Genomic DNA, 144,179 nt, shown 5'->3' with positions numbered 1-144,179 from the left:
TGAAATCGCGGCATGATAACTTAAAAATAAAGACAACTTCAGATTGTTTTCTTTGTTTAAAAATAGAACAAGCACATTCTGAAATTGTACAAAACATAATGTTTTTTTTTTTTTTTTTTTACAATTACCTGTTGCGTTTAATAGTATATATACTTTATTTGTCTTTATTTATATTTTCTGGGGGTATTCTTTTTTATTTTATTTTTTTTTGTCATAAAAAAATACAATCATGTGTGCTTACGGACTGTATCCCTGCAGACTGTATTGATCTATATTGATGTATAATGTAGGAACCAGAAATATTAATAACAGAAAGAAACAACCCTTTTGTGTGTATGAGTGTAAATGAGGGAGGGAGGTTTTTTGGGTTGGTGCACTAATTGTAAGTGTATCTTGTGTTTTTTATGTTTATTTAATATATATATAAAAAAAAAAAATATTTTTAATTTTTATTTTATTTCTTGTGCGGCCCGGTACCAATCGATCCACGGACCGGTACCGGGCCGCGGCCCTGTGGTTGGGGACCACTGCATAAGCACACATGATTGTGCGTGCTGCTGGTCCACTAATAGTACTAACCTTTAACAGTTAATTTGAATTATTTTCATTAATTACAAGTTTTTATGTAACTGTTTTTATATTGTTTTACTTTCTTTTTTATTCAAGAAAATGTTTTTAATTTATTTATCTTATTTTATTTTATCAATTTTTAAAAAAAGGACCTTATCTTCACCATACCTGGTTGTCCAAATTAGGCATAATAATGTGTTAATTCCACGACTGTATATATCGGTATCGGTAATTAAGAGTTGGACAATATCGGAATATCGGATATCGGCAAAAAAGCCATTATTTATGTAGTTTGATAATTTTCCTCGACTGATGTACTAACATCATGTGGTTTATTTTGTACATATGTAGCATCATCTACAAAGATACAAAGAATTGCTATTGCGACATCCAGTGGACACATTTAGAACAGCTGTTTCCTTTACTCCAAAATCTCAGATACATTTTTTTATACTTAGTAAACTCATCCCGCGGGCCGGATAAAACCTGTTCGCGGGCCTGATCCGGCCCTCGGGCCTTACGTTTGACACCCTTGTACTCAAGGTTCTATTTGTCAGTGGAGAGGGTGTCTGGTAGCTAGGTAGGGTGAGCGCGACTAAGGTAGTTGCAGATTTGAGACACTAGATGGCAGTACTGTATAAGCTATTGAACTCTACTCAGAGTAGTTTGGGAAGCTACTCATTAAAACCAGTCTTTCTCCAACAGTGGGGCGGGGCCCCCTGGGGGGGCACGGTGCAATGTCAGGGGGGGTGCGTAGCCTCGGGGAACATGCTTTTTTTTTTGCTGTACCAGAATATGATGAGCGTATGTAGCACTTGGCTTCAGTGTAACCACGGTGGGAGACGAGGAAAGACTGGTGTGTGTTGTTTCCTTTATTTTTGATAAGCTTACAATGTTATGCATAGGTATTGTCATAACAAATTTATCGACAAAATATACTATGTTTAGTCATGGTGGAGAGTGGGGGGCACAACATATTTTCTTCTTCCTCGAGGGGGGGGCGTAACAGAAAATATTTGAGAAGCACTGCAAACCGACACATTAAAAGTGTCAGGATTAGGGATGTCCGATAATATTGGACTGCCGATAAATGCTTTAAAATGTAATATCGGGAATGATCGGTATCGGTTTCAAAATTATCGATATCGGTTTAAAAAAGTAAAATATATTACTTTTTAAAACACCGCTGTGTACACGGACGTAGGGAGAGGTACATAGTTCCAATAAACCTTGAAGGCACTTCCTTTGCGTGCCGGCCCAGTCACATAATATCTATGGCTTTTCACACACACAAGTGAATGCAATCATACTTGGTCAACAGCCATACAGGTCACACTGAGGGTGGCCGTATAAACAACTTTAACACTGTTACAAATATGCACCACACTGTGAACCCACACCAAACAAGAATGACAAACACATTTCGGGAGAACATCCGCACCGTAACACAACATAAACACAACAGAACAAATACCCAGAACCCCTTGCAGCACTAACTCTTCCGGGACGCTACAATATACGTCCCCCGCCCCCCCCCCAACCCCGCCCACCTCAACCACCTCATGCTCTCTAAGGGAGAGCATGTCCCAAATTCCAAGCTGCTGTTTTGAGGCATGTTAAAAAAAATAATGCACTTTGTGACTTCAATAATAAAAAATTTGGCAGCGCCATGTTGGCATTTTTTCCCATAACTTGAGTTGATTTATTTTGGAAAACCTTGTTACATTGTTTAATGCATCACAACAAAATTAGGCATAATAATGTGTTAATTCCACGACTGTATATATCGGTATCGGTTGATATCGGAATCGGTAATTAAGAGTTGGACAATATCGGAATATCGGATATCGGCAATAAAGCCATTATCGGACATCTCTAGTCAAAATCAATAAAAACTAGAAAAACAATCCTCCCAGATACTACTTCCCAATAGTAAAAAAAAGTCCTGAATCCAGACCATAAACTTCAATATAGTAGCATAAGCTAGTTAGCGCCCTGTGTTCAGGGCGCCGCTAAAAGTAATTCCTCGGTATTAGCGCTTATAATAACAATAATACTTGGTTAATATTCAGGTCAGGACATGTAAATGAAGTATTGTTGGTGGTTTTTGGATGTTTTTTAGAGGACTTTATGGGTGCAACACAATACTCCTGCCTTGTTAGCCACCTCGTACTTGCCATATTTTACGAATTAGAATGCATGTTCTTGTCTTACATTGTGATTGCTAGACAACATTCCAAAAACAAGTCATGTACACTTTATAAAATGGATAGAACTGGTCCAGCTTAACCATGTAACAGATTATTTCTATTCCCATTATTTCCTGTGAGGAAAATGTTTTTCCAAACCAAACGAAAATGAGTTTCCGGGTGTTTTTGCTATTTTGGTCTTGTGTCCATTCAAGTGGCGAACTCTTTAGCAGCGGGTCACACTGCAAAAACTGAAATCTAAGTAAGATTCAATATCTCAAATAAGGGTGATATTTGCTTATATTCTGTCTCATAAGATAATTATTCTCACTAAGCAGATTTTATGTTGGAGTGTTTCACTTGTTTTAAGTGTTTTGCTCCTAAATGATCTCAGTAAGATATTACAGCTTTTTGCTGAGATTTGATGACCTATACTGAGTAAAACATGCTTGAAACTAAAATATCAACTGTTGCAAAGCTGTGTCATCAACACTCTCAAGTATAAAACTACTTTTTTAAAGTAATAATTTCTTATTTCAAGCATGGAAAAAAAACCATGACTTTGACACAATTGTGTCTCATAATTAAAACAGATGACAACCAAATGGACTTTGCTGTTTTATTTTCAATGAAACAATAGAAAATACGTACTCATATAGTAGTACAGTTGTTATTAGTGAGAATATACTTATTATAAGGTATTTTTGAGTTCATTGAGCTTAGCTAATTTTACTTGTTTTGGAAAGTCTTGACAAGCCAAATTTTCTTGTTTTATTGGGAGATAATTTTGCTTAGTTCAAGTAAAATACCCCAAATGTTTTAAAAATGTTTTCTTGTTTTTGCAGTGCAGCTGACTGAACTCCCTGTGTTGAGGCAGGTCAAATGCTTTTTTTTGAGACAATAACATGCTATTTTTTTAGAGCCTGAGCACACTTTTATTTTGAAAAGAAACACTGAGGAGGAACAGTAGACATTTGCTGTACAATCTAGTGTTGAGTTGACCGCAATGTAAAACACTGCAGTATCATGCATGTAGCATACAGTATTTAACAATTCCAGGCCTCTTTACAGACCAGTGGAGGTTTTGAGGTAAGCTGATCCGAGGCACACCAGCGGGTTCTCATTACAAACGAGTGCGGAAACGAGACGCAGCTTAGTGGTCCATTTGTAGACCACGTTTGACCCCCGTCGGCCCCCCCTTACGAAGTCGAGAGGCTCAACGACTGTCACAAACAATTAGACAATGCAGGCTGCAGCTTTTTTAAACCCCAACATTCCCTTCGGAAATAACCAAACTAGTCAAACTGTACCCATCGTGAAACTTTGAGCACATAGGTAATGTTTTAAGACACGTTTAAACGTTTGTAAAGGTCTTGCGAGTGTAAAAAGAAGCTTTTAAGACTGTTCTTAACTGAGCTCCATTTTGAATGCCAACTGTGAACCAGAGCACAGTCCAGCACTTTAATGAGCTTGTTAGCTTCAATTAGTCCCTTCTTGCTGACATCCAGGACTGTGGAATTCATCTCTATTCCAGACTCCTGTGTACAATATGGCGGATCTTGTCTGATTGAGTCAGTCGGGTTCCAGAACAGAAACACTAAAGATGTGTTTCAGTTCATTTACTTTTGTACTTTCACTTCAGTAGTTAGACCATGTACTAGGGATGTGTGTTGTCCACATTTGAACCGGTTTGGTACCAATTCCTGTTACCTGGGAATCAATACTGGTATTCACTGGTGCCAATTTTTGGTACTTTAGTGTATGTTAATAAATATTGTTTTTGATAATACAATGACATTTTTTATTGCAACATTTAAAAATTAGCTGAATATGATAACTGCTGTCCAGTTGTTACCTTTTGTTTTATTATAACATTTCTGAGTCTCAATTACAGCTGCGAATCCCAGTGTATAGTTTATGTGTTGGCTAGTCAATTCAGTCTTTTGTTGCACCCTAAAAAGTGTTAATACTGTAAGCTGTTTGAGTCTAACGTGCAGCTTAGTCGTAGTTTTTATGACCAATTTTGGAGGTGTTGAAATCGCCATGTAAAATTGCTAATGCTAATCAGTAGCATGTCAATAGCATAGCCAATGTATATTAGCATCATGCTAACTCATTTTTTTGAAAAGAGTTTTACTATATTTGTGTTGAAGCGTTTTTTGAATCAACGTCTTTGTTGGCATTGAAAATTGCGGCATTACCTAGAGCAGTGGTTCTCAAATGGGGGTACGCGTACCCCTGGGGGTACTTGAAGGTATGCCAAGGGGTACGTGAGACTTTTTTTTTAAATATTCTAAAAATAGCAACAATTCAAAAATCCCTTATAAATATAAAAAAAACAATCTTTTTTTCCAAATAGTTCAAGAAAGACCACTACAAATGAGCAATATTTTGCACTGTTATACAATTTAATAAATCGGAAACTGATGACACAGTGCTGTATTTTACTTCTTTATCTCTTTTTTTCAACCAAAAATGCTTTGCTCTGATTAGGGGGTACTTGAATTAAAACAATTTTCACAGGGGGTACATCACTGAAAAAAGGTTGAGAACCACTGACCTAGAGGTAGTTTGGCTGAGTCCGCTCTCAGTGCTGCTGGAGTGATTTCTAAGTGCCTCAGTGCGAAGAGCCGGCAACCGGGCGTGACGTCATGCGCAAACAAGGTGTCGTAACATGGCATCATTGGATTTTACCTGAATTGGTACCCAGTAGGACAGGCGGGATTCATTCGGTGCCAAAAAAGTACCGGAAATCGGTACCCATCCCTACCATGCGCACGGCGTACTTGGTTTCTAAGGGCAACAATTTTGACAGTTTGCAAATTCATGACCCTCGTTTGCGCACTAACCAAAAATGACGATCTACGAAATTACCACTTTTCCCGGAATTCCACATTTTCCATAACACAAATTCCCGTTGATCCAAATAAGTGAATTGAATTGTATTTATATAGCGCTTTTCTCTAGTGACTCAAAGCGCTTTACATAGTGAAACCCAATATCTAAGTTACATTTAAACCAGTGTGGGTGGCACTGGGAGCAGGTGGGTAAAGTGTCTTGCCCAAGGACACAACGGCAGTGACTAGGATGGCGGAAGCGGGAATCGAACCTGCAACCAAGTCTTACTTCCAACTAGTGGTGTGGACTCGAGCCACGTGACTTTAAACTCGACTTGACAATATCATCAAAGACTTGCAACTCAATTTGGACATTGACATCACCGACTCGGGATTTGACCATTACTTCATAAGACTTGAGAGACGAGGTGAGAAAGTTCAGCAAATACTGTATGTCCTCACGAGTAAAGCACATCATAAAAAAAACTTTCATACTGAACAAATTGCGACGTGAAAGATGACAATGGTAAACCGGAATATATTTTATATATATGTTTTTATATGTATATACAGTATATGTGTACATGATAGTGTGTAAACATGTGTGTATATATATATATATATATATATATATATATATATATATATATGTGTGTATATATATATATGTGTGTATATACTGTATGTGTATGTGTGTTTGTATATATGTGTGTGTGTGTATGTATGAATGTGTATATATGTGTGTGTATGTATGTATGTGTATATATATGCATATACTTTATGTATATATTTGTATATGTATGTGTATATATGTATATGTATGTATATATTAATATATGTATACATGCATATATGTATGTGTGTATATGTATGTATATATGTGTAGCTACGTATATTTATGTGTGTATATGTATATATAATCGTGTGTATATGCTCATATACTGTATATGTGTATATGTATATATGTGTATATATGTATATGTATGTATATATTAATATATATAAATATAAGTATGTGTGTGTATATGTATGTATATATGTATAAATGTGTAGCTACGTATATTTATATGTGTGTATATGTATATATAGTCGTGTGTATATGCTCATATACTGTATATGTATATGTGTGTAAATGTATATATACCGTATTTTTTTTTTCATAGTTTGGTCGGGGGTGCGACTTATACTCAGGAGCGACTTATGTGTGAAATTATTAACACATTACTGTAAAATATCAAATAATATTATTTAGCTCATTCACGTAAGAGACTAGACGTATAAGATTTCATGGGATTCAGCGATTAGGAGTGACAGATTGTTTGGTAAACGTATAGCATGTTCTATATGTTATAGTTATTTGAATGACTCTTACCATAATGTGTTACGTTAACCTACCAGGCACGTTCTCAGTTGGTTATTTATGCCTCATATAACGTACACTTATTCAGCCTGTTGTTCACTATTCTTTATTTATTTTAAATTGCCTTTCAAATGTCTATTCTTGGTGTTGGGTTTTATCAAATACATTTCCCCCAAAAATGCGACTTATACTCCAGTGCGACTTATATATGTTTTTTTCCTTCTTTACTATGCATTCGAAAAATACGGTACATATGTATGTATATATGTATATGTGTGTGTATATCTCACTGTGCTGTACATTTAAAACTTAATTTTCGACTTTCAAACACATATAATCTTTTTTTTTTTAATGTATAAACACACTATCATCTCTAATCCAAAACCAATTTTAGCCAGTTTAAAACATTTTTGTGGAAAGGAAGTTAGGACAAGTTTACATTTGGTGTTATCTCACTTAAAAAGTGGTTTAAAACTGGAAATAATAGGAACTAATACAAATAGAAATAATCAGTTCCAGGGTCAAGCTGTGGCCTTTCTAAGTGCTATATTATTTACGGGTACAGGCAGTATTTGAAGTCACATGTGTTTGTCATTGTGTTTGTGCGTGCAGTAAACAAACAAGATAAAGCCAGCAGAAAGTTGTCCAGACAAGCACATCCTTATGTTGGCCCTCGACCTTTGACCCTGACCAACGCTGCTCGTCTCACACTGTGACGGCTTCTCAAGTATATTTTACAACTTCTTCGAGCAAAGTACGCACAGTGACCGCTACGTGATCTGCACCCCATACAGAGAAGACCTTCACAAATTACTCTTGGTGGACACGAGCCAGCAGAGCAACAAAGCACTCTACCTCCAATGATCCTTAGTGTGATTGTTGCACTCTTTAAATTAACGGGATCAATACTTGTTTAAGAAACATCAACGTACTTGATGAAGATTTCCTTGTAGTTTATAGAAAAGGAAAAACAACACAGTGACTTTTATTCTTGGAATTGTTTGCTCGTGCATCTTATAATGAAGTGACCAAAGTAATCGTACAGTCAAGTATTTCAGCATTTTATTACTTAGAATTTCTGAAAAAATATTTTACAAATGTATTTTTACAAAATTACAAACTTCAAATTATTTTTTGTTTAAATTTCATGTTGGATAAAAAGAAAAAGAAAAACAAAATTTGGAGGGACATGCTCGTCATTATTGAGAAAAAAAATTATATTCAAAAAATATACACTGCTTCAGTAAAAAAATTGAAGAACATTTTTTATTTAAAAAAAGAAAAAGAAAAACCTTACAAGACAAAAATACATTTTAGTCATTATTTAAAATAGTTGTTAAACATTTGGTTTTATTTTATTTTTAATTGAATCAAGTATGTCTTAATAAAAAGAATGATGCATGCTTGTCAATGTTATTTACGGTACAGTATTTTTATGAAAACAATTATTTTTGGTTTCTTGGAAAAGTAGCGCATTTAAAAAACAAAACAAAATAAAACTTAAAAATTGTTTTGCTTATTAACTTAAATTATTATTAACATCTATTTTTTTAAATTATTTTTATATATTTTTGGGTATTATTTTTATTATCATTGTTGTTATTCAAAACCATTAAAAACACTTTCTTTTGTTTTCACACACTTTACAGATACAAGCTCCTCATTATTTAATATATAAAAAAAAAATTTTTTTTTATGTTTTCTTAAAAAAATAAAACATTAGTTATGTGTGAAAACCTAAAACTTACCAACTTTCGAAATTCATATTTGTCATTATTATATAGAATAATTGCTATATGAAAACATACAATTGTTTATATAATTATTATCATAATAAAACACATTTAGTTTGATTGTAAAAATGACAATTATTTATTAAAATATAGAAAGAAAAGTCACACAATTTGGAGACATGCTGTCATTCAGTCATTATTTATACTTGTCACTTGTTTTAAATACTAAAAAAAAAAAGTGAATAAAGAGGAAAACAGATTTGGAGAGTCATGCTTGTCATTGAATGAAATTGGCAACAAAACAATTTTTCTAAAAAATAAAATAAAAATTAGTTCGCCAGATTTAAGTATAAAATAAGTACTTTAGAAAATTAAAAAGTGCATCGCGGAGTTTAAAGTACTATTGAGTACATTAAGATATGAGTAACAATGTAATTCTTCTGTTACAATGACATATGTTTTAGCGTGTATGACATGTTTTAAGAGCTTAGGAAGTGTTTAGAATTATGTGTGGAGAGCTTCCTAATACTATGAATGAATATAAAAATAAAATAGTGTTCCTACCACGGGAGGTCTGAAACATAGCGTAAATGAGGGAATACAGTAGAAAGTATTTGTAACATTTCACTTGCAATGGTTAGTATAGTTCTGTACTGCATTATTGTACTCTGTAAATATTTGCAAACATGTTGAAATAACAAGCTCCTTAAGGGCTCGCAGAAAAGCCGATGATTGATACATACTACAAGTAGTAGTATGCAACAGCAGCGAAGCAGCACTTAGCCAAAAGTCATGGGTCATTTACTTTTTGACAGTTTGTGTTGGCAAATATAAATTGCACATACATCCTTTCATCACAGGAATGTTTTTTTGGGGGGACTGTCCCCCTCATCCCCCCACAACTTAATTTTAGTGTAGCAAGTGACCCGCGGTGACCTGTGGAATACCAGACACTGACTCACTTAGAAGTAAGGCTGTGGCATATATAGGACAAAACTGGAAAACGTCATTTACCTGTAAAAAGGACAATTACCGTTCCGTATGCCATCTTGAGTACCGTAGAAGCAAACATTGTGCGGGAGGAACGAGTCCGTTTGCCCACGTTTAATTCGTCACAATCGAGTCCCGCACATTGATGACCTATTCTCTGTGACGAATGGGTAATAGTTCTTAAAGGGGAACTGCACTTTTTTTTTAATAGGATTTAAAGATAATAAAAAACACTTGGAAGATGTGACTAATGGAAGTCACCGTTGTAGCCTTCAAAGCCTCTAAAACAACTTCAAAACCCTCCATTAACATTTGACATACACACTGCAAGTCTATATATAATGTAGTAACAGACAGGTTCATAACAATATGTAATATGGTCAATATTGTCCATATTTAGGTCATTATAATTAGAGATGTCCGATAATATCGGGCTGCCGATATTATCGGCCGATAAATACTTTAAAATGTAATATCGGAAATTATCGGTATCGCTTTCAAAAAGTAAAATTTATGACTTTTTAGAACGCCGCTGTGTACATGGACGTAGGGAGAAGTACAGAGCGCCAATAAACCTTGAAGACACTGCCTTTGCGTGCCGGTCCAGTCACGTGATATCTACGGCTTTTCACACACACAAGCGAATGCCATGCATACTTGATCAATAGCCATACAGGTCACACTGAGGGTGGCCGATAAACAACTTTAATACTGTTACAAATATGCGCCACACTGTGAACCCACACCAAACAAGAATGACAAACACATTTCGAGAGAACATCCGCACCGTAACACAACATAAACACAACAGAACAAATACCCAGAACCCCTTGCAGTACTAACTCTTCCGGGACGCTACAATGTACACCCCCGCTACCCCCTACCCCCCCCTCAACCCCGCCCACCCTAACCCAGCCCACCTCAACCTCCTAATGCTCTCTCAGGAAGAGCATGTCCCAAATTACAAGCTGCTGTTTTGAGGCATGTTAAAAAAAAATAATGCACTTTGTGACTTCAATAATAAATATGGCAATGCCATGTTGGCACTTTTTTCCATAACTTGAGTTGAAGTTGTTCTCTTATTTTGGAAAACCTTGTTACATTGTTTAATGCATCTAGCGGGGCATCACAACAAAATTAGGCATAATAATGTGTTAATTCCACGACTGTATATATCGGTTGTTATGATCCGCTGCCCGGATCATATTTCTGTTTGGGTTTTCTGTTAGTCTTGGACTCATTTTGTTCCTGTCTGTGCACCTTTGAGTTGGTTACCATAGTTACATATTAATTCCACCTGCCGCTTGTGTTTCTGACGCGCACCTGTTGTAATCACAGACGCTATTTAAGCCTACCTTTGTTCATCACTCGTTCTGCTTTCTTTGTTTTTGCATCACGCGACTGCCACGTAAGTTCGTTCTTGTTTCCTAGACTCAGCTAAGTTCGATAGTTTGTGCTAAGTGTTAGCCTTAGCTTCCAGTGCGTTCGGCACCTCTTCCTGTCGGTTTGTTTTCTGTTTTGTACCAGTTTTGTGTTATTTTATTATTAAATCAAGTTATTTCCTGCAAGTCCTGTCCGGATTCGTCCCTTGCATCTTGGGAGAACAAACCCCCGCATCACCATGCGCACCACACGTGACATCGGTATCGGTAATTAAGAGTTGGACAATATCGGAATATCGGATATCGGCAAAAAAGCCATTATCGGACATCTCTATTTATAATCATTGACGGGACTGACTTTCTTGAAGCCAAACTATTCCAACGTAAATGGAGTGCTTACCCAAATAAACTGGAAAAAACATCCCCGGCCAGCTGGGCCAAACAGACATCTGCGTTTACCACAGATAAATTAAACAATGCCTTTTTGAAACGGACCGTCGAAGATGTCGTTCATGTCGCCAACTAACGTAGTACAAACTAGACATAGTTTGTACAAAAAAAGAGATCAGCGCTGTCATCTGAATTAAAAGGTAAATACGCTTGTTTCTTTAACACATGGTTAAACTAAGGATGAGTAAATGCAGATGTAAATGATACACTATGTAAATCTGTTTATGGGTGTGTTTACGACATATTTATTAATATACTGTACAACTGTACCTTGTTTGTTATAATATTGCAGAAACTTTCAAAATGTGCGCTTAAATCTTACTGTACTTACTGTCACCAGGTTTTGAGCAAATCAATGACTTGCAGTTCCGTAAAAGATTAAAAAAAAAACTTTCCTGTATGACATTCTTACTACCAAATTGCATTTGTATCCAAATATTGGGATATTTTTTAAGCAAATTGTATTCATGCTGGAAAATAACCTGTGATTAATCATAATTAATCACAGTTTTAAGAGTGTGATTAATCTGATTTAAAAAAATGATCACTTGACAGCTGTAAAATAAACGCTCGCAAAAGCCAGCTAACCATGGAGCTAATGGGATTGGTGTGCGCTCTCAAAAACCTCCAACGTTTTATATACATGATGTAAGTATATAGGTACTGTAGCAACAGGCACATTCATAATAACATGTAATATTTAAGATTTTTTCTCATTTTAAGCATATGTTAATTTCACGGACGCATCACAACGTTCGCTTTTCCCTTCAGCAACAACACTACTAATCACTACTTTGGGACAAAATATGAACCTGAACCTTATATTTCTGATCATGAATATAAGGGGGATGAGAAACAAGTCTTACAAAGCTGTGTTTCTAAACAGATCCAGTTTTAGTGAAACACTAAGCATCATGTAGCAGTATTTCTCAGTGCTGAACTAGCTATACAAACATAATAAAACATCAACGACTGACAGAGTGTTAATAATTTCCCGTTTAGATGAAGAGTTAATCATAATCGTAACAAAAAAAGTGTCGCAAACGAGCGTCTTTTCGTGTCTTTCTCGCCAAGTAGTACGTCAAAGTTTACCAACTTCTTGATTTATGGCCACATCCTTCTCCTATCAAGATGCGATGCATGATTTATAATCTAGAATTCACTTTCACCAACTCAGAGGCGATGTAGCAGCTCACTGGCTCAATATGTCAATATAGCATCATACGCTGTGATCACGGCGTTGCTGAAAATAGTTTGTGTTAGCTCTTATAATAACAATGTCGCTAATACTTGGTTAATATTCAGGTCACAAAATGTAAATGGAGTATTGTTGGCGGTTTTTGGATGTTTTTTATAGGGCTTTATGTACGGAATAATGTACTCCTGTTAACCACTTCGTACTTACCATATTTTAAGAATTGGAATGTATAAAAAAACAAAACTTGTTTTTTAGAGATGTCCGATAATATCGGACTGACGATATTATCGGCCGATAAATGCTTTAAAATGTAATATCGGAAATTATCGGTATCTGTTTCAAAAAGTAAAATTTATGACTTTTTAAAACGCCGCTGTGTACACGGACGTAGGGAGAAGTTCAGAGCGCCAATAAACCTTAAACGCACTGCGTTTGCGTGCCGGCCCAATCACATAATATCTACGGCTTTTCACACACACGAGTGAATGCCATGCATACTTGGTCAATAGCCATACAGGTCACACTGAGGGTGGTCGTATAAACAACTTTAACACTGTTACAAATATGCGCCACACTGTGAACCCACACCAAACAAGAATGACAAACACATTTTGGCAGAACATCCGCACCGTAACACAACATAAACACAAAATAACAAATACCCAGAATCCCTTGCAGCACTAACTCTTCCGGGACGCTACAATATACACACCCTACCCCATACTTGCCAACCTTGAGACCTCCGATTTCGGGAGGTGGTGGTGGTGGTGGGGGGGCGTGGTTAGGAGGGGAGGAGGATATTTACAGCTAAAATTCACCAAGTCAAGTATTTCATATATATATATATATATATATATATATATATATATATATATATATATATACATACATAAGAAATACTTGACTTTCAGTGAATTCTAGCTATATACAGGTATATATAGGAGAAATACTTGAATTTCAGTGTTCATTTATTTACACATATACACACACACAACACTCATCTACTCATTGTTGAGTTAAGGGTTGAATTGTCCATCCTTGTTCTATTCTCTGTCACTATTTTTCGAACCATGCTGGCATGCACAAAAGTGCTTTCATCAAATGCACTAGATGGCAGTATTGCCCTGTTTAAGAGTGTCACAACATTGCTGTTTACGGCAGACGAACTGCTTTTCGGTAGACGAAAACATGACTGCTGTTGTTGTGTGTTGTTGCCGCGCTGGGAGGACGTTAATGAAACTGCCTAACAATAAACCCACATAATAAACCAAGAACTCGCCCTCGATCATTCTACAGTTATAACGTGATTGGGCAGGCACGCTGTTTATATTGTGGGAAAGCGGACGTAAAAACAGGCTGTCGACACGTCACTCAGGTCCGCCTGAATTCCGGGAGATTTTCGGGAGAAAATTTGTCCCGGGAGGTTTTCGGGAGAGGCGCTGAATTTCGGGAGTCTCCCGGAGAATCCGGGAGGGTTGGCAAGTATGCCCTACCACCTAAAAAAAATAATGCTCTTTGTGACTTCAATAATAAATATGGCAGTGCCATGTTGGCATTTTTTTCCATAACTTGAGTTGATTTATTTTGGAAAACCTTGTTACATTGTTTAATGCATCCAGCGGGGCATCACAACAAAATTAGGCATAATAATGTGTTTATTCCACGACTGTATATATCGGTATCAGTTGATATCGGAATCGGTAATTAAGAGTTGGACAATATCGGAATATCGGATATCGGCAAAAAAGCCATTATCGGACATCTCTAGTGTTTTTCTCTTACATAGGGATTTTGAATGATCGGCAAAATTCCCCAAAAAGTGCAGTTCCCCTTTAAGAGTTATGACACCATAGACAGATTCCAGCCAGAGATTGTTTTTAATCATCTTTATTATTTTTGTGTGCGATTTATTTGTTCATAGAAAGCTCACAGATTGATGAACAATTCAGCGTCTGTCTCGGAGCAAGATCAAGACAGCTCTGTTTTTCTCCCTGTGCTGTCGGAAAAGTAGTACGAGCTCATCGAACAGATTGAGAACATAAAACCAGAATAACTCTTTTAACGTAAACGTCTCAAAAATGCTTTTTTGCTCAATTGTCTTTGCCAAGTCACGCAACTGTGGAGTGAATAGAGCAGATCTGACCCACGAGTCGCATAGCCGCTATCGAATGACACATGTAAAGTTCATGCGCCCAAATGTGGCATCCGCAGGAATCCGAACCATGACTGACGTCCTGTGATCTGTGTGCCAAGTGACCAAGTTGCTTTGCGTCAAAGACTTTGTTGGCAGCGTTTTGTCTTCCTCTGCCAAAGAAAAAAAATCTATTCTCTCATTTACTTCATATCACTCATCCTGCAATCTACTTAGCGCTAGAGGAGGGGCATAGTGTGGACTAATCACCTGTCAATCACACTAATGACACATTTAGCATCCTCAATAAAGATAACATACGTTTTTTGCGAAGACATTTCGAAGAATATATCTGTTTGCCCTGCGATGAGGTGGCGACTCGTCCAGGGTGTAACCCGCCTTTCACCCGAGTGCAGCTGGGATAGGCTCCAGCATCCCCGCGACCCCGAGAGGGACAAGCGGTAGAAAATAGATGGATGGATGGATAGATGAACAGAAAAAAGTGTGACAGTTTTCAAGAATGATATGAGAGATCAAAGTTGGGACGATGTATACAGTGAAAATGATGTAGATATTGCATATGGTAATTTTGTTAATACTTTCATGATGCTTTATGACAAACATTGTCCATTGAAAATACTTAGTAAGAAGCAAAACAAAAACAATCAACCATGAATGACAAAATTACTGGAAAATGCTTGCAACAAGAAGAATACACAATACAGAACATTTATAACACAAAGATCTGCTGAGGCAGAAAACAAGTACAAAACGTATAAGAACAAGCTAACTGGCATACTATTTTTTCCCGTGATTGTCAAAGACAATTTGGATTTGTACGCGTTTACTCAGTCTGGCTGCGTTATTAATGGTAGATTTTCCTAAACATTAGACAATTTAGCCTTTGATGATCCTAACATACAAGTTTGCCTAAACATTACCGACAATTTAGTCACTGATGAACCTAACGTACAAGTTTTGGTAAACATTACTGACAATTTAGTCACTGATGAACCTAATGTACAAGTTTTCGTTAACTTTAAATAGAATTTAGTCTTTGTTGACCCTAACGTACACGTTTTTGTAAACATTCAAGACAATTTAGTCTTTGTTGAACTTAACATACTAGTTTTTATAAACATTAGTCTAAAATTAAAAAAATGTTTTTGTCTTTTAACGTGTTTTCGTTAATATTGAAGAGGATTTTTTAGTCTGTGATTAACCTAATGTACCGTTGACATTGAAGGCAATTTAGTCTTTGATCTACCGAACGTACGTGTTTTCGAAATATCAAAGATGAAATTAAACAGTTTGACAAACCTTTATTGATATTCCTTTTTCTGAAACACTGAAGTAGGCTAGGTCTTCGATTATTCTATCATACACATTTTCATAAACATCGAAGACCATTTTTAATTGACGTTATTTTTTTCCCGTGATCGTCAAAAACAATTTAGCCTTTGATGAACCTAACGTACAAGTTTTCCTAAACATTACCGACAATTTAGTCACTGTAACGTACAAGTTTTCGTAAACATTCAAGACAATTTAGTCTTTGTTGAACTTATCATACTAGTTTTTATCAACATTAAAGACAATGTAGTCTATCGTACGTGTTTTCGTTAACATTGAAGAGGATTTTTTAGTCTGTGATTAACCTAATGTACCGTTGACATTGAAGGCAATTTAGTCTTTGATCTACCGAACGTACGTGTTTTCGAAATATCAAAGATGAAATTAAACAGTTGGACAAACCTTTATTGATATTCCTTTTTCTGAAACACTGAAGTAGGCTAGGTCTTCGATTATTCTATCATACACATTTTCATAAACATCGAAGACCATTTTTAATTGACGTTATTTTTTTTCCCTGATCGTCAAAGACAATTTAGCCTTTGATGAACCTAACGTACAAGTTTTCCTAAACATTACCGACAATTTAGTCACTGTAACGTACAAGTTTTCGCATCATTCAAGACAATTTAGTTTTTGTTGAACTTATCATACTAGTTTTTATCAACATTAAAGACAATGTAGTCTATCGTACGTGTTTTCGTTAACATTGAAGAGGATTTTTTAGTCTGTGATTAACCTAATGTACCGTTGACATTGAAGGCAATTTAGTCTTTGATCTACCGAACGTATGTGTTTTCGAAATATCAAAGACGAAATAAACAGTTTGACAAACTTTTATTGATATTCCTTTTTCTGAAACACTGAAGAGAGCTAGGTCTTCGATTATTCTATCATACACATTTTCATAAACATCGAAGACCATTTTTAATTGACGTTTTTTTTTTTCCGTGATCGTCAAAGACAATTTAGCCTTTGATGAACCTAACGTACAAGTTTTCCTAAACATTACCGACAATTTAGTCACTGTAACGTACAAGTTTTCGCATCATTCAAGACAATTTAGTCTTTGTTGAACTTATCATACTAGTTTTTATCAACATTAAAGACAATGTAGTCTATCGTACGTGTTTTCGTTAACATTGAAGAGGATTTTTTAGTCTGTGATTAACCTAATGTACCGTTGACATTGAAGGCAATTTAGTCTTTGATCTACCGAACGTATGTGTTTTCGAAATATCAAAGACGAAATAAACAGTTTGACAAACTTTTATTGATATTCCTTTTTCTGAAACACTGAAGAGAGCTAGGTCTTCGATTATTCTATCATACACATTTTCATAAACATCGAAGACCATTTTTGATGGACGTATTTTTTTTTCTTCCCGTGATCGTCAAAGACAATTTAGATTTGTATGCGTTTACGTAGTCTGGCTGCGTTATTAATGGTACATTTTCGTAAAAATTCCACAATTTAGCCTTTGATGACCCTAATATACAAGTTTTCCTAAACATTACCGACAATTTAGTCACTGATGAACCTAATGTACAAGTTTTTGTGAACATTACTGACAATTTAGTCACTGATGAACCTAATGTACACGTTTTCGTTAACATTAAATAGAATTTAGTCTTTGTTGACCCTAACGCACACGTTTTTGTAAACATTCAAGACAATTTAGTCTTTGTTTAACTTAACATGCTAGTTTTTATAAACATTAAAGACAATGTAGTCTATCGTACGTGTTTTCGTTAACATTGAAGACGATTCTTCGATTATTTTATCATACACGTTTTCACAAACATCGATTTTGATTGATGTATTTTTTTTTCTTCGTGATCGTCAAAGACTATTTGTACGCTTTTACGCAGTATGGCTGCGTTATTAGTGGTACATAAAGCTAGCTAGTGTATGTAAAGGAAGGACAAAACTAGAACTTTACCTGACAAAGAAGTCCCTTTTTGCTTCATGACTTACGGACATATAAGGGGGAGTCAGGCGTGGGTGGGATCTAGGGGGGGGGGTTTAGGTTTAAACAACTTGACCCTAAAGTTGTTTGGTCCCCTTGTCGTCAAACTCTAGAATGAATGGACTCAGTTTTTGAGTCGAGGCTGTCAAGCAGCACCTCATTTTTGAACCTGAAGCAAGTTGGGACATCCATCTTCACTCTGATGAGGGCAGGGGCAGGCAGGGGTGGGCACCCCAGCCAGACCCATCCATCAGCGGGTCCCCTGTAGGGAGCACCTGCCCAACTGTTTCCACCCCCCCAAACCGCTTTTAAGCCACTTCAACCCCCGTTGCTTTGCACCAGGGTTCAAAGGTGGCCTGGCATGTCGTCAGAGACACTCTTTTAAAGTGACAGTCACACTCTAATCTATTAGGCCTCATATTACACGTAGGTGAAAGGTCATGGTCATTAAAAATGTCAGCAGAAGGCCACACAAGCTAAAAAAAAGAAAAAAATAATTGCTGTATTGTTGTTTTTATAAAAAAAAAAAAGAAAAAAGAGAAAAAACAGGTTTTGCACCGCCGCCATATTTGCACCATCTGTTTTTTATCACAGAGCTGATTTAATTGCAGCCAAATGTGATGCTGGAGGCTTCTTGATGGATCCAACGCTGCTCTGACCCGCTTTCTTTCAGCCACCCTCGGCGACAGCACTCCCTCCCCCCACTGGCCTTGGCCAAGGGGGCTAAACTTGGGCTCAGGTTAGAGGCGGCCATCTTAAGTTTCTACCATAATATTACAGTAACCCTTTTGGAGTTCAGACTGGGAGGACACAAATAAATGAAAGTGCCCATAAAACATAAAATTTTTAATGCCACTACATTTTTTTTGTTAAAAAAAAAAGAAGACGAGGGTGCAGCAAAAAAGGTTAAGAATCTCATTTTTATTTGACTGATTGTAATCTCCATAATACAGGAATGTCCAAAGAATCAGCTTTACTGGCCAAGTATGTTTAACACACTTGGAATTTGACTTGGTAGACTGCGCTTTCTTTGTTCAAAAAAAGCAAAGTATTGTGGTCCCATCTTGGTAAAAACAAAAGGGAAAAATTAAAGAACGCAAAATACATAAAATACTTTAAAAGAGCTGATGCAACGAGCTGCCACTTTAAAGGCCTACTGAAATGCGATTTTCTTATTTAAACGGGGATAGCAGGTCCATTCTATTTGTCATACTTGATCATTTTGCGATATTGACATATTTTTGCTGAAAGGATTTAGTAGAGAACATCGACGATAAAGTTCGCAACTTTTGGTCGCTGATAAAAAAGCCTTGCCTGTACCGGAAGTAGCAGACGAGTAGTGTGACGTCACAGGTTGTGGAGCTCCTCACATCCGCACATTGTTTACAATCATGGCCACCAGCAGCGAGAGCGATTCAGATAGGGAAGATGCTGTGAGAGGCGGGTGGGACCTGATATTCAGCTGGGAATGACTAAAACAGTAAATAAACACTAGACATATATATATACTCTGTTAGCCACAACACAACCAGGCTTATATTTAATATGCCACAAATTAATCCCGCATAACAAACACCTTCCCCCTCCCGTCCATATAACCCGTCAATACAACTCAAACACCTGCACAACACACTCAATCCCACAGCCCAAAGTACCGTTCACCTCCCCAAAGTTCATACAGCACATATATTTCCCCAAAGTTACGTACGTGAGACTTTTATTAGTAGGTTACACAGTGAAGTACATATTCCGTACAATTGACCACTAAATGGTAACACCCGAATAAGTTTTTCAACTTGTTTGAGTCGGGGTCCACTTAAATTGATTCATGATACAGATATATACTATCATATATACTATCATCATAATACAGTCATCACACAAGATAATCATCAGGGTGTATGCATTGAATTATTTACGTGACATGCACGTAGCGGCACGCACGTACGGGCAAGCGATCAAATGTTTGGAAGCGTACTCACGGTACCGTGTCTGCGTATCCAACTCAAAGTCCTCCTGGTAAGAGTCTCTGTTGTCCCAGTTCTCCACAGGCCAATGGTAAAGATTGACTGTCATCTTTCGGGAATGTAAACAATGAAACACCGGCCGTGTTTGTGTTGCTAAAGTACACCGCTTCCCTCCTACAGCTTTTTTCTTTGCTGTCTCCATTATTCATTGAACAAATTACAAAGGATTCACCAACACAGATGTCCAGAATACTGTGGAATTTTGCGATGAAAACAGACGACTTAATAGCTGGCCATTATGCTGTCTCAAAATGTCCTCCACAATCCGTGACGTCACGCGCTGACATCATCATACCGAGACGTTTTCAGCAGGATATGTCGCGCGAAATTTAAAATTGCACTTTAGTTTACTAACCAGGCCGTATTGGCATGTGTTGCAATGTTAAGATTTCATCATTGATGTATAAACTATCAGACTGCGTGGTCGGTAGTAGTGGGTTTCAGTAGGCCTTTAAAGGCGCTATTTCTACATAGAGCTACAAAAGTAAAGCAGTGAAAAACAAACCAAAAAAGTAGGGATGTCCGATAATATCGGACTGCTGATATTATCGGCCGATAAATGCTTTAAAATGTAATATCGGAAATTATCGGTATCGGTTTCAAAAAGTAAAATGTTTGACTTTTTAAAACGCCGCTGTACGGAGTGGTACACGGACGTAGGGAGAAGTACAGAGCAGTTATGTCTCCCAGTCATACTTGCCAACCCTCCTGATTTTCCAGGGAGACTCCCGAATTTCAGTGCCCCTCCCGAAAATCTCCCAGGGCAACCATTCTCCCGAATTTCTCCCGATTTCCACCCAGACAACAATATTGGGGGCGTGCCTTAAAGGCACTGCAATTGACTTTTTAAAACGCCGCTGTGTACACGGACGTAGGGAGAAGTACAGAGCGCCAATAAACCTTAAACACACTGCCTTTGCGTGCCGGACCAATCACATAATATCTACGGATTTTCACACACAAAAGTGAATGCAAGCATACTTGGTCAACAGCCATACAGGTCACACTGAGGGTGGCCGTATAAACAACTTTAACACTGTTACAAATATGCGCCACACTGTGAACCCACACCAAACAAGAATGACAAACACATTTCGGGAGAACATCCACACCGTAACACAACTTAAACACAACAAAACAAATACCCAGAATCCCTTGCAGCACTAACTCTTCCGGGACGCTACAATATACACCCCCCGCTATCCCCCCCAAAAACCCCGCCCACCTCAACCTCCTCATGCTCTCTTAGGGAGAGCATGTCCCAAATTCCAAGCTGCTGTTTTGAGGCATGTTAAAAAAAAAATAATGCTCTTTGTGACTTCAATAATAAATATAGCAGTGCCATGTTGCCATTTTTTTCCATAACTTGGGTTGATTTATTTTGGAAAACCTTGTTACATTGTTTAATGCATCCAGCGGGGCATCACAACAAAATTAGTTCCACGACTGTATGTATCGGTATCGGTTGATATTGGAATCGGTAATTAAGAGTTGGACAATATCGGAATATCGGATATCGGCAAAAAAGCCATTATCGGACATCTCCACAAAAAAGCAATAACAAATACATGTTGCGCACATACAATTGCACCATGCATAGATATAAACAACAACAAAAATAAAAATTAAATCATTTTATTGTTAATGAGGTTTATTAGATATTAGAGGTGTGAATCTTTGGGCACCTAACGATTCGATCTGATTTGGATTGCTTGGGTGACGATTCGACTCAGATTCTCAATTTAACACGATTCAAACCGATCCTCGCAATCCAAACTTTTTCAAAACAGATTGGAGGTTAGAAAAGCTACTTCTGGTTGCATGCAGCTGGCCTAAAACGTCTTTTGAAACATGGATTCCTATTGAAAAAAAAAAAAATGTTGAATTGTTTATTTATTTTTTTTAATCGATTTTTGAAAATTATGAATCGATTTAGAATTGGGATGAATAAGAATCACGATTTGGTTGTAAATTGATTTTTTGTGCATCCGTATTAGACATAACACGACAACTATTTACATTGTCAACAATGACACAAAAGCTAAGATAACTTTTTTTTCCTTCAAAATATCTTAGCATTTATTGGCGTCCATTGAATGGGTTTTAGCATCTTTATGTACAAAATGTATTCTTTTAGTTTTTTCAGTATGCGGTCCCTCAGTGGAAAAAGTTTGCTAATCCCATAGTTAGCTAAAAAGAGGCTAATATTTGATTAAATGTATGCATTTTGAGCTTATACATATACACAACAACAATTGAATAAAAAATAAGTGTATAAAATTAACTAACCCTGCATCTTAATCTCCATCATCAATAGTGAGGTAAATCTTACAACATCTCACGATTCGATTCCAATTCTTGAGGTGACCATTCAATTCATAAATGATTCTCAATTCCAAATGATTCTGGCAATATATTACTGTATTTGGTATAAATATGTTAAGAACATCTTTTCAAAACAGGTTACAGGTTATGTAAAAGCTTCTTTTGGCTGCTGATGTACGGGCAGAGATGGCCCAAAAATAATTTTTTCAACACCCCTAATTATCAATATTATTCCACATATAATAACTATATAACATACACTGTAGCACTACAACAAATTATTAGATTTAAATACATGGAAAATTTTAATCAGTATGTATCAATGTACATGTAAAAAAATGATCAATTACTATAGTATAAATACAGTTAGAAATTTAAATAAATGAGTATTGGAATGAACTAGATTTACAAGGTTTGATAAAAATAATTGACATTTTTCCCACAGTAATTTAATAACGCATTCTTGCAAAGTCGATTGCCTTTTAAGCGAAATAAGACGAGTGGTTGAAAGTCAATGTTAAAAACAACAAAACATGTCACTAACTCTAACTTTGAGTAATAATTTAGGTGTCAAGCTTCTTCATCAGTTCAATTGTTATGTTGTTGCTCTTGCGAGAAACGGTTGACACTTTAACGTTATTTAACGTTTTTAGTTCAGACGGCGGATCAAGTTCTCGGTATTTGGTCCTTGAAATTTTTGCGCAAAAAATAAAATACAATTTAAAAAAATATATATTAAAAATACAAATTTTAAAATCTTCCCAACGTGTCCTGTGTCTTCCCCACGGCCTCCTACCGGTCGGACGTGCCCTAAACACCTCCCTAGGGAGGCGTTCGGGTGGCATCCTGACCAGATGCCCGAACCACCTCATCTGGCTCCTCTCGACGGAGCCAGATGAACCTAACTATGTCTCCCGGCTGGCCTGGGAACGCCACGGGGTCCCACAGGAAGAGCTGGACGAAGTGGCTGGGGAGAGGGAAGTCTGGGCTTCCCTGCTTAGGCTGCTGCCCCCGCGACCCGACCTCGGATAAGCGGAAGAAGATGGATGGATGGATGGAAATTTTAAAATCAAAAATAGAAAGCCAATTTTAAAATTTGATTTTCAAGACCTCCAAAGTATAACATTTTTCGCCATACCTGACGCGCCTACAAAATTTGGGCACTTTTTGTGCATTTTAAGGGCATCAAAAATGCGTCCAAACCGGCGGGAGAAAATTAATAATAATAAAAAATAGAGTAATTTCAGTAGAGTCCTTGCTGTGCTTTGAATCGCACCTACGAGCTTTGGCCCTAATAAAATAAAAAATATAAAATAAAATTTAAAAAATGTGTGCAAATTTCGAGATGTTTGATTGTCAAAGCGCTACAAATATGTGGGCTAAATTAGGGCGGGGGGATATATCGATATACTCGATATATTGCGGGTTTGTCTCTGTGCGATATAGAAAATGACTATATCGTGATATTCGAATATGCGTTCTCACGCAGTTGCTTTTAGCTGCGGGCATTACACTACAGGCGTTTCCCACTCTTTCTTGTCTCTCCTTCTCACAGAGACATAAAACAAGTGCACCTTCTTACATACGTCACATACTGTCGCGCTTTCAACGTCACACGTTCCCGCGGAGCAGAGAGGTAGCGGCATGGTAACGTTAGCTGTGAAGCTAACGGTGAGGTGCGAGTGGTAATACAAAAGAGAGAAGGTGCGAATCTGGTAACAAATGGAAGAAGAATTAATTCCCAAGAAAAACAGCACGGGGTCCATCGTCTGGCGGTGGTTTGGCTTCAAGTGGGAAGATGTTCAACATTTATGCGGCAAAAGCGTTGCTACAAAAAGTAGCAGCACCGCTAATATGTAGCATCATTTGAAAAGTCACCCGCTAGAGAATGAAGAGTGCTTGAAACTCCGCATGTCAACATCTCCGTTTGGTGCCACACCAACAAAATGCCCAAGCAACAATTTCCAGATCAACACCGTATGAAAGAAATAGTCAACAACAGAAGGAGATAACGTCCGCAGGAACCTACCACATAGCGAAGGACATACACTTTTTGATTTCCTATTATGCAGCTCATTTTTATTTGACAGTTATTGAAATATCTTGTGTGACATCATGCACAAAAGTGCACTTTATTTGTTTTAAACTATTGTTGTGGCGTTCTGTACAAAAAGTGCACTTTAATTTAGTGTTGTTTTGATATGTCATCTTAGTGCAGGGGTCGGCAACCCGCGGCTCTAGAGCCGCATGCGGCTCTTTAGCGCCGCCCTAGTGGCTCTCTGGAGCTTTTTCAAAAATGTATGAAAAATGGAAAAAGATGAGGGGAAAATTTTTTTTGTTTTGTTTTAATATGGTTTCTGTAGGAAGACAAACATGACACAAACCTCCATAATTTTTATAAAGCACACTGTTTATATTAAACATGCTTCACTGACTCAAGTATTTGGCGAGGGCCGTTTTGTCCTACTAATTTTGGCGGTCCTTGAACTCACCGTAGTTTGTTTACATGTATAACTTTCTCTGACTTTCGAGGACGTGTTTTATGCCACTTCTTTTTCTGTCTCATTTTGTCCACCAAACTTTTAACGTTGTGCATGAATGCACAAAGGTGAGTTTTGTTGATGTTATTGACTTGTGTGGAGTGCTAATCAGACATATTTGGTCACTGCAAGACTGCAAGCTAATCGATGCTAACATGCTATTTAGGCTAGCTATGTACATATTGCATCATTATGCCTAATTTGTAGCTATATTTGAGGTCATTTAGTTTCCTTTAAGTCATCTCAATTCAATGTATATCTCATGACACACTATCTGCATGTAATATGGCTTTTAATTTGTTGCGGCTCCAGACAGTTTTGTTTTTGTATTTTTGGTCCAATATGGCTCTTTCAACATTTTGGGTTGCTGACCCCTGAGTTAGTGACATCATGCACAAAAGTGCACTCATAGCTTGTTTTAAAATGTCTGACAATCTTGCACTTTCTGTTTTGAAATGACATGAATGTTTGTGCCACTGCTTAATAACTGTTTGATAAATACACTTTTGCTAAATTGACTTAGTTGTGATTTCCCTCTCTGCATGAAAGTTTAAAATGAGCATATATTAATGCAGTATGAAGAAGAATGTTTTAATGTAGACACATAGAATCATCATACTGCTGTGATTATATGCATCAAGTGTTCATTCAAGGCTAAGGCAAAATATCGAGAGATATATCGTGTATCGTGACATGGCCTACAAATATCGAGATATTAATAAAAAGCCATATCGCCCAGCCCTGGGCCAAATGTAATTTTTCCACAAACGATGTAAAAGAACAAAATAATTTTGAATAAAACACGTCAATACCTTGGATTCATTACCGTCCCTTAATTACGATGTTTTTTGTGCGCAGAACACAGCTCGTGGTTTTATTTGGCTAATGTTGAAGTAGTTGAGATGAGAACATGTGGCAAAAACGGTGTCTTTAAATTTTGATGACAACATTGCGGTCGCATTTTTCTTACTGATCTCTAAAGTAAAATACGTAAAATGTATGTGCTTATTGTTATGTTAATATTAATGGCTGCTAACAAGCTAGCCTCTTCTTGATACTGTCCTTCCTTGTTGTTTGCAGCTCCGGAGTCTATCAGGAGCAGACATGGCCGACCTCTTTCTCTCTCTGGCATCCACGCTCGTCAAACATCTGAAAAGCATTGGAGGCACAAGGTAAGGAGCTCTGCCATTAATTACCTCCTCCAAGGAGGCCATGCGTGCTTTGCGTGCTGTTTTGTTTGTTTGCGCGTCCGTCAGGCGGGATTACGCAAACAACGGCGGTGGAGGGGAAGTCCAACATTTCTGCATTTTTTTCTATGGTTTTTCTCTTTAAAATGAAGCAGGGTGAAAAAAAGTATTAAATTGGACTGCTGGGAAGTTGGAAATATCCCACTCGGAACGTTCTAGTCAAATCTATACAAAAAAGCTCGGATGCTCGATTTTGGGAACAATACGGTAATTGTCCAAAAAGATAGTTTTTGTTGCTACGAAAAAGTCTCAAACATTTCTTCGAGAAACATTTGAACAACAATTCATTGAAAGAAAAACAAATCAGCATCCAGTCGTCAAACTATGATGTGGTCTTCGGTCTCCTGGGCTTAGAAGCCAGAAACCACAATGGCCGTCTTGTTTGGGAGCGAGCACACGTGCCAACAGCAGAAATGTAAATGGAGATAAATGGCAAATAAAAGACAGGATAAGAGGAACACAGCTGGCTTTGATTCCTGGCTGGACCGTCCTCGTCCAACACAACTATCAGCCCCAACAATCAACAGCTCAGCTTCTGACAAGTGGAGACCACACACACACTTTACGTCACAATGCCTCATTGTGCAGGCTTGCTGCTGAGCGCTCTTGTCGTATACACCATCTTTGATTTGCGCTTCTGCATTCGGTCAGCAAAAACAGCAAAGCACTTTGGTCGTTTAGAAAATCTTTGACTGCGTTCCTAGAAAAAAACTTAAATTTGTTGCAGTTTTTGAAGTACATTATCAAAAACAGCATAGCGCTTTGGTAGATTAGAGGATCTTTGACGATACTCCTGGAAATACGATATTCGTTTCTGTCACAGACTTGAGTTTGTGCAATATTTTATGACAAACAGCATAGCACTCAAGTCATTGAGAGGATCTTTGACTGCATTCCTAGAAAAAACGTACATCGTTCCTATCACAGACTTAAGTTTTTGCTGTACGTTATCAAAAACAGCATAGCACTCCGGTCATTTAGAGGATCTTTGACGACATTCCTAGAAAAACCGTAAATTGCTCGTGTCAGACTTGAGTTTTTGCAGTATGTTATCAAAAACAGCATAGCGCTTTGTTCATTTAGAGGATCTCTAACTGCATTCATAGAAAATATGCAGACCGCTCCTGTCACAGACTTCAGTTTTTGCAGTACGTTATCAAAAACAGCATAATAATTATATTTCAAGGATCTATGACGACATTCCTAGAAAAAACGTAAATCGTTCCTGTCTTCAGATTTGAATTTTTGCAGTATGTTATCAAAAACAGCATAGCACTCCGGTCTTTAGAGGATTTTTGACTGCGTTCTTAGAAAAAACGCAGATCGCTCCTGTCACAGACTAGAGTTTTTGAAGTACGTTATCAAAAACAGCATAGCGCTTTGTTCATTTAGAGGATCTCTAACTGCATTCCTAGAAAAAACTTGAATTGTTCCTGTCACAGACTTGAGTTTTTGCCAGAGGTGGGACCAAGTCATTGTTTTGCAAGTCACAAGTAAGTCTCAAGTCTTTGCCCTCAAGTCCGAGTCAAGTCCCGAGTCAAGACAGGCAAGCCCCGAGTCAAGTCCAAAGTCAAGACTGGAAAGTCTCAAGTCAAGTCCTAAGTCCTGCATTTTGAGTTTCGAGTCCTTTCAAGTCCTTTTAACCACAGACTAATATATTAACACAGATTGTGTATGCTTTTCAAACGCTGTATTTATTTATTAAAACAAGTGCATTTTAAATTGCAGGAAAGAAAATTGTGCTGACATTGCACTTTATAATAGCACTATTAACCAGTCATTTTAAACATTAACTCATTCCTTTACAGAAAAAACACATTGAAAAATAAAGTGCAAATGTACTTATTTGTACAAAAGTGTTAACATTGAAAAAACATGACATATACGTGAACATAACAAAAAAGTTGTACTTTTTATATGTCAGGGCCCTATGCTGCATTGCATTTGCAAAAGACCAAATTAGCCAAGAGTCTGTCAGTCATTTGTGCACGATGGGGGCGTAGTATGATGCCACCATGGCTGAAAACTCGCTCCACTGGAGCACTGGAGGCAGGCACTGCCAAGACTCTCATGGCCACTCGGAACAGTGAAGGAAGAGTCTTCATGTTCAATGCCCAGAACAAAAGGGGGGAGAGAGTTGTTTTGGGTTGGTGCACTACTTGTAAGTGTATCTTGTGTTTCTTATGTTGATTTAATTAAAAAAAGAGAAAAAAAAAAATTATTTCTTGTGCGGCCCGATACCAATCGATCCACGGACCAGTACCGGTCCGCGGCCCGGTGGTTGGGGACCACTGAGGTAAACAACCAACAGTATGTCAGAAAGCTAGCTAAAACGGTACACATATTCATAATATAGTATACATTTTAACTGACCTTTATTTTACTATTTTTGTCTTTTTTTAGGTGGCTAAAATACGCGGTGCTGCTGACCGCCGTCTAACGTTACGTGTGATATATTGACTAACGTAACCCTGCTTAAAAAAAATCACTGAACAAAAAGTATGAATAAGGTAGTGAACTGCAACAGATTCCCATGTTTGCAATAACGTTATAACGTTAGCAGTGAGTTTACAGCCTCACTGATTTAACTACACAGCAAATAAAAGTCACGTTACTTAGCCAATAAACGTTATCTTACATTCAAAACTTACCGTTCTTTGTGCAACTTCAAATGCCGGACGAAGTTGGAAGTAGTTGCCTCTCCATCAGTAATTTTCGAACCGCATGTGTTGCATACTGCAAACCGTTTTGTGTTGACCACCTCGTAATTTTTATACCCAAACAAAATTATTTTAGGTATCATTTTTTGTTCACTGGCGTGTGGTTTGGACATGTCTTCTTCGTTGGTTGTCCTGCAATTTGATTGGATGAATGCTGTGTGATGAAAACAAAATAGATCTAATTTGATTGGCTGTTGTACTGAGACCACACCAGCTGACACACGCAACGCTGATAGACAAGTACACAATGAAAAATACGGAGCGCTCCCGAATAACTTTTTCATCTTTGGGTTTTGGGGAAAGTAGCAAGTCATGTCAAGTCATGTCAATTCAAAAGGCTCAAGTCCAAGTGAAGTCACAAGTCATTGATGTTAAAGTCTAAGTCGAGTTGCAAGTCTTTTTACATTTTGTCAAGTCGAGTCTAAAGTCATCAAATTCATGACTCGAGTCTGACTCGAGTCCAAGTCATGTGACTCGAGTCCACACCTCTGGTTTTTGCAGTAGGTTATCAAAAACAGAATAGCGCTCGGTCATTTAAAAGATCTTTGCCTGCATTCATAGAAAATACGCAGACCGCTCCTGTCACAGACTTCAGTTTTTGCAGTACGTTATCAAAAACAGCATAATAATTATATTTCGAGGATCTATGACGACATTCCTAGAAAAAACGTAAATCGTTCCTGTCTTCAGATTTGAATTTTTGCAGTATGTTATCAAAAACAGCATAGCACTCCGGTCTTTAGAGGATTTTTGACTGCGTTCTTAGAAAAAACGCAGATCGCTCCTGTCACAGACTTGAGTTTTTGAAGTACGTTATCAAAAACAGCATAGCACTTTGGTAGATTAGAGGATCTTTGACGATATTCCTGGAAAAAGCGTAAATCGTTTCTGTCACAGACTTGAGTTTTTGCAATATGTTATGAAAAACAGCATAGCACTCAAGTCATTTAGAGGATCTTTGACTGCATTCCTAGAAAAAACGTACATCGTTCCTGTCACAGACTTAAGTTTTTGCTGTACGTTATCAAAAACAGCATAGCATTGCGGTCATTTAGAGGATCTTTGACGACATTCCTAGAAAAACCGTAAATTGCTCCTGTCAGACTTGACTTTTTGCAGTATGTTATCAAAAACAATATAGCGCGCCGGTTAATTAGAGGATCTTTGACTGCATTCCTAGAAAATACGCAGACCGCTCCTGTTACAGACTTCAGTTTTTGCAGTACGTTATGAAAAACAGCATAGCACTCCGGTCATTTAGAGGGTCTTTGACGACATTCCTAGAAAAAAACGCAGATTGCATCTGTCACAGACTTGAGTTTTTCAGTATGTTATCAAGAACATCATAGCGCTTTGGTCATTTAAAGGATCTTTGACTATATTCCTAGAAAAAAATGCAGATTGCTCCTGTCACAGACTTGAGTTTTTCAGTATGTTATCAAGAACAGCATGGCGCTATGGTCATTTAGAGGATCTTTGACTATATTCCTAGAAAAAAATGCAGATTGCTCCTGTCACAGACTTGAGTTTTTCAGTATGTTATCAAGAACAGCATAGCGCTTTGGTCATTTAGAGGATCTTTGACTGCATTCCTAGAAAAAACGCAGATCGCTCCTGTCACAGATTAGAGTTTTTGAAGTACGTTATCAAAAACAGCATAGCCCTTTGGTAGATTAGAGGATCTTTGACGATATTCCTGGAAAAAACGTAAATCGTATCTGTCACAGACTTGAGTTTTTGCAATATGTTACAAAAAACAGCATAGCACTCATGTCATTTAGAGGATCTTAGACTGCATTTCTTGAAAAACCGTAAATCGTTCCTGTCACAGACTTAAGTTTTTGCTGTACATTATCAAAAACAGCATAGCACTCCGGTCATTTAGAGAATCTTTGACGACATTCCTAGCAAAACCGTAAATTGCTCCTGTCAGACTCTAATTTTTTCAGTATGTTATCAAAAACAGCATAGCATTCCGGTCTTTAGAGGATTTTTGACTGTGTTCCTAGAAAAAAACGCAGATCGCTCCTGTCACAGATTAGAGTTTTTGAAGTACGTTATCAAAAACAGCATAGCACTTTGGTAGATTAGAGGATCTTTGACGATATTCCTGGAAAAAACGTAAAGCGTTTCTGTCACAGACTTGAGTTTTTGCAATATGTTACAAAAAACAGCATAGCACTAATGTCATTTAGAGGATCTTTGACTGCATTCCTTGAAAAACCGTAAATTGTTCCTGTCACAGACTTAAGTTTTTGCTGTACATTATCAAAAACAGCATAGCACTCCGGTCATTTAGAGAATCTTTGACGACATTCCTAGCAAAACCGTAAATTGCTCCTGTCAGACTCTAATTTTTTCAGTATGTTATCAAAAACAGCATAGCATTCCGGTCTTTAGAGGATTTTTGACTGTGTTCCTAGAAAAAAACGCAGATCGCTCCTGTCACAGATTAGAGTTTTTGAAGTACGTTATCAAAAACAGCATAGCACTTTGGTAGATTAGAGGATCTTTGACGATATTCCTGGAAAAAACGTAAAGCGTTTCTGTCACAGACTTGAGTTTTTGCAATATGTTACAAAAAACAGCATAGCACTAATGTCATTTAGAGGATCTTTGACTGCATTCCTTGAAAAACCGTAAATTGTTCCTGTCACAGACTTAAGTTTTTGCTGTACGTTATCAAAAACAGCATAGCATTGCGGTCATTTAGAGGACCTTTGACGACATTCCTAGCAAAACCGTAAATTGCTCCTGTCAGACTTGTATTTTTGCAGTATGTTATTAAAAACAGTATAGCACTCCAGTCTTTAGAGGATCTTTGACTGCGTTCCTCGAAAAAACGCAGATCGCTCCTGTCACAGATTTGAGTTTTTGCAGTATGTTATCAAAAACAGCATTGTGCCCCACTCCTTTAGAGAATCTTCGACTGCATTCCTAGAAAAAAGTGTGTTCATATCATTTTCCGGATCTTTGAATTAAGTTTTTGCAGTAGATCTTAAAAACAGTTAATTGCTCCTGTCATATATATGATATTTGACCTTTTTGTTTTTGCAGGATTTGTTCAAAAACAGTGCTCTGTCAGAGGATCTTTGACTTGCATTTATTTCAATAGGCTAATATGAACAGCATTGTTTCTGTCAAATAGAGGAACTTTGAATGGAGTTTCTGCAGTAGGTCCTTAAAAATAGTTGATTGCTGCTGTCATATAGAGGATCTTTGACCTTTTTGTTGTTGCGGTAGTTGCTTAAAATGTGCTCTTTCAGAGGATCTTTAACTAGCATTTTTTTAATAGGTTATCATAAACAGCAGTGCTCCTGTCATATAGAGGATCTTTGACCTTTTTGTTGTTGCACTACTTGTTAAAAAAGCGCTCTGTCAGAGGATCTGTGACTACCATGTTTTTACCCAAAAGCATACAGTAGATATTTGAATGAAGTTTCTGCAGTAGGTTATGTCCCTAAAAACAGCCGATTACTCCTGTCATACAGAGGATCTTTGACCTTTTTGTTGTTGCAGTACTTAGCTAAAAAGCTCTCTGTCAAGAGGATCTATTACTAGCATTTTTTTTCAATAGGCTATTATAAACAGCAGTGTTCCTGTCATAATTATAGAGGATCTTTGAATGGAGTTTCTGCAGTAGGTCCCTAAACACAGTTGAATCTTGATCTTGGATTATATTCCTAAAATCAGCAAAACCCTCCTGTCATATATAGCAGTGGTCCCCAACCACCCGGTACCGGTCCGTGGATCGATTGGTACCGGGCCGCACAAGAAATAAAAAAAATAAAAATAAATACAATTATTATTATTATTATTTTATTATTAAATCAACATAAAAAACACAAGATACACTTACAATTAGTGCACCAACCCAAAAAAAACCCTCCCCCATTTACACTCATTTACACTCATTCGCACAAAAGGGTTGTTTCTTTCTGTTATCAATATTTCTGGTTCCTACATTATATATCAATATAGATCAATACAGTCTGCAGGGATACAGTCCGTAAGCACACATGATTGTATTTTTTTATGACAAAAAAAAACAAAAACAAATGCAAGCCAATGTATATTAGCATCAAGCTAGCGCATTTTTGGAAAAGTGGAACCTTACTTTGCAGCGATTTGGAGTCAATTTCTTTTTTGGTATTAAAATTACAGCATTACTTAGATCCAGTTTGGCTGAGTCCGCTCTCAGTGCTGCTGGAGTGATCGCTAAGTGCCGAAGTGCGAAGAGTCGGCAACCCGGGCGTGACGTCACGCAAAACCCAGGTACCGAAAGGTGGCACCGTTGCCCGGTCGGATTCGGCACCCAACCCTACTTGTCGCATTGACTCTCTTTGACCAGTATTTTTGCATTAGGTGCTTAAAAAGAGCAGAGCACACCTGTCACATAGAGGATCTTTGGCTCGCACCTTAGCACAGAATGGTTTCTAAAGCTCAGGCAGCATATAAATAGCTTTCAGGGTGCACAAAGGGGGCATGATTCTTGCGGATTAAGCGTCTTAGTTTAGTCATTCTTCGGATTTTAAGCACTTACACTCCAGGTATTTATTTTTGTAAAGTGTGGCTCTTTCGACCAGCTGTTTGGGGTGGAAGGGTCTGGCTTTGAGCCCCGTGACTAGAAGGGCTTGTTTGGCCAGCTCACCTGATACGCTGAGAGATCTCCTCCATCGGCCTCGGCGCTCGCTGAAATCACAAACAGCAAAGAAAAGAGTGTGAAGAGAGGCGCTCATTGAGCTGAGTCAATAAATAATAGAAATCTCCAAAAAAAAGGGCACCTTTGGGCGATTACACGCATGCTGAGGGTCAGCGCCGCGTTGTTTATTATCTCTGCTCTGGAAACATCTGATAGACTTCCAGCTCCACGGCTTCCTCGCGTTCCCTGAGGAGGAGAACATTTGCTTGGCCCGCAGACCAAGTGGAGACATCCTGGATGGACCTCCACCATCCTGCTCTCATTACGCTTACAGCACAAACGGGAAAACAACTTCCATATTCAGTCATGCAACTTCATACACTTTGGTCCGTAATCTTATTTGGCAAAATCCAATTGTAACAAAACATGTTAACCAAGTCAACACACGATGACATCATCAATATCGTCGTCATCCGCCTTTGATCAAGTAAAAAATCCTCTTACTAGATTTCTAAAGGATGATTTCATGATTTGTTATTCATGGGCGATACCACAGAACAAAAATGGCTTTCATTGTTTATTAAAGTTAGTTCCATTTAAGGGCTAAAAAGGCAACCGCATGACCAACGTGTTTCATTTGGTGCACTTGGCTACATAAAACAAGTACAAAAAACGCTGACTAAAACTAGAGTACATCTGTGACGCATTATTTAAAACACATATATGTTGGCAAAACTCCAAGGGGGGGGATTTTTACCCCCCAAATATGATTTTATTGCTGACGTTTTAAGATATGAAACATCTTAACTGTATATCAGGTTCATGGGACACAAAAGGCGAAGAATGAAGCAAGCCAAGTTGAATAAAACACAAAAGACACAGAACTGCCATCCATCCATCCATCCATTTCCTACCGCTTGTCCCTTTTGGGGCACGCAGGGGGTGCTGGAGCCTATCTCAGCAACAATCGGGCGGAAGGCGGGGTACATCCTGGACTAGGGATGTCCCGATCCAGGTTTTTGCACTTCCGATCCGATACCGATATTGTTTTTGCATTTCCGATTCGATACCGATACTGACCGATACTGGCCTATCCGAGCATGTATTAAAGTTTAAAGTTATTTAGCCTACTTAGTTGTCAGAATCATGTTGAAAAGGGTTTTAGTACTCTTGATAACAACAAGCCAGCTGAATTAGGGGAGTTTGAATAATACACAATGGTTGGTAACAAGAAACTGACCTGTTTATTCAAGGATAAACACAAAATAGACAAAATTATACATGACAAACAGAAATGACATCATTGAACTAGGGCTGGGCGATATGGCCTTTTTTTAATATTGCAATATTTTAAGGCCACATTGCGATACACGATATATATCTCGATATTTTGCCTTAGCCTTGAATGAACACTTGATGCATATAATCACAGCATGATTCTATGTGTTTTGATTGATTGATTGAGACTTTTATTAGTAGGTTGCACAGTGAAGTACATATTCCGTACAATTGACCACTAAATGGTAACACCCCAATAAGTTTTTCAACTTGTTTAAGTAGGGGTCCACTTAAATTGATTCATGATACAGATATATACTATCAGATATATACTATCATCATAATACAGTCATCACACAAGATAATCACATTGAATTATTTACATTATTTACAATCCGGGGTGTGGAGGGGGGCGCCGGATGTAAGTGTCAAAAAGACAGCCAAAAGAGTTTGATATGAGAATAAATCTAAAGTTAAAATATAGGGTAGAAATGCACCCATTTGCAGGAAATGTAGTCTTGATTTTCAAAATGTTCTTTCAAGGCTTGCATGTCTACATTAAAACATTCTTCTTCATACTGCATTAATATATGCTACTTTTAAACTTTCATGCAGAGAAGGAAATCACAACTAAAAAAATCACAAATTTTTTCATAAGGTGTTGATCTGGAAATTTTTGCCTCAGCATTTTGATGGTGTGGACGTGTGGCACCGAATGGACATAAGCGTTTCGACAGACGTCACAATATTTGAACAATGATGACGAAAACTGTTGTCTCTGTCGTGTCCGTGTGTCGAAAATTGTTATGCGCTTATTTTTTTATTTGATTTTGTGCGTGGCATAGATTTGCCGTGCGCAGAGGACGCTTGAGAAGGCGCGCACCTTAGCGGCTGCGCTAGCATCACAGCTAACGTTAGCCATGCCGCTACCTCGCTCTCTGCTGACGTATGACGTGACAGTATGTGACGTGTGTAAGAAGGTGCGCTCGCTGTCTGTGAGAGGGAGACACAGGAAAGAGTGAGAAGAGCCTGTCGTGTAATGCCAGCAGCTAAAAGCAACTGCGTGAGAATTGTGGATGTGTTGAAGGTGTGCTGGAAAATGCGGAACGGAAATTAGGGAGCAGCAGAAAAGTGGAATGTATTATTTAAATAGGTGCGTTGGAAAACACGGACCGTAGTTTTTTTTTAAACTGGATCTGGATCGGCATTTTCCCATGCCTTGCCGATACGCAATTTTTGGCAAATATCGGCAGCCGATCCGATCCAAATATCGGATCGGGACATCCCTACCCTGGACAAGTCGCCACTTCATCGCAGGGCCAACACAGATAGACAGACAACATTCACACTCATATTCACACACTAGAACATACACTGCAAAAAAAATCAGTGTTCAAAAACAAGAAAAAACTAAACAAAAATTAGGGGTATTTTATTTGAACTAAGCAAAATTATCTGCCAATAGAACAAGAAAATTCGGCTTGTCAAGACTTTCCAAAACAAGTAAAATTAGCTAACCTCAATGAACCCAAAAATACCTTAAAATAAGTATATCCTCACTAATAAGTGCACTTTTCTTGGTAGAAAAAAAAGAGACCTTTTTGCTCAATATGTTGAAAAATATTCTTAATTGAAGTAAATGCTAGTGCCATTATCTTGACATAATGATATGCGCTCGGCATCATGATTTTTTTTTTCATGCTTGAAGTAAGAAATTATTTCTTTAAAAAAGTAGTTTTATACTTGTGAGTGTTAATGACACAGCTTTGCATCAGTTGATATTCTAGTTTCAAGCATGTTTTACTCAATATAGGTCATAAAATCTCAGCAACAAGCTGTAATATCTTACTGAGATCATTTAGGACCAAAACCCTTAAAACAAGTAAAACACTCTAACATAAAATCTGCTTAGTGAGAAGAATTATCTTATCAGACAGAAAATAAGCAATTATCACCCTTACTTCAGATATTTAATCTTACTTAGATTTCAGTTTTTGCAGTGTAGAACTTGACATAGAAAAATGTCCTTGAAAGTGTCGATTAAAAACTTTTAATCGGGGAAACATAAAAACTGGAAACTGACACATAAAACTATTGAGCCGCCATTAGAGTTGCTGTTTTAGTGACAACTGCTGCACAGGGGGTTGGTCGGTCTGTGGGGTGACTCTTCAGACAGAAACCCTTCAGAGCTTTTCCTTTGGCCCGCCAAACATCGCCCAAATAGGCTTGATGAAACCATTAAAACTAGGGTTGGTCATGTATGCAGTACTGCCGCCACCCCACAGGGGGCAACAGCGAGGCATATGTGTCACAATAAGCAGCAGTGGGGTTGAGTAAAAAAAGACTACTCATTCAACCTAAAAAAAAACCTAAATGAATTGCAAAAATCTGACTTTTGACAACGACTTGACAACAAAGTATGAATGTTCTGCCCCGAGCAATTGTTTCCTGTCGGACCGTTTAAGCGACGGACACATTGATCCAGACAAGCAGCAACAATGATAGAAATCCCAGCATACTAGTTTCAACACGAAACTTGGTCAAACATTTGTAAGTATATTTTGTGCTTAAAGATATTTAGTTTGTTTTGTATTGAAATTGCTGACTTTGTGATGTATTTTGTATTTGTGGTCGTGTTATTTGTCTGAGAGTAACTCATAGCTCGTTTAATACGTGTAGTGCTAAATTTGACCAGTAGAGGGCGATAACGCTACACCTTAAGTTTAACTGTGATAAGTCACATTCATTAGGTGCAATGTTTGGTGTGGGAATGTTGTGTGATTTCCATATGTGTAAACATTTGTAGTGAATGTATTGCACTAAACCTTGTATTTTATTTATGTAAAATACACAGTGGACGTTATACTTTTGCAATGTTTATATTATATTTTCAGTCTTACTAACCTAAATGAAGGTAGAAGTGTAAAGAAATAAAACTGAGGGAGGAAAATAATTCAAAAGAAGGAACATCATCCTCAAACAAAATTTCTGGAGCTTCTATTTCTTCATACTGTTAACTAGCTGCACACACTAGAAACGAGTAGCGATGGCAGAATAAATAATTTATTGACAGTGCAGCGTAAAAGCCGATGTGTTTACATTGCAATTAAGTAAACACAGTCTCAGATAAGTATAACCTGCAGAGGCACTTTTTGACGAAACTTCCACATTTTGATGTACGGCCCTTGAGACATTGGGCTTTTGAAACTGCGGCCCTCTTAATTTGTAGCGGAATAGCCCTGTCCTACGCTCATCGGGCAGTCAAACTTGTCCACCATGTTAAGGTGGTGATTCATAGAGGACATGTAAAATATGTCCTGTGGTAGGGGAAGCTGAACGGACCATGTCTCACAGATGACTGGGGAACACCTCAGGTCTGGTAGACCTGAAGGTAACCTGGGACGGAAATGTCAGCACAGACAACAAAACTGGTGGTGGCGTTGGCATAGGCTATACTTGTATTTCTGCCTCCAGCAGGCTTGCAGTGTGTGGCCCTGAGTCCAGCCGAATACCCCTGACTCTGGTGTCAGTAACAACCGGCGAGGCGCTGGGAGTCCTGATTGTGAGTGACGACAGTGACGGGGAGAACGTGGGTGTCATTGCCGTTGGAGTGAGTCCAGTGTTCCTCGCTAACGGGGAGTATGCGTATCTGGGGTAAGAGGGCCGCCTCCTCAGGCTGGGCGCTCGATTTGGTCTGCGCGAAGGTACAGTCCTGATGCCGGGCTGAGCCACGGACGTAATGAGCGGCGGTGGGTGCATAAGGCCGCCAGGGTCTGTAGCGAAGTCCTCGCGGCCACCTTGGAGATTTTCATCCGGGAGCATCCCGATGTCTGCAAAGACGGGGGCCAGAGTCTGGAAGCACGGCTCCCAGTCCAGCAAGTAGTCCCAACTGTAGCCTCCTTCCAGGCGCTCATCCAGACGCATGAGCGAGGACAAGGAATCTGAAGATGCGAGAGCCTCAGAAAGAAGAGCATATCCATTTTTCCCCTCCAGATCCCTTTCTCTTATTGTTACAGGAAGTAGTCCCTCACCTCCTCCCTCCTCTTTAAAGTGATGGATGCTTTCTGTGCTGATGAAACAGTTAGTAGCTGATAAAAGGTGTTCAGGGCCTACATCGACCGAGTGACAAGACATGGTTTCTCCAGGCAAGGCCGAGTCAGGGTTCTCTGAGGTCCCGTTCTCTCTTTTGCGGAAGGGATTCTCGTTAATCCACTTGATTTCCTGGTCTTCGGCTGTTTCGCCTTCTGCTGACCCACGGCCGCTGGAGTTTGATGGGGTGTCACGGTTTGCAGCGCCGCACTTGCTCACTAACACGCTGGGTTTCATCCCCTGCAACGAGATGGCGCAGTCCAGTTGTCCAATATAGCCATTGTTCATGTTTGAGGCGACGGAAGCTGCATTTTTTAATGCGGCCTCTTTCATTTTGGATCTAAGGACTAAGCTGACAAAGATGACGAGGACAAGCAGGACTATGGCCAGCGAGACGCTCAGACTCAGCATGTGTCCATCAAGAGGCACTCCGACCAGCACCTCGGCCGAGCTCGAGATGTTGACAAAAACCGAACAGGAAGTAGTCCTGGAACCCAGCCGGGGACTACCAGCAGACACAAGCAGTTTAAGCTCGTCCTCGGGGGCGTGGCCGCCCCGCCTGCGGAATACAGGTCCTGACACATAGATGGCGCCATTTGTTTTGTTTATAGAGAAGAAGGGCGTTGGGTTCACAAGGGAGTACTCCACCACCCCGTCCACTCCGCCATCGTTGTCCATAGCCATCACAAACCCAACCGTTTGCCTGGGCTTAGCATCTTTTGGTAGAAGAAAGTGGTATTGCTTCTGGCTGAAGACAGGACTGAACTCATCCACGCCCTTGATGGAGATCTGCACTCGGACTGTATCCACCCTGTCGCCTTTGTCCCTGACTTCCACCACAAAGCAGTACTCGCGTTCCTGTTCATAATCAAAAGTCTGCTTGGTGTGAATGTCGCCTGTGATGGAATCGATGGCGAAAGCCTCCTTCCTATCCGGGCCGCTGTCCCTGAAGTTCATGAAGCAGGAGGAAAGGATGGAGTAAGTAAGTTGGCCGTAGACGCCAAAATCATTGTCGATAGCGTGGACTGAACATGTATGCGTGGATGCTGGGAGGTTCTCCAGCACAGAGCAGTTAAAAGTGGAGAACAAGAAGTAGGGAGTGTTGTCGTTTTCGTCCAGCACCGTGATAAAAACCACGGTGAAAGCCACTTTGCGAGCTACGGATGTTTCCCCGCCGTCAGACGCTCGGATAGTGAGGGCGTACTTTGCGTCCTCCTCATAGTCTAGTGAGCTGTTGACCACCAAAAGGCCAGACTGAGGGTCCAACTTAAGGCGTCCTCTGCTGTCCCCTGAGACAATGTCGTAACGCAGCGAACCGTTGAAGCCCAGATCAGGGTCGTGAGCGCTGACCTGGATGAGGCTGGTACCCACAAGGCTGTTTTCACTGACTCGTGCGTGGTACTCCGTGCTGAAAAAGGTCGGGGCGTTGTCGTTGCAGTCGGTGACTGTCACCGTAACAACGGCAGAGCTGTTAAGCGCCGGCGTTCCACGGTCGGACACGCTCACTGTCAGAACGTAGCTCTCTGTGGTCTCGCGGTCTAACGGGTCACACAGAACCAGCTTGCCAACATTTTTCATCTGATTCTCCACTCGCGTCGTTTTGACTTCGAGACAAAATTGCTTCTCCTCGTTTCCCTTCAAGATGGCGTAGTCCAAATGCGTATTCTCAGGGCTCCAGTCTTGGTCTGAGGCAAAGAGTGTCAGAAGTGTGGCACCAGTGGGCGTGTCCTCAGAGACGCTGATGATGTAGACGTCCTGATGGAACAGAGGGGTGTGGTCGTTGACATCCACCAATAACACGTCTACGGAGGTAACCGTGGCGCGGACTGGGTCTCCTCCGTCTCGGGCCTCAACAAGAAGATGGACCGTGTTGCTGTTGGTGATGGACCTGATGGCCTTATTGGTAAAAAGAGATCCTGAAAGATAACAAAACTATTTTTTAAACTCAACTGAAGAGATGGCTATATCAACAAATCAATTCCACCATATAAGCAGATTGCTTAGCGATTAATCAATCAAACTGTTTGATCACTATGTAGAGTTCTTGTGGCAAATTCCAATAAATATAAATCTGTATTAGATAGATGATTATGCTAAATACTTCAGCAGGTGTTTCTTTGTCAGTTAGCAACATAACTCAAAAAGTAACAGGCGGATTTTCATGAAACTTTAAGGAAATGTCCGAAATTAGTGATTAAATGTTTTGCATTTTATTACATTCCCTTACGTTTGTTCCGCGGCTTAACTTCTTAATGTGTGTACATGCTAGTGGCCCCTCCTACACCCACAGAGACAAAGACAGTGGTTGACTGACAAGAGGGTTCACTCCGTTTATTTCCTTACCCTATACCAGGGGTCGGCAACCCGCGGCTCTAGAGCCGCATGCGGCTCTTTAGCGCCGCCCTAGTGGCTCCCTGGAGCTTTTCCAAAGATGTATGAAAAATGGAAAAAGATGAGGGGAAATAATTAATTTTTTGTTTTAATATGGTTTCTGTAGGAGGCCAAACATGACACAAACCTCCCTAATTGTTATAAATCCCACTGTTTATGTTAAACATGCTTCACTGATTCAAGTATTTGGCGAGCGCCGTTTTGTCCTACTAATTTTGGCGGTCCTTGAACTCACCGTAGTTTGTTTACAAGTATAACTTTCTCCGACTTTCTAGGACGTGTTTTATGCCACTTCTTTTTCTGTCTCATTTTGTCCACCAAACGTTTAATGTTGTGCATGAATGCACAAAGGTGAGTTTTGTTGATGTTATTGACTTGTGGGGAGTGCTAATCGGGCATATTAGGTCACGGCATGACTGCAAGCTAATCGATGCTAACATGCTATTTAGGCGAGCTATATGTACATATTGCATCATAATGCCTCATTTGTAGGTACATTTGAGCTCATTTAGTTTCCTTTAAGTCCTCTTAATTCAATTTATATCTCATGACACACTATCTGTATGTAATATGGCTTTTAATTTTTTTGCGGCTCCAGACAGATTTGTTTTTGTATTTTTGGTCCAACATGGCTCTTTCAACATTTTGGGTTGCCGACCCCTGCCCTATACAGTACGTAACTCAAAGTTATTAGTGGAATTTAATGACATTTTCTGAAAATATCAGAAATTGGATAAAAGATTATATTTTCTAGGTGATCAGGTCATTTTTGCTGCATTACTTTAGGACACATGTTTTAAACTCAAGGCCCGGGGGTCATATTCGGCCCACCACATCATTTTATGTGGCCTGCAAAAGCCCGTAAATAATATGCGTCAATAAGGTACTTGATTTTTCGTACTAAATATATTTTTTTCTTGCAATTTTGACTGAAAAAAGTTATCTACTGCATGCAATTGCACATCTTTTAAACAAATTTTATATTTTCACAACTGATTGTCACAATGGCTTTTTGACTTATGATTTAAAGTAAGTTGTTCATCAATTAGTACATAAAAAAAACAGTATAAATAATAAATAAATATATTTAAATAAATTGGTTGGCAATTGCTTAATATCTGAAGACGATTACACATTTTTAATTACAGTATGTAAAGTGCGTCCAGAAAGTATTCACAGCGCTTCACTTTTCCACATTTTGTTATGTTACAGCCTTATTCCAAAACTAGTGTTCTCAAAATTCTACACACAATAGCCCAAAATGACAATGTGCATTTTTTTTTAATTAGCAAAAAAACAACAACTTAAAAACACATGAACATAAGTATTCACAGCCTTAGCTCAATACTTTGTTGATGCACCTTTGGCAGCAATTACAGCCTCAAGTATTTTGAATACGATGCCACAAGCTTGGCACACCTATTGTTGGGTAGTTTCACACATTAACCTTTGCCCATTCCTCTTTGCAACACCTCTCAAGCTCCATCAGATTGGATGAAAAGCGTTTGATTTTATCCAGGATGAATAAGTATGTAACATAAACTGTGGGAAAAGCAAAAGACTTTGAATACTTCCCGGAAACACTGTATATACTCTACCGTATTTTCCGGACTTTAAGGCGCACTTAAAATCCTTTTTTCCCCTCAAAACTCGACAGTGCGCCTTATAACCCGGTGCACCTAATGTAAGGAATACATTTGGTTGAGCTTACCCACCTCGAAGCTGTTTTATTTGGTACATGGTGTAATGATAAGTGTGACCAGTAGATGGCAGTCAAACATAAGAGATAAGTGTAGCCTGCACTATGATGGGTCTCAAGTAAACAACACCAACATTTTAAATGTTCCATTGAAAATATAGAACATTACACAAGAAGCTAAAAAAATCTATCAAAAGGTTTTAGTACGACTTTGGTTAGCTATGAAGCCGCACCACTTAATGGATTGTCGGCGCATTAAACATATGAGTATTATTATGGTGAGTGTAAAAGGTAAGACATATTATCTGGTGTTTTGTTTCGCAATATTGTGCAAAAGCAACTTTTCTTACCTTCTGGTACCTGCTGATCTGTATTTGGGATCTGCATAAATCCTGAAAAATTGCGCGCGGACCGTAGTCGATAAGCTCCTTCATTTTCTCTATGTTTTTGTTATGGAACATTCATCCTCCGCTGTTGCCATTTCTAATATAAAGTAGTGTAAAGTTCTTACTTATATCTGTCAGTAAACTCGCCATGAAAGCGCTAAAACATACTGGTGTAGTGAGTTTACATTATTCACCCAAGGAACTTTAGTTATTAGAGTTCTGGTCGGACGGTTTTTCACGGGACACATTTCCGGTGTGGTTGTTTCCGGATGAGGAGATGCTGCTCCGTTATTGATTTAAGTAAAGTCTGAACGTCATTAAAACAGTTAGCTCCATCTTTTGACCCTTCTTCCACTCCCGTCCTTGCACGCTACACCGCTACAACATGATGACGGGGAGAAGACGCTGTCGAAGGTGAGCCACGTAAATAAGACCGCCCACAAAACGGCGTAACCGGAAGAGACTGTTAGAAAGCGGCTAGAAGATGATCTGTAAAACATAATCTATGCAACATTTTGACCAAAGAACCACCATTACATGTTATGTAGACCACCAGGAAGTGTTTTACACTTAGAATTTTTTTTACGTATTACAAATAATCCTTTTGGAAAACACTTCAAATTAGTTGAAAATTCTGAGGAAAGAATGTGTGCAGTTTCAAAAAACAATGAACGCAGACTTTATCTGTACATATTACAAATAATCCTTTTGGAAAACACTTCAAGTTAGTTGAAAATTCTGAGGAAAGAATGTGTGCAGTTTCAAAAAACGATGAACTTAGACTTTATCTGTGTTTTTACAAAGCCATTAAACTTTTAGCACTTCCTGTTTAGGATTTTCATGTTGGCAGTTCGCCATTAAGGACGTGTTTGGAAAAGCAATCGAGTGTTTCCTCAAACCGCCGCATTGGTGACATCCGCAACTGCCGCAACACATCCATTTATCGTCATTGAAATATTACAATTTTAATATAACCAAAATAATGTTGGCCCTGCGATGAGGTGGCGACTTGTCCAGGGTGTACCCCGCCTTCCGCCCGAATGCAGCTGAGATAGGCTCCAGCACCCCCCGCAACCCCAAGCGGTAGTAAATGGATGGATGGAACTCCTTTAATGCGCCCTACAATCCGGTGCGCCTAATATATGAAAAAAGATCGAAAATAGACCATTCATTGGCAGTGCGCCTTGTGATCTGGTGCGCCCTATGGTCCGGCATTTACCGTATGTAAATAAAAATGTGTAATCGCCTTAAGATATTAAACAATTGCCAATCAAAGTGAAGCGCTGTGAATACTTTCCAGATGCACTGTATATTCACTCTTACAAGCGGCCTTCTGAAGGCAGCCCTCAATAAAAAAGGAGTTTGACACCGCTGCGTTGGAAACGATTTATTAAAGAATCAACTTGTAATAACTATAGATGACTCACTAAAATGTCCAAAGTGCTCAAATCTAATAGAAATCAAATGAACTAGACTCATTTTATTATGTGGTATATTTCATTACATCAACAGCATCCATAGTGAGCAGAGCGGTGTTCTCACACGGCCAAAGAAAAGACTAAAAAAAAAACATTTCAAGTGCACTTCTGCTTTCAGTAAAAACATTAAATGAAGTGTTATGCTGTGCTGTAATATATGACTTATTAACACATCATTTCTCTTGTTGTTATTTCCTGTCTGCTTAATAATGCCTGCCATGTGCACACGGTCGGTAATAAATGTAACGTGAGTGGCACTAAATTATTTGTCCTAACAATTTATTATGATTCCGCTTCACTGCCACTCCAGATTGTCCGCATGTTGGCTTGATTAATGCTCGGCAGTTTTTCCACTGGAGATATTTATTGTTTTTCAACTGAGAGGCCCACGCTAGTAGTAGACAGGAAGTGCCATATTGAATGTCTTTTTGCGATATTTAACATTGGGCTTTACAGATGGTAGAACACTAGCACTATAATGACAATATAAGGACTTCTTTAAGCAAGCAGTGGATCAAGAGGTCGGACTAAGATCCTTTTAGACCAGGAGTGTCAAACGTACGGCCCGAGGGCCGGATCAGGCCCGCGAACAGGTTTTATCCAGCCCGCGGGATGAGTTTGCTAAGTATAAATATGAACCAGAAATTTTTGAATGAAATAAACTGCTGTTCTAAATGTGTCCACTAGATGTCACAATAGGAATTTTTTGTATCTATGTAGATCAGTGGTTCTTAACCTGGGTTCGATCGAACCCTAAGGGTTCGGTGAGCCGGCCTCAGGGGCATATTTACCAACCTTGAGACCTCCGATTTTGGGAGGCGGGGGGCGGGGCGTGGTTGGGGGCGTGGTTAAGAGGGGAGGAGTATATTTACAGCTAGAATTCACCAAGTCAAGTATTTTATATATACAGTATATATATATAATACTTGACTTAGTATTTCTTATATATATATATATATATATATATATATATATATATATATATATATATATATATATATATATATATATATATATATATATATAAGAAATACTTGACTTCCAGTGAATTCTAGCTATAAATATATATTTATTTTATTATATATATATATATATATATATAATAAATACTTGAATTTCAGTGTTCATTTATTTACACATATACACACACATAACACTCATCTACTCATTGTTGAGTTAAGGATTGAATTGTCCATCCTTGTTCTATTCTCTGTCACTATTTTTCGAACATGCTGAACACCCTCTCTGATGATGCATTGCTGTGTGGCACGCACAAAAGTGCCTTCATCAAATGCACTAGATGGCAGTATTGTCCTGTTTAAGAGTGTCACAACATTGCTGTTTACGGCAGACGAACTGCTTTACGGTAGACGAAAACATGACTGCTGTTGTTGTGTGTTATTACCGCGCTGGGAGGACGTTAATGAAACTGCCTAACAATAAACACACATAAGAAACCAAGAACTCGCCCTCGATCATTCTACAGTTATAACGTGATTGGGCAGGCACGCTGTTTATATTGTGGGAAAGCGGACTCAGGTCCGCCTGAATTTTGGGAGATTTTCGGGAGAAAATTTGTCCCGGGAGGTTTTCGGGAGAGGCGCTGAATTTTGGGAGTCTCCCGGAAAATCCGGGAGGGTTGGCAAGTATGCTCAGGGGTTCGGCGGAGCCTGCGCCGCGGAGGTCAAGACACACCCAACTCATCGTGTAAATAAAAACTTCTCCCTATCGACGTATTATGGATACTCCCAAACAATGTTACCTCTAATTTTCCATCTGATTTGCAGATGTGTAATTTGTTGTGAGTTCATGTGTTGGTTTTGTTCTTTGAACAAGGGGTTGTTAATGCACGGTTAATTATGTGCACCAGTAAAAAAAACATAACTTTGTCTTGAATTAGAATTTTTGTTTTTTTATTTAATTATTTTTTCACTAAAGGGTTCGGTAAATGCTCATATGAAATTGGTGGGGTTCGGTACCTCCAATACGGTTAAGAACCACTGATGTAGATGTTTGCTACACATGTAATAAAAAAATAAACCACATGATGAAAGTGCACCGGTCGAGGAAAATGATCAAACTACATAAATAATAGGGCTGTGAATCTTTGGGTTCAATATCGATTCTTGGGGTCACGATTCGATTTAAAATCGATTTTTTCCGATTCAACGCGATTCTCGATTCAAAAACGATATTTTCCCGATTCAAAAGGATTCCCTATTCATTTAATACATAGGATTTCAGCAGGATCTACCCCAGTCTGCTGACATGCAAGCAGAGTAGTAGATTTTTGTAAAAAGCTTTTATAATTGTAAAGGACAATGTTTTATCAACTAATTGCAATAATGTAAACCAAAAATATGACTTATTTTATCTTTGTGAAAATATTGGACACAGTGTGTTGTCAAGCTTATGAGATGCGATACAAGTGTAAGCCACTGTGACACTTTTTTTTTTATAAATGTCTAATGATAATGTCAATGAGGGATTTTTAATCACTGCTATGTTGAAATTGTAACTAATATTGATACTGTTGTTGATAATATTTATTTGTGTTTCACTACCTTTGGTTGGTTCTGTGTCGCGTTTGTGTCTCCTCTCAATTGCTCTGTTTATTGCAGTTCTGAGTGTTGCTGGGTCGGGTTTGGTTTTGGAATTGGATTGCATTGTTATGGTATTGCTGTGTATTGTTTTGTTGGACTGATTAATTTAAAAAAAAAAAAAAAATAAATAAAATAAATAATTAGATTTGAAAAAAATGAGAATCGATTCTGAATCGCACAACGTGAGAATCGCGATTCGAATTCGAATCGATTTTTTCCCACACCCCTAATAAATAACATACTGTAATTTGATTTTAATATAATTTTTTTATCTTGATAGATTGAAAATTAACACCAATGAGTTGACTGATGAACATTAACACCTAATTTATTCAGAAAGTATAAATAACGACACATAAAGGTAGAACACTGTAAACCCCAACATGTAGGTGTAAAAAAAAAACAACAACATTATGATATGTACATTTTCAGAATGTGCTTGTTCTATTTTTAAACATAGAAAGCAATCTTAAGTTGTCTTTATTTTTAAGTTATTAGTTTTACCAGTCCGGCCCACTTGGGATTAGATTTTTCTCCATGTGGCCCCCGATCTAAAATGAGTTTGACACCCCTGTTTTAGACAATTGTAACTTTCTAAATTTGTGTCACATTTTGGGAAGACCCCTTCCCTGGTCCCAGTGCACGACGCAGGGCCCTCAAAGGCGTTGTTCTTACCGGTGTCTGCGTGGATGTAGAAGCCTTGTAAAGAAGACGAGAGCAGCCTGTAGGCAACTTTGCCGTTGAGTCCGCAGTCCCTGTCGGTGGCGGACACGTTCACGACAAACGTGCCCTCTGGAACAAGTTCGGACAACTCCACCTTAAACAAAGAGGGAACGATAACGAGTGACTTTTTATCATTCGGTAACATCTTTAAAAGCGTCAAAGTGTGATGATGATTTGACTCAATTTAGTTAGCTTCGCCAAGTTATTTTATTCGGTGCTTGGCAATCTGGAGCGTCGGGCAAATTATGTTTCTTTTGAATTAGAGTGCATTTAGAAGCTCAACTCTTGCAGTGTGCCAAACAATTAACTGAATAAACAAAACGGCACATTATTAAAGACTTTGCGTCAATAACTTTAAACAGAATTATATTCATTATATTAAGTCCCAGCTTTAGATGCTAGCTTTTGATTGATTGATTGATTGATTGATTGAGACTTTTATTAGTAGATTGCACAGTTCAGTACATATTTCGTACAATTGACCACTAGATGGTAACACCCGAATAAGTTTTTCAACTTGTTTAAGTCGGGGTCCATGTTAATAAATTCATGGTATAAATATATACTATCAGCTTAATACAGTCATCACACAAGTTAATCATCAGAGTATATACATTGAATTATTTACATTATTTACAATCCGGGGGGTGGGATGTGAAGGGGGTTGGGGCGGGGGGCGGGGGGGGGGGGGGGTTAGGTTTGGTTGATATCAGCACTTCAGTCATCAACAATAATATAATCAAAGAAATGGACATTGTAACAGTGTAGGTCTGACTTGGTAGGATATGTACAGCGAGCAGTGAACATAGTGAGCTCAGAAAGCATAAGAACAAGTATATATATTTGATTATTTACATTTGATTATTTAAAATCCGGGGAGGTGGGATGTGGTGGGGGTAGGGTGTTAGTCTAGGGTTGAAGTTGCCTGGAGGTGTTCTTTTAGTGCGGTTTTGAAGGAGGGTAGAGATGCACTTTCTTTTACACCTGTTGGGAGCGCATTCCACATTGATGTGGCATAGAAAGAGAATGAGTTAAGACCTTTGTTAGATCGGAATCTGGGTTTAACGTGGTTTGTGGAGCTCCCCCTGGTGTTGTGGTTATGGCGGTCATTTTACCATTTTCATTTTTTTTTATTACTTCTTTGCTTTTACTATATGGCTTGAAGCACGTTTTAACATTTGTATGGTTGGTTAGCTTATTTTGACACTTGTATGGCACTTAATGTGAAAAAAATTAAAAAAAATCCAATAATTATTCAAGCTAAGAGTTAAAAAAAAGTTGATTTCATTGTTTCTAGTGCAAAAATATTTGTGGTTAACGTACTTTTTCCATTTTTGTCTGTTCAGATTCCCAAAATGTTAACTAAAATATGTTCATGCCTGTTGAGTTTGAAATCGGAACAGAGTATTTCCAAACAAAGGAATCATGTATTATTAGTAGGGATGGGTACCGAAACCGGTACTTTTTTGGCCCAACTGAAACTCGCTGGTCCTACCAGGCTTCGATTCACACAAAATCCAATGGTGCCGTGTAACTGGTACCTGGGTTGGCCGTGACGTCACGCCCGGTTGCCGACTCACTTTGACGCTTGCCAATCACTCCAGCAGCACTGAGAGCGGACTCAGCTAAACTACCTTTAGGTAATGTTGCAATTTTAAACGGCAACAAAGAAACTGACTCAAAAAAACGCTCCAACGTAAGTAAGTAAAGTAGGGCTCCTTTTTTCCAAAAAATGTACTAGCTTGATGCTAATAAACATTGGCTTTGCTATTGACATGCTACTAATTAGCAGGCCAGTAGTTGTAGTTGTAGTTTTAATTTCTTTTAATGAAAACTACAACTAAGATGCACGTTACATTCAAACAGCTGGTGCGTCAAAAGCACAATACTTACAGTTTTAACACTTTTTAGGGCACAACAAAAGACTATATTATACAAACCATAAACTATACACTACTACCATTTAGCGTCTTGCAACTGTACTTGCTACCTGATGTTGTTCTTGAAAGTGAGACTCCGAAGTCTTACAATGAATCAAAGATGTAACAACTGGACAACAGTTCTCATCAGCTCATTTTCAAATGTTGCAATAAAAATATGTGCTTTTATTAAAAATGAGATATTATTCATCTCACTTTGTGAATTATAGCTGACTTAACTATTAAGAGAACTGTTGTATTTAGAACTCGCTGATGTAAATTGTGTTGCAAGATGAGAACAGGAAGTAAGTGAACAAATGTGTTACTATTGCTATGAAATGGAAAATGGGTTGGATTAAATAAGCTTTGCTTCTTCCTACTCCTTTTGGAACATGTAAAGAGGAATGAGAATGTGTGGATTGTATGATGTATCATATTGTATCTGTATACATGTTAGAAATAAACTCAAACCATAATCATAACCATTATCAAAAACAATTAATATTATTAACACAAAAATTGGTACCGTTGAGTACCAGTATCGATTCCCAGGTACTAGAAATTGGCACTGTATTGGTTTAAATGTGAACGATGCCCTTCCCTAAAACTGCATATGGACAAATACAACAATCTTTACCCTTAAAAGATGCTTGGTACTTTCTGCAGTTGAGTAAATAAATACCATTAGACTAGTGAAATGCAGTATTTTACCTGGTATGACACCTGGGTGAAGATAGGCGCGTTGTCATTGACGTCCAGCACTTGAACCTTGACCTCTGCGGAGCTCTGGTGGAGGGAGTCCGACACCCAGACGGTCAGGTCGTACTCCGTGTCCTCCTCCTCGAGGTCCAGGGCTCGAGTCAGCGTGACCACGCCGGTGTATCGGTCCATAGCGAAGGGGCCGTGGGTGCTGGCGTTGCGGGAGAAGCTGAAAGTGATGGCGGGGTTCAGGTCCACGTCGTTGGCCGTCACCTGGGCGACCACGTGCCCTGGGGGTAGATCTAGAGCACGGCAAGGAGTGAGGATCCACTGCATGAGGCGCTTTAGTTTCTTGCTCCCGTCTTACTCTCGGCTATGAGAACAGCTTCCATTGGGGGGATGGTAGGGCTGTTATCGTTGATGTCCACCACTTGGACCCTGATGGTGGCGCTACTGCTGAGTGGAGGATTCCCTCTGTCTGTGGCCTGAATGACTAGCCTGCAATGTGAGGACAATCAGTATTACTATTAGAAAAAAAAAACAGGCTTCGCTACACGTCTTTAAATGACGCCTGGTGGGCTGCCAACTATCCCTAAGTTTGATCAATGTTTTCTTTTAGCAAATATGCTAATGTAGCAAGGTTGCTTTTAAAATGTGAATTTAATGTTAGCACTTTAGCACACGTAGCTATGCTAGTGTTGCTAGCATTTGTGTCCTGTCTGATACGTGGAACAAGTGCAAAGTTACAGTGAACCACAGAAGAATCAGGGACGCCCAGGCGTTAACGTACTCGTACGAAGGCGTGATCTCGCGGTCCAGTGGCGCGTTGGTAGCCAGTATCCCACGAACGGAATCCAGGATGAAAGCGTTGTTATGGTTCCCAGACCTGATTGAGAAGTCCACCTGTCCGTTCACCCCGCCGTCGGCGTCGGAAGCAAACACCTGCACGGGGATAAGGGAAGAAGTTAATTTTAGTTGTAGCATTGCAACGTGAGGCAATGGAACTTAGACACTTTTTAAACAATAATTTTTTAATTAACATAAAATATTATAAAGTGTATGTAGTGTTTTTGGGTCTGAAAGATTAAACATTCAGAGCTACTGAATGGTGAGCTACTGTGTGGAACAATTTCCCTTGTGGATCAATAAAGTTTGTCAAAGTTAGTCTAAGTCTAAGTCTAAATGTCTTAAGTGCGCTTTATAGGCGAAATAGATCGATTTCCATTATTGCCATTGTTGGCTGACTTTTGTTAGCGTTTATTTAAGAGTTAGAATGCCTTAAAATTAGAGATGTCCGATAATGGCTTTTTTTGCCGAAATCCGATATTCCGATATTGTCCAACTATTAATTACCGACTTAAACAGTGGACCCCGACTTAAACAAGTTGAAAAACTTATTCGGGTGTTACCATTTAGTGGTCAATTGTACGGAATATGTACTTCACTGTGCAACCTACTAATAAAAGTCTCAATCAATCAATCAATCAAAACCGATACCGATATATACAGTCGTGGAATTAACACATTATTATGTCTAATTTTGTTGTGATGCCCCGCTGGATGCATTAAACAATGTAATAAGGTTTTACAAAATAAATCAACTCAAGTTATGGAAAAAAAATGCCAACATGGCACTGTCATATTTATTATTGAAGTCACAAAGTGCATTATTTTTTTTAACATGCCTCAAAACAGCAGCTTGGAATTTGGGACATGCTCTCCCAGAGAGAGCATGAGGAGGTTGAGGTGGGCGGTGTTGAGGTGGGCGGGTTTGGGTGGGCGGGGTTTGGTGGTAGCGGGGGTGTATATGGTAGCGTCCCGGAAGAGTTAGTGCTGCAAGGGGTTCTGGGTATTTGTTCTGTTGTTTTTATGTTGTGTTACGGTGCGGATGTTCTCCCGAAATGTGTTTGTCATTCTTGTTTGGTGTGGGTTCACAGTGTGGTGTATATTTGTAACAGTGTTAAAGTTTTTTATACGGCCACCCTCAGTGTGACCTGTATGGCTGTTGATCAAGTATGCCTTGCATTCACTTATGTGTGTGTAAAAGCCGCATATATTATGTGACTGGGACGGCACGCTGTTTGTATGGAGGTAAAGCGGACGTGACGACAGGTTGTAGAGGACGCTAAAGGCAGTGCCTTTAAGGCACGTCCCCAATATTGTTGAACGGATGGAAATCGGGAGAATGGTTGCCCCGGGAGATTTTCGGGAGGGGCACTGTAATTCGGGAGTCTCCCGGGAATATCGGGAGGGTTGGCATGTATGCCCTACGTCCGTGTTTTACCGGATATGTACCGCTCCGTACAGCGCCGTTTTAAAAAGTCATTAATTTTACTTTTTGAAACCGATACCGATAATTTCCGATATTACATTTTTTTAAAGCATTTATCGGCCGATAATATCGGCAGCCCGACATCTCTACTGAAAACCCATCTGTTTAGGACTGCCTTTTCCCTCTGACCTCATTTGAATGTCTAGAAAGGCGCCTAGAAATAAAATGTATTATTATTATTATTAAAAAAAGAAAAACATATGTGTTTGGATTGTGAATACAGTGAAGATGCATATTTGGTCTACTGGTAATAACTTTATAAACAAGGTTTGTTAATAAAAGCCTGAACGGTAGAAACAAATTTCCCTTCCAGGCTTTTATAGACGAAATTTGTTTGTAAAGGATTGTGAATTATGAACAAATGCCCCAAAAAAGTGCAGTTCCTCTTTGAAAATTCTATTCAACGTAAGTAACGCTAACATGCTAATCTACCTGCATGATGTAGGTGTTGTGCACTTGCCCCTCCCACACAGCAGTCCTGTAGGCGGCATGTTCAAAGAGCGGGGCGTTGTCATTGGCGTCCTGTAGACCCACGACCACCTTGCAGTGAGCCGTCTGCAGCCCGTTGTCCGCCAGGACCACCAACGCCACGCTGGGGCCCGCCTCAAAGTCCAGAGCGTTGTCCTTCCGCACTCGCATCTCACCTAACACATTGAAAAAATGACCCTTGGAGCAATCTGCGGAACCGTTTCGGGGAAGTTTAATAAATAAAAACAACATGAGCATCTCGCTGTTGGAGCGCGATCAAGCGGGGCTGGCAATCCCTCTCATGGAAACAATTGTGTGTACCGTACACGCCGCGAGATGAGGCAGATAATTTGGGCCTCTTGGCAACGACGGCCGATATTTTCTTTGGCAGAGATGTTTTTGTGGAAAATAAAATGGCTGATTAAATGTGAAATTAGCATAGTTCAAACCAAAGGCCGCATAAGGAGTTTGTTACCTGTGTGGCGGTTGATGGAAAAGACGTTATCGTCATCGCCGCCGAATATGACGTACGATATTCTGTGTCTGTTGTCGCTTTGGTCGCCGGCCTCGACTGTTGTGATCCACGTGCCTGGAAGACAAGTTTTTTCTTAAACAAAACATGTGCAGTACAACAAGAGATGTCCCGATCCTGATTATGGTCTCGAACCAGGGGGCTGATATTTGCCTTTTTTTTAACTGATCTTTACCCAGTGTTTATATGGCTACGGATTGTACTCGTGTGAAAGATTCCTTCAAAATGGATGCACACTCGGGGAAACATAATTCCATTTCCATGTTCTTTGCTATAATGCATGAATTTCTGGGTCTTGCCAAAACACCAGCTCCAATTTGAGAGCAAGCTGTCTATTGACAGTGCGAACCTGCTTCTAAGATACTAATCCTTACCACTATTGCGGAAAATAAACACAATTCTTCCGCATATCATTATCACTGGAGGACTAGAGCAGTGTTTTTCAACCACTGTGCAGTCTGGTGTGCCGTGGGAGATTATCTAATTTCACCTATTTGGGTTAAAAATATTTTTTGCAAACCAGTAATTATAGTCTGAGAATGATGTGTTGTTGTTGAGTGTCGGTGCTGTCTAAAGCCCGGCTGAGTAACCGTGTAATACTCTTCCATATCAGTAGGTGGCAGCCGGTAGCTAATTGCTTTTTTGATGTCGGAAACAGCGGGAGGCAGTGTGCAGGTAAAAAAAAGTGTCTAATGCTTAAACCAAAAATAAACAAAAGGCGAGTGCCCTTAAGAAAAGGTATTGAAGCTTAGGGAAGGCTATGCAGAACAAAACTAAAACTGAACTGGCTACAAAGTAAACAAAAACAGAATGCTGGACGACAGCAAAGACTTACTGTGGAGCAAAGACAATGTACATCCGAACATGACATGTCCCCACAAAGAAGTATAAAAACCACTGAAATATTCTTGATTGCTAAAACAAAGTAGATGCGGGAAATATCGCTCAAAGGAAGACATGAAACTGCTACAGGAAAATACCAAAAAAAGAGAAAAAGACACCAAAATAGGAGCGCAAGACAAGAACTAAAACACTACACACAGGAAAACAGCAAAAAACTCAAAATAAGTCACGGCGTGATGTGACAGGTGGTGACAGTACACCTACTTAGAGACAAGAGCTATAGTGATGCATGCTTGGATATGGTTTAAAGTCATATCCAACAATTGCGACGACGACTTTTTACTGTCAACTGAGTTTTGTTTTTTAACTATTTCTGCTGGTGGGGTGCCTCTGGATTTTTTCAACGCATAAAATGTGCCTTGGCTCAAAAAAGGTTGAAAAAGAGGAAAAAGAATGGCTAAGCATCGAGCAGTACGACACAAGAAGCTAACCACTAAAGCTTAAATGGAAAGTAGGGCTGATCGATCCAGATGTCGATACTATATATTCCTAGTATAGTGTCGTTATATGAACGATACTAAAAAGATTAGCTCAATAATTGTATTTTTGTTGCTCTTATTATTACAAATTACTTTTTCGGTTGTTTGTGTTATTGCTAACATAGTCAGGGAGTAAGTCTCTGGATGCAGGAAAGCTTTGAGGGCAAAACCCAAATGTTTTGAATGGGAGCCAATAGTATATTTTCTCTTTTGTTTAGTTAGTCACTTTATTTTTGTAAAAATATTGTATGTAGCATTCTATACCACAACTTTATTCACCTGGTTAACAATAATACCAGCACATTCTAGATTTAACAAGACGAGCTTAGTAAAATATGAGTTATTGTGTGAATCTTTGGGCACCTAAAAATTCGACGCCTGGGCGTCCCTGATTCTTCTGTGGTTCACTGTAACTTTGCACTTGTTCCACGTATCAGACAGGACACAAATGCTAGCAACACTAGCATAGCTACGTGTGCTAAAGTGCTAACATTAAATTCACATTTTAAAAGCAACCTTGCTACATTAGGCTAGAAAAGCTCCTTCTGGTTGCATGCAGATGGCCTAAAACATTTAAAAAAAAATTTAAATAAAAAACTTTAACTTCCCGTTTTTGTAAAAATATATATTTTACAAAAAATATTAAATTGTTTTAAATTATGAATCGGTTTAGAATTGGAATAAATAAGATTTGTGATTTGGATGGGAATTGATTTTTTGTGCATGGGGAGGAGATCTTGCCCCAAGTGGAGGAGTTCAAGTACCTCGGAGTCTTGTTCACGAGTGAGGGAAGAGTGGATCGTGAGATCGACAGGCGGATCGGTGCGGCGTCTTCAGTAATGCGGACGCTGTATCGATCCGTTGTGGTGAAGAAGGAGCTGAGCCGGAAGGCAAAGCTCTCAATTTACCGGTCGATCTACGTTCCCATCCTCACCTATGGTCATGAGCTTTGGGTTATGACCGAAAGGACAAGATCACGGGTACAAGCGGCCGAAATGAGTTTCCTCCGCCGGGTGGCGGGGCTCTCCCTTAGAGATAGGGTGAGAAGCTCTGTCATCCGGGGGGAGCTCAAAATAAAGCCGCTGCTCCTCCGCATCGAGAGGAGCCAGATGAGGTGGTTCGGGCATCTGGTCAGGATGCCACCCGAGCGCCTCCCTAAGGAGGTGTTTAGGGCATGTCCGACCGGTAGGAGGCCACGAGGAAGACCCAGGACACGTTGGGAAGACTATGTCTCCCGGCTGGCCTGGGAACGCCTCGGGATCCCCCGGGAGGAGCTGGACGAAGTGGCTGGGGAGAGGGAAGTCTGGGCTTCCCTGCTTAGGCTGCTGCCCCCGCGACCCGACCTCGGATAAGCGGAAGAAGATGGATGGATGGATGGATGGATTACTTGCTATAATTTCAGTTTCAGTTCTATAATCTATTGTCAAAGTATCGGATCAAGACTCAAAATGGGGTCGAATCAGAGTCGGACGCCAAAACTGTTGATGGTGACATTCATAATTATACAAAGTAATGTAATAAACTGCAAACAAATGAGTGTCAGATCACCACCAAACAATCTTGATTTTGATAAGTAACACCTAAAACTATCTTGGTAATTATACTTCTTGTTTTATACAGTTTTTATTTATTTATTACATTTTAGTATTTTTAGGTGATATATTTTGCACTTCTTTTAAGATATATTTTTCTATTCTATATTATTCATCCTTATATGTTACAATGTAAACGTGACACTGCATGCACTTTATTTTTGTTTATGTCTGTACAGCACTTTTTAAATGTGCTGTATAAATGAATAAACTGAACTTAACTAAAACTGTCCGTAAGAAACATCAAAACAATATGTAAACAATATGTAAAAATGGTATATTTCCATGTGCTTTTTTTAACATGTCATAAAAATCCGCAGGTCAACATCCAGCAGCTTTATCTAACTTTGTATGTGCTTTAAAATGTTACTACGCAGCTGTTGGTGTGATCGTTGTGTATGTTACATTTGTCGTATTGTTTACCATCAACTCAATAGCGCTATTAATGCTGACCGAGCAGTTTGCTCCTTACAGCGATCACAACATTGGTTCTGCTGTGTTGTTAAAAACAGCCACATTTGCATTTCCACTTTCTCATGCACTCCAAATCATGACTCAAGTTAAAACATTAGATCAGGGGTGTCCAAACTTTTCCAGTGAGGGCCACTCAATGAAAAATCAAAGGTTGCCATTTTAATATTTTTCCATTTTAAAACAAACACTTTATATTGATTATTTTTTAACTCTTAGGGCTCTCCTCAAGTTTGGTGAATTGTCTCAGTCATAACATTTTTAAAAGTAAATCATATGAAAATATTGTTTTTTACGTTCAATGCCTACATTTCCAGACTAACTTCAGCTTTATTCCGTCGATATAAAGTGTTTTGTTTCTTTATGTTTTTTTGCCTTTTTTGTCAAAGAAAACCCATTTTTTATGGCAAAAAAACACAAAATATGCAATTGTTTCCCTCAAAAATGGTCAAAGTGGAATATTTGTGGTGAAGTAAATAGACTCTTAAATAGTTCAATAATTGATAACATTGATTTTGATTCATTTGTGTGGAGTTTGCATGTTCTCCCCATGACTGCGTGGGTTCCCTCCGGGTACTCCGGCTTCCTCCCACCTCCAAAGACATGCACCTGGGGATAGGTTGATTGGCAACACTAAATTGGCCCTAGTGTGTGAATGTGAGTGTGAATGTTGTCTGTCTATCTGTGTTGGCCCTGGGATGAGGTGGCGACTTGTCCAGGGTGTACCCCGCCTTCCGCTCGATTGTAGCTGAGATAGGCTCCAGCGCCCCCCGCGACTCCGAAGGGAATAAGCGGTAGAAAATGGATGGATGGATGGATTATTTTTTGAGCAATGACAGTTTAAAAAAAATAAAAAAAATGGCCCTCTCATAAAAGTCTTATATATATATATATATATATATATATATATATATATATATATATATGTATTTTTTTCTTCACTTTCAATGCTTAAATCTCTAGATCATCTGCCCATTTTGTCACCAACATTTTTTTTTTTATATGGCAAACACACAATATGCAATATTTGACCCCCCAAAAATATTTAAAAGTGGAATATTTGATTTAATTGTAGCCTTTGATAGGTCAATAATAACAACATTTATTTAGATGTATTATTTTTTTGAGAAATGAGAGTTAAAAAAAAAATTCCACTAAAAGGTATTGGGGATCCAAAAATGGCCTACTGATAAAAGTTTAAAAAAAAACTTTTTTTCTTTACTTTCAATGCTTGAATCTGTAGATCAACTTTGTTTTATGCCCATTTTGTCAGAGAAAACATTTGTTTTTACATGGCAAACATGCACAATATGCAATATTTGACCCCCAAAAACAATTTCAAAGTGGAATATTTAATTTAATTGTAGCCTTGAATAAGTCAATAATAACACAATTGATTTAGATTTAATTTTTTTTGAGCAATGACAGTTTGAAAGGGAAAAAAACAGCCTGCATGGCAGCTTTATCAGTGTCAACATTTCACCTTTAGAATCTTATTTTTAGAATGTTCCGTGTGCCATTAAAGAATTAGCTGTGGCCCACACCTTGGACACCCTTGCACTTAGATCTTTCCGTGCCCAGGCCCCAATTCTTACAGCATTTTTTGCGTATTCCGCTAAAACCAAAAAATATCCCTGGCAGAACTCAAGCGGTCCCACTTACCTGTCCTGCTGTTCTCCTGGATGGTGGCGTTGTACACTTTGCGCGAGAACTGCAGACCCTGAGGTTCTCCTTCTAGGCGGACAAACACCAAGCAGCTGGAGGTCAAAGCAGGAAGTCCTCGGTCTGAAACGTGCACCTGAAGCTTCTTGACGGAGAAACCCGCCCTCACTCGCCGTCGGAGTGAAATCTCTCCTGACTCGCTGTTAACGACGAAGAGATTCTCTTCGTCCGACAGGGAGAATACGACCGTTCCGTTCGGACCCTGGTCCGCGTCGGTCGCCGTCACGGTGGCCACGACCTGGTTCGGAAACGTCCTCGTGGAGATGAAAGCGTCGATGGGATTGTGTTCGCAGACGGGCACATTGTCGTTGACGTCCTCCACTTGGATGGCGACGGATGCAAAGGAGCTGAGCGGTCCTTGAGCGCAGCCGTCTGTAGCCATCACCCTCAGGCTGAACCGGGCCTCGCTCTCACGGTCTAGCGTCCGCGTGGTCCGGATCTCACCCGTGTACGCGTCGACGGAGAAGGCGCCTCGGCTGCTGTCCTCTGTCAGCGAGTACGCCACGGCGCCGTTGGACCCCTCGTCAGGGTCCAGGGCGGTGACGCTCAGGACCTCCACTCCGGCCGGGAGACCCTCGCTGAGAGAGGCCTGGTAGCTCTTGCGGGTGAAGGTTGGGGTGTTGTCGTTCTGGTCCAGAAGAACCAGCTGGAGCTGCGCGGTGGAACTGAGAGGGGTAGGGCCGCAGTCGCGGGCCTGTATGGTTAGCGTGTAGTTCTGCTTGTTCTCACGGTCCAGGACCTGCATGGTCCTGACCACGCCCGTGTGACTGTCGATGGTGAAGACACCTCTGTAGTCCTCGCCTACAAATACATAAATCAATTAACCATGATGGTCACTGGAGTATTTAATGAGTCCACAAGGAGTATGTGGAGGAGGTCAGCATCCAGCAGCTTTATTTAGCTCTGCATGCGATCGAAGGGGAACTGCACTTTTTTGGAATTTTTTTTTAAATTCACAATCTATGCAAGACAAGAACACACGCTTTTTTCTTTTTGCATTCTAAGTCGTAAAATACGGCAAGTATGAGGTGGCTAACAGTGGAGCTAACACTATTCTGCCCATAAAACATCCAAAAACCACCAACAATACTCCATTTACATCTTGTGACCTCAATATTAACAAAGTATTAGCGATTGAGATGTCCGATAATGGCTTTTTTGCCGATATCCGATATTCCGATATTGTCCAACTCTTAATTACCGATTCTGATATCAACTGATATATCGATATATACAGTCGTGGAATTAACACATTATTATGCCTAATTTTGTTGTGATGCCTCGCTGGATGCATTAAACAATGTAACAAGGTTTTCCAAAATAAATCAATTCAAGTTATGGGTAAAAAAATGCCAACATGGCACTGCCATACTTATTATTGAAGTCACAAAGTGCATTCTTTTTTTTAACATGCCTCAAAACAGCAGCTTGGAATTTGGGACATGCTCTCCCTGAGAGAGCATGAGGAGGTTGAGGTGGGCAGGGTTGAGGGGGGGGGGGGGGGTAGGGTAAGGGGTAGCGGTGGGTGTATATTGTAGCGTCCCGGAAGAGTTAGTGCTGCAAGGGGTTCTGGGTATTTGTTCTGTTGTGTTTATGATGTGTTACGGGGCGGATGTTCTCCCGAAATGTGTTTGTCATTCTTGTTTGGTGTGGGTTCACAGTGTGGCGCATATTTGTATGTTGTTTATACGGCCACCCTCAGTGTGACCTGTATGGCTGTTGACCAACTATGGATTGCATTCACTTACGTGTGTGTGAAAAGCCGTAGATATTATGTGATTAGGCCGGCACGCAAAGGCAGTGCCTTTAAGGTTTATTGACGCTCTGTACTTCTCCCTACGTCCGTGTACACAGCGGGGGTTTAAAAAGACATACATTTTACTTTTTGAAACCGATACCGTTAATTTTAAAGCATTTATCGGCCGATAATATCGGCAGTCCGATATTACCGGACATCTCTAATTAGCGATATTGGTAGTATAAGCGCTAACACAGACAAACTACTTTTAGTGTCGCCGTGATCCCAGAGAGCTAACTAGTTTATGCTGCTATATTGACATTTTGAGCCGGCGAGCTGCTGCATCGCCTCTGAGTTGGTGAAAATTAATTTGAGATGATAAATCATGCCTTTCACCTGGATAGTAGAAGGTTGTGGCCATAAACCGAGAAGTTGGTCAACTTTGACATCGAACTTAGATGTAGATGGTGAAAAAGACACAAAAAGACGACTGTTCGCAAGACATTTTTTTCCTAACCATTTGTGAGGATTATGATTAATTCTTCATCTAAAGGGAAGATATAAACATCCCATCAGTCGGCATCCCATTGAGAGCAGATTCAGTGATTGTTTTATTGTGATCGTAGTTTTATTCGCCCAACTCAAGTTTAAGTCGTGCCCACTTTAAGTCTAAGTCGCACACACTTTAAGTCTCGTCTTTTTATGCAAAACAGGAATGTCCACTGCAGAGGACGCTGGTTCTCAGGAGGAGCATGTGGTCAAAAAGAGCTTGGGTGTGTTTTCCTTTACACGTTCTTATGCACTGCAAACATTGACGTTAAATCTACTTGTTATACAGGTAAAAGCCAGTAAATTAGAATATTTTGAAAAACTTGATTTATTTCAGTAATTGCATTCAAAAGGTGTAACTTGTACATTATATTTATTCATTGCACACAGACTGATGCATTCAAATATTTATTTCATTTAATTTTGATGATTTGAAGTGGCAACAAATGAAAATCCAAAATTCCGTGTGTCACAAAATTAGAATATTACTTAAGGCTAATACAAAAAAGGGATTTTTAGAAATGTTGGCCAACTGAAAAGTATGAAAATGAAAAATATGAGCATGTCCAATATTCAATACTTGGTTGGAGCTCCTTTTGCCTCAATTACTGCGTTAATGCGGCGTGGCATGGAGTCGATGAGTTTCTGGCACTGCTCAGGTGTTATGAGAGCCCAGGTTGCTCTGATAGTGGCCTTCAACTCTTCTGCGTTTTTGGGTCTGGCATTCTGCATCTTCCTTTTCACAATACCCCACAGATTTTCTATGGGGCTAAGGTCAGGGGAGTTGGCGGGCCAATTTAGAACAGAAATACCATGGTCCGTAAACCAGGCACGGGTAGATTTTGCGCTGTGTGCAGGCGCCAAGTCCTGTTGGAACTTGAAATCTCCATCTCCATAGAGCAGGTCAGCAGCAGGAAGCATGAAGTGCTCTAAAACTTGCTGGTAGACTGCTGCGTTGACCCTGGATCTCAGGAAACAGAGTGGACCGACACCAGCAGATGACATGGCACCCCAAACCATCACCCAACCATTCAAATTTTGCATTTCCTTTGGAAATCGAGGTCCCAGAGTCTGGAGGAAGACAGGAGAGGCACAGGATCCACGTTGCCTGAAGTCTAGTGTAAAGTTTCCACCATCAGTGATGGTTTGGGGTGCCATGTCATCTGCTGGTGTCGGTCCACTCTGTTTCCTGAGATCCAGGGTCAATGCAGCCGTCTACCAGCAAGTTTTAGAGCACTTCATGCTTCCTGCTGCTGACCTGCTCTATGGAGATGGAGATTTCAAGTTCCAACAGGACTTGGCGCCTGCACACAGCGCAAAATCTACCCGTGCCTGGTTTACGGACCATGGTATTTCTGTTCTAAATTGGCCTGCCAACTCCCCTGACCTTAGCCCCATAGAAAATCTGTGGGGTATTGTGAAAAGGAAGATGCAGAATGCCAGACCCAAAAACGCAGAAGAATTGAAGGCCACTATCAGAGCAACCTGGGCTCTCATAACACCTGAGCAGTGCCAGAAACTCATCGACTCCATGCCACGCCGCATTAACGCAGTAATTGAGGCAAAAGGAGCTCCAACCAAGTATTGAGTATTGTACATGCTCATATTTTTCATTTTCATACTTTTCAGTTGGCCAACATTTCTAAAAATCCCTTTTTTGTATTAGCCTTAAGTAATATTCTAATTTTGTGACACACGGAATTTTGGATTTTCATTTGTTGCCACTTCAAATCATCAAAATTAAATGAAATAAACATTTGAATGCATCAGTCTGTGTGCAATGAATAAATATAATGTACAAGTTACACCTTTTGAATGCAATTACTGAAATAAATCAAGTTTTTCAAAATATTCTAATTTACTGGCTTTTACCTGTATACTGTATAAGTTTAGGAAGTAACCAAGTTTCTCCGATTAACCTCACGTCCTCTTTATCACAATTATACTTTGTTTCTACGTCGCTTAACGTCAAACTACTTTTCCCATGGTCCCCTGTCAATTCCACTGCACAAGAATCCTCCCCGAACAGAACCCGTCCTGCCGTCGTCTCACCTTGTATGGAGTAGTGCACGGTGCCATTCTCGCCTCGGTCCGGGTCGTAGGCCTGAGCCGTGTGAAGGACCCCGGGGGGCAGGTTTTCCGGCACGCCGATCTGGAAAGAGGACTGCGCGAAGTCCGGAGGGTTGTCGTTGTCGTCCAGCACGGAGCACAGCACCGTGGCCACGCTGGACAAAGGCCGCGAGCCGCTGTCACGAGCTTGGACTGAGGACGCGAATGAGAAACACAAGACGTATAAAACCTCCTTTTTAGAAGCTGAACCTACTTTACTTTTAGACATATTTCATCTTTGCCTTGACTTTTTCATCTCATATCTAACAACTGTGCACTTAAGATGTGACTTTAAGGTTTTGCTACTTACGTATAAAATACTACACAGTCTAGCTCCATCCTGTCTTTCCGATTGTATTGTACCATATGTCCCGGCAAGAAATCTGCGTTCAAAGAACTCCGGCTTATTAGTGATTCCCAGAGCCCAAAAAAAGTCTGCGGGCTATAGAGTGTTTTCTATTCAGGCTCCAGTACTATGGAATGCCCGGTAACAGTTAGAGATGCTACCTCAGTAGAAGCATTTAAGTCCCATCTTAAAACTCATTTGTATACTCTAGCCTTTAAATAGACCCCCTTTTTTAGACCAGTTGATCTGCCATTTCTTTTCTTTTCTCCTCTGCCCCCTTCTCTCTTGTGGAGGGGGGGGGGGGGCACAGGTCCGGTAGCCATGGATGAAGTGCTGGCTGTCCAGAGTCGGGACCGGGGTGGACCGCTCGCCTGTGCATCGGTTGGGGACATCTCTATGCTGCTGACCCGTCTCCCCTCGGGATGGTCTCCTGCTGGCCCCACTATGGACTGGACTCTCACTATTATGTTAGATCCACTATGGACTGGACTTTCACAATATTATGCTAGACCCACTGGACGTCCATTGCATTCGGTCTCCCCTAGAAGGGGGGTGGGGGGGGTCACCCACATCTGCGGTCCTCTCCAAGGTTTCTCATAGTCATTCACATTGACATCCCACTGGGTTGTGAGTTTTTCCTTGCCCTTTTGTGGGCTCTGAACCGAGGATGTGGTGGTGGCTTGTGCAGCCCTTTGAGACACTTGTGATTTAGGGCTATATAAATAAACATTGATTGATTGATTGAGCTTTTTTGCTAATTTTGCAGGTATACACCTCAGTCTCTCCGATGGAAAACCTAACCTGGGTCTGGCGCACCTTCGGGTGATTCGTCCTTTCCTGTTATTACGTTTCATTATCAGGTCTAATTACTCGCCACGCTGCTGACTGGACTAATATTCTGATAGAACATCTGAAAGCGCTTTATCCCCGCTGAATGCTTCCAGGGCAGTACAACTGAGGGGGGGATGCGGGAGAGTGGTCCTACCTCTGAGAGTGAACTGCTGCTGCTTCTCTCTGTCCAGGAAGGAGGCGGTGCTGATGAGTCCACTAGACGGGTTGATGCTGAAGAACTCGTAGCCCGGTCCAGGCGACAGACTGTACCACACCACGGCGTTCTCCTCTGAGGGACACAATCATGAAGCAAGTGTAAACAAGGTGAGGAAAACATCTCTCTGTGTGATTGCGGTAATAACAGTTCGGGAAGCACAAAGGTGGATCCAATCGGGCTCGATCTGCCTCTCCGGGAGGAAAACAGCGAGCCTTATTAGCACAGATGGCTCGGATTATAGAAATCATCACGAGAGCTTTGAGATCTCCCCGAGGAGCGACATGCTTGCTGTTCTTGGACACTTCTCACCCAAAGAATGTTCAGAGCCCCCCCATCCCGTCTAGGCAGCAACATTCAAACGGACACACTGTCGGCAGCGGGAGACGAAATAAATGGGACTTAGAAGGCGTGTAAGAATAAACAAGGCTGTGATTGGAGGTCAGACGTGTGAGATTAGGAGGGATGTTCGGGCTCAGTTGGACATGGACGCACAGGGTTGGGTGTGATTAAAGCCTTAAAACAAATCAACTGGAAAAAAAACCCACCAAAAGTGCGATCTTTAACAGGCCTGGAACTAAATCAGCCAATCAGCAAAGAAAATAGTGAGGAAAATATAGAATTAATACACTGAAATAATCAAGTTTATCTTCAATTGAGGATGGTCACGGTCCAATCTGATTCCTTACAATTTGCCCGTAGAGGACAATTAGTCGAATCTATGGCGCCATTTATTTATTTCATTTTTTTTAAAGCACAGGTAATTGTGGGAATGTATGTAGTAACAAAAACTGGCCACTAGGTGTCAGTGACGGCCCATGGATGCACACATTGCACCGGTCGCCCACATCTGCGGTCCTCTCCAAGGTTTCTCATTGTCATCCCACTGGGTTGAGTTTTTCCTTGCCCTGATGTGGGATCTGAACCGAGGATGTCGTTATGGCTTGTGCAGCCCTTTGAGACACTTGTGATTTAGGGCTATATAAATAAACATTGATTGATTGATTGATTGACATACCCTACAAGGAGGAAAACAACGATAATATGACCCTCCCAATGTTAACATAATAAACTCCTAATTGCTTCGATTTAAATCACGTCACGTCCGGATCATTAAGTATGCGTGGTAGTCAAACCAGCTCGGCGCCATTTAGCCTTTCTCGGAGAAAAATTCCCCCGATGCTTGCGTTGTTTTCGGCTGTACGAACCGTTTGAATCGCGAAAAAGAGGTCATGCTGTTACGATGTGTTTTAACATGCCTTAAAACAGCAGCTTGGAATTTGGGACATACTCTCCCTGAGAGAGCATGAGGAGGTTGAGGTGGGGGTGGGGGGGCTGGGGTAGCGGGGGTTGTATATTGTAGCGTCCCGGAAGAGTTAGTGCTGCAAGGGGTTCTGGGTATTTGTTCTGTTGTGTTACGGTGCGGATGTTCTCCTGAAATGTGTTTGTCATTCTTGTTTGGTGTGGGTTCACAGTGTGGCGCATATTTGTAACTGTGTTAAAGTTGTTTATACGGCCACCCTCAGTGTGACCTGTATGGCTGTTGACCAAGTATGCTTGCATTCACTTGTGTGTGTGACAAGCCGTAGATATTATGTGATTGGGCCGGCACGTTTATTGGCGCTCTGTACTTCTCCCTACGTCCGTGTACACAGCGGCGTTTTAAAAAGTCATACATTTTACTTTTTGAAACCGATAATTTTGAAACCGATACCGATAATTTCCGATATTACATTTTAAAAATTTAAAATATTACATTTTAAAAATTTAAAATTAAAGAATTTATCGGCCGATATTATTGGACATCCCTAATTATTATATTATGACAAAGGTATGTCAAACTTAACGTTGAGCGTGTAGTAAAACTGGATTATTTAAGATTAAATTAATACCAAAAGTGCAAATTTACAACTTATAGGAAGTGCTAAAACTCCCCCCCAAAAAATGTTGAGTAACATTTATAGATCAAAGAAGAACATGCTACATTTTGGTATTTTGGTGAGGATCTGGATAAAGCACACAGGGTTTAGTTGAAATCACTCGTGCATCGGCCCCCGGAATGGAAATGTCACCTGAATCGTGGTCATCAGCAGACACTCGGACCACCGCTTGTCCAGGCTCCATGTTCTCAGACACGGCGGCGGCGTAGACGTCCCGACTGAAGACGGGCGCCCGGTCGTTGACGTCCACCACGTCCACCGTCAGAGTCTGAGTGGAGGAGAGCGGAGGCCGGCCGCCGTCCACCGCGCCAACCGTCAGTCGGTGGGAACGGTCCGTCTCAAAGTCCAAAGGTGCGGAGAGCAGCAAGAGGCCTGAGAACACAACTTTAAAAATCAATAGTTGTCTTGCCTCCACATACGTCACATTTTATTGACTAAAAGTGGATATCTCCTGATGTTGTCTTATTTTACAACTTCGTCCCGTGTCCTCTGTCAAAACCGATAGTGTTCTTGTTTAGACGAGGGCCAACGTTTCAGAACATTTCAAGTCATTCGTTCAATACTGGGAAAAATGTACAGCGTTTGATGGCAGCTGCCTTTCAAAACCAATAGGGCTCTTGTGCAGTATAGTCCTATGCCAACAGCCCTTGTAAGTCTGCAGTGGTGACTTTGGTATTATTCATCAGAGGTCATGTTTGCTTTAAGCAACCTCGGCCATCCAGTGTATGACGTATGTCAAAATGGATAGGGTTCTTGCTTCGAAAAATATGTCAAGAGCGACGACTTGAAGGGGGACTCATTTTCATGGACAGTATTGTGAATTGCAGAGGCCTCTGAAGAGAACTGTGAGTCGTTGCCATTCCGTCTCTGATATCTGTCGAAATTGATAGAGTTCTTGCTTTTTTTCTTGAGATTTCTGGCATTTTGTTTTATCTTGTCAAAATTGATAGGGTTCTTATTTTACTTTGAATGTCTCTGCTGTACCATGTCTGACAGCTGTCAAAATTGATAAAGTTCTTTACTGATCGGGTTCTTGCTGTTCTCTTAACATTTATGTTACTTTGTCTCTGATAGTTGTCAAAACTAATAGTGTTCTTTTTGTTCTCTGTAAGTTACGGTCATTCTAATATCTGTCAAAATTGATAGGGTTCTTGTTTTCCTGTTGAAATTTCTGCCATTCTGTGTCTGGCAACATTGAAGGATTAATGATTTTCTCTTAACATCCTTGCTAGTTCAGGTTTGCTATCTGTCAAAATTGATAGGGTTCTTGTTTTTCTCGTAACATCCTTGCTAATTCAGGTTTGCTATTTGTCAAAATTGATAGGGTTCTTGTTTTTCTCTTGAGATTTCTGCCCTTCTGTGTCTGTTGGTACAGTGTCTCTGCTGTACCAAGTCCGATAGCTGTCAAAATTGAAAGGGTTATTGCTGTTCTCTAAAAAACTGTTAATTTGTCTCTGATAGTTGTCAAAATGTATTCTTGCTTTTCTTTTTAAGTTTCTGTCATTCCGTCTAATATCTGTCAAAATTGATATGGTTCTTTCTTTTCTCTGAATGTCTCTGCTGTACCAAGTCTAATAGCTATCAAAAGTGATAGGGTTCTTGTTTCTCTCTTAACATCTCTGCTATTTCAAGTTTGATATCTGTCAAAATTGAAAGGGTTCTTGTTTTTGAGATTCCGGCTATGTTGTGTCTGTCAAAATTGATAGGGTTCTTGCTTTTCTCGTAACATCCTTGCTAGTTCAGGTTTGCTATTTGTCAAAATTGATAGGGTTTTCGTTTTTCTCTTGAGATTTCTGCCCTTCTGTGTCTGTCAAAAATTGATAGGATTCTTATTTTTCTCTCAGTGTCTCTGCTGTACCAAGTCCGATAGCTGTCAAAATTGAAAGGGTTCTTGCTGTTCTCTTAAAAACTGTTAATTTGTCTCTGATAGTTGGCAAAATTGATAGGGTCCTTGCTTGTCTTTTTAAGTTTCTGTCATTCCGTCTAATATCTGTCAAAATTGATATGGTTCTTGCTTTTCTCCGAATGTGTCTGCTGTACCAAGTCTAATAGCTGTCAAAATTGATAGAGTTCTTGCTTTTCTTTTAAAGTCCCAGCCATTCCAAATTTGACATGAGTCAAAATTGGTAGGGTTCTTGTTTTTGAGATTCCTGCTATTTTGTGTCTGTCAAGATTAATAGGGTTCTTGCTTTTCTCATAACATTCTTGCGAGTTCAGGTTTGCGATTTGTCAAAATTGATAGGGTTCTTGTTTTTCTCTTGAGATTTATGCCCTTCTCTGTCTGTCAAACATTGATAGGATTCTTATTTTTCTCTCAGTGTCTCTGCTGTACCAAGTCCGATAGCTGTCAAAATTGATAGGGTTCTTGCTGTTCTCTTAAAAACTGTTAATTTGTCTCTGATAGTTGTCAAAAATGTATTCTTGCTTTTCTTTTTAAGTTTCTGTCATTCCGTCTAATATTCCGTCTAATATCTGCCAAAATGTATATGGTTCTTGCTTTTCTCTCAGTGTCTCTGCTGTACCAAGTCCGATAGCTGTCAAAATTGACAGGGCTCTTGTTTTTCTCTTGAGATTTATGCCAGTCCGTGTCTATCAAAATTGATAGGGTTCTCATTTTTCTGTCAACGTCTCTGCTGTACCAAGTCCGACAGCTGTCAAAATTGATAGGGTTCTTTGCTTTTCTCTTAACATCTGTTATTTTGTCTCTGATAGTTGTCAAAAATGATAGGGTTCTTGCTTTTCTTTTTAAGGTTCTGTCATTCCGTCTAATATCTGCCAAAATTGATATGGTTCTTGCTTTTCTCCGAATGTCTCTGCTGTACCAAGTCTGATAGTTGTCAAAATTGATAGGGTTCTTGTTTTTCTGTTAACATCTCTATTTTAAGTTCGGTATGTCAAAATTGATAGGGTTCTTGTTTTTGAGATTGCTGCCAATTTGTGTATGTCAAAATTGATAAGGTTCTTATTTTTCTGTTAACATCTCTGCTGTACCAAGTCCGACAGCTGTCAAAATTGATAGGGTTTTTGCTTTTCTCTTATCATCTGTTATTTTGTCTCTGATAGTTGTCAAAAATAGTAGGGTTCTTGCTTTTCCCTTAAGGTCTCTATATGAAGTCCGATCTCTGTCTTGATTAGGAACATGTCAGTCATCTATTTTCATATTTTGTGTAGAATTCAGAAACAGAACTGTACTTTTTTCTTCAATCGTTGCCATTTGATACCTGTCAAAATTGATAGGGCTCTTGCACTGGCCTACAGCATGTCTCTAACTTTGTGATGGAGTACTGGGTCCTTGCTTATATAATATAATATATTATATTATAATATATTATAATTATATTTAATTTAACTATATAATTATAATAATTATATAATATAATTATATAATTAATTGTATTATATAATTAATTATAATTATATAATTATAATTATAATTATAATTATATTATTAATTAATTATAATTATATAATTATTATATAATATATATAATAATGAATAATACGTACCAGTGTCCTCTTCCAGAGAGAATATTGACTGGCGGTCTCCAGCCAGGATGACGTAGGACACGACCCCGTTCTCCCCTTCATCTCCGTCCATGGCCACAAAACGATGCACCAGACTCCCCACCGCCGCGTCCTCCATCACCTGGACCGCCTCGGCTGACACGAACGCGGGTCGCCTGTCGTTGACGTCCAGCAGGAAGACCTGAGCCGCCACGAACGCCTGCCTCCCGTCCTGGTCGGCGGCGGTCACGGTGAAAGCGAAGGCGGGGCTCGTCTCGCGGTCCAGCGGCGCCACTACAGTCAAACTGCCGGTGCGAGGGTTCATTTGAAAGGGGAAACCGGAAGCCGGCCTGCCGAGGCCCGGGTCATAGGTTACGGAGTAGCGCAGGGCGCTGTTGGCGTATGTGCCGTCGACGTCCGTCGCGTGAAAGGCGAACGCCAGTGAACCAATAGCGGCGTCTTCTCTCAAAGCAAAAGTCGCCAGCTTATCCAGGAAGCAGGGGGCGTGGTCGTTGACGTCCTCCACCATCACCAACACCTGTACCGTCACATTGCCCGTCCCGCCCTGGTCCTCAGCGAGAACCGTGAGCGTGAACTGCACGGCTGACTCATAGTCCAGCGGCCGGTTGACGTAGACGTCCCCTGACTCGCCGTCAATCCCAAAAAAGACGCTCCCGTCTCCCTCTGCGATGGAATAGCGGTATTTCACTTCATGGGAGATGCCGGCTGAGCCGATGACGGCGGCCGGAGCCACGTCCTCTCTTACGGAGAAACGTCTCAGGACTGGCGACTCGTAATGTCCAAACTGGTCCTCGTCTCTATAGACCTGCCAGAGATTTATCAGTTAAAGATTCATTAATAAAAAATAAAAAAGGTCAATCAATCAATCAATCAATCAATCAAAGTTTATTTATACAGCCCTTAATCACAAGTGTCTCAAAGGGCTGCACAAGCCACAACGACATACTTGGCTAAGAAGGTGAAAAGTATTTTTAAAATTATGTGTTCTAGATGCTCTTTTAAAACAAGAGAAACCTAACAAAAATAAAAAATATTAACCATAATTAACCAATTTTAACAAAGTGCGACTAAAAGTGTTCAATATTTTCCTCTGCTGCTTAACCTCTTAAGGCCCGAGCTGTTTGTTTACATGTTTTTTTAATTTCTCTTTGCTATTTGGGCTTATTGTACCCTAATTAGAATAAAAACTAAGAATAATCTTTTTATATGATGTACTTAGTGCATAAGTACACAAACGTGTACTTTATGTTTAGTGACATGTTAATTCTTTTTTTTACACTTTTTTTTTCCAAATTCCATTATATGTTTTACTCTTCTGACACCACCAGATGGCAGTATAAGTGTCCACATAAGCGGCCATAAGACCCCAATTCAGTAGTGTACACAATTTTGAAAATAAGAGCTAAAAGGTGCTGTCCACGCATGTGGCCACTAAGGTTTCTGTGCATTGCATGGTTTGATTCTATCAAAACAAATCTTGTAGTTTTGCTTTTTATATCAGCTTCTTATTGATTTGACACACAATAGATGTAATATCATATTTACATCATCTTAAATTCACCATATCTTAAAATGTGCTGGCATTTTCATAGAAAAAAAATAAATGGCGGATGAATTCCTGAATCTCATCTACACATGTAGTCAGGGGTGTCAAACCTGGCCCGCGGGGACGGATCCGGCTCGCAAACAGGTTTTATCCGGCCCGCGGGATGAGTTTGCTAAGTATAAAAATGAGCCAACATTTTTAAATTCAAGAAACTGCAATTCTAAATGTGTCCACTAGATGTCGCAATAGCAATTATTTGTATCTTTGTAGATGATGCTACATATGTAAAAAAAAAAATAAACCACATAATTTTAGTGCACCAGTCGAGGAAAATGAGCAAACTACATAAATAAACATCCTGTAATTTGATTTTTATTTTATTTTTTAATCATGCTAGATTGAAAATGAACACCAATGAGTTGACTGATGAACATTATCACATAATTTATTCAGAAAGTATAAATAACGACAAATGAAGAAAGAATACTATTAACCGAAACATGTTAAGTGTAAAAAAAACATAATGATTTGTACATTTTCAGAATGTGCTTGTTCTATTTTCAAACAAAGAAAACAATCTGAAGTTGTCTTTATTTTTACGTTATCATGCCATGATTTTAGCAGTCTGGCCCACTTGGGAGTAGATTTTTCTCCATGTGGTCCCCGATCTAAAATGAGTTTGACACCCCTGCATGTAGCTGTTCAAAACATGTAAATATTATTGTACGCGTTATTAACTGTAGCATGTTTTATTCCGTTAAAGCGTACAAAATCCAGTGTATTTTTAATCAAATAAATACCTAAAACAAACATTTTAGACTAGTTTGTTCTTACTTGCTACTCTAAGCTCTAAACTATTGGTACAATTGTAGCGAAAAATCAACATAGTGTGTTATATTGTAAAAATTAATACTCTATAGAGTAATGCACTCAATTACAATTAATATCAAATAGGGAACATGTAAGGGAAGTCGTCTGACAAACTGGTCTGCTTAAAGAATTATCGTATATATTAGCCATGAACCCTAATTTCACTAAATATATGTCCGCCTTAAATTTATTTTTTTAAAGGCACAAAAGGGTTTAAAACATGTTTTACTTAATATCTAATAATATTTTCAAATAAATAAAATGAAAAATGCAGTATAATAACTGTAGGTTTGACCGCACCTGCACATGAATGACAGCAGCGGCCTCTAGTGGCGATGTTCCGCCATCCCTCGCGGTCACTTTAAGGGTGTAACCCGCTTCGACGTTTCTCTCGAAAAGTGACGTCGTCCTGATGTCTCCGCTTTTACCGTCAATCTCGAAATGTCTCAAACGTTGACCTTGGACGCCGACTGAGAAACGGACAAATACAAAACATATATGTTGTATACTCCATAAATTCTATGTAGTATTTATTCTGTAAATAAATGACTTACGGGTAACCAGCGTAAAAGTGACAGTTCCATTTTCCCCCGCATCCGAGTCTTTGGCGAAGATGTTTGTCACCAGGGTTCCTGTCGGTATACCTGCTAATATCTGTAAAGAATAGAAACTTTTAAGTCATTAATTACAAATAATTTTAGACAATTGAGCAAAAGATTTTACGTTAATATTTACGTTCACAAGTGTACTCATTTACTGCAAGCTGTTTGCGAGAATGACTGAACTTTACTGTTGGGTTCACAATTTCTTTTCAATTTAAGACGTAAAGTCCGTAAAAAGCCTGTGTTTATCGTTTATTGACAGGCAAATAATGCACGAGTACATTACGATCTATTAACCTTCCTGAGCAGTCTGGACAGAGAACCGTGAAGTTGCAAATAGTTTTATGTTGTATCATCACCGCTGTTAGTTTGTCGATGATTCGACTTTTTTGTACGACTTTAAAAGTTAGTTTTTGCTGAATTTTCGACAGCATTTAATGCTAGCTATTTGTAAGAATGATTTACATTATTATTTGGGTTCTAAACCTCTTTTCAATATAAGAGGTAAAGTCAGTAAAAAGCACACGCACAAAAAATGCATGAGTACATTACGATCTTTTTTTTTTTTAAAGTACTTTCTCCCATTGCATTGAGCCGCCTGAACAGAGAACCACAACGTCGCAAAGAATTTCAAGTTTTTTGTCGTCGTCGTTAGTTTGGCAACAATTTTAATTTTATATGATTTTAAAAAGCGCATTTTTGCTGAAAATTGTACTGCATTTACTGTGAGAAAATTGACTTTTCTATTTGGTTTCCCAGCCTCCTTTAAATTTAGGACTTCAAGTCAGAAAAAATGCACGTATACATCTTTTGATGACAGGCGAAAAATGCATGAGTACATTACGATCTTTTTTTTTTTTTTATTCGACTTTCCCCCATTGCATTGAGCAGCCTGAACAGAGAACCACAATGTCGCAAAGAATTTCAAAATTTTTTGTCGTCGTCGTTAGTTTGCTGACGATTACATTTTTTATTTTTATTTTAAAAAGCGAATTTTGGCAGAAAATTCTACAGCATTTACTGTGAGAATGACTGACTTTTCTATTTGGGTTCCGAAGCTCTTTTCAATTTAGGACGTAAAGTCAGTAAAAATGCACTTATACTTCTTTTGATGACAGGCGAAAAATGCATGAGTTCATTACGATCTTTTTTTTTTTTTTTTAATTACTTTCCCCTATTGTATTGAGCAGCCTGAACAGAGAACCACAACGTTGCAGAGAATTTCACATTTTTTGTCGTCGACGTTAGTTTGGCGACAATTTGACATTTTTCACGATTTGAAAAAGGGAATTTTTTTGCTAAAGTTTTTACAGCATTTACAGTGAGAATGACTAACTTTTCTATTTGGGTTCCGAACCTCTTTTCAATTTAGGACTTCGCGTCAGTAAAAATGCACATATGACAGGCGAAAAATGCATTAAGTACATTACGATCTTTTTAAAAAAAATAGACTTTCCCCCATTTCTTTGAGCAGCCTGAGCAGAGAACCACAACGTAACAGAGAATTTCATATTTTTTGTCGTCGTCGTTAGTTTGGCTACAATTTGAAATTTTTTTACGATTTTAAAAAGCGCATTTTTGCTGAAAATTCTACAGCATTTACTGTGAGAACGATTTACTTTTTTATTTGGGTTCCCAACTTCCTTTAAATTTAGGACTTCAAGTCAGAAAAAATGCATGCATACATATTTTGATGACAGGCAAAAAATGCATGAGTACATTACGATCTTTAAAAAAAAAAATTGTACTGAGCAGCCCGGACAGAAAACTGCGACATTACAAATCATTTCAAGTTGTATCGTCATCGCTGTTAGTTTGGCGACGGTCCGATTTTCTGTACGACTTTCTTTCTTTCTTTAGTTTATTTCGAACATGAACACACTTACAGCATAATACATCACACAATTTCATATCATTTCATTTTACAAGGAGTAAGAAGAAGCAAAGCTTATTTAATCCTACCCCTTTCCCACTTCAGAGTGTTTACAAATATATAGAATCATTTACTGACCTTTTTATATAATAAAATAACATCTATGAATTAGTATACACAACAGTTTTGTAATATTTAATTATTAATTCAGTCATTATTAACATACTGAGATGAAAAATATCTTATTTCCAATAAGGTTGGAAATATTTCTCATAATTCTTCTTCTTTGTACTTTGTAAGCACTATTATTTTGAACAACCTCTTGAACTGGATCATATCAGTACAATTTTTAACTTCTTTACTTATCCATTCCATAATTTAATTCCACATACTGATATGCTAAAAGTTTTAAGTGTTGTACGTGCATATAAATGTTTTAAATTATTTTTTCCTCTAAGGTTATATTTCTCCTCTTTAGTTGAGAAGAATTGTTGTACATTATTTGGTAACAGGTTATAGTTTGCTTTGTACATCATTTTAGCTGTTTGCAATTTTACCAAATCACCGAACTTTAATATTTTTGACTCAATAAATAAAGGGTTTGTATGTTCTCTATATCCAACATTATGTATTATTCTAACTGATCTTTTTTGTAACATGGTTAGCGAATGTAGCTCACATTTGTAGTTAAAAGCGAATTTTTGCTGAAAATTTCACAGCATTTTCCAAATATCCCGGTGTAATGACAAATGTATTGAATAATGTTTACTATTTTTGTGAGTTTTATACACTGCAATGTGGAATACTTAATTATATTATAATGATTTAATTCAATTTAGTCTTATTATGCCCTAAACCTTTATTATTGTAATTTTTCATTGCTGATTAGCTGAGGGAAATCACATGATCCTACTGCCTGATGGTGGGCGGAGTCTATCCTGAACCACAAACTATAACCAACTATGTTTCATTTTGAGGTATTCTCAACTGGTTAAAGTTAAAGTTAAAGTACGAATGACTGTCACACACACACTAGGTGTGGTGAAATGTGTCCTCTGCATTTGACCCATCCCCTTGTTCACCCCATGGGAGATGAGGGGAGCAGTGAGCAGCAGCGGTGGCCGCGCCCGGGAATCATTTTTGGTGATTTAACCCCTAATTCCAACCCTTGATGCTGAGTGCCTAGCAGGGAGGTAATGGGTCTCATTTTTATAGTCTTTGGTATGACTCGGCCTGGTGCACCAATTGCTAACTTGCAACTAGAGCGTAATCGCTACCTATCTTAAATGCTAATGGATGGCTAAATGCTAACATTAAAATACAAATAAAATTATTCATGTTTTTATTCTAAACCTGTGGTCTACCTGAACATTGCGCTCCTTGCTAGCAGGAAGGTGCGTAAACTGCGGTGCGTTGTCATTGATGTCCGTGACCAGGACTTGGACAGTGGTGGTGGCGTTGAGACGTGGACTTCCCTGATCCGTGACCATCACCTTGAGGGCGTGCTGGCTGTGTTGCTCCCGATCCAACGCCACCCAGTTGATGATCTCACCTAGTGGGCGGGGCACAGGAACAGTAAGTTGAGAACCCTTAAACCTGAAAAAAAGGACGTCAGGGCTCTTGTACCTGTTTTGGAATCAATGCGGAAAAACCTCCCGTCCGATAGCAGCATGTAGGACAGCTTGGCGTTTTTCCCAGAGTCCTTATCCGTGGCTGTGACTTGTCCTGCCAGACCTTGTGGGGACATTCCCTCTGGCAGTGTGAAGAAGTACACGTCTCTGCTGAATTCCGGAGCGTTGTCATTGATATCCAAAACTAGAACTATCACCGTGGCTGTAGCGTTCACTTCTTTAGCGGCGGCTAGCACTCCAAACCGGTACGTAGTTTCCGTCTCGTAGTCCAGATTGTCCGAGAGATACAACCAACCGGTCTTGGGATGGACCCTGAAGGGGGGAGGAGGGAATCCTTGGTCTCCAACCAAAGAGTAACTGATGGCCGACTGGGAGGTTCCTCTGCTCTGGTGCGCCCTCACCTGGATGACCCTAGAATCCATACGGTAGCCCTCGCCGATTTCCATCTGGTAGACCAGAGTCTCGAAGGCGAGGCCGTCTCCAGAAGTGGTGCGGTCAACGTTAACGGTTAGAGCCAGCGTGGAGCTCAGAGGAGGATCTCCTTCGTCCTCAGCCACGATGTCCAAGTCGTAGCTCAGCTGAGGGTCCGCCTGTAGACTTTGGTTTAGGGTGACAGTTCCCGAGTCGGGATCCACCACAAACACGTTGTTGTAGCTCCGAGCTTTCAGGTAGTAAAACACCCTCCCGTTGGCCGCGCTGTCATAGTCGTGGGCGTGAGCGATGAACAGCACCGTCCCCGGGGGCGTGTTCTGGGACACCGTGATGGCGTCCTTGGGCTTTGGGAAAACGGGGGCCACATCGTTGACGTCCTGGATGGAGATGTTGACTTGGGTGGTGCTGTAGACGTCGGAGGAGTCGGTGTAGGCCTGAACGAAGAGCAGGACGCCAGGCAGCGACTCGTGGTCCAGGGGTTTGACGCTGATGATTAGACCCGACTTGGCGTGGACGCGGAACAGACCCTGGAGGTTACCAGAGGAGATTCTGTAGGATACCGATCCTGCAGAGTGGGAGGGGAAAACAAGGATCATATTAACTGGGAAATGATCCACAAAGCGATTGGTTTGTCTATTCATACATACGCACATAATGTAAACATCTGTTTAGTCACTCACAAAGATATGTCCCTCCATAATGTAAATATTTGTCTGTCTATTCACATAAAGATCTGCCTGTCCATTTCATACATTGTGTAATCCGTCTATCTTCACACATAAGGATCTGTCGGTCCCTTCTTGTAAACTGTAAACATCTGTCTCTCATCAGTCAAAAAGTTGTCGGTCCATTTTATACACGTACATTCACATAAAAGTCAGTTTGTCCATTCACATCACAAAAAATATAAATAGTCTGTCTATGCTCATGAAAATCTATTTGTCTAATTACATATTTATGCATAATCCCTCTTCTCACACACAGATCTGTCTTCCATTCATATTCACACAGAACATAAGACACATTGTTAACATTTGTTTGTCTACTCACCTAAAGATATGTTGTTCCATTCATATACACTTATAATTGTCAACATCTCTGTGCCAATTCACATAAATGTCATTTTGTTCATTCCCTGTCCATTCATATAGACGTACATATCAACATCTGTCTACCCATTCACATCTCAGTTTGTCCATTCATATACAACACACACATTATGTGAACCTTTGCCTGTCTCTTCACATAAGGATCTGTCTGTGGATTCATATTAATGCCGACCATTCATATTTATACATAGTGTCATTTATCTTCTCACATAAAGATATGTCTGGTCATTCATTCAAATAACTCTCTGCCTATTCATATACACACATAATGTAAACATTTGTCTATCTATTCACATAAAGATGTATCTGTCCATTCACATACACGTAAATGTCAACATACTGTATGTCGGCCCATTCACAAAAATAGCAGTTTTTCCGTTCATATACAGTGCACACATAAGGTAAACATTTGTCTAATCGCGTGGAGATCTGTCTGTCCATTCATATACATATCTGTCTATTTATATATAATATCATCTGTATACCTTGTCACTTAAATATCTGTCTGTCCTTTCATTTAGACACGTACCGTAAACATGTCTTTCTATTCTCATAAATGTTTGTCCATTCATATACTCACAATTTAAACGTGTCTGTCTATCAACATAAAGATATGTTAGTCCATTCTGTAAATACCTATCCATTCACATTCTTAATTTATGTAATCTGTCTTCTCACACAAAGATTTATCTGTCCATTCATATACATACATAATGTAATTTGTCTGTCTATTCACATATAGATCGGTTAGTCCATTCTATAAAGGCCTGTTCAATTATATTCATACCCAAAATAATCTGTCTTCTCACACAAATATCTGTCGGTCCATTCATATACACTCGTAATATAAACATTTACTTGTCTATTAACATAAAGATCTGTCGGTCCATTCATATACACATATAATGTAAACATTTACTTGTCTATTAACATAAAGATCTGTCAGCCCATTCATATACATTTCATCTCTCTGAAAATTCACATAAATTGCAGTTTTTCCATTCATATACTTCTGTCTAGTCGCTCAAAAGATCTCTGTCCATTCATATACTGTACACGTGCATATCAACATCCGTCAGCCCATTCACATAAATGTCAGTTTGTCTATTCACATAAAGTACACACATTATGTAAATATTTGCCTGTCTATTCACATAAAGATATGTATGCCCATTCATACAAATAACTGTCTGCCCATTCATACACACACATAACGTAAACATTTGTCTGTCTAATCACACAAAGAGCTGCCTGTTCATTCATATACACATAAATGTCAACATATGTCTGCCTAACCACAAAAATTTCAATTTATCCATTCATATACAGTACATACATAATGTAAACATTTGTCTAATCATGTAAATATCTGTCTGTCCAGTTAAATTAACATTGATATAATCGGTCTACTTTATCACAAACAGATGTGTACGTCCATTCATATACACACATAATGTAAACACATGTCTGTCTATTAACATATAGATATGTTCGTCTATTATATAAATCCCGGTTAAATCAGCTTCATACCTAAAGTAATCTGTCTTCTCACACAAAGATCTGTCGGTCCATTCATATGAATATATGATTTAATCTGTCTACTTTATCACACAAAGATCTGTCTGTCCTTTCATATACCCACATAATATAAAAAACATTTTCTTTTGTCATAAATGTTGGTGCATACACATACACACAAATATACTGTAAACATGTGTCTGTCTAGTCACATAAAGATCTGTTAGCCCATTCATATAAATGCCTTGTCCATTAATATGACTAACTGTCTGTCCATTCATATACACATGTAATGCGAACATACTGTATGTCTGCCCATTTATGTAAATGTCAGTCTGCCTATTCATATACACACACATTACTGGACAGATGTGTTTGTTAAGATCGGTCTGTCCATTCATATAAATCTGTCAATTCATATTCCTACATGACGTAATCTGCCCTATACACACTGAATGTAAACATGTCTTCCCATTGCCATAAATGTTTGTCCTATCACGTATAATAATTATGTAATATAATGTCGGCCCATTAGCAAAGACTGAAACATCTGTTTGTCCATTTACATAAAAATTGTTCTGTTCATTTTTACACGCACATAATGCATATTCACATAAACATTGGTCTCTCTGTTCATGTATCAACACAACACAGTGCTGTATAACAAGTCTGCCCAGTGACAGAAACCTAAACTGATGTATGTCCATTCACACAAAATAGCAAAAGATGTGTGCATGATTTGTTTTGACCTAATCCAAAAAAAGTACTGTAGCAACGAGTAATTACAGACAAATTAATCCCTTCTGAGTGTTTGTTGGCCCTCTAAAGCGCCTTCAAGCTTCTATAAGCGTACAGACGAGCTTAATGCCGCCTTAGTAACCACACCCTGTTGTTTTTCTGATTGAAGCTTTAATCTGTTAATTAATTAAAAGACCTCACATGACTTGTCTGCTGCGGCCCAGCTTAACGCTGCTTCATCACAAGCCCGATGAGAAGTTAGTACTCAAAAGAAGAGAGTACTAGGCTAGGCTTCTTCTCGGCTGTGTTTTTAATTTTCAAGATGTGTCGTTATTCATCATAAAGTCTATAATCAGCATTTTTTTTGTTAGCAAACTTACCCATTGGACCGGTGGCCCGCACAGTCCCCACACTGGTGCCCGGGGCGGCGTCCTCGGGCACGCTGAAGGTGTAGCGAGACCTCTGGAACACGGCTGGAGCCTGAGCGCTCGCCAGAACGTGAACGGTCACTTCCGCCGGTCGGGCTGAGGTCACGCCCGCGCCGTCCTGGGCCGTGACGGCGATCTTCACGCTGGCCGCGCCCCGCAGGTGAGTCAGCGTGGAGGCCAGGTAGAGCATCCCTACATAAGGTGAACATAGCTAATTAAAGCATGGTAACTAGAGGTGTAACGGTACGTGTATTTGTATTGAACCATTTCGGTACGGGGGTTTCGGTTCGGTTCGGAGTACCTTGAGGTGAAGGCTAATTAGCTTTTAGCGTAACGTTAGCTCATTTTGCGGTGTGTGTGTGTGTTACGGACAACACAGCCCTGTCTGTCTGTTATTTCACTTTACCTTTTTCTGTGTTGATTGAGCTGTGTTGAAGCAGCAAAAAAGGACATTATGTTAAATGAAGAGTTTCTGTCTCCGATAGTTGATATAATAATGTTACTGCATCATTAAGCCTACATGAACTCCATGGTGTTCAGGGATGAATAGTCTCTCCTATTCCTATTGTTTTTTCAGCTATAGTTACATTAATCATTAGTAATGGAGCAGCCTAGTTTTGAATGGCAGGGTCCCTGCTATCACATGTTGATAAAAAATATAACATTTACATCATAAAAATCAACTACAGGCTTCCCAAATGCTTTAATAAATTAAGTATGATGAGTTGACTTGAAACTGTTTAATGTTGCACTTTTTATATGTAGAATAAAAGTTTTGTCATTGTATTTAATCTGAGCAACAACTTGAGGCAGTTTAATGTTGATTAACGTGGGCAGAATTATTATAGTGTTCCCAATGTTAAAAGGATAAAGCCATTGTTTACAAATTTGGGAAATAAATAACCAAAAAATTTATATTTTGTTGTTTTCTTACTGTACCGAAAATTAACCGAACCGTGACCTCTAAACCGAGGTACGTACTGAACCTACATCTTTGTGTACCGTTACACCCCTAATGGTAACTTTTAAATATTTCATATCCAGTCGTCTCCACGCCACAACATGCTTCGAAGTTTGCATCTTCACTCTTTTGTAGATTTTTTTTTTAAAGCACATTCTGCGTATTTTTGTCTCAAATTAAGGCTTTTAAAAAAGTACAAATATCAATACTACAGTAGTATTGGCCACTCGATGAGACCAAACCAATCAGGGCTTGTTGTTCAGTATCATGGCCACTGATTGGCTCAGCCTCAGGCAACATTACTCTATTGGATTAAATACATGTAAAGGTAGCCATGTTAGTGTTACTTTATGTCTACGGGGCTCTAAATTAAAAAAGTAAATAGTAAACAGATTTGGAAATATTGAATTCATAATTTAAATTTTGCAGAAATCATCTTACCCAGAACCAATTAATAGCGATAAACGAATGGGTTCTATCAGATTGTTGCTATGCTATATACAGCCACTAGGGGGACATATTTATTGTTGGGTATTACTTTGGTATGCTGTGATATAATTCCTTTTTTTGCATTTATTTAGAACAAATAGTAAATGCATACATCATTTTTAATTATGTTTTTTAATAAAGTCTCCCATTCAAAAAATATAAAGGTTAGTATGAAATAAAAAAATACAATCCAAAAAGTGTATTAAAATATTAAAGAAAATACATTTTATTGATTTTTGAACTCTAATAATGACTTTATTCAAGAAAATTATGATTGCATTCATTTTAAAAAGTGTGACTTAAATCATTGTAAAAAAATATTACTTTTTTTCACTTTATCGTGACAATATTTTATTTTAAAAAAACGCTAGTAATTCTGATTTTAAAACATTAAGAAAGAAAAGAAGAAAATTAAGAAAAATTGACAAAAATAAACCTATTGTTTATCGTAACTTTTCATTCCTTCGCATACAAATTTTTGTAAATGTATTTAAGTTACACTTTGGATTTTTATGAGGTAAAAAAAGGGAAAAATCTCAAATTTTAAGTAACACATTTTTACACATTCATAATCATGTCAATTAGTAGTAGCACTATTTTTCTATTTAATACAGAGCAGTTATTTGCCTGCTAAATTTTCGTATAATATGATTAGTTAATGTTATGTTCAAATTTTACATTAAAATTCTCTGACTTTGTGCTAATGCTATATGCTAATAAGTAGAAATCAATGTGTCGGCCATATGTCGGTGATGTAAGTCTTGCTGCCTCCTGCTGTGCACTGACTGCCATAATCATATCAGCTGGACTTAACGAGCGCTAAGTCGCTCGTTTGTCTCCACTGGCGGTCACAACAAATTACGACTTGGGTACGATTACCTGTTTGCTGATTGATGGCGAACAAGGCGGACAGGTCGCCAGGAAGGATGGCGTAGGTGACGCGGCCAAAGCTTCCGGAGTCGGCGTCGGTGGCGACGACGTTGAGGATTTCGGCGCCGGGCTGAGCGTGGCTGCTGATGCTGCTGGCGTAGTTCTCAGGGTTGAACACCGGCGCGTTGTCGTTGAGGTCTTCGATGTGCACGTGTACGTAGGTTTGTGCGCTCAGACCTCCCTGACCAGCAGAAAGTGAGAAAATCGCAATTTCACGAGTTGCTTTATATAGCGAATAAACAGAACCCTGTTTAGACCCCTGTTTTTAATTTGTAAATCTACCTATTTCAGTCCCTGCAAAAAATGTTGGGCCTATTTAGAGATTGTTGCGGCCTAAAATACCTGAATTGGCGGCAGCTTTTTCAGAAAATTAGGGCAATAGTTGCATTGTTTTGAGGTCTTTTTTTCTTCAATAACATTGAACCAACTTGTGGTTTTGTGAAGTTGTTATCAATGTTTGAAATGTTCCTTGGAGCCTTAACCTCAAAAAGCACATGATTTCAACAACAAATAATGATGTTTTACGCATTTTATACCACACAGGTTGAAAAGTAGACACTAGATGGCAGTAAAAGCAGATATTCATTGTCAACCGTACTGTTTGGATTCATTATAACAAATAATAGTCACACTTAAAGGGGAACATTATCACAATTTCAGAATTGTTAAAACCATTAAAAATCAGTCCCAGTGGCTTATTATATTTTTCAAAGTTTTTTTCAAAATTTTACCCATCACGCAATATCCCTAAAAAAAGCTTCAAAGTGCCTGATTTTAACCATCGTTATAAACACCCGTCCATTTTCCTGTGACGTCACATAGTGAAGCCAACACAAACAAACATGACGCATAGAACAGCAAACTATAGCGACATTAGCTCGGATTCAGACTCGGATTTCAGCGGCTTAAGCGATTCAACAGATTACGAATGTATTGAAACGGATGGTTGTAGTGTGGAGGCAGGTAGCGAAAACGAAATTGAAGAAGAAACTGAAGCTATTGAGCCATATCGGTTTGAACCGTATGCAAGCGAAACCGACGTAAACGACACGACAGCCAGCGACACGGGAGAAAGCGAGGACGAATTTGGCGATCGCCTTCTAACCAACGATTGGTATGTGTTTGTTTGGCATTAAAGGAAACTAACAACTATGAACTAGGTTTACAGCATATGAAATACATTTGGCAACAATATGCACTTTGAGAGTGCAGACAGCCCAATTTTCATCAATTAATATATTCTGGAGACATACCCTCATGTCAGCAGGCCAGGGAAGCTAGGGTCGATATTCTTCTCTTGATCATCTCCGGGACGGGGTGAGCAAAGACATCCAGGGGGGTTTAGCTCGCTCGTCTGCGGGAACAAACTGCCGCCATTGCTTGCCGTGCTACCGAGGTCCTTTGTCCCTGAATTGCTCACACACTCCGGCAGATTCAATGGGGGTCTGGCGGCAGATTTCTTTGACTTTATCGTTGGAAATGCATATGCTTTGAGTGTCGCAGGATATCCACACATTCTTGCCATCTCTGTCGTAGCATAGCTTTCGTCGGTAAAGTGTGCGGAACAAACGTCCAATTTCTTGCCACTTTCGCATCTTTGGGCCACTGGTGCAACTTGAATCCGTCCCTGTTCGTGTTGTTACACCCTCCGACAACACACCGACGAGGCATGATGTCTCCAAGGTACGGAAAACAGTCGAAAAAACGGAAAATAACAGAGCTGATTTGACTCGGTGTTTGAGAAAATGGCGGATTGCTTCCCGATGTGACGCCACGTTGTGACATCATCGCTCCGAGAGCGAATATTAGAAAGGCAATTAATTCACCAAAATTCACACATTTAGAGTTCGGAAATCGGTTAAAAAAATATATGGTCTTTTTTCTGCAACATCAAGGTATATATTGACGCTTACATAGGTCTGGTGATAATGTTCCCCTTTAATAATAGTTATGGAAAGAGACATCACCAAAGAAATACCACATTTCTGTCAAAAATAATTTAGATTTTGACAAACCCAACATTCATATTTTTCTAAGATCCGAGCACAAATTAGTTGTCAACAAACCAAACATTGACGATCGTCAAAGAACCAAATGTACTAATTTTCGTAAACTGCAGATACATTTTAGTAATGCCAAAGACCATTTTAAATATTTTTCAAAAACGACAATACATTTTTCAATAAACCTTACAAATATAACAACAATGAACAACAATATCGTTTTTGTACACGTCGTATACAAATAAACTTCAATGAACTTACGTACTGTATATGTTTTCGTAGAATTCGAGAACAAATTAGAGTCTTCAACCAAACAGAGGTACCCGTTTTTTTAAACATTGACAATGATTTTGATTATTCGATGAACCAAATGTACTAATTGTCGTAAACAGCGGATAGGTCTTTAGGTTGCTTAACGTACATATTTTCGGAAAGGTCAAAGACAATTTTGAGTCTTCAATAAAGCTGACATCTATATTTTTAAAGACAATACATTTTTAATAAACCTTACAAAAGGTGTTGTCGTAAAGAACAAATACCGTTTGGTTTTAGACAAACCTAATGTTTTTGTACATATCGTATACAATTTAGACGTACTGCACATATTTTCGTAGAATTTGATAACAAATTAGCGTCTTCAACAAACCCGACATTTGATTAACCAAATGTACTCATTGTCGTAAACAGCAGATACATTTTAGTCATCTTGTAACCTAACGTGCTTGTTTTCGGAAACACCAAAGACAAAAATTAAATAAAACTTACATGAAGTACACATCATATACAACTTAGACTTCCATGAAGCTAACGTACGTGTTTTCATTAAATTCGAGAACAAGTTAGTCTTCAACAAACCAGACATACTACATTTTAGTATTCCGCTAATCTAACGTACATGTTTTAGGAAACACCACAGACAATTTTGTCTTTAACAAGGCTGACATGACCTTTTTATACACGTATAAATTAAGACTTCCATTAACCTAACCTACATACTTTTCTCGTAAATTTACAACAAATTAATCATTAACAAACTTAAGGAACGTGTTTGCATAAACATTGAAGATAGTTTAGTCTTACCTGAAGCAAATGTACAAATGTTTTGTACACGTCGTATAAAATTTTGACTTCCATGAACCTAACGTACATATTTTTGTAAAATTTGAAGACAAATGAGTCTTTAAACATACTTAACGTATGTGTTTGTGAAGACGATATAGTGACCTCAGAGACAAGTAAAACACAAAAGTTTTGATTACGAAAGACAGGAAGTAGTATACAATAGTCAACAATGACACATACCGGGTCCTCAGCTGTGACCAGGATGTCGTGGTGCGTCTGTCCCGCGTCTCTGTCGATGTCCTGGGAGACGCAGAGGTCTCCAGTCTGCGGGTTGATGTGGAAGAGAAGGTTTTGGTCCGACTGGTCAAAGCCATCAGACAAAGAGTAGACCAGCGTGCCGAACTCCGGACTGTCTGCGTCTTCGGCCACAAGCTAGGAAAAAGAACAATGACGATAAATGTCGGATGGCTTTAAAACCATGCGGCCAAAACGATATACCGTTGGGAATCTGCATTAGGGGCAGGGTTTGAAGTGTCCCACCAAAGATTGGTGTCATCAGTTGTCACAGCATATGCCACATTGTTATTGATGGAGCAGCATGAATTCTGCCTAGCAACAAGGACTTCCCAGTTATGTTACCATATATGGTTCCAAGCCTGATAACGAGCTGGCTAATATCAATCAGTTGAACCTGTGTAGTGTTGATTATAGCAAAAAAAAGTTTAAAACAATCCCAAGAAGAAGAGACAAACCTTCCATCCGACCGAGCTACTTTTATGTCTGTATCCGTTACAGAAGACGCATTGTACAGTCCGCAATAAAAATTATAAAATCTGCCGAAAATGAATGATAATTGTTGAGAGTGTGAAGATAATCAAATATAATATTAGCAGTATCTCGGGATACCAGTAACACAGCTTCCCAATTTCTGGGGAAGTGAGCTGTCTCTTGGCTAATTGTTGTCAAATTTGGGGTTATGAGCCTCCCCGCTGCTAGTTAGCGTAGCAAATGTCACAGTGAATTAGGGATGGGTAGCAAATCCGGTATTTTTTTTTGGCAATGACCAAATTCCTCCAGTCCTACCAGGCACCGATTCACGAATAATCCAAGAGTGCCATGTTGCGGTACCTGGATTGTGTGTGGCATCACGCCCGGTGTCCGACCCTTTGCACTTCGGCACTTGTCGATCACACCAGCAGCACTGAGAGCGGTCTCAGCCAAACTACCACTCAGTAATGTTGCAATTTTCAATGCCAACAAAGAAATTGATTTAAAAACTCTGAAACGTAAGTAAAGTTAGACTCTGCTTTTCCAAAAATGCGCTGGCTTGATGCTAACAAACATTGGCTTTGCTATTGACATGCTACTGATTAGCATTAGCGATTTTTGGCGATATCAACAATTCCAAATTTGGTAAGGAAAACTACAGTTAAGATGCATGATAAAATCAAAAAGTAGGTAAGTAATAAGTACAATACTTATAGCATTAACACTCTTTGGGGCGCAACAAAAACCAAAACAACACATCTTAAATTATACACTTCTGCTATCTTCACGTCTTGGACTTGCAACTGTAATTGCAACTTAATGTCATATTTGAAAATGATAATATGTAAATAATAAAAACAAAATATAAGTGAAGTGAAGTGAATTACATTTATATAGTGCTTTTCTCACGTGACTCAAAGCGCTTTACATTGTGAAACCCAATATCTAAGTTACATTTTTAAACCAGTGTGGGTGGCACTGGGAGCACGTGGGTAAAGTATCTTGCCCAAGTACACAACGGCAGTGACTAGGATGGCGGAAGCGGGGATCGAACCTGCAACCCTCAAGTTGCTGGCACGGCCGCTCTACCAACCGAGCTATACCGCCCCTATAATAATAATAATCAGCTCATTTTTAAATGTTGCAATATTTAAATTAGTATTATTATTTATCTAATTAACACACAAATTGGTATTTTTATTTATCTATTTAACACACACAAAAGTACAGAAGATTGGTACCGTTAAGGACTGGTATCGCTTCCCAGGTACCGGGAATTGGTACCCTGGAAGAAGAAGTGGATGATATTTATTATATTGGAGTAAGAGATCATCAAAAACATGACTGAGCGTGTCGCTAGCGAACTTGGTGAGGCAGTTGGAGCGTAGCACTACTAGTTTGCACCGTACTGAAGCAGAATTAGTCCACAACGCCCGCCGAGGACATTAAAGTAATATCTACTCGGTGAACATTTATCCATGAAAATATGGAGGAGCTGCTGATGGTGTCTTTGATGGCGAGGCAGCTGGAAGGCGATACAGTAGACGTAATTATTATTACATTACTTCATAAAACTACTGTATTGTTTGTACTACATTCTATTGTATTGTTTTCATAGAATATTTTTAACAGAAATTAGATTTCCTCTTTAAAAAAAGCATGATAAAATTGTGCTGTTTTGGGAGTCCAAGCAAATTGATTTTGGTTCATTTCAGAGGGCGATGCTGTTTCGCAATACAAGTTTCACAAGTCCTAGTTATTACGTGTCTGTGAATCCACGTTCCAGGCGTGAATCGCTCGGTACCAGGCGACTTCTGTGTGTTGCTTAAGTTCAAAAGCAACACTGCTGTCTTTGTGCACAGGACTGAAGGCTGCTTTTGTGTTGCAGGACCGTTCTGCAAACACGCCAACACTTCAAACGGTCCAACAAATTAATACACAATAATACCATAATACAATTCCAATTTTCAAAACCAAACCCTGCCCAGCAACATTCAGAATAGCAATCAACAGAGATGAAAATCATTTTTTTACCTTGAAAATCATTTTTTACCTTGAAAATCAGTTTTTGCCTTGAAAATCAACTTTTACCTTGAAAAAAATGTTTTTACCTTAAAAATAATTTTTTTACCTTGAAAATAATGTTTTGCCTTGGAAATCAACTTTTACCTTGAAAATAATTTTTTGCCTTGAAAATCAACTTTTACCTTGAAAATAATTTTTTGCCTTGAAAATCAACTTTTACCTAGAAAATCATTTTTTACCTTGAAAATCATTCTTTACCTTGAAAATCATTCTTTACCTTGAAAATCAACTTTTACCTTGAAAATCATTTTTTACCTTAAAAATCATTTTTTACCTTGAAAACCAACTTTTACTTTGAAAATCAACTTTTACCTTGAAAAAATCTTTTTTACCTCGAAAATCATTTTTTACCTTGAAAATCATTTTTTGCCTTGAAAATCAACTTTTACCTTGAAAATCATTTTTTGCCTTGAAAATCAACTTTTACCTTGAAAAAAATATTTTGCCTTGAAAATCAACTTTTACCTTGAAAATGTACTTTTACCTTGAAAATCATTTTTTACCTTGAAAATCATTATTTACCTTGAAAATCATTCTTTACCTTGAAAATCAACTTTTATCTTGAAAATCATTTTTTACCTTGAAAATCAACTTTTACTTTGAAAATCAACTTTTACCTTGAAAAAATGTTTTTTACCTTGAAAATCATTTTTTACCTTGAAAATCATTTTTTAACTTGAAAATCATTTTTTACCTTGAAAATAATTTTTTGCCTTGAAAATCAACTTTTATCTTGAAAATCAACTTTTATCTTGAAAATCATTTTTTTTACCTTGAAAATCATTTTTTACCTTGAAAATCATTTTTATCTTAAAAATCATTTTTTTACCTTGCAAATCATTTTTTTATCTTGAAAATCATTTTTAACTTGAAAATCATTTTTTACCTTGAAAATCTTTTTTTACCTTGAAAATCATGACACAAAACAATACAAAAGTAGTAAAACAAAAATGAATAGTATCAACAACAGTATCGATATTAAATGATAAATGATAAATGGGTTGTACTTGTATAGCGCTTTTCTACCTTCAAGGTACTCAAAGCACTTTGACACTACTTCCACATTTACCCATTCACACACACATTCACACACTGATGGAGGGAGCTGCCATGCAAGGCGCTAACCAGCACCCGTCAGGAGCAAGGGTGAAGTGTCTTGCTCAGGACACAACGGACATGACGAGGTTGGTACTAGGTGGGGATTGAACCAGGGACCCTCGGGTTGCGCACGGCCACTCTTCCACTGCGCCACGCCGTCCCATATTAATAAGAATTCCAACATAGCAGTGATTAGAAATCCCTCATTTACAATATCTATTTATAAAAAATAAAATAAAAACATTTAAAAAATGAACAATAGTGTCACTTGCATAACATCTCATCAGCTTGACAACACATTGTGTCCAATATTTTCTACAAAGATAAAATAAGTCATATTTTAGGTTCATTTAATAGTTAAAACATGTGATTTTTGAGGTTTTTTTATTTTTCTAAAAAACAAAACTTTCTCATTGTCATTATGGGTTATTGTGTGTAGAATTTTGAGGACAAAAATTAATTTATGCCATTTTTGGAATAAGGCTGTAACAAAACAAAATGTGGGAAAAGTGAAGCGCTAAAACTGTCTTGTAACAATGAAACGGGCTCGCCTGGAAATGCTCGGTGGTCTGGAGGCCCCACGTTGGGCGCCAAATTGTGGAAGTTTCCTTCCTGTGGGTCCTCCAGACCGCCAAGCATTTCCAGGCGAGCCCGTTTCATTGTTACAAGACAGTTTTATTTTTCCAAACAAGTCTCTTAGTGCTTTTCAGCAATCGTCATTTTGTGAATGTTCGTCGTGCTCTCGCTCTCCCCCAGCTCCAACAACATCTCTCCTCCTGGTTGCTGCTTATACAGAGCGACAGGTGATTAGATAACAAGGCCCAGATGGGCCATCTACGCACCTGTCGTTGACTTCGAGGCCGGTCCTGGCACACCCCGCTTCGCTGCAGGCTCGCAGGCCACGCCCCCCCTCCACAGTATGTTTTTACACTTGAATTAAAATCATCACCAAGCATCGATAATCAGGCTGCGGTAAATTACGGATTTAAAAAATATCAGATTTGAAAGTGCTTATTAAAGTTTGACAAAAAGTTTAAGAGCTAATAAGTAGATTAATAAACAGTGGATAAAATAACAACAATTGTTGTAAGGGGAGGGCGGATAGATCCATAAACTGGTGGTGTCGACACCAAGGGTAGTATCCCTATATGATCGATACTAAAGGGGATAGTTAGATCTTTTTTTTTCTTTTTCGGCAAAATAAGTTTGTTGTTTTTGTTCATGCTTGCATTGACAAATTAACACAGGAGGACTTAAAAGAGTATTGCATGTCATAAAAGACAATAAGGAAGTAGTTGAAACTAGGGATGTCCGATAATGGCTTTTTTGCCGATATCCGATATCCCAATATTGTCCAACTCTTAATTACCGATACCGATATCAACCGATACCGATATATACAGTCGTGAAATTAACACATTATTATGCCTAATTTGGACAACCAGGTATGGTGAAAATAAGGTCCTTTTTTAAAAAATTAATTAAATTAAATAAGATAAATAAATTTAAAAAATTTTCTTGAATAAGTAAAGTAAAACAATATAAAAACAGTTACATAGAAACTAGTAATTAATGAAAATGAGTCAAATTAACTGTTAAAGGTTAGTACTATTAGTGGACCAGCAGCACACACAATCATGTGTGCTTACGCACAGTCCGTATCCCTTGCAGACTGTATTGATATATATTGATATATAATGTAGGAACCAGAATATTAATACCAGAAAGAAACAACCCTTTTGTGTGAATGAGTGTAAATGGGGGAGAGAGTTTTTTTGGGTTGGTGCACTAATTGTAAGTGTATCTTGTGTTTTTTATGTTGATTTAATTAAAAAAACAAATTACCAAAGATACTGATAATAGAAAAACCGATACCGATAATTTCCGATATTACATTTGAAAGCATTTATCGGCCGATATTATCGGACATCTCTAGTTGAAACATTGTCAACACTGTCAATAGCATTCACCATAAATACATGAAACATTTGCAGTTAATACATGTGTTCGGTATTGGTATCGACCGATCTCATTAATAGATGATTGGTATCGGAATCGGCAGCTCAAAACCCTTCTGAGAGGATCCTGACTGACATGTGTGACGTGTGTGTAAAATTGGAGCAAGACTGGTTGAAAAACATGGCTGCCATCTTGGGAATGTTTGGTGTCTGCTACTTACTCGTAAGAAGCAGCTCCCGGCTGGACTGTGCTCGGGAACGCTGGCGTTGTAGAGTCGCCGCGGGAACGCGGGCTCGTTGTCGTTGACGTCCTCCAGCAGCAGGGTGACGGTGGCGGTGGACGAGAGAGGCGGCTCCCCCAGGTCCTCCGCCAACACCAGAAACCACACCAGCGCCTGCGTCTCCCTGTCCAGGTCACCTGCTGTGCTGACCAGACCGGACCAGGTGTCAACGCTCACCAGGCTGTCCTGGTTGGACTTGAGGATGGAGTAGTTGATGTCTGCGTTAGTGCCTTGGTCCTGGTCCCGGGCCTGGATCTGGATGAGGGAGGTCCCCTTAGGAGCATCCTCGGCGATGCTAACAATGAAGACGTCCTTCTCAAAGACCGGCGGGGAGTCATTGGTGTCGGCTACTTTGACGAGGAAGACCGTCTCGCTGCTCAAAGGGGGGCTCCCGAGATCGAACGCTCGGACCTTGAGCTCGTAAAGGTCCTCGTCTTCCCTGTCCAGCTCTGCGTCCACACACAAAGCGTACAGGAGGTCGTCAGTCTGCTTCAAGGTGAACTTCCCATCTCCGCCCTCCAGGACCACAGAGATAGTCTCTCCCTGGAAATCCGGGTCGGACACAGAAATCCTTGCAACGTAGTCTCCTATCCCAGCGTCTTCCGACACCAGCGCCTCGCCGGTCTCGCTGAGGAACAGGACGCCGATGGAGGGGCTGTTGTCGTTGACGTTCAGCACCTTCACCACCACGAACGTGCTGCCGGACTCCGGCTGGGCGCCGCCGTCTCTGGCGGTGACGATCAGCTTGTGGGAACCCTGCGCTTCGAAATCCAACGGTTTGTTGAGATGAACCACTCCGCTGGTTTGGTTGACGGAGAAAAACTGGTTGGGGTCGCTCTGTCGCCGGTTGATCTCATAGGTGATTCTGGCGTTTTCGCCCAGGTCCAGGTCTGTGGCATGGACTCGGCACACCGACGATCCAACCGCAGCGTTCTCTGACACGGAGGCATGATACTCGGTCTGCTTGAACACAGGCGGGTTGTCGTTCTCATCCAGGATGCGGATGGTGACCTTTAGTGTCCCGGTCTGGGCTGGAACGCCGCCGTCAAAGGCCTCGATCGTCAGCGAGTAAGAGTCCTGAGCTTCTCGATCCACTTTGCTCATGAGCACCAAATCCAGACTATTTTCAGTACCAGCACTTCGATGCTCCAGTTGGAAAATCTCTCCCATCTCAGCCTCTCGGATTCTGTACCCCTGTGTACCAAAGTCGCCCTCATCCTGGTCCCGAGCTCCGTCCAGGTGAAAGCGACTCCCGGGTGGACTCAGCTCCGACACCTCCAAGTCCACTTCCTCCGAGGGGAACTCCGGCGAATGATCGTTGACGTCCCGCACCTCGATCCTCGCCCTGATCATCTGCCCTGCGAGGGTGGCCGCCACAAAGTCGTATCTCGCCCTGGTCTCTCGGTCCAGGACCACAGCTGTGGAGATGATCCCTGTGTCCGCGTCGATCTCCAAATCTCGGAAGACGTCCGAGTCCCGGCTTTCCGAGATGAAGAAGCCGGTGCCGCCGGGACGGCTCAGGCCCGCCGCCAGGTCCCCGACGATGGTTTTGGCGGGCAGGCCTTCCTTGACGGACAGCGTCAGGTTGAAGAGGTCGGCGAGGGAGCGGGCGTAAAGCAGCGCCAGCACGAGCAGCGCGGCGGACAAGCTTTGCCGGGACATTCCTCACTTCTTACGGACGTTGAAAAGACAAAGTAGTACTACTTGTCACCAGGTGAGGGGTCCACCTGTCCTCCATGGTCCCTGGTCTTCCTCTCCATGGCGCCTTTTCAGCTGCTCCTTCAGCAAACATGTCCCTGCACTGTGGACGCACCCCACTGACACACTCCGTGTGAGTGTGTGTGTGTGTGTGTGTGTGTGTGTGTGTGTGTGTGTGTGTGTGTGTGTGTGTGTGTGTGTGTGACACATGGTGATTAGGCCGCAAGGAGGGAGATTACGCTGCCAGACGTCACAGCGAGACACAAAGAACAAGAGACATACTGTAAGTACAGTACAGCACACGACTGATTTAATGCATTACATCGGCCTGCAGCTGTCGATTATTTTAGTAAACGAGTAATCTATCGATTAGTTTGATCGATTAAAAATCTGACTTAGAAAGACGAGTCCATGCCTTTGTCTCCAGCAGGTTAGACTACTGTAATGGCCTTGTCACTGGGCTTTCTAAAACAAGCTGTAAATCCAGAATGCTGCTGCTCGAGTCCTGACTAGAACCAGGAAATACGACCGTATTAGTCCAGTGTTTAGGTCACGGCACTAGCTTCCTGTTGCTCAGAGAACAGACTTTAAACCAGCTCTACTGGTGTACAAGTCTTATCATGGTCTTGTGCCAGAGTACATCTCTGACATGTTAAAAGCATATGAACCATCTCGGGCTCTGAGAACCTCAGGGAGTGGTCTCCTGCTGGTGCACAAAGTCAGGACCAAACATGGTGAAACTGCGTTTCAGTTTTATGCTCCTAAAATCTGGAATAGTCTTCCTTAAGATGTGCGACGCGCCTCAACGTTGTGTTCAAATTCCAGCTGAAAACACTTTTAATTGTGCATATGACAACTGAAAGTACTTTATCTACAGTATTTGATTGATTTTAATTCATTATAATTGTTTTTATGATCATATTTTCTGATTTTAATTTGAATTAGGATTTGATAATATGGTATTGTTTTCCTTCTTTTAATGTTCTGTAAAGCACTTTGATTTGTCTTGTGTACAAATTGTGCTCTATAGATAAAATGGGCTTGCTGAATCGAATAAAACGCACATTGTAGCCTCAATGCGTATTTTAGGGAACATAGTTGACATACACAACACATTTTCTGCTTGCCATCACCTTCATTCCTAATAAATGCACATCATCGACATTGAAACTGCACTTTTAGCATGTGTGCATTCTATAAAACGAAAATAAAAAATCTAGTGTTGCAGTCACATTCACATAACTGAAGTCGGGAAAAACTCATTTATGCATTGATAAAGTGCAGCGTTTTAAAAAGACATATCTTTAAAAACATACTACATATAATAAAAATAAAAGTACTGTAATGTTGCATAAGTGCGATCAACACCATATTGTATCAAATATAATATATATGACTATATTACATGGCTAATTTGTTCATCTGTATTAGATAATGTTACTGCACTGTATATCATTCTAATGAATTTAATGTAATATATATATATATATATATATATACATATATATATATATATATGTATATATATATGTATATACATATATATATATATATATATATATATATATATATATATATATATATATATACACATATATATATGTATATATAGTAGTGTATAGTGTAGTAGTAGAACTTAAAAAAACAAACTTTTTTGTTAATAATTTAAAGGCCTACTGAAACCCACTACTACCGACCACGCAGTCTGATAGTTTATACATCAATGATGAAATCTTAACATTGCAACACATGCCAATACGGCCGGGTTAGCTTACTAAAGTGCAATTTTAAATTTCGTGTGACAAATCCTGCTGAAAACGTCTCGGTATGATGACGTCAGCGCGTGACGTCACGGATTGTGGAGGACATTTTGAGACAGCATGGTGGCCAGCTATTAAGTCGTCTGTTTTCATCGCAAAATTCCACAGTATTCTGGACATCTGTGTTGGTGAATCTTTTGCAATTTGTTCAATGAACAATGGAGACAGCAAACAAGAAAGCTGTAGGAGGGAAGCGGTGTATTGCGGCCGACTGCAGCAACACAAACACGGCCGGTGTTTAATTGTTTACATTACCGAAAGATGACAGTCAATCTTTACCATTGGCCTGTGGAGAACTGGGACAACAGAGACTCTTACCAGGAGGACTTTGAGTTGGATGCGCAGACGCGGTACTGTTAGTACGCTTCCAAACATTTGATTGCTTGCCCGTACGTGCGTGCCGCTACGTGCATGTCACGTACGTAACTTTGGGGACTTTGGGGAAATATATGTGCTGTATGAACTTTGGGGAGGTGAACGGTACTTTGGGCTGTGGGATTGAGTGTGTTGTGCAGGTGTTTGAGTTGTATTGGTGGGTTATAGGGACGGGAGGGGGGAGGTGTTTGTTATGCGGGATTCATTTGTGGCATATTAAATATAAGCCTGGTTGTGTTGTGGCTAATAGAGTGTATATATGTCTAGTGTTTATTTACTGTTTTAGTCATTCCCAGCTGAATATCAGGTCCCACCCGCCTCTCACAGCATCTTCCCTATCTGAATCGCTCCCACTGCCCTCTAGTCCTTCACTCTCACTTTCCTCATCCACAAATCTTTCATCCTCGCTCAAATTAATGGGGAAATCGACGCTTTCTCGGTCCGAATCGCTCTCGCTGCTGGTGGCCATGATTGTAAACAATGTGCAGATGTGAGGAGCTCCACAACCTGTGACGTCACGCGCATATCGTCTGCTACTTCCGGTACAGGCAAGGCTTTTTTATCAGCGACCAAAAGTTGCGAACTTTATCGTCGATGTTCTCTACTAAATCCTTTCAGCAAAAATATGGCAATATCGCGAAATGATCAAGTATGACACATAGAATGGACCTGCTATCCCCGTTTGAATAAGAAAATCGCATTTCAGTAGGCCTTTAACTTCATTCTTTTAAAATAAAACGTTTTTCCTCAAACTATTTCATTTTGTTCTTGTAAAGTCTAACTTGTTTTCTCGATGATATTACTTTATCTTAATAATTTTGACTTTAATTGCGCCTTTTTTTCCGACGTTAATGTCAGTGTTCTTCATACTTGCCAACCCTCCCGGATTTTCCGGGAGTCTCCCGAAATTCAGCGCCTCTCCCGAAAACCTCCCAAGACAAATTTTCTCCCGAAAATCTCCCGAAATTCAGGCGGACTCAGGTCCTCCACAATATAAAAAAGCGTACCTGCCCAATCACGTTATAACTATAGAATGATGGAGGGCGAGTTCTTGGTTTCTTATGTGGGTTTATTGTTAGGCAGTTTTATTAACGTACTCCCAGCGCGGCAACAACACACAACAACAGCAGTCACTTTTTTGTATACCGTAAAGCAGTTGTCTGCCGTAAACAGCAATGTTGTGACGCTCTTAAACAGGACAATACTGCCATCTAGTGCATTTGATGAAAGCACTTTTGTGCGTCCCACACATCAATGCATCATCAGAGAGGGTGTTCAGCATGGTTCGAAAAATAGTGACAGAGAATAGAACAAGGATGGACAATTCAACCCTTAACTCAACAATGAGTAGATGAGTGTTATGTGTGTGTGTATATGTGTAAATAAATGAACACTGAAATTCAAGTATTTATTTTATATATATATGGTGGCAGAGGGGTTAGTGCATCTGCCTCACAATACGAAGGTCCTGAGTAGTCTTGGGTTCAATCCCGGGCTCGGGATCTTTCTGTGTGGAGTTTGCATGTCCTCCCTGTGATTGCGTGGGTTCCCTCCGGGTACTCCGGCTTCCTCCCTCTTCCAAAGACATGCACCTGGGGATAAGTTGATTGGCAACACTAAATTGGCCCTAGTGTGTGGATGTGAGTGTGAATGTTGTCTGTCTATCTGTGTTGGCCCTGCAATGAGGTGGCGACTTGTCCAGGGTGTACCCCACCTTCCGCCCGATTGTAGCTGAGATAGGCTCCAGCGCCCCCCGCGACCCCAAAGGGAATAAGCGGTAGAAAATGGATGGATGGATGGATATATAATAATATATATATATATATATATATATATATATATATATATATATATATATATATATATATATATATATATATATATATATATATATATATATATGAAATACTTGACTTGGTGAATTCTAGCTGTAAATATACTCCTCCCCTTTTAGCCACGCCCCCAACCACGTCCCGTATTTTTTTTAAATTGGTACAGCCTTCGCGCACTGCGATGACGTCAGCACCCCCACAAATGGGCACTGCGAAGGATGCAGCCGCGGAATTGAGACACGCCCTTTGAAGGTGTCACCTAGCGCGAAGTGTTTGTGAGGAGCGACTCCATCTTGGACTCCTTCGACGAAGATGTCTCGTCGTCACATCATGTTGTCCTACCAGTGGGACGACCAAGCCCTGGTCCTCAAAGTCTACCAGCGCCTCAGGGAGGACGGCCTGCCGGTGTGGATGGACGTGCAGGAAGGAGGAGTGACAGGAAACATCAACGACGCGTAAGTTCCACACACCTGACAACTATGGAAGTATAATTGTCTCACATCAACTTATATGTATCAATATGATATTAATACATATGCATATATTATAAATATACAAATACAAATGTGATATACAAATAAATAATTTGTATAAATAAACGCGTATTTGTAAATATATTTTTGAGATTTGAAAATATATACAAATAAAATGTGTAAATATAAAAATGTGACGTACAAATAAATCAAGAAGTTGTATAAATAAACGTGTCCATTCATCCAGCCATCCATTTCCTACCGCTTGTCCCTTTTGGGTAGAGTACCCAGAAATTGTACTCAAGTAAGAGTACTGTTACTTTAGAGATTTATTACTCAAGTAAAAGTAAGGAGTAGTCACCCAAATATTTACTTGAGTAAAAGTAAAAAGTATGTTGTGAAAAAACTACTCAAGTACTGAGTAACTGCATGATGAGTAACATACACACTCATATCATATATATACAGGCACGTGCACACATAGGGCCCTATGGGTGCTTGAGCCCCTGCCCTTTTTGCCTCGTCTTAAAAAGTGCCCTCTGCCTGTGTGTGTGTTTTGTTTTTTTTGGGTTTTTTTTTTCTTTGAACAACATTAATAAATTCCTGTCAGGGATGTAAAAAAAAAAACAGCGGTACAAAAACTCCACGTTTTCTTGTAATACCGGGTTGTTTGAGCCTGCCGCTTCCGCCAGAGAGAGAGAGAGAGAGAGGGCGAGTGAGTGAGTAAGTGAGAGGAGAGAGAGCCAACTGCGGCGCTGAGGAGACGTGACAGTGGAGCAACTTGAACCTGTGAGTTATGGTCTAGTCGCCGTCCACTTATTCAGCATCTAATATGGGTAATAAATAAATAAATGATAAATGGGTTGTACTTGTATAGCGCTTTTCTACCTTCAAGGTACTCAAAGCGCTTTGACACTACTTCCACATTTACCCATTCACACACACATTCACACACTGATGGAGGGAGCTGCCATGCAAGGCGCTAACCAGCACCCATCAGGAGCAAGGGTGAAGTGTCTTGTTCAGGACACAACGGACATGACGAGGTTGGTACTAGGTGGGGATTGAACCTGGGACCCTCGGGTCGCGCACGGCCACTCTTCCACTGCGCCACGCCGTCGTAATATTTCAGAAAAACGCTGTATTATTCTATTATTCAATGTGTCAGCTTCTGTTTTTGCCGGACGTCGGAGCACGGCACATCAAATCCGCACAGAGCAGAGCGGATCGTGCGGGACAGGAAGTAGTGTACAAAATAAAACACCGGGTTAATTTTCAAAATAAAATGCACTGTGTTTACGGCGGATCACATTTCTCTCACAGTAGAGGTTTAGATATAAAGTTTATAGTGACTTTGCTATTTCTGTGTGGGTTAACAAAATAATAATAATAATAACGATAATAAGAATAATGATGATGATGATGATGATGATAATAATAATCCATCCATCCATCCATCTTCTTCCGCTTATCCGAGGTCGGGTCGCGGGGGCAGCAGCCTAAGCAGGGAAGCCCAGACTTCCCTCTCCCCAGCCACTTCGTCCAGCTCCTCCCGGAGGATCCCGAGGCGTTCCCAGGCCAGCCGGGAGATATAGTCTTCCCAACGTGTCCTGGGTCTTCCCCGTGGCCTCCTACCGGTCGGACGTGCCCTAAACACCTCCCGAGGGAGGCGATCGGGTGGCATCCTGACCAGATGCCCGAACCACCTCATCTGGCTCCTCTCCATGTGGAGGAGCAGCGGCTTTACTTTGAGCTCCCCCCGGATGACAGAGCTTCTCACCCTATCTCTAAGGGGGAGACCCGCCACCCGGCGGAGGAAACTCATTTCGGCCGCTTGTACCCGTGATCTTGTCCTTTCGGTCATAACCCAAAGCTCATGACCATAGGTGAGGATGGGAACGTAGATCGACCAGTAAATTGAGAGCTTTGCCTTCCGGCTCAGCTCCTTCTTCACCACAACGGATCGATACAGCGTCCGCATTACTGAAGACGCCGCACCGATCCGCCTGTCGATCTCACGATCCACTCTTCCCTCACTCGTGAACAAGACTCCGAGGTACTTGAACTCCTCCACTTGGGGCAGGGTCTCCTCCCCAACCCGAAGATGGCATTCCACCCTTTTCCAGGCGAGAACCATGGACTCGGACTTGGAGGTGCTGATTCTCATCCCATTATTATCATTATTATTATTATTATTATTATTATTAATAATAATAATAATTTCAGCATTCTGGGGATATAAGATGTAGGTTATCTGTTAGGAATATTACCATCTGTATTTAAACTTGATTCATGTTGATTATGCCTGCAGCACAATGCCAAAAAAATAAAGGATACAGAAAAGGAAGGAGAAGGAGCGCCAGGAAGCAGCTAAGGGTAGCAGACCTCTTAATGCATGGCTAAAACCAAGTACTAGCACCAGAATTCAAGAAAGACCACAGACCTCAGAAAGTGTCACACCTGAGAGAGAGGCAGAGACCTTAGAAGCAACACCTGAGAGAGAGGAGGTGGAGAGTGTAGAAGCAACACCTGAGAGAAAAGAGGCTTTAGATGCAACTCCTGACACAAAGGAAGCCATAGAAATCCCGGTAAATGTTGGGGAGGAAGAATCCACAGGAAGGGAGGCAGATGATACTACTGCAGAGGAAGCCATAGATGAGGGGGAAGTTGAAGGAGATACAAGTGATGTAGGAGAAGAGGTCTTATCAAATATTGCAGTATAGTATAGTTAGCTTCCTATTAGCAAATTTAATTTTACATTAATTTCCATATTGTGTAAAGGACCAAAAAAAAAATTCCTGCCCTTTTCTGACTTTGAGCCCCTGCCCCTCTATAATCATGTGCACGTCCCTGTGTGTATATATATATATATATATATATATACATACATATACATTGATATATACAGTATATAATTTATATGTATTTATTTTGCTGTTTTTGTTTACATGTTAAAGGTGTTTTAATGAATATACATGCATGTTTAACATATAGATTCCTGTCTTTAATGAAGACTAGAATATAAGTTGGTGTATTACCTGATTCGGATGACTTTGGCATCTTATTTGTCTAGCTTCCATATTCGTTTTTATACACTTCACAAGAAATATATTGGCGTCAAACTCCGTAGCTTGCTAGCTTGTTTGCGCTGGCTTTCGGAGACTCTTGTTTTGAAAGCGCAGGCGCGATGGAGCGGCACTTTTATTGTGAAGACAGGAACGTCCTCATGTGCGGTCAGTCTTTAGGCTTTTGACGGGATGTACGGTTGAAATAAAAAAGTATCTTTTTTCCTTCACACTTTTGATTGATTGATTGGAACTTTTATTATTAGATTGCACAGTACAGTACACATTCCGTACAATTGACCACTAAATGGTAACACCCCAATAAGTGTTTAAGTCAGGTCATGTGACCACCTGGCTCTGTTTGATTGGTCCAACGTCACCAGTGACTGCATCTGATTGGTGGAACGAAGTGAAACGTCACCAGTAAGGCAGGCACTTTGAAGCTCTGTCTGACAGACCAAAACAAACAAAGCGTGCATTAACAGATCGATGAAAATTAGTAGCGAGCTGAATGTAGATAAAAGTAGCGGAGTAAAAGTAGCGTTCCTTCTCTATAAATTTACTTAAGTAAAAGTAAAAGTACGTTGCATTAAAACTACTCTGAGAAGTATAATTTATCCCAAAAGTTACTCAAGTAGATGTAACGGAGTAAATGTAGCGCATTACTCCCCACCTCTGCTTTTGGGGTCACGGGGGGTGCTGGAGCCTATCTCAACTGCATTCGGGCGGGGTACACCCTGGACAAGTCGCCATCTCATCACAGGGTCAACACAGATAGACAGACAACATTCACACTCACATTCACACACCAGGGCCAATTTTAGTGTTGCCAATCAACCTATCCCCAGGTGCATGTTTTTGGAGGTGGGAGGAAGCCGGAGTACCCGGAGGGAACCCACGCAGTCACGGGGAGAACATGCAAACTCCACACAGAAAGATCTCGAGCCCGGATTGAACCCAAGACTACTCAGGACCTTCGTATTGTGAGGCACATGCAGTAACCGCTGTGCTGCCTAAATAAACTTGTAGTTGTAAATACATTTTTGAGATTTGAATATAAATATGCTTGATTTTGTATTTGTATTTGTATTGAAATTGCATATGTAGATCGCTTTTTTGCTTTTGTGTCGATGAGACATTCCTCCCATAGACCAGATGCACATATAAATGTGACCTACATACTCCCCTGAACAACCAGCAGAGGGCACTGCAGCCAGTATCTACATCGGGACAAGGTCATTAAACGGCATTGATACAATAAAATAAGCAGCTAGCACAGTCTTTCAGATTAACTGGATAAATTAGTATTAGCTAATACAACGCTAATGTTAGCTAGCTCAGGCCCGTTGTGCGTTCTCTCTGTAAAGACGTGGATTGTTTTTGTGCCGAGAACTTCAGGCACTTTGCATGAAATGTATATAATGCTCTGTGACCCAGACCGCTCTGGCTGCAGTGCCCCTGCTGGTTGTTCATGGGAGTGTGTAGGTCACATTTATTTGTGCATCTGGTTTGTGGGAGGAATGTCTCATCGACACAAAAGCAAAAAAGCGATCTACATATGTAAAGTCAATACAAATACAAAATCAAACATTTATATTCAAATCTCAAAAATATATTTACAAATACATGTTTATTTATTCAAATTCTTGATTCATTTGTATGTCACATTTGTATATTTATAAATTTTATTTGTATATATTATTCAAATCTCAAAAATATATTTACAAATACGCGTTTATTTATACAAATTATTTATTTATTTGTATATCACATTTGTATTTGTATATTTATTAATATATGCGTATGTATTAATATCATATTGATATATATATATAAGTTGATGTGAGACAATTCTACTTCCATAGACAACTGCTCACACCTGGACTTGGAACAGGAATATTGTTTTTGTGCTAAAAAGATGTGCTCTGATTGGGCGTTTTAATTCAGATATCTCAAGCAAGACCTGATTTAAAATCAATAGTGTTCTTGTTTGAAACCCGAAGCTCCAAAAACAGAAGACGAGGTCACCCTTGAGCCAAAATCAATAGGTTTCTTACTGCACTGTCAACCAATGATGCTCATACCTGACAGTGCATGGTCAGTCTGTGTACAAGAGGGTCCACGCAGAAGTCCGGGTCTAACACCGTCTGTCCGTCTTCAGGATGGCGGCGGCCGTGGAGTCGGCGGCCGTCGTTTGTCCCTTCATGACCGCCGCCTACCAGACGTCTCGCAGCTGCAAGAAGGAGCTGAACTACGCCGACAGCAGGGAGGTGACCGTGGTCCCCGTCATGCTGGCCCAGGACTGGGAGGCCAGCGAGTGGTTGGGCCTCATCACCGCCGGCCTGCTGTGGGTCGACTTCAGGTGACAAGACCGCAGACCGGCCTGAAAAGAAATGTTTAACCGTAAAAAACTGGCAGCTCAGTTGCCAGAATTTTACTGTAAAATCGTTTTTCCATTCATGCATTTTTAAAAACGACCACAGATTTTACGGTAAAAAAGTAGTTTCAGTAGTTTGTCAAATTACAGTAATTTGGTGTAAAAACCACCGTGAAAATTCATGGCAAAATTCTAGCGACAAAGCTGCCATTTTTTTTACCTTAAATATACAAAAAAAATGTTTTACGTGAATGGAAAAGTGACCCTATCAGATTTTGAGGTTAAAAACTGGCAGCTCGGTCAACAGAATTTTACTGCAAAAAAAAAGTGATGCCGTTTTTTCATTTACACAAACTCACTGTAAAAATGACCATGGATTGTACTGATAGTCGTTTAGTATAAATGGAAAAACATACAGTCGTTTGTCAAATTACAGTAATTTGGTGTAAAACTGTAAATTTTATGGTAAAATTCTGGCGACCGAGTTGCCATTTTTTACTGTAATATTTACACACGCAAAAACTTTTACAGTGACTGTAAAAAAACAAAAATTTAAATTTTAAGGTAAAAAAAAACCTGACAGCTCTGTCGCCAGAATTTTACTGTAAAAATAAAAGTGGTGCCGTTTTTCCATTCATGCATTTTAAATACGACCACAGTCGTTTGTCAAATTACAGTAATTTGGTGTAAAAACAACTGTACATTTTATAGTTAAAATTCTGGCGACCGAGTTGCCATTTTTTACCCTAATATTTAGATGCAAAAAACTTTTACAGTGACCGTAAAAAACAAAAATTCAGATTTTAAGGTTAAAAAAAAAAGTGACAAATTCTAGCGACGAAATTGCCATTTTTATGTACCGTAAATATACAAAAAATTGTTTTACATGAATGGAAAAAAAACCCATCAGATTTTGAGGTTAAAAACTGGCAGACTGACAGAATTTTACTGCTAAAAAAAAAGTGGTGCCGTTTTTCCATTTACAGTAACGCACTGTAAAAATGACCATGGATTGTACTGTTAGTCATTTAGTATAAATGTTTTTTTTATGGTCACTGTAAAAAACAAAAACAAAAAAAACATGTCGATTTTATAGTAAAAAAACTAGGAACACAGGCGGCAGAATTTTACTTTCAAAATAAAAGTGGTGCTGTTTTTCCATTCACGCATTGTAAAACTGACCACAAATTTTACGGAAAAAAGTGGCGGCTTAGTCGTTTGTCAAATTTGTGTAAAAACAACTGTAAATTTTATAGTAAAATTGCCATTTTTTGCCCTAATATTTAGACGCAAAAAAACTTTTACGGTGACTGTAAAAAAACTACAATTCAGATTTTAAGGTAAAAAAGAAATGTCGCCAGAATTTAACTGTAAAAATAAAAGTGGTGCCGGTTTTTCAATTCATGCATTTTAAAAACGACCACAGATTTTAAGGGTAAAAAGTGGCAGCTCAGTCGTTTGTCAAATTACAGTAATTTGGTGTAAAAACCACCGTGAAAATTCATGGCAAAATTCTAGTGACAAAGCTGCCATTTTTTTGTACCGTAAATATACAAAAAAATGTTTTACATAAATGGAAAAAAAAAAAAACATCAGATTTTGAGGTTAAAAACTGGCAGCTCGGTCACCAGAATTTTACTGCTAAAAGAAGTGGTGCCGTTTTTCCATTTACAGTAACGCACTGTAAAAATGACCACGGATTGTACTGGTAGTCATTTATATAAATGGAAAAACATACTTTTTTTTTTTAATGTCACTGTAAAAAAAAAAAGTAGATTTTATAGTAAAAAACTTGGAATACAGGCGCCAGAATGTTACTGTCAAAATAAAAGTAGTGCTGTTTTTCCATTCATGCATTGTAAAAACGACCACAGATTTTACAGAAAAAAGTGGCGGCTCAGTCGTTTGTCAAATTACAGTAATTTGGTGTAAAAACCACTGTAAAAAGTCATGGTAAAATTCTAGCGACTAAGCTGCCTTTTTTTTTTACCCTAAATATACAAAAAAAATGTTTTACGTAAATTGAAAAAAACCCCATCCGATTTTGAGGTTAAAAACTGGCAGCACGGTCACCCGCATTTTACTGCTAAAAATAGTACCGTTTTTCCATGTAAGTAACGCACTGTAAAAATTACCATGGATTTTACTGTTAGTCATTTTAGTATGAATGGAAAATACTACGGTCACTATAAAAAAAACAACTACAGACTTTATAGTAAAAAAATAGGAACATAGTCGCCAGAATTTTACTGTCAAAATAAAAGTTTCCATTCATGCATTGTAAAAACAACCACGGATTATACGGGGGAAAAAAGTCATTTGTCAAATTAATAATTTGGTGTAAAAACAACTGTAAATTTTATGGTAAAATTCTGGCGACCGAGATGACATTTTTACCCTAATATTTACACACACAAACAACTTTCACAGTGACAGTAAAAAATAAAATTCAGACTTTGAGGTTTAAAAAAAAAAAAAAACAGCTCAGTCGCCAGAATTTTACCGCTAAAATAAAAGCGGTGGGTTTTTCCATTTACAGTAATACGCTGTAAAACGACAACTGCAGATTTTAAAGGGACACAAAACTGGAAGCTCAATTGCCAGAATTTCACCGTTAAATTAAAAATGTTTGCATTTTTAATTTGGTGTAAGAGCCACTGTAAATTTTACAGTAAAATTATGACGACTGAGCTGCCACTTTTCTACAAAACCTACACATTTATTTGTACTGTTTATTTTTTTTATTTTTACAGGTACTAAAAAAAGTCAGCTCAGTCACCGTAATATTAAAAGTAAAAATGTTCCATATACAGTGATGCACTATAAAAACAACCTAAACTTCTATAGCGTAAACAAAAAAATGAAGCTGGCAGCTCATTTGCCATAATTTTACCGATCAACTATACGTGTGAATTTTGCAGTAATTTGTGTAAGAACTACCGTAAATTTTCCTGTGACATCCTGGAAAATCTGCAGATTTTCATTTACAGAACATTCTTAAAAGCAAGCCTCTAAACCATTTTAGCTCAGGGGCCACATAGAGGAAAACCTATTCCCAAATAGACCGGACTGGTAAAATCACGGCATGATAACTTCATAATAAAGAAAACTTCAGATTGTTTTTTTTTGTTTGTTTTTTTAAAAAGACCAAGCACATTCTAAAAATGTAACATCATGGGTTTGTTTGTTTTTTACACTTAAATGTTACGGTTAATAGTATTGTATCTTCATTTGTCGTTATTTATACTTCCTGAATAAATGAAGTGATAATGTTTATCAATCAAATAGGTGGAATTGAGTCTGGCAGAGTTTTAAAATTCTCCAGTCGGTGTTAAATTTGAATCTACCATAAAATGAAATAAGAATATCAACATAAAATTACTGGATGTTATTCATGCAATTTAGTCATTTTCCTCAAGTGATGAACTAACACGTATATTCTGTAGATATGTAGCATCTTCTACAACTAAACTTATGAATTTGGATCCATTTCATTAATCACACATGAAGTTAGGAGATATTATTATACATATTATTTCATATAAGTACGTCACGAAATGTACAGATTATTAAAAGTATTTCTTTGGGTTGAAATGTCACAGGTTAGATTACCAACAACATATTGGACAATCAAGGCATGAATGTAACAATCCACATTTTGTAAACTATCACTAATAAACAACGCAAGTACGTCAGCTCACTTTATGTTCATACGAAACTCATCTCGCGGGCCGGATAGAACCTGATCCGTACCTTTGTACTAAAGTTGGGTCTTTTAGGGACGTCTTGAAGGACGAGCAGCACTTTGAGGAGTGCGTCCGCTCTCTGGAGGAGGAGATCCTGTTCAACGTGGGCCACCTGCTGACACAGGATGACCAAGCCGAGACCCCCAAAGTCCACCTGAAGAAGAAACCAGGCCGCGCCTTCTGTCACGCTCTCTCCAGGCTTCACATCCACGACGCAGGTGAGGTCAACTGTTTTAAAATTTAGCTTCAACTTGCACAAATCATACAGTTTTAAGTCAAATGTTATGTTTCCCAGATTTAAATATAAGAGTTTGGTCGGTTTGTAAAAAATAAAATATTTGTGTCGCCCTCTGGTGGGGAGAAGGAGAACTGCAACAAAGTGGTGGCGCTTTTCTCAGTGGGATGTAATGTAATCATCAAGCACAATAATAAACACTGTATAGCCTTTACGTTTAAGCTGAGACTGAGGGCGACTGTGTTGACTTAGTGTGACGCGTGCAAATGATTCAATGTCCAGTACTCTGGAAATATGTTTGGATATGACAATCCGTTTATTTTATGAAATCAAATGTAAGCTATAAAACATAATGTCAATGGGCCCCATTCAGCAATAAGTTCCTAAGTGATTTCCTAAGAGTCCATTCAAATTCATGACGTGTTCTTAAACGGCCAAATTGTTCCCACCTGCTGTTCTTGAATGCCAAATGGTGAGCGCGTGCGTGTTTATCATAATTTGCATATAAACACACCCTTATTTCCCCAATATGCATATGTAAGCACCCTTAATTCCGTAATTTGCATAGGTAAACGCCCTTAATTCCCCATATTAGGACACAATTCCGGCGGAAAAGCCGACCATCAAACACAAGGAGAAAACACAAACAGATTACAGAAGAGAAATTCGTATTATCCTGCCGAGGAAATACATAATGTCAAAAACGTAAGTTTAAGAAAGGGGGGACAGCTCTCGGTAGCTTTAAGCGTTTAAATAAATATTAGTCACTTCGTACGTGGTCGTGAAATATGCGCTCCCTCCCCAGGGAATGATCTGCGGCATCTTGCTGTGTGTGTGTGTGTCTGCACGCACACGGTGTTTTGAAATGGCTATATATTGCTCATTTTGCTATATGTCTGTCTGTCCTTCCTATATATATATATATATATATATATATATATATATATATATATATATATATATATATATATATATATATATATATTAGGGATGTCCGATAATGGCTTTTTGCTGATATCCAATATTCCGATATTGTCCAACTCTTTAATTACCGATATGAACCGATATATGCAGTCGTGGGATTAACACATTATTATGCCTAATTTGGACAACTAGGTATGGTGAAGATAAGGTACTTTTTTAAAAAATTAATAAAATAAGATAAATAAATTAAAAACATTTTCTTGAATAAAAAAGAAAGTAATACCATATAAAAACAGTTACATAGAAACTAGTAATTAATGAAAATGAGTCAAATTAACTGTTAAAGGTTAGTACTATTAGTGGACCAGCAGCACGCACAATCGTGTGCTTACGGACTGTATCCCTTGCAGACTGTATTGATATATAATGTAGGAACCAGAATATTAATAACAGAAAGAAACAACACTTGTGTGAATGAATGAGGAAGGTTTTTTGGGTTGGTGCACTAATTGTAAGTGTATCTTGTGTTTTTTATGTTGATTTAATAAAAAAACGAAACAAAAAAAAAACGAAACCGATAATAAAAAAAACGATACCGATAATTTCCGATATTACATTTTACCGCATTTATCGGCCGATATTATCGGACATCTCTAATATATATATATATATATATATATATATATATATATATGTGTATATATATGTGTGTGTATATATATATATATATATATATATATATATATATATGTGTATGATATTAATTTACTATTAGACAATAGAAGTAAGGGAACTTGTCACACTTAAGAATAAATAGGCCACCCTAAGAGCGCACATCGATTTTGTTCTTACCTATGAACAAATCCCAGCTAAGAAAACATTGGTGAATACAAAAATCTCCTTAAAAACTTCGTAAATTGGCCTAAGAACAAAATGTGTTTTTAAGAACGGTTGTTGAACGGGGCCATTGTTAGTATGCTGACCTTGAATTGAACATTGTCACAGCAGCGAGACCTGACCACGCACGGCACGGTCCAAACCTGTTTGTGTCCGCCATACAATCGCATCTGAGTGCTAACACCTGAACCCTAAATTAAATGAGGTTACCATGGCAACCGTTTCATAGCAACGGCCCCATCCCTGATGGAACACACCTGTGGTGTGTCGCGAGCAAGATTGCCAGCAATCATTCAGAGAAAACAAAACAAGGAAATTTGGCTCCCACAAACACATTAAATAATCCGATTTAATAGCGTCAATCACAGCTAATCATCGTCTTCGCACAGCAAGTTTTTACTTTAACAATTTGTAGACATTCAATTTCAATTATCTCCAAAGCCAAACCGGTCATAAAAGTCTGCAAATTTTAAAAGGGCGTCAAAAAATGTTTTGGGGTGCTCAAACTTCTGAATAAACTTCAATCTTAAACAAAAATATCAAACTTTTAATGTTTTTAAAAATATATATATTTACACCCTTTAATCACAGGTTTAAACGAGTAAAATAACTCATTTTGTCAATTTATACCAATTGAAAACTGTGGCATTGGATTTAAAGATCTTTTAAAGGGGCTAAAATACAGTACTTTATGTTTGGGTTTTTTAAGGTTGAAGTCGACACAGCGATTAGAGTAAAAATAAAAATGTAATCAAAAATGTTTGTTCTTTGAAAAGAAAATGAATATATTTGGTCTTCAATATTGGATATTGTGGAATCAGCACCTGTGAAAGAATCGGACATATAAATAAAAAAATGTAACATAAAAACCTCTCTTGAGAAAAAAAATCATGTATAATGGAGTAACAACAAAAATGATGGCCAAAGTATGTCAACAGTATGTTATTAGACCACCAGAGGGCGCTGTTGTAGCAAATATGGCATCCTTATTGGACACTTCATTAGGTACACCTATGGGCGCCAATACAATTTCCTGGCACTGCGAGTAATTATGACCTGATTAAAGGAGCCACATTTAATAAAGTCAAATACAAATAAGGCAACAAAAGAAGTATCCTACACTTCTCTTTTGTAAAGTTAATCTGAACAGTCGATATGGGCATCTACATCAACTATATGATTTGCCTGAGAAGCTGGACAGGATGACAAAAAAAAAAAAAGAAGCCATATGAAATAATGTGGCCAGAAATCTGTAGTCCCGTCCCCCTCTCCCTGACTGAGGTTGCCAGATACGCAGCCAAATCCAGCTCGATCGCCTGGGCAACTCCAAGAAACTTCAAATTTCCACTGCCTTTTACTAGGGGTTGAGGTGATGGGACCATAATAGCTGTATAGGCAAGCGTTTTGTCAATAACAAATCTCTAACCAACACATTGTACACAAACATTTGGCTTTTTTCAGTTAGAAGTACGTCATGCCTGTGTACAATATCAAAACAAATGGCAATCATATGGTTATTGTCAGTACTATCAGAAAACTAAAACAAACTACAACCAACGCTAGCAATGGTTTTACTAGTGAAAATAAGTAGAGCATGCTTAGCAGCCTAATGTACGCCCAAAACTAAATAGGAGACATTTTTACCAAGGTATGCCTAAAGGCTACTGTTTCAAACGTTTCAGATTGCCATATAACTTGGTACATGTAGTCCACAATATGTGAACACGAATGAGGAATGATTGTATCATGTGATTTGGTTGTCTCCATACCTTTCACATTGCCATCATGACAGCCATGCTAATGTTGCAACCCATTTCCTCAGCGTATCAGCATATTGAGAACGAAATAGGCACCGACACTACCCATATCCACATAGGGCAAAATATATTTGACAAATAAAACCTTTCAGTTCGAATACACATTGACATACAAGGTAACGGGCATATATTTCCCCCGTTAGCCTGTATGTTGATGTGTCATTGACCGAGCGAGCATGCTAAGCATTACACTAGGAGCTGAGCACCATCACACTAAGCATTGGTTGCACGAACATACTAGCTTTGTTAAACAAGACAGACTGTATTGGACAATATAGCTTACATACCAAATGTCCATTTCCATTTATTACAAGTAACAACAAAACGTAAATGCCTGACTTACCTATCAAGGAGGAAATGAGCAAGTTTGGTGTCACATGAAAGAATCTTCTCCGCCTTCAATGGTCTCCATCTTTCAAAGGCATCCCCGATACAAATCCTCGTTTTGTTCTTGGCTTTAACATGAATAAACTGAGAATCGTAACGAGGCCTTTAAGATTTACTAAGGTCTGACATGTTTAGTAACTTTACCAGTGGCAGTAGCTCGACGAAGAGGGTGGTGCGTAACCCATACTTGCCAACCCTCCCGATTTTCCCGAGAGACTCCTGAATTTCAGTGCCCTTCCCGAAAATCTTCCGGGGAAACCATTCTCCCAATTTCCACCCGGACAACAATATTGGGGGCGTGCCTTTAAAGGCACTGCCTTTAGCGTCCTCTTCAACCTGTCGTCACGTCCGCTTTTCCTCCATACAAACAGCGTGCCGGCCCAGTCACATAATACATGCGGCTTTTACACACACATAAGTGAATGCAACGCATACTTGATCAACAGCCATACAGGTCACGCTGAGGGTGGCCGTATAAACAACTTTAACACTGTTATAAATATGCGCCACACTGTGAACCCACACCAAACAAGAATGACAAACACATTTCGGGAGAACATCCGCACCGTAACACAACAGAACAAATACCCTGAACCCCTTGCAGCACTAACTCTTCCGGGACGCTACACTATACACCCCCCGCTACCACCAAATCCCCCCCCATCTCTCGAATTTGGAGGTCTCAAGGTTGGCAAGTATGGCGTAACCTGAATGTCACACACTCACGGACTTTCTAATTGGTCAAACGGTAGAGGGCGGGGCATAGAAATGCAAACAAGATTTCGGGGGTGTAAATTAAATTTTGACATCAGTTATAAAGATATTGGAAAAGAACATGATTTATTAATGCCTTTTGACATATCAGGGCCATTTAATGATGACTTGACATGAAATTATTATGTGGCTACAAATACTAAACATTATTTTAATAACATTAGAAGCCCAACGAGGTGCTTACTGGCGTTTGCTCCACTCCGCAGGCGAGCGTTTGGAGTCTGTGTGTGAAACAGGAAGTCCAGTGGAGCTGAACGAGGCGCTTGCTGCTGCTTGTTACTGGGAGGAGATCAAGGGCAGCGGCTTCAAACGCTACAGGAACGTGGTGACCAAAAGATATTTGGGTGAGCTTTAGTGGAAAAAACTATTTTAATGAGGAAGCAGCAACACTTATTATGAAAGGGAAACTACGGTGTGCAGGGTACGACCCCGAGAGGGACGAGGTCCGCTCGGAGGTGGGACCCTCGGAGCGCGAGGAGTGGCTCCTGCTGGTGGAGCCGACAGAACGCAGTCGCCACGGGGCGGTGGTCCTCAAGAACAAACACAGCGGACGCTTCCTGGCCGTCCGTCAAGGACATTTTCTTGCACTTTCGGCGTACGACGACAAATGCAAATGGTTTTTACAATGACCCCACTCTCATTTACAAATTAAAAATAGATCTCGCTACAAAAAAAAAACAATCTTAGATCGATTAGAATCTTTTTCTCTTCAGGATGTCAGGTTTCCAGTTGATAGGATGACTTTCTTCCGTCTGTAAGAAAGAAATGAAGTACGGACGTTAAACTTATTTTCCTGTGATTGTAATAATAAATAAATTACATATAATATCGGCAAAAATAACTCCCCATTTTTTATTAGCAAGGGAAAACACTGGAAAGTAAAGTTGGATCTACTTTAGAGTAGTCAGTGTGCAGCTTGTATAGTTGTTTACAATTACATCCACTGAGAATGAGACAACACAACCATCAAGATGTCTACCATCACGGCTGGGGAGTGCACGAGTGCTGCCCGCACTTGGGAACTGTGGTCCATTTTTAAGTAAACATTATTTACTAAGATAATTGTCTTGTATGCAATCAAGCAAGGTGGTGGTTGTATCATATTTGCCAGTGCACAAGTGCAGCTGGCACTGGGAAGCTGCGGTTCGTTTTTTGGAAATGCTCAGTAGTAATATATAGTGTCTTGACAATCAAGCATGATGGTGGTGGCGTTATGGTGTGGGAATGCACGAGTGCTGCCGGCACTGGGGAGCTATGATTCGTCTTTGGGGAACATAAGTAAGATAATTGCCTCGTCTACAATCAAGCCCGGTGGTGGTCGTATCATAGTTTGGGAATGCACGAGTGCTGCCGGAATTGGGAAGCTGTGGTTCGTCTTTGGGAAAAATAAGAGTAAGATAAGTGTCTACTCTGCAATCAAGCACGATGGTGGTAGCGTCATGGCAGGCCGGCACTGGGGAGCTCTGGTTCGTTTTTGGAAATACTCCGTAGTAATATAATGTCTTGTCTACAATCAAGCACAATGGTGGTGGCATGACTGCTGCCAGCACTGGGGGGCTGTGGTTAGTTTTTGGGAAACATTAATTTGTAAGATAATGTCTTGTCTACCATCAAGCATGGTGGTGGTTGTATTATGGTTTGGGAGAGCTGCAGTTAGTATTTGGGAAAAAGATAACTCAGTAGTTAGATAATGTCCTGTCTACAATCAAGCACGATGGTAATAGAGTCGTGGTTGGGGAGCGCACGAGTGCTGCCGGTACTGGGGAGCTGTGGTTCGTTTTTGGGAAACATTTTAGTAAGATAATTGTCTTGTCTACAATCAAGCATGGTGGTGGTCGTATCATAGTTTGGGAATGCATGAGTGCTGCCGGCACTGGGAGGCTGTGGTTCGACAATACAATAACACAACGGTATAATAACAAAATAACAACAGTATAATCATCAAATAATAAGAAGAGACTTACGGCAGTGTCGTCCTCTTTGTACACTTTGATAGTCTTGTCCGCCTCGGCCGTGATCAGGCGACTCTCAGAGTTGTCGAACAAGCAGGCGAAGATGCCCGACTCGCTGTCCAAGGACCCGGGCTGCACGGCGGCGTGGATGCGCTGGAAGTTGTAGCCGGTCCTCCAGTCCCACATGTGGATGGTCCCGTTGTCGGCTGCAGGAGAAGGACGACGCGGCGCCGTGTTAGCGCGTCACCGAGCAAAAACACTTTCTGCCTCAATCGAAAGTACCTCCGGAGACGAGCACGCCGTCGGAGTTGACGGCCAGCGTGTTGATGATGGCGTTGTGTCCCGAGAGGTTCTGGATGAATTTTCCGTCAGGGAACATCCACTGCTTGATGTTGTCGGCCGAACCCGAGGCAAAGGTGTATCTGTCACACACACAGGAAGTTACACCTCACACCACAAGTCGTCCTCAGGAGGCCACAAAACCTTATTACTGTTGGGAATGGTCTGATACAACTTCCTATACACCGCTGATATTGATTTGATATCAGCGGGAATCAGACATGCTACATTGTAGTGTTGACTGTTGGGAAATTTTGGATCAAGTGAAATAATTCAAACGATGCTAGATATTAAAAACATAATTACTGTATGTCTTTGTCTTTAGGTTGAAGTGGAGAGGATTTTATTTTTATTTTGCGACAATTCTTTAAACGACACAGTAAGATAAATGACGCAGACACGTTTGTTACTGGATACTTTCTAATTTGCTTCTGCCTTTGAGACTTTGTATATGCAAGTACCGTTTATAGACTATAAGCCACTACCTTCCCCCCATGCTTTGAATCCTGCGGCTTATAAAACAGTGCGACTAATTTGTGCGATTTTTCTTCTTCGCTGACGCTCAAAATATTTTGTGTTCAACTAATTTTCACAATGGACCGACAGAGACACTGAAAAGGTGTGTTGTTTGTGCTTTGGCACCATCTTGTGGACGAGTTGGCTCACTGTGTGTGCTGCGGCTTGACAATGTGTTTACAGTTTCTTGCCTTGAACCAGAAAAATAAATAACCGTCCATAGCCTTTCTGCTGGAATGGATTCTTCATTCATCACTTCAAGCAAGGTTTGTAAGTATTACAATATAACTTCAACTATTCATACTTACCGTACTAAACCGTCCCTTGTGTGATGTCTGTAGGAGTGTTTTCATGCGTATGTGTACGTGCTATCGTAATGTAATCAAGCTAGCATTGTTAGCATTAGCGAATATGCTAACACGTTTACACGTGTCTGTGTTAGTATTAGTAACTTACAACGGCATTTGTTTTGTATTGTTTCAGTTTCGTAACTTCACCCAAACGTCACTGTGGAGTTATTGAGTCTGTTTAGTTCATTAGATAACTAGCCTCCGCAGCTAGCGGGTCCATGATGATGACTTCTGTTTTGTTTGATCAACCGTTTTACTGCCGTGTTACAGACAACATTTGGAAACAATTAAGTTATGTAAACATTTACAAAATCTTTAGTAAAGGTATATACTAGGGATGTCTGATAATGGCTTTTTGCCGATATCCGATATTGTCCAACTCTTTAATTACCGATACCGATATATACAGTCGTGGAATTAACCCATTATTATGCCTAATTTGGACAACCAGGTATGGTGAAGATAAGGTCCTTTTTAAAAAAATAAATAAAATAAGATAGATAAATTAAAAACATTTTCTTGAATAAAAAAGAAAGTAAAACAATATAAAAACAGTTACCGTATTTTTCTGACTATAAGTCGCAGTTTTTTTTCATAGTTTGGTCGGGCTCCAGTTCGACTTATATATGTTTTTTTCCTTCTTTATTATGCATTTTCGGCAGGTGCGACTTATACTCCGAAAAATACGGTACATAGAAACTAGTAATGAATGAAAATGAGTAAAATTAACTGTTAAAGGTTAGTACTATTAGTGGACCAGCAGCACGCACAATCATGTGTGCTTACGGACTGTATCCCTGCAGACTGTATTGATATATATTGATATTTAATGTAGGAATATTAATAACAGAAAGAAACAACCCTTTTGTGTGAATGAGTGTGAATAGGGGAGGAAGGTTTTTTGGGTTGGTGCACTAATTATAAGTGTATCTTGTGTTTTTCATGTTGATTTAATAAAAACAAAAAAAATTAAAAACTGATACCGATAATAAAAAAAGACGATACCGATAATTTCCGATGTTACATTTTAAAGCATTTATCAATGTCATCTCTAGTCTATACCGTATTTTTCGGATTATAAATCGCTGTTTTTTTCATAGTGTGGGGTGCGACTTATACTCAGGAGCGATTTATGTGTGAAATTATTAACACATTACTGTAAAATATCAAATAATATTTATCTCATTCACGTAAGAGACTAGACGTACCGATAGAAGAGGAAGTGGCGCATTGTCTACCTTTGGAGTTGGCAGAGTTGTTTAGAAGCGACACCGAGGAAGAAGATTTCATGGGATTTAGCGATTAGGAGTGACAGAATGTTTGGTAAACGTATAGCATGTTCTATATGTTATAGTTATAGAATGACTCTTACCATAATATGTTACGTTAACATACCAGGCACGTTCTCAGTTGGTTATTTATGCCTCATATAACGTACACTTATTCAGCCTGTTGTTCACTATTCTTTATTTATTTTAAATTGCCTTTCAAATATCTATTCTTGGTGTTGGCTTTTATCAAATAAATTTCCCCCAAAAATGTGACTTATACTCCAGTGCGACTTATATATGTTTTTTTCCTTCTTTATTATGCATTTTCGGCCGGTGCGACGTATACTCCGGAGCGATTTATAGTCCGAAAAATACGGTAGGTGTTGTTTAGCTGCGTGCTCCTAGTAGCCTTATCTTTTGTAAATGACTTGACTGAAATCGAAGAAAAGAACAAACTTGTGTGCTTATTGCAGGACATGGCTGGCTGTCCAGCTTTGCACAAGTAGGACTGCTTCTATTGGAGGGTTTAGATGCAAGCTGATAAACCCCATACTTGTTTTTTGCTAGAATTAGGTCGGCTCAACCCTGGAAGCTATACAGTTTTACAAAAAACTGCTCATTAATGGAGAAGACGCATAGGAAGTGGCTGGACAGCTTCATGGGTAACTTGTTTCGTTATTTTTGATTTGATTCAAATATTATGTATATTGTATAATCATATTGATATTAGGTGTATATGCGTATTATCTGCAGTGATACTGGCCCTTGGACAAATGTAGTTAGGGGAGCCCTGCTCTACACCCTTTTAAAAGGCAATATATTTTATGTCCACTTGAGGGCAGCAAAGAGCACCATTGACCACTTCTTACTTTCACATTATAGCTGAAGATGAACAAACTTAATCAGAATCAGCTTTATTGTCATTACGCAAGGTAACGAGATTGAGGCCATTCCATACAGTGCGATGTGTGCATGCTAGAAAATGTGGGAACTAAAAGGGGAACTTTGGAACTGATTGAGGAGGCGTAAAAATCTGGAAAGTGAGGAGAAATTTGAACAGTTTGATTTTTAAATTGGCGACGACAAACTCAGTGATAAGTTCGAAAAGGTTTGGTTAGGATGTTATTAACTCACTGTCTGGGATGCTGCACCACGGTCCTCACAGACTTCTTGTGGTTGGTCAGCGTCGCTCTGGTTTTCCCGGCAATCAGATCCCACAACCTGATGGTTGAATCGTGGCTGCCTGCAAGGGAACACGTCACACGGTTTAGGCTTCATACTTCTGGCACAGCAAGCGACGGCTCAAGAAGCGTTGTTTTGGTACCCGTGATGATTTGAGGCTCGGCTGCCTGACACCTGACCGTGGCCACCGTGTTGGTGTGACCGGTCAACGTGTGTGCGTTGGCTTTGCTCCTGATGTCCCACACCTGAACAAGAACACACAAGCGAGAAGTTGTTTACCGACAACAAGTGGGTACCAAAATAAAGCGTCGGAAGGCGAGGCTTACCCTCGCCGTGGAGTCTCTGCTGCACGTTACCAACACGTCAATGGTGGGGTGGAGGTCCAGGTCATACACGGCGCTCAGGTGGCCATGGTAGTGCCTGATGACCTGCCAACACAACAACAGCATTGCTGTAAATTAGGAATGTCCAAACTTTTTCCCCTAGGGGCTAAAAAAACAAAAAATTTGGTCGAGGGCCAAAAGCCGACTGCATGTAAAAAAAATGGTCAAATGGGTTATACTTGTATAGCGCTTTTGAGTACCTTCAAGGTACTCAAAGTGCTTTCACAGTATTTCCACATTCACACACTGAGGGTGAAGTGTCTTGATCAAGGACACAACGAACGGGACTAAGTTGGTAGAAGGTGGGGATTGAACCAGGAACCCTCAGGTTGCTGACACGGCCACTCTCCCAACCGCGCCGTAAAATAACTCTCTCTACATATGTGTGTGTACATATTATATCAATATAATGAATATATATTTAATATAATTGGATATTTAGCATAAGTGAAAGTTCATCTCCTTCCATGTTTACTTGCACGACAACATCCTAAAAGTTTTGTAATCAATCAGAAATATCAAGCAGCTAAAATGCACCAAACATGGATAAGTGTGAGGAGTGTTTTGCATTTTCCCATCATGCTTTGTAATGGATTTAAATAGAATTCATGGTGCATCGATGTTTTTTATAATATCCACAAGTTGTGTTGTATTGTGTTATGTGTGACAACATGACTAGGGGAGGTTGTTTGCATTGGGTCATATAAGTAATTGCTGCGCTTAGAATCATTGAAAGCATGATAACTGGTCTATTGGTGAATTACTCATGTTGTCCACAAGATTATATCAAAGCACCAGCATATAAATTGACTTAAATTCTCCTTGAGGCCAGCTGGCGGGCTGTAGTTTAGACAGTGGCCTAGTGGTTAGAGTGTCCACCCTGAGATCGGTAGGTTGTGAGTTCAAACCCCGGCGAGTCATACCAAAGACTATAAAAATGGGACCCATTACCTCCCTGCTTGGCACTCAGCATCAAGGGTTGGAATTGGGGGTTAAATCACCAAAATGATTCCCGGGCGCGGCCAACGCTGCTGCTCACTGCTCTCCTCACCTCCCAGGGGGTGATCAAGGGTGATGGGTCAAATGCAGAGAATAATTTCGCCACACCTAGTGTGTGTGTGTGACTATCATTGGTACTTTAACAACCCTGTTGTAAATGCTCTGATTAAAACTGGATTGGCAGCCATTTTTAAAGTTTGAAGTTTAAACATGATTCAAACCCTTTCGACTACATTTATGAACAGGAATGTTGTACAACACAACTAATGTAATAGCGGTCAGGAGCAAACTGCTCAGTCAGAGTTACTGGCCCTGATGAGTTTATCAACAATAACTTGTAAACAGTGCGACAAATGTAACACACATGACTCACAAACTTTTTACAGCGCATTCAGGGTTAAAGCTTTGAGATTTTAAACGAACATCACACTTCAAATGCAGCTGCTGCCATCTTGTAGTCTCCTAAAAATACAGCAAGAGGTTGCCTACAGCCACAACTCTTGTTGTTAGACCCAAGCGGTTTATTTGCTTTCATAAACCACACACCTGGCAAGCCTCGTTCATTGAGCATTATATGTTGGATTTAAAAAAACAGGACTGACCTTGTTGTACTCCAAATCCCAGCACTTGACCTGCTTGTCCTCACCGCAGGAGAAGAGGTAGGGGCTGCGTTTGCTGACAGCTACGCCGCGCACCGTGCTGATGTGTCCCGTTAGCGACAGCTTCAGCTTCCCGCTAGCCAGGTCCCAAATCTTTCAGGAAGAGAGATTAAAAAAAATTAAAACCACTTAATGTCGGGAAAATTGTGATGTTTGCTTGAAATTTAAAATAAATACAGAATATAATTATTTGTTATGATTCTCTCAAGAAAAATACCAACAATCCTGATGCTGTAATGTGACCGTTCAGATAACTGATAACAATTGTGTGGATTTAAGATAAAAAATGAACTTAAAGGGAAGCTTCATAGGTACACTAAAATACTACAGAACTAATAACTTAATGATTGTGGGTGGTGTAGAACCTTTATATTGATCAATATCACAAATATATGTTATATACACACGTCATAAGGTACTATATATTAGATTTGGGTGATGTATTGATATCAATAGATATCGCAATAGACAAGTAATTGATATCAATAAAAAATGCGTTGGGTAAAAAACATTCAATAATTATTTTTGTTCTTTGTCGAAAGAAAGCGGAAGTTGCAAAGCAAGGTTGGTTGCACTAACAAAGGCACTCGCTCTCTGGTAACCCAGCAACGCAGGAAGTGATCACTGATCAGTGGGAGTGACACGTTAACAGCCAATCAGGTAACAGTATCAACTATCAGGTTTGTTTGTACCATCTTGTTGTCTCGCGGTTGATTCTTTACATGGAGTGAGAATAGAAAGTAAAAATGAAGAAATTGTCGATAAAACAGTAAAATTCACCAAGACAGTATGGCAGTTTTTTGGATTTTTTTAAAAAGTGACCGTTGTCAGACCAATGTGGTCTGTAAATTATGCAAGGTGCTCGTCCCCACCAAGACCGGTAATACCACACCACCTTAGGTGTGCTCACCCTTTAGAGCAGAGCTGTAACTTCCTGGCACTAAACCCGCAGAAAATATTTTTTCTCAGGTTTCTCAATGTTAACATTTTCAAACTTTGTTACACTTCATTAAGCATTTCTTACATATTTCTTATTTCTGCACCTGCATTTTAAGAGGTTATTGTTCAAGTGTTCAATGTGATTTTACAATGTTGTATACATTGTTTAAATGTTTTCCATGCGCGTGTAATACACATTTTCTTTCCTTTCTGCCTTGACAGCTGAAGGGTTTATATTTAGGGGAAGGCTACATTTGAAATAAAAATGTTTACATTTAATATATTTTTCTCCTGGTCTTTATTTTTGATAGGTCATAAAAAATATCACTCATTATCGATAACGCCTGACACAAAACAATTATATCGTGATAGTTTTCAGCCATATCGCCCAACCCTACCATAAATAATAATTTTAAAAATATTTCAGTTATTACAAAATATTGTTTTGGGTCCTTTAAAAGGCGCTTTAAAAATCCAAGGTACGATAGTGAACCTGTTTAGTTTGACCCCACTTTGGACCAAGTGACTCACATTGGCATAGGCGGTGGTCAACATAGCCAAAATCGAAACTAGCAATTGCGTGCAATTTGTCCAGTGACAAGGAGAATCGATGATAATAAAGGATGTTTGAAGTTACCTTTTTTTTTTTTTTTTTTAATCGTGGTTTTCCTCCATTTGTACATCATTTTAACATAGATTATGGTGATATTTTATAACCTTATCTAACAGAGCTGCTGCGGTAATTTAGTTGTAAGACTACAATGACAATGTTTTCATACATGTGCAAATCTTTCTTTGAGATGGCTAACAATCAAAAATAAATGTGTGCATTTTGCTAGTTGCTGTGGTAGAATTCAGGTAAACACTGCGAAAGCTTTTATTTTGAAGTTAACTTAACAGGAAGTCACTGTGAGCAAATTTGAATGCTGAGTAACTAGACACTAGTTATGTTGCGGCTAAGTCATAATGATTAAGTTAACAATACTACAACATTAAAGCAGGTTACACTATAGAAATACTTAACTGTCTGGCATGGCATTTCATTAAGAGTATTTTGAGAGTTAACACATTGGAGTTGAGAGTAAAAAGAACAAAGGCTATTTCTTATGAGTGTCATTCACCTTTATGGTTCTATCGGCAGAGCCGGTCACAAACCACTGATTGCCGGGCTCCACAGCGATGGAGCGCACCCAGCCGAGGTGACCACTGATGACCTGTCACGTGAAAAACACATAACTCTCAACAACAGTTTAGCTCACGGTTGACATTACTTATATATTTTTTTAAACTTACGCGAAACAGTTTCCAGGGCGGATGCCACTGAGGTTTGGGCATGGTTGGCGCTCTCCTAAGGAGAGAATTATTCCTGGTGCCGCCTCCTTCCATGATCGACTGCACGGGGAAATAAAATCATCAGCGTTTTGTGAGTTGGAAGTTAAAAAAATGACAAGACTTACCAAGGCGCTCGAAGGCGGGCGAGAACGTTCTGTGGTGCCCGCATGTCGATGGATGTCCGAAACACTGGCGGCTGTTCGGCTGGTGTCTTGGCTGAAACATTTTTAATTATTGGCATATCATTTGTGTTGTTTTCATAAAGTCTAGTTTGTATATGAACCACTTTTACACTTTTTTAGTTGTTTATTTGAAGTTTCTGCTCTGAATGCACATATATAAGTAAATTATGCAATTATCCGGTGTTATTTCTACAGTTTTATCTGTACTTCATAATGTACTCAGTATAGTGATGAATACCGTTCCCATCTGAACCAATACAGTACCAATTTCTGGTACCTGGGAATAGGGATGATACTTGAAACCGGTTTTCCCGGTTGTTCGATAAGAAAAGAACCGAGTCCTCGGGCTCGAATCCCTTTTTGAGAACCGGTACCCGTTATCGAGACCACTACAGTAAAGAAAAAGAGTTGGTTCTTTATTCGAATCCGTGGGAACGAATCCCGTCCCGACCAGAAATGCCCCTTGAGACATCACAAGAAATGACGTCACGTAGCTCAGTCATTAGGCGCAGATAGGGAAAGCAGGAAAAACAATGGACCGGAAAAAGCGCTCCAAGGTGTAATAAAGTTCAAAACAAAAGGTATACCGGTAGTCCAATGAATAACTTTACTGAGAGATTTGAGCAGGGTACAAACACATGACGAACACTTTTACAACCAACCGGAAACATAGCAACCAGGCTAGCAACGCACCTCCTTTACGTCAGCTATCGCAACGTTCTTAAAGCAACCGCAGCACATACATATATATATACTACATATATGACATGATCTCCCTTTTTTAACTTTTATTTTTCTTTCCTTGTAAACAAAACAAAATCACACTGTATATGTGTTGTCTAATTATAAATAATGCAGACGAGGCGTGTTGGCTGAGTTCTTGACGTTTACTTTCACAGCGTGCTCATAACCTCATTCTTAGCTGCCGGGTGGCAACATGCAACAACACTTTTCGGGGCTACCGCGCATGCTCGTCACTCCCGTTGCATGATGGGTAGTGTAGTTGTTATATTCCCTAGCTCATAACATCACATCTTTCCCCCTATAAAGAAATAATGTTAACTCAATAAAGTGTATTTCTTTTTTTAGCTTTAACTTTTCATTTTTTAGCACTGTAACCACATTTGCAAACAACTTTTCTCTTCATAGAATTTTCTTTCAATAAAGAAATAAAGTGCAACAATGTCAAAGCATCATAACAAACAGTTATGTCAAATAGCAGCAGAAGTGCACTTTTTGGAGAGCTGTATTATTTTAAGTTTTGTGCCCAAGGAACTGATTTTATTTAACACTATATTATTATTTATACACCTATAGTGATCACAGAGACAGGTTATTTTTGTGTTACTGTGTATATTTGTTTTTTTGAAAAATCCCACTTAATATACTTTGGGTAACAACAGTCAATATTTACTTATTTTATTTTTTTAGGGGGGTAACAGTCAATATGTATTTATTTATTAGATTTTATTTTTTTCTTATATAATAAAAGTGAGCTTTTGTTAAACCAAATATTGTGTGTTTTTTTCCATATACAACAACCTATCTGGACTCGATAAGAGAATCGATAAGGAATCGGTTCGATAAGAGGATTCGATAATAGGCTCAAACGCGATAATTTCTTATCAAACATCATCCCTACCTGGGAATCGATACCGAGAATCAACAATACCAATTTTCAGTACTTTTGTGTGTGTTATTAGAAGTTAATTGTTGAATTTTTATTTTGTTTTTTTCAATGAGCTGATTATAAGAATTCTGCAGTCCAGTTGTTATATAATCAGAATCAGGATCATCCATCCATCCATCCATTTTCTACCGCTTATTCCCTTTTGGGGTCGCGGGGGGCGCTGGTCAGACATACTTTATTAATCCCTGAGGGGAAATTAACATTTTCAGCACAATCCCATTCAAGAGCAGACAAACATTACAGGGAGACAATACAGGATCGCTATAATTACATTTAAGTCTCATTTGCAATGCAATTGCACTTCCATGACATTAGATGGCAGTACTGTATAGGCTATGTATGGAATGTTGTAACTCGGAAGTAACTTTTTCCAGAAAGACTATTATGTTATGTTGTGCCCTACAAAGTGCTAATACTGTAAGTAATGTGCTTATTATACACCAGCTGTTTGCTTTTAACATTAATCTTAGTTGTAGTTTTCATTACTAAATTTGGAGGTGTTGAAATCGCCATGTAAAATCGCTAATGTGTAAAATCGCTAATGTGAATAGTCTCTGGCAAATTCAATTAACATCAAACTAGCGCATTTTGGAAAAGCGGTTGAGTGCTGCTTGAGTGATTGTTTACGTGAGGCGGTGTTTAGTCTGCAACCGGATGTGACATCAGGTGCAACAAAGGTGTCAAATCATGGCACCGTTTGATTTAGTAGTAATGACGGAATTTACTTGGAGCCTATAAAAGTACTAAGTTTGGTACCCATCTCTAACTCGGTAATTATGTACTGTTATTTTTTCCTTCTGACTAGCTGAGAACCTCTGATTTACAGCAAAATATTTGAACTTACTAAATATGTAAAGTATTCAAGGACATCATTATTTTCCACATTTATTACTGCATTGAAAAACTGAAAAATTAGCATTTTAAATGTATATTATTATTATTAATCTATTTAATTATAGTAACTCATAGTTAAAGCATTTTTCACTATTCATGTGTTCAATATATAAAAAAATATTATATCTAAATTAAGATCCAATGCGGTTGTACTAGAGACGCATGCTTGGTTCATTTTGGAGTAGACAACAACGGTTCCTTCCTGGCGTCCAAGTGCAAACAGTTGTGCAATATCCTGAACTGTATTAAAGTGTATCGTGTCGTCTTCTTTTTTTCCAATTTTTCCAAGATGTTTGTGTGTCACAGTGACTTTTCTCACCTGGCTTGTGAAGGCGGCAGCGCCAACGCCATGGAATGGACTCCGGCCTCACTGGGGTTTCTGTGCAACTTAGTAGTTGCGGTCAGCGCCACTCCTGATGGGTGTAATTCATAAAAAGCACTTCAAAATCGCGTGTTGAAAAATATAATCAAATACTTTTTTTTGTTTGTCAAAGCATAGCTTACCGGGTCCAGAAGGGTAAGCATGCGTTCCAGTGATCATGTACTCTGGGTCATCTGATGCTAAATAACACAGAAAATCATCACTAAATGAGTAATGAAAATATCCCCTACTCTGAAAAACGTGTCATTTTAATAATGTTCTGACATTATTATGTGTCCCTAGATGCTGCTTATGACCACCAAATATAAGGAACATTTTCATCTTTTGAGAGAATATGTGCTCTAACACACTCTTTTGGAGTGGGGGCTTTTCAGGCCATCATGAAAGAAAAACCTCCTTCCCCGTGGACATTATACTACCCACATCTAGCTATATGCACAACACTTAAAATAACTAAACCAAATTGTAAAAGGCTTCGCTACACATCTTAACTTTTGACGACTATCCATCCATCAGCTGCAGACTTTGAGAGCTGTAAGTTTGATGATTTGTTTTTTTCTTAAGCAAATATGTTAACCTGCTGAAATGTGAGTGTAATGTAGCTCACATAGCTATGCTAGTGTTGCTAATTTTTGTGTCTTCTTATCGTATGTGATTGGGATGTAACAAAATGAAAATGTAATGTTTTTATCTTCTTTCGTTATAATTTGTAAAAGTTGTACTGTTTTTTAATGATAAAGAAAAAATTGTGAGTTGGGTGCGCCACGTCGGGTTTGTGTGACCTCACGCAAATTCACTTCCTGTTGTCATATTGCTTCCAGTGAGAGTACCAATCGATTTCTGTATAAGAAAGCACAGCTTGTAGGTTTAATGTACAGAATTGCATATCTTAGTTGTTTTTAAATGGAGAAAGACATTAATGTCTCTTGTTTTCATGTTGGCATTTAAGTTAGTTTTACGATAATTTTCATTTAAAACGGTACTACTAACTAGTAAGTTTTATGGCGGGTTATCATTATACCGTTTATTGTTGCATCCCTCTACGTGATATATGGCATCTATTACACTGGACAAGTGCAGAGTTGTAAAAAGTTGATGAAGTACACAATAGCCAACACAAAACAATGTATTACCAGGCGCTGCTTACTAAAAAAAACTTTACATTGGTCAAAATTATAGCATAATGGCTCGATTTTGGACAGCACAGTTCCAATATATCCTTTTGAGAAACTGACATTTAATTAAAATTGATTCAAAATATTATAATATATGACATTTAATGCATCAGCTTATTAAGACAACATTCAGGGCAAAAGTAAAGTTGTTATGTTTTAGAACACGGGTGTCAGAGGGCCGCATGTAAATATATATCAATATGATCTTAAAATTGCCTCATGATATTATTACAGATATTTACCGTTTTTTAATTACAAAAAAGTTTGTATATATTGTTACATCGTCAGAGAACATTAAAGTTTAGAACAGGGGTGTCCAAAGCGCGGCCCACAGCAAATTTTTGAACGGCCCGCGGCACATTCTAAAAATACTATCACCAAAATTTCCAGAATTTTTTTTTTAAACTGTGACTGCTTAAAAATGAATATTGATTCAAAATCAGTGTTGTTATGAAATATTGACTTATTCAAGGCCACAATTACTTCACATCAAATATTGCACTTTGACATTATTTGGGGGAAAATATTGCACATTCTCTGTGTTTGCCATAAAAAAACAAGGTTTTCCTTAACAAAAAAGGCATAACATATAAATCAATTCTAACTATTTATTGAGGAAAAGATCTGAAGTTGATCTATGAAAAAAAAAAATGAATATGACTTATTTTTACGACTGAGGCCCTTCTGGGTCCCTAAGACCAAACTTGAGGGGAGACCTGAAGGTTAAAAAAAAATCGATATATTGTAATGGTTTTGAAAATGAAAATATCAAAATGGCCCTTGCATGCTTTGATTTTTCAGTGTGTGTCAATCAGTGAAAAAATTTTGGACACCCCTAATTTAGAACATAAGCATTATTCTATTGACGCACATTATTTGCGGACAACATAAAACGATGTGGCTGACCAGATCTGGCCCTTGGGGTTGAGTTTGACACCTAAGTTCTATCTTAAAATTCTTTCATTTTGTCAAAACTTGACAGTGCACCTTATAACCCGGTGCGCCTAATGTACGGAATCATTTTGGTTGTGCTTACCGACCTCAAAGCTATTTTATTTTGTATATGGTGTAATGATAAGTGTGAACAGTAGATGTGTGTCCTGGGCATGACGTTAAAGTGCATCCGGCAGTGGAGGCTCCTCTATGGGGTCTTGGGGCACTAGGAGGTTAACCCCTTTACTACTGTTACCCCAGGTGGCCCTTGGCAAAGGCCTAGTACCTGACTGCCCCCTAGCCAGGGATATGGTGAAGACCTCAACGGCGGAGCAGGCAGAAGACGGTAAATTTAAGAACTACCACATCGGCTGCGATGGCGGAAGAAGGCTGCAGCAGAAAAGGGTCCCCAGTCGTCTTGGACTCCATGCCACTGGACCCTGACCCGATTCTGTCAAGGATCGTGTGGTGACTGTCTGTGCACCAGACTCCCCACGTAAAACAAAGTCACGCACAGGCATCCTCCATAAAGGGATACACCCCTACCAGGAGGATCGTCATACTCGTTCGAGTGACCGCCGATGATGATGATGATCGTGTGTTACCTGGCTGAGTGTAGCTCTGCTGGGCTTGCATGCTGATAGAAGTCTGAGGGATTCTGTCCTTGGTTTCCTTCAAGATCGGCATGTGTAGAACTGCATTATAATCTGCTTTCAGCTTCACGGCCATCTTCAGCTTGTGACTAAACACACACAGAAAAAAATTTAGGACAATGTAATTCACACACACACTGTTGCCGTTAGCACTTTTTGTGTCTTTTTACGCATTGAAATCAGAGAGGACGCGCATTTCCGTAAGTTCGCGTGTCCCCGGGACGCATATATATATATATTTCTTTTTACCGACCCTGCCTTCTCCGGGTCAAAACTCCAATTAGCTTGTTTTTTAACGATTATCGCTTTCCGCCGGTGTTTTGTTTATATTTGCCGGGTCAAATTTCCGTCCCCGTTTATAGCCTTTTTTTGGTCGTAAATTTTGATTTGCCGAAAGTTTTATCAATCACAAATACTGCCTCAGTTTGCACTCGGACAACTTTAACGCAAGGGGCTGTCAAAAGAAAGACTTCATGGTAAACACTAAGGTGCGTTATGATAAACATGCATGCGTCGCCAGGCTCTGCTTTTTATCGTTAGACTTATCAGATTTAATTTTTTATAAAAAAAAGGAACATTTTTATAGCAGTGGTGTCAAAAGTGTGGCCCGGAGGCCATTTGCGGCCCACAGCTAATGTTTTAAAGGCCTATGGCACATTCTAAAAATACTATTAAAATAAACAAAAACATAACAAAAGTGGAATAAAGAAGCTTACAGGTGAAATGTAATTTTGAAAAAGTTGCAATGTTGACTAATAAAACAAAGCTGTTTTTTTCTTTAAAACTGTCATTGCTCAAAACATAATATTGAATCGAAATTATTGTTTTTATGAATTATTGACCTATCTAAGGCTCCAATAACTTCACATCAAATATTCCACATAGAAAAATATTTTTTGTGGAAGATTTTGTATATTTTGTGTGTTTGACATAAAAAAACTTTTGTATGGACAAAAAAGGCCAGAAAACAAACAAAAAAAACTACATAAGAAAAAACGAAAAACTTAGAATTGACGGATAGATGTAGACTTAGAGATTTAAGCGTTAAATCAATAATGCATATATGCCCTGGCACACGATTATCATAAGTTCATGGCCGAAGCAAAAAACTTTACACTTTTATACTGAAATAAATACACCTACAACTTATTAAATCAAAATATAGAAAAGAAATACCAGCAGCGGTAAAGTTTAGATCCATGAAGGAAAGAAGAAAGTGAATGAATGTTTATAACTGAATACATTTACATATGCAAAAAAATTTGTTTTCTTTTTTATTATTTATTTTATGAATTAAAGTAACGTTTATGACAACCTTTTTCCAAAACACAATATAGAATGTGAGATATAACAGGATAATGCATACATTTATCATTTGTTTTCAAAACGGTTACAAAAAGTGGGACCCCATTTTTATGACTTAATAGGGTCACTGGGACCCCATTTTGAAAATCCTAGCGCCAACACTGCACACAGGTAAACTATCATTTATACAGGAAGGTCCACAAGTATTTGCACACCCTGCAATTTTGCAAGTTCTCCTACTTAGAAATTAGGGAGAGGTCTGAAATGTTCATCATAAATGCACTTCTACTGTTAGAGACATAACCTAAAAAGAAAAATCCGGAAATCACATTGTATGATTTTTTAATTATTTATTTGTATGTCACTGGGGTTCATAAGTATTTGCACACATGTGGACATCAGTGTTAATATTTAGTGCGGAAGTCTTTGTTTGCAATTACAGAGGTCAAACATTTCCTATAGTTCTTCACCAGGTTTGCACACACAACAACAGGGATTTTGGCCCACTCCTCCACACAAATCGTCTCTAGATCTGTCAGGTTTCGAGGCTGTCGCCGAGCAAGTTTCAGCTCCCTCCAAAGATTTTCTATTGGATTTAGGTCTGGAGACTGGCTAGGCCACTCCAGAACCTTGACATGCTTGGTATGAAGCCACTCATTGGTTATCCTGGCTGTGTGCTTCAGGTCATTGTCATGTTGGAAGACCCAGCCACGACCCATCTTCAATGCTCTGACTGAGGGAAGGAGGTTTTTAGCCAAAATGTCACAATACATGGTCCCTTTCATCATCTCCTTAATACAGTGCAGTCGTCATGTCCCCTTTGCTGAAAAGCACCCCCAAAGCATGATGTTTCCACCCCCATGCTTCACTGTAGGGATGGTGTTCTTTGGATGATACTGATCCTTCTTTTTCCTCCAAACCCGACGAGTGGAGTTAATACCAAAAACTATTTTGGTCTCATCGGACCACATGACTTTCTCCCATGACTCCTCTGGATCATCCAGATGGTCATTGGCAAACTTCAGACGGGCCTGGACATGGGCTGACTTAAGCAGGGGAACCTTCCGTGCGATGCATGATTTTAAAGCACTACGCCGTAGTGTTCTACTTATAGTAGCCTTGGAAACAGTGCTCCCAGCTCTCTTCAGGTCATTCACCAGCTCCTGCTGTGTAGTTCTGGGCTGATCCTCACTTTTCTTATCATGAGTGATGCCCCACGAGGAGAGATCTTACATGGAGCCCCAGTCCGAGGTAGATTAGCAGTCATGTTTAGCCTCTTCCATTTTCTAACAATTGTTGCAAAAGTTGATCTATTCTCACCAAGCTGCTTCCCAATTGTCCCATATCCTTTTCAATCAATCAATCAATCAATCAATCAATCAATGTTTACTTATATAGCCCTAAATCACTAAAGTCTCAAAGGGCTGCACAAGCCACAACGTGATATTGTGAGAGTCCAGTCCATCGTGGATCTAACATAATAGTGTGAGAGTCCATAGTGGGGCCAGCTTTGTGGAGCTCTACAATTTTGTCTCTGGTCTCTTTTGACAGCTCTTTGGTCTTGCCCATGGTAGCAGTTGGACCTCGACTGACTGTGGGCTCCACAGGTGACTTTAATGAGCTCAAAGGGGTGGTGGGTGGGTGATTAGTTGTGGGGTAAAGGTGGACTTTTTTTAAGGTAGACTGACAGCTCTTTGAGAGTCATAATTCTTGCTGATTCTCATGTGTGCAAATACTTATGAACCCCAGTAACATCCATCCATCCATCCACTTTCTACCGCTTGTCCCTTTTGGGGTCGCGGGGGGTGCTGGATGCCTATCTCAGCTGCATTCGGGCGGAAGGCGGGGTACACCCTGGACAAGTCGCAACCTCATCGCAGGGCCAACACAGATAGACAGACACCATTCACACTAACACACTACAAATAAATCATTTAAAAAAAATCATACAATGTGATTTCCGGATTTTTCCTTTAAGATTATGTCTCTAACAGTGGAAATACATCTAAGATGAACATTTCAGACCTCTCCCTAATTTTTAAGTGGGAGAACTTGCAAAATTGCAGTGTGTGCAAATACTTGTGGACCTCACTGTAACTCTCAGGAGTCCACGACCTCGTGTCCGTGCTTTATTTCGTGGCGGAATGGCAGGATGCGCAGCCTTATAGTTTACGAGCATAGTTTAAAACAAGTTAAAGTGAATTAGGGTGAAAGCGAGGCGGTGTCGTGTTGTTTACCTTTCATCGTCCAACGAGATGGACTTCGCTTGGTCGGACACAAACATGTCGTGAGTCCTCTTGAGCGACCTAAAGACCAGAGTGTGGACCGAGTGCTTCTGGACATCCTGAACACAGCAAAAATATGAATGTCGTTATTTAAATAAAATAACACATTTAAAAAACACTTTAATACCAATGTTTTGGAAAAATATATCACTCTTGAATCAACACAGTAATTAATACTATGATCGATGTTAATTACAAACTAAATGTGGGATGTAAATATTAATGGAAGTATAATTGTTTGTATATAGCAGTGTTTTTCAACCTTTTTTGAGCCAAGGCACATTTTTTGCGTTGAAAAAATCCGGAGGCACACCACCAGCACAAATCGTTAAAAAACGAAACTCAGTTGACAGTAAAAAGTCGTTGTCGCAACTGTCGGATATTAATTCAAACCATAACCAACCATGCATCACTATAGCACTTGTCTCAAAGTAATAATAATAACTGGGATTTATATAGCGCTTTTCTAAGTACCCAAAGTCGCTTTACATGTAGAACCCATCATTCATTCACACCTGGTGGTGGTAAGCTACTTTTATAGCCACAGCTGCCCTGGGGTAGACTGACGGAAGCGTGGCTGCAATTTGCGCCAACGGCCCCTCTGACCACCACCTATCATTCATCATTCAATTCACCGGTGTGAGTGGCACCGGGGGCAAAGGGTGAAGTGTCCCGCCCAAGGACACAACGGCAGCGATTTTTTATTTTTTTTTTGGATGGCAAGAGGCGGGGAGCGAACCTGCAACCCTCAGGTTTCTGGCACGGTTGCTCTACCCACTACGCCATGCCGCCAAAGTAGGTCTACTGTCACGACCTGTCAAATCCCGCCCTGACTTATTTTGAGTTTTTCAGTGTTTTCCCGTGTGTAGTGTTTTAGTTCTTGTCTTGCGCTCCTATTTTGGTGTTGATTGTCATGTCATGTACAAATGTACTTTGTGGACGCCGTCTGCTCCACACGCTGTAAGTCTTTGCTGTTGCCCAGCATTCTGCTTTTGTTTACTTTGTAGCCAGTTCAGTTTTAGTTTCGTTCTACATAGCTTTCCTTAAGCTTCAATGCCTTTTCTTAGGGGCACTCACCTTTTGTTTATTTTTGGTTTAAAGGGGAACATTATCACCAGACCTATGTAAGCGTCAATATATACCTTGATGTTGCAGAAAAAAGACCATCTATTTTTTTTAACCGATTTCCGAACTCTAAATGGGTGAATTTTGGCAAATTAAACGCCTTTCTATTTTTCGCTCTCGGAGCGATGACGTCACAACGTGACGTCACATCGGGAAGCAATCCGCCATTTTCTCAAACACATCATCGTCGGTGTGTTGTCGGAGGGTGTAACAACACAAACAGGGACGGATTCAAGTTGCACCAGTGGCCCAAAGATGCAAAAGTGGCAAGAAATTGGACGAAATTTGTTCAAAATACGAGGCTGTGGGGAAAGCCGACGAAATGGTCAGTCGTTTGTTCCACACACTTTACCGACGAAAGCTATGCTATGACAGAGATGGCAAGAATGTGTGGATATCCTGCGACACTCAAAGCAGATGCATTTCCAACGATAAAGTCAAAGAAATCTGCCGCCAGACCCCCAGTGAATCTGCCTTATGCCACCGAAGATGATCAAGAGAAGAATGTCGACCCTAGCTTCCCTGGCCTGCTGACATCAACTCCAAAACTGGACAGATCAGCTTTCAGGAAAAGAGAGCGGATGAGGGTATGTCTACAGAATATATTAATTGATGAAAACTTTATTCATTACTCGCGGTTTTACGTAAATTATTATACATAAACTGTGTTTACCAATAATTTCGCTTAAAAACATTTATTTTTTTCAATCATTCGAGTACATTCGGGTAGTCTTGTGTAATGCAGTATTTTATGTCTATTTATGTATGGTTAACCTGAGTAAAGTCTCCCCATTATTTTGTTACAGGTGTTACAGGTTGTTAGTTGTTAGTTTCCTTTAATGCCAAACAAACTAATACCAATCGTTGGTTAGAAGGCGATCGCCGAATTCGTCCTCGCTTTCTCCCGTGTCGCTGGCTGTCGTGTCGTTTTTGTCGGTTTCGCTTGCATACGCTTCAAACCGATATGGCTCAATAGCTTCAGTTTCTTCTTCAATTTCGTTTTCGCTACCTGCCTCCACACTACAACCATCCGTTTCAATACATGCGTAATCTGTTGAATCGCTTAAGCTGCTGAAATCCGAGTCTGAATCCGAGCTAATGTCGCTATACCTTGCTGTTCTATCCGCCATGTTTGTTTGTATTAACATCACTATGTGACGTCACAGGAAAATGGACGGGTGTATATAACAATGGTTAAAATCAGGCACTTTGAAGCTTTTTTTTAGGGATATTGCGTGATGGGTAAAATTTTGAAAAAAACTTATATATAGTATAGTACTTATATGTATATAGTATATAATTGGTACAAAGGTTTAACTTACTTTCTTTAGTTTATTTCGAACATGAACACACTTACAGTATAATACATCATATCATTTCACTTTACATAATGTCCGAAAACTAACTAACTAACTAACACGTGTACAAGGATATTTCACGTCTTTACTGTGTATATAATTGAACAGTGTTTATGTTGTGTACAAGGTGTATTTATAATATGTTGTGCAAAGGAAAATTCATATTTTTAGGAAGCTCATCTTGTATTTGACATTGTTTATAGGGTTAGGCGCAATAAGTGTTCAACCTCAGCCTAAACCCTTTCGGTCTGCAACACTTTCAGTTTATGAATGTACAACTGTTTGTTTATTTGGTTGACCACTGACCGAACCTAAGAAAAATAATAATAAACCAAGAACTAAATTAAAAGAATTAAACGAGCCACACAAATGTACCCCAACATGCCAGCATTAGCAACTCCAGCAATTAGACGGGCCCCAGTACGCAAGCGGGAGCGACTATAAAAAAAAAGCAACCAAAAGCTTTGAAAGTTCTTACCTCAGTCATTGTGGTGACGAATACCCCGCGGATGAAATGTATTCAAAGAACTTAATTTTATTTAGGTGGGAATGAACAGTTTTAATGTAAACTCTTGACGATGTATAACACGCCTTTACACACGAACGACGACCTAACAACCCGGATGTAAACATGAGCGACAGCGACGCTTAGATTGTGTTGGCGCCACCAAGCGGCCGGGAGTGTAAATCACTGAAAAACAGGCGAGTCCCAACATAATGCAATCTTTTATTTTCCTGCTGTTAAACTTTAATGTCTAATAGGAAAATTTCATATTCACAAATACAATGTAATGTCTTTTAAACCAAATATTTTTGTTTCATTCAGAAAAAAAAGTATAATGATGAAAGAAAAAATAAAGGGCATTAAAACTTCCCACATTCTAAAAAAAAACTTTATAAAAACTATTTCAATCCAAGACACATTTAAAAAGTAATGTATAAAATGGTGATTTTTTTTTGTTGATATTCAAAAAAAGCTCAAAGACAAACATTTTTGTATTATTTTCTATTTATTAACTCCTATTAAACTATTATTATTCTCTCAAAAAATAATAATTAAAAAAATAAAATAAATACAATCTTTTATTGAAAATTTTTTGTCATACATATATGAATAAGTACTTATACAATGATGAGTATGATCTAAAGCAAGTCTGTCTAAACTTTTTCCACTGAGAGCATCCATCCATCCATCCATTTTCTACCGCTTATTCCCTTTTGGGGTCGCGGGGGGGCGCTGGAGCCTATCTCAGCTACAATCGGGCGGAAGGCGGGGTACACCCTGGACAAGTCGCCACCTCATCGCAGGGCCAACACAGATAGACAGACAACATTCACACTCACATTCACACACTAGGGCCAATTTAGTGTTGCCAATCAACCTATCCCCAGGTGCATGTCTTTGGAGGTGGGAGGAAGCCGGAGTACCCGGAGGGAACCCACGCAGTCACGGGGAGAACATGCAAACTCCACACAGAAAGATCCCGAGCCCGGGATTGAACCCAAGACTACTCAGGACCTTCGTATTGTGAGGCAGATGCACTAACCCCTCTTCCACCGTGACGCCCCCACTGAGGGCAGCACATTAAAAATGAAAGAATGTGAGGGCCATTTTGATAGTTTTCACTTTCAAAACCAACAAAATATATAGATTTTTTTAACCTTAAGGCCTTCCCTCGTGTTTGGTCCCGGTGACTTTTAAGAAATAAACATGTTAAGAAATAAGTCAAATATAAAAACAATTTAATCTTGTAAATCACTAGCTCAGAGGTGCCCACATTTTCCACTTAGGGCCACAGATTGACAAATCAAATAATAATAATAATAATAGATTTTATGTGTAAAAAAAAAAAAAAAAGCACTTTACATTGAGTAAACAACCTCAAAGTGCTACAGTGTATTCAAAAAATAAAAAGATAATAAAAAATTTAAAAAAATAAAAACTAGAACAGCCAAATAGCTAGAACTAGTATGCACACATCTAAAAAACGGCTTTTTTAAAAAGAAGGGTTTTTAAGCCTTTTTTTTTTTAAAGCAACCACAGTCTGTGGTGCCCTCAGGTGGTCAGGGAGAGAGTTCCACAGACTGGGCGCGGCGGAGCAGAAAGTCCGGTCTCCCATTGTTCGTAGCTTTGTCCTCGGAGGTTGGAGGAGGCTAGCCTGTCCGGAGCGGCGGTGTCATGTGGAGGGTTTGGGGGTGAGGAGTTCTTTGAGGTAGAGGGGGGCATTTCCATGGAGGCACTGGTGGGTTAGTAGGGAGACTTTGTATTCAATCCTGAGTGGAACAGGAAGCCAGTGAAGGGATTTGAGAATTGGTGTGATATGGTAAAATCAAAGGATGCAGGGGCCATTTTGGTAGTTTTCACCTTCAAAAACCAGTACATTACATTTTTTTTTTTCAAAGCGAATTGTGAATTATATTTACATCGCACTTTCCTCTAGTGACTCAAAGCGCTTTTACATAGGGAAAGCCATTATCTAAGTTACATTTAAACCAGTGTGGGTGGCACTAGGAGCAGGTGGCTAAAGTGTCTTGCCCAAGGACACAACAGCAGGGACTAGGATGGCGGTAGCGGGGATCGAACCTGGAACCCTCAAGTTGCTGGCACGACCGCCCTACCAACAGAACCACGTCTCCCCCAAGGAACTAGAAAATGCAATGTCGGTACAAATTTTGTGTCCGAACTGAAATACTAATAGCACGCTGGCCGGATAACGTCAATGAGCAAAGTGAGCAAAACATTTTTTAGCATGCTAACAGTATTATGCTAACATTATGCTATTATTAGCCCATTTACAGTTAGAATTAGTGAACTACCAAAATATACGACACTGAGGTGTATACCTGCAAAAGTTGCTAAAAAAAAAAAAAGCTAGAATGCTAATGTTAGCATGCTAAAATGCTAACTGTAACATGCGTCAAGTACCAACATATATTACTCTGCAATGTATATCTGAAAAATTAGCATGCTAATGTTGGCATACTTTTAGTGCCACAATGTGACTTTGGTGTATACCTATAAAATTAGCTTATTAAGGTTACCATGCTAACAGGTAGCATTCGTCAAGCAACAAAATATTTGAAGCTGAGGTGTATGCAAAATTAGCAACAACAAAAAAAAACTAGCATGCCAGTATTAGAATGCTAAGGATTGTAAAATAGGGGCCGCCCCTGATATTTGTATAGGTAAAGCACAAAACGTTTATGAACATATGGACGAAAACTGAAAAAGGTCGACATTATCAAACTAGTATCGATCAGACACTACTATGGTATGGTTAATATCGTTGTTTTGATCTGTTCCTCCACATCTTTTGCACAGTTCAAAGTTTGGTGTTGCTGCTCTGATCATGTGCTAGGCTGCTGTTTGCCAAACAAGAGCACAATTACTGGTTAACAAAGTCAGCAGCATTGCCAGGTTAGAAAATATGTTGAAACACGTTTTAGCCTTAGTTTTAAACTACCCGCGGAATAATACTTGAGCAAACGGACGAGTTTGTCACGCGCAATATTTGGCGGTATGCGAGGGACAAGGTAATTATTTACTTTATGATTTAATACATTTAATGTTTTAGTTATTTCAAAGCATAATTAATGATTCTTTTTAATTATTGACTTTAATTTATTGAATTATTGACATGGATGTTTCTTTCAGTTTGATGGATAAAATTAATTAATCATGAAAAACATTATCAAATAATTAAATATCAAATAAATCATGACATTACTAATTATAAAATCCTGAAATAAAGAATCAAAATGCGAATTACACAAAAAGTGCAAGGTACAAAAACAGGGTTAACTGTAACAAGTCATGTTTAATGGATTACTTTTTTGAGTAACCCGGGTAGTTACCCAAAAAAAGTCGTTACTACCCTAACACTGACTACCTCTACCAAAAACGACAACGTAATTTGTGTGTATTTGTGCTATATTTGTAAAATTTTCTGAAAAATATTGCAAAAAATACCTTTTAAAAAAAAAAAAAAGATGTCAACTCTTATTTTCTCTAAATCAAAACAATCGCAACAATTATTTTAACATTAAACAAGAGGAAAGTGATGTTGGGTCAAATGGGACAGAACAAAATAAATACATCTTTGAATAAGTACCTATATGTGTAATTAATTAATTATTCAAATTTGAATTTAATAATTATGTGTTATTAAATGTTTCATTAATAAATGTAAATTTATTTAACAGATTTTTTGAAGAGTCAGTATCTTTTTTAATATTTACTTTATGTATTAATACTTTATTTAATGTCTTAATTATTTTACAGTATAATTATTAATCTCAGAATAATTGTATCTAAGTTATCACAAAACTTTGTGTTGCCATGAATTCCCGGCGAGAGGACAAAAGCTGTTTTTGATCCTACCAAGCAAAAGGCTTGTAAAACTCCACTGTGTAGGATGGGAAGCGACATGAAGGTGCCGGTTTCTTTGATGTATTGTAATCCACAGGAAGATTTTGTCTTGACCCGAGATCTACAAAGCGGAGAGGAAGCGGGGCCTGACTCCCCTCCAGGCACCTTTTCTTTGAACTGTTTTGTGACCAAAGGCAGCGGCTGTTTACAACCCCCTTCCTTTAGAAACAGCTGTTGCCATGTAATCAGGGAAAGTCCAAATAAAAGAGGAGGCATACAATCTTTCGTCAGAGTGTGGTGGGAGACTGTACAAGAGTACAGCCCAGACGTTTCTCCTCAACTGAGCTAAATTTAATTCTGTCTCTGTTTAATTCCCTGCTTCTTTGTCTGTTTAAGATGTCATCAGTGTTTGAACCTGACAATTATTTATTGACTTTAATTCAATTATCGACTTTGACGAATAAAATAAATTAATGAAGCCGCCACACGGGTTCATGAAATATTCAATTAAATAAATAAAAAATTATTAAATACATCATTAAATAATACAATCCTGAAGTAATAAAATATTAATAAAAACATGGAATAATTAATTCAATAATTCAAATATGTAAATCAATAAACATTTACATGAAATTATTGATATTTAACAACACATTTTTTAGTTTTTTTGTAATCTTAAATTGATGACAGATTGAAGTAATTATTTAAAGATGTATTTATTTATTTACTTCGGTATCATTTGAACCTCCATAGGAAAAAGAAGACAAAAGCCTCTTCCTTAGTAAGTATTGATTTATTCTTTACGGAGTGATGCCAAACTGCTTCACCCCCGTCTGCTGTCCGCCGCCCGCCGCGATGTTGGTTACAGGGATGATCTTCATGGTGGTTTCCTTCAGTGAGTACCAGCGGTCGTGCCACGTCACCCAAATGATGCCGTTGTCGAAGCCGTACTCGCCGGCGTCCTTCTCCGTGTACCTCCCGCCTGGGGGAGGAGAGCTCGCTCAGACTGGAGCGCTGACTACTTTTTGGAAAAAGCAAAAGTCCCGCGCACTCACCCTGGTAGTATTTGCCGTTCAGGTGGGCGGCGTGGCACCTGTTCATCCACCAGCCCGAGCCGTCCTGCTTGGCGCAGTTGCCGTTGTATTTGTCGTTGTCCTTGTCCGAGGTGCTGAACTGCATGCCGTTGTGCGACGTGTAGAACTTGTCGCTGGGGTCGTCGCCGAAGTCGAAGCCGTCGAAAGCGTCCCCGGCGTCACCGGCCATGTAGTAGCCATACTGCAGGCGGTACATGTCAGCCTCCGCACCGATCCGGACCATGGCGTAGTCGGCGTACCTGGGGAAAAAAAATCAGCTCAAAGCGGTTAGCTTTTCTTGTCCACGCTCGGCGGGTCCACGTTGTCGTACTTTTTGTTGCCTTGCCAGTCGACAATCTCTATCCTCAGCACAGTTGGGATGGTGGAGCTGGTAGTCAGCAGGTGGAGCTTCTCGTTGCCCAGCCAGAACTCGGTGGTGTCGTCTGGCGAGAGGTAGCCAAAGCCTTCTTTGTACTGGATCCAGTTCTTGTGGAAGTCCACGCTTCCGTCACGTCTCTGCGGACACAAGCCAAAGTGTTCTGTCTTGTGCCACGTAGTTGGAGTCACTAATGAACTAGATTCTCTACTTTGTTCTGGTAAGGATTCTATTTGGGGCTTTTGTCCTTTTTGGAATTATATCTGTGGCGACCGGGTCGCATAATGATGCGGGGTTTGTTCTCCCAGGATGCAGACGGACTTCGGACACAGCGTGCAGGTAGGACATGATTTATTTTAGAAATAAATCAGACGGGAACAAACAAAAAGGGCAAAAACTAAGGGGGGCTAGCGTGGGATCTAGCGAACAAAAGAACCTAGCGTGGAAGCTAGTATACAAAGCAGGAATCAATACTATCGTCAGCTGTTGCATAAGGCAAATTAGGAAGCCAGACTGACTGATCGGAACAGGCTGGAATAAATAGTGCTCTGATTAGTGCTCGGGAAACAGGTGAGCGTCCCGACCACCAATCAGAGACAGGTGGAAACAATAAGCACCCATGGAAACAGTCTTTAAAATCCGCTACACCTCCCTGATACCGAAGTACATGTCAAACTACTTCCATAACGTAAATGACCGCCATAACCACAACACCAGGGGGAGCTCCACTAACCACGTTAAACCCAGATTCCGATCTAACAAAGGTCTTAACTCATTCTCTTTCTATGCCACATCAATATGGAATGCACTCCCAACAGGTGTAAAAGAAAGGCTCATTCAATCAGCACAGTGTTGTTGTTGGCTACTGTGTTACTTTATGTACCTTTTTAGTGATTTTTAGCCGTTTTTCTTCCAACATGTTTTGCAGTGTTGCGAGCACAATATGAGTACAAATAAAGCAATGGACAAGCGATATGTGGTTTGAAGCATTCAGGTAGTATCCACAGCGTTGTCGACACTGCCTTCCCCTTCTCCCCTCCGCTCCACGCAAAGAAGGGAAAGTGAATTTTATTTTTTACTGCTAATAATTGGACTTCTGTGAGTGCACCACTGGCAAGTGATATTGTGTGTGTGTGTGTGTGTGTGTGTGTGTGTCGGCAGTGTGGATTCAAATGAGGACAACAACAATGTTGTTGTTTTGACTTTGTAATTAAATAGAAATTTGATGCATCGTCTCCTTGTCATGTTTGTTTACTATTCAGTACTGTATAGCGTTTAAGTGTGCAACATGTACCAACTCTTACAATAATATATTGTCCAGGCTGGAGCCGATTATTCATATTTACATAACTTTCAATGCAGAAGTCTGCTTTAATATACAACCTTTTCTATTTGCGAACTCTGTTCAAGAACCCGGTTACACACTAGTATGGTTTGCGTTTCCATCATTAAAAAATGCCTGAAATGTGCACCGTCCCACTTTACAGCACATTTTGTTGGGGTGCCAGTTGCAGCAGTACGATACAATTTGCTAATGGTTCACTTTAAAAAAAACAAAAAAATATTTTCATTGTAAAAAGTTCCAAAATGTCTGAACCACAGTTTCCCACTTTTTAACACCTTCTTTGTGGCACCGGTCTTAATAGTAGGATACGGTTTTCTGACTATGTCAATGTTACTACGTACGTACTGTATGTTTACTTAGCTCGGGGGTCGACAACCCGCCGCTCCAGAGACGCATGCGGCTCTTTATCGCCGCCCTGGTGGCTCCGTGGAGCTTTTTCAAAAATGTATGAAAATGGAAAAATAGGGGAGGAAATATATATATTTTGTTTTAATATGGTTTCTGTAGGAGGACAAACTTTAGAAATCCCGCAGTTTAATATGTTTGTGTGTATGCTTCACTGATGAGAGAATTTGGCGAGCGCTGTTTTGTCCTACTAATTTCAGTGGTCCTTGAACTCACCGTAGTTGTGTGGACTGTGATGCAACAGTTAAAGTTAAAGTACCAATGATTGTCACACACACACTAGGTGTGGCGGAATTATTCTCTGCATTTGACCCATCACCCTTGATCACCCCTTGGGAGGTGAGGGGAGCAGTGAGCAGCAGCGGTGGCCGCGCCCGGGAATCATTTTGGTGATTTAACCCCCAATTTCAACCCTTGATGCTGAGTGCCAAGCAGGGAGGTAATGGGTCCCATTTTTATAGTCTTTGGTATGACTCGGCCAGGGTTTGAACTCACAACCTACTGATCTCAGGGCGGACATGAATTGATTTACGTGGACCCCGACTTAAACAAGTTGAAAAACTTATTCAGGTGTTACCATTTAGTGGTCAATTGTACGGAATATGTAATGTACTGTGCAATCTACTAATAAAAGTTTCAATCAAAAACACTATCCACTAGGCACTGAGTTTGTTTACATGTACGACTTTCTCTGACGCTGCCACAGAAAGACGTGTTTTATGCCACTCCTTCTTTGTCTTCTTTTGTCCACCAAACGTTTTATGCTGTGCGTGAATGCACAAAGGTGAGCTTTGTTGATGTTATTGACTTGTGTGGAGTGCTAATCAGGCATATTTGGTCACTGCATGACTGCAAGCTAATCGATGCTAACATGCTATTTAGGCTCGCTGTATGCACATATTGCATCATTGTGCCTCGTTTGGAGGTATATTTAATTTCCTTGACTTATGTCCTCTATGTATTTAATTTATATTTGCATGTCTCATGACACATTATCTGTATGTAGTATTGGCTGCATTTCTGATAGTTGTCTGTGTGCCATGTTGTTCCAGACCACAGCAAACGTTATCCATCTTGCAAAGAATGCAATAAATCCACTCGAAGAAGACATCCTGCCGTTTCCTTTAACTTGGACACGCACATCTATACCTTTGGCCATTCTAAGACAGTCATTTCCAGGAGTTATCTCACCCTCTGAAAAGCTTCCGCTTTATGAATGTTT

The 144,179-nt window shown here is 39.4% G+C and overlaps 4 protein-coding genes across 4 annotated transcripts in view; 1 reads left to right on the top strand and 3 right to left on the bottom strand.

Annotated features, from left to right (window-relative positions):
- Positions 1 to 36,820: 36,820 nt before the first annotated feature.
- Positions 36,821 to 94,724, bottom strand: dchs2 (dachsous cadherin-related 2). Its single transcript, XM_061984129.2, has 20 exons — positions 93,003 to 94,724; positions 87,113 to 87,304; positions 83,757 to 83,988; positions 81,380 to 81,619; positions 77,198 to 78,199; positions 76,936 to 77,123; positions 73,651 to 73,750; positions 73,397 to 73,566; positions 70,663 to 71,485; positions 67,288 to 67,527; positions 65,156 to 65,290; positions 63,768 to 63,977; positions 59,369 to 60,229; positions 54,205 to 54,318; positions 53,694 to 53,905; positions 51,720 to 51,871; positions 51,297 to 51,427; positions 50,942 to 51,231; positions 48,264 to 48,405; positions 36,821 to 40,947 (listed from the first exon to the last, which is right to left on the bottom strand). Exons 1-20 carry the CDS (start codon positions 94,722 to 94,724, stop codon positions 38,393 to 38,395), a joined length of 9,711 nt encoding a protein of 3,236 aa, XP_061840113.1. The 3' UTR covers positions 36,821 to 38,392.
- LOC133621776 (uncharacterized) lies at positions 94,186 to 114,111 on the top strand. The gene is made up of 6 exons (XM_061984128.1): positions 94,186 to 95,043; positions 98,954 to 99,242; positions 104,487 to 104,687; positions 108,482 to 108,666; positions 113,689 to 113,826; positions 113,903 to 114,111. Exons 2-6 carry the CDS (start codon positions 99,100 to 99,102, stop codon positions 114,109 to 114,111), a joined length of 876 nt encoding a protein of 291 aa, XP_061840112.1. The 5' UTR covers positions 94,186 to 95,043; positions 98,954 to 99,099.
- On the bottom strand, positions 113,521 to 136,037 carry plrg1 (pleiotropic regulator 1). Its single transcript, XM_061984123.1, has 15 exons — positions 135,865 to 136,037; positions 132,856 to 132,962; positions 129,266 to 129,402; positions 126,675 to 126,731; positions 126,490 to 126,583; positions 123,530 to 123,620; positions 123,366 to 123,464; positions 123,194 to 123,286; positions 121,077 to 121,226; positions 119,419 to 119,520; positions 119,235 to 119,337; positions 119,045 to 119,153; positions 115,717 to 115,856; positions 115,447 to 115,640; positions 113,521 to 114,234 (listed from the first exon to the last, which is right to left on the bottom strand). The coding sequence occupies exons 1-15, from the start codon at positions 135,871 to 135,873 to the stop codon at positions 114,175 to 114,177; spliced, it is 1,545 nt and encodes a 514-aa protein (XP_061840107.1). The 5' UTR covers positions 135,874 to 136,037; the 3' UTR covers positions 113,521 to 114,174.
- Positions 136,038 to 140,536: 4,499 nt separating this feature from the next.
- The window catches only part of fgg (fibrinogen gamma chain), a 12,113-nt gene continuing 8,470 nt past the window's right edge, over positions 140,537 to 144,179 (bottom strand). The window contains exons 7-9 of the mRNA XM_061984122.1: positions 141,163 to 141,347; positions 140,814 to 141,091; positions 140,537 to 140,740 (exon numbers count right to left, since the gene is read on the bottom strand). Coding sequence (XP_061840106.1) covers positions 140,559 to 140,740; positions 140,814 to 141,091; positions 141,163 to 141,347 — 645 coding nt within the window. The 3' untranslated portion in view covers positions 140,537 to 140,558. The remainder of the gene's footprint in view (positions 140,741 to 140,813; positions 141,092 to 141,162; positions 141,348 to 144,179) is intronic.

This window comes from Nerophis lumbriciformis, linkage group LG25 (assembly GCF_033978685.3).
Source record: "Nerophis lumbriciformis linkage group LG25, RoL_Nlum_v2.1, whole genome shotgun sequence".
Classification (NCBI taxonomy): domain Eukaryota; kingdom Metazoa; phylum Chordata; class Actinopteri; order Syngnathiformes; family Syngnathidae; genus Nerophis; species Nerophis lumbriciformis.
This window is presented reverse-complemented; position numbering and strand designations above follow the sequence as displayed.

What these genes read in the sequence shown, in the direction of transcription:
- dchs2 (XM_061984129.2), bottom strand. Translation starts at nt 94,724, where the DNA reads ATGTCCCGGCAAAGCTTGTCCGCCGCGCTGCTCGTGCTGGCGCTGCTT. An exon ending in CACTTTTACGCTGGTTACCC is followed by an intron (nt 73,567 to 73,650) that starts GTAAGTCATTTA and finishes TCCGTTTCTCAG; the next exon opens with TCGGCGTCCAAGGTCAACGT. An exon ending in CCAGGAGAACAGCAGGACAG is followed by an intron (nt 54,319 to 59,368) that starts GTAAGTGGGACC and finishes CTTGTCTTCCAG; the next exon opens with GCACGTGGATCACAACAGTC.
- LOC133621776 (XM_061984128.1), top strand. Translation starts at nt 99,100, where the DNA reads ATGTCTCGTCGTCACATCATGTTGTCCTACCAGTGGGACGACCAAGCC. An exon ending in GCTTCACATCCACGACGCAG is followed by an intron (nt 108,667 to 113,688) that starts GTGAGGTCAACT and finishes TCCACTCCGCAG; the next exon opens with GCGAGCGTTTGGAGTCTGTG. An exon ending in GGTGACCAAAAGATATTTGG is followed by an intron (nt 113,827 to 113,902) that starts GTGAGCTTTAGT and finishes TACGGTGTGCAG; the next exon opens with GGTACGACCCCGAGAGGGAC.
- plrg1 (XM_061984123.1), bottom strand. An exon ending in CGCCCTGGAAACTGTTTCGC is followed by an intron (nt 123,287 to 123,365) that starts GTAAGTTTAAAA and finishes TTCACGTGACAG; the next exon opens with GTCATCAGTGGTCACCTCGG. An exon ending in CGGCGTGCTCGTCTCCGGAG is followed by an intron (nt 115,641 to 115,716) that starts GTACTTTCGATT and finishes CTTCTCCTGCAG; the next exon opens with CCGACAACGGGACCATCCAC.